Source organism: Pteronotus mesoamericanus, unplaced genomic scaffold (genome assembly GCF_021234165.1).
Source record: "Pteronotus mesoamericanus isolate MK-2021 breed Mesoamerican mustached bat unplaced genomic scaffold, CSHL_Meso_final scaffold_167, whole genome shotgun sequence".
Taxonomy (NCBI): Eukaryota; Metazoa; Chordata; class Mammalia; order Chiroptera; family Mormoopidae; genus Pteronotus; species Pteronotus mesoamericanus.
Genome location: NW_026555308.1, coordinates 29602924 through 29747102, shown reverse-complemented (window position 1 = coordinate 29747102; position 144179 = coordinate 29602924). Strand labels below are relative to the sequence as shown.

The following is a 144179-nucleotide window of genomic DNA, read 5'->3' as shown; positions in this document are numbered from 1 at the left end:
TTAAGCCAATCTAATAAGACAGATGCCATGATTACCCTCATTTTACAAATCAGAAAGCTGCTGCTGAAAGAGGTTGAAGACCTTATCCAAAGCCATGCATATTACATGGTAAAACTTAAGAAGTAGAATTGAGGGCAACTTAACCAAGAGCCCTACATTCTTCACCACATTCTACTGCACATCAAGATTTCTACCTTCCCAAGATGTCTACCTTCCCAACCCTCCCCTTCAGAATCTCTAGCAAAGATGATTCTAGCACTGATCTTACTTGGCAAAAATATTTAAAAGTATCTTTTACTGATTTTTTTTAATTTAAAAATTGTCCCCCAATAAAAAGATAGTTTATTAAAATGCTCAAAGAAACAAGGAGTAAGAAATCAATTGCAAGATCTTAACAAGGTATATAAACAGAATAAAAGCTGCTCAGAGATTTTAATTCTTATATTTTTATTCACCTAAATGACTTTTGAGAAATACTTTGAGGCAGACAAGTTAGTTGATGCCTGAAAAGATTCAAGCAGTTTTAAAGAAATGTTAGATCTTTGATAAATCAGCACTTGTAGGTGAATTTGCCTGGGGATGCGGTTGCAGGGGTCAGGGGAGAGGAAGGCTCTCTGTAACCCTCGCCACTACACCCTCACACCAAAATTGTCTCCTGGGCAATCTTGCTGGTACCCGGAGTTACACCGTTCACTATTACTCATCTACAATTAAAATCCACCTCCTGAGGGAAACAGTCCTTTAGTCTTCTCAGTCTTTTTATGTGAGTGTATCCAGTTGTACATGAGAACAATTTTTTTTTTTTTTTTTTTTTACTGAAGAGAAAGGTAAAGAACACATAAGGACCTACATTCCTGAGTGAGGACAGGGACCAGAAATGGGGAGAAGAGAGAGAATGAATCAGCAGGTGTTCCTCTACTTGGCACAGCTAAAGTACTTTAAAGGAGTCAGTTAACAAAAATAAAAATATTTACATCTCTTCGGAAGTTTTTTTTGTAAGCTATGTTAAAAGAGAAGCTAAAGCACATTAAAAATTTAAGAGTCTGAGGAAAAACCAATTGGAATCAGGCAGCATGCAATATAGCAGATAGAAAGTTGCTGTACAGAGCGAAAGACCTTCGCAGGCAGAAGAACTACAACAGGGAAGTCATGGGAGGCAAAAGGGCGGCTGGTCATTACAAGATTGCCTTCCTCTCGGGACTGGCAGGGGTCTTTCAGGTAGATTACCTGACTAGTGCTGATCAGGTGATTCCTATGTGACTGGCTGACAATTCCATTTCTGGGAGAGCTGAAGCTGACTTGGGGTTTAGGTAAGTGACTCCATTTTGAGCCTGTTGTTTTTAAGAGCTCTCAGAGGAAAGGACTGGGCCCGTGCGTCCAGCCCGTTCACCCAGAATCTCAAACAAGCACAGCGCCTGGCATGTAGTAGAAGCTCAATAAATATTTTCTGGGTGGGTGAATGGATGGGCTTGAACCATACCTCTGGCTCTTACCCCCTCCTGCTTTCCCATCCTTTAAACAAAGTTCTACCTCCTCCCTCCACCAACTGTCTCCCTGGGAAGTGAATTTCTCCAGCAAATATCATTTCCAGTGAATTTTATAAAGAATAATATACAAGATATTTAAATCTCCTCAAAAATGTAGTTGAAAAGTTGTATATATTTTATGAAATGGCTCATATGGTTCTATCTTATCTCTGCATACGGATTATAAACCTCAGAAAGGCAGAGGCTTCACAACTTTGCTTTCTCGATACATTTTAACACAAATATAAATATTGGTAGGGATTTTATAAGAAAACTTTACCTTTACACACAAGCAAATTAAAGGAAAATGGAAAAAATCAAAATACCAGACACATTTATCTTACTGCTCAAGTGTCTTAAAAACAGGGTTTAAAAGTTCTGGAAATGAGTATACTTATCATTAATAACACGCTGACCTCAGCTGAAGAGCATGATTTAAAAAAAAAAGTCTTTTTTTTCTGGACAAGAAATGCACCATCATGTACATATATACTATGACTTCACCTGGAAAAAATAAGAGGAACAGTCCCTTACCTGCAAGCTCCACAGCATAGCATAGCATCATAAACCCTCTCCTTTCCGGTGCAGACGGGCTGCGTTTGCTGGCAGTGAGCCTGACGAAACAGCACTTCCCTTTTGGGTTATGTTGAAATTTTTATTAATATTCTTACAAACTGCAGAATTTTAAGAATTTTTTGATATTGCATTATATACTCTGCAGATCTATTTCCTTCCCAAGAATCAGTTCCCCTAAGTACTGATAAACTGTTCATTTCCCATGGACAATTCCTCAAAATATTTCAGTATCTATGAAATGTGTGAACACAGAGATTATGATGCATCAGTGTCTATATAATAAAACTACTCCTCACCACCCACCAACTTCTCTGTTTGGTTATGGTAGGGTTGAATGTTCATCAGGGTTCCTCCCACCCTTCACAATCAAGTGAATCAATGAGGGGGGAAAAAGAAATTCTAGCACAGAGCCTGTCGGCAGGTTATTGAGAGAAAATTAATGCAGCTTTTAAGATATTACTGCAGGTCAGACTTTGCGCTCATGGGTGTTGGCCTTGTCCAGTCTCTTAAAGAATCCGGGCTTCCTGCGCATGCGTGCGTGTGGCATCATCACGGCAGCCCACAGCACCTTAAGAAAGCTCACACTGTCCTAGCTGGTTCCCTGGGGCTGTAAATTAGGGAGAAAGGAATGTTCCCCTGCAAACGTAGTACAAACGTATAAGATAAGCATTTATTCTGGACTTCTACACCATGGATGTGAGGCAATGCCGGCACAGCGTTGTATTTACCCTTCATACATACATACTTACATACATAGAAGCAATTTGAGAATAATTTTGCTCCCTCTCTCCAGGAAACCTGGCCTTCAGGGCTGCTCCTTGTCAATCCCTACCCAGCACAGCCTTCTAGCGAAACCATGACTGAGGTTTGCTTCATGCTGTGTTCCAAAAAGCCAACCCTTGTTCATTAGGGGCCAGGCACTACTTAAGCACTCCAGATGTGGTTAATCTTTGCAACAGTTCTCTGAGGCTGCTCTTTTTATCAGTCCATTTTACAGAGGAGGCCACGGAGGGAAAGAGAGGTGTCGCCCAAGCTATTCAGCCGAGAGGCGGCAGAGTCAGAACTCAAACGCAGGCAGCCTGAGGCCAGAGCCTGGCCTAGCTCTGAATATGAACACACCCTCTGACTTTGTAAATGCCTCTGAACGGAGTGGAAGTGCATTCCCAGGCAACCAAATCCCGCCACCTCACCACCCACTCATACTGTTATTTTTCTTTTTGTTGGAAGCAAATTTAAGGATGACATCAACTTGGATTTTTCACTTCAACTCAGACCAAAAAAAGTCACATCCTTTTACTCTGTTTAAAACCTTCTTAGATTTTTGTGTAACCCAATACCTTAACAAAAAACTGTTTTAAAAAAATCCTAGCTTAGTGTTACTGTTGCACTCCTCCCCTCTTGGATGCTTTGGTTCTACTTAAGAGCTTACTGTTTTCCCCATAAGCCAGTCTGGGGAGGAGGCTATACGTCTTTTGGCTTTTGAACACTGCTTGCCTCCAAACCTCATTATGGCAGCTCACTCTCTGAAGCTGGGCTGTAGCTCTAGACAAATGATTATATGAAGCTTTAAATAAACATACAACATTTCGGTTATGCTGTTTCTTGAAATGATTTATCGTCTTTTCTTCTTTTAGTCCTGCTCTCTGAACATAAAAGACATGAGATTTGCTGTATATACAAACCAAATCCTCTGTTTGCTCTGATTAAGCATTCATGGGCCTTTAATACAGCACAGGCTTGAGATTTGGGATTATTCCCTTTGGGACTGGTGGAGTTAAAAACATTAGCCAACAGAGATAAGTGAGGGCACTAGAGTTTAATTGCCATTAAAATAGATATGGGGGCAACAAAAATAGAAGGGAGCAAAACAGTCTGCATTCTCCTTTTCTGCCACGGTGGGACCAAGCTCTCTGATCTTGTGACTTCAGCCTCTCAGAGTCTCCAAAGCTAATGGCCTGAAAGATAGAAGGAAAAGGTGCAAATTGTGCTAGGAGACAAGTCCACTCCTGAGTTCCTAAGAATCTTCGTACCTAGGAAGACATTACTGTGAGTGGAAGGGACCTCAGTGTGGAAAGGCTCTTGTGCTCCCTGGATTGGACAGCATTGGCAATCAGTGTAATGCATTTAAATTACTCCAAAAACCTAAGAAGATGTTTTAAAAATGTAGATAGAAACCACCTTCTTCTGTGGCCCCAGCTAGTGATTGTATAGACAGGAAATATTCATAGGTAATTCCAATTGGCAGCTTTTTATTTTTCACTGTCTTGTAATTGGCTGATCTGTCTGCATTCTCCTTTGTTCTCTTCGTGGATATTGTAAATAGATCTTGTCATGCTCACCCAGAAGCCGATGCTTGCAGTCAGCCATGGCTTTGGGGTTGGGCAACTTGTCCAGTTAACTCATGTGGAACAGATATGATGGAGTGGTGGTTGTTGGTTTTTTGTTTGTTGTTTTGTTGTGGGTTTTTTTTTTAATATCACTATGAGTCATACACAGTTTCACTTCAAGTTAGAAATCTTTAACTTTTCTGGTCCTTAAGTTTATAATCAGACCAGAAGTGTTGCCTTTTGGGGCACAGGCACTAAAGCTGGAAAAACCAGCAGGGGGAAAACAAGGCAAAGTGAAGTCTTGCCGTTTTGACCATTTTGAGAATCAAGAAAAGCACCTTGGAAAACAGAAGTCATCAGAATGGAGGAAAACTGAAATGGTGGAATCCTTGAATTTAAAATATGTTGACTGATTTCATTTGTTTAAAATACTTTAAAGGGCAAAACTAATCCATCCTGACAGCAGATCAGAGATTGCCTGAGGCCAGGGACACAGCGGAAGGGACAGTGCACCCAGAAGGGAAACTTTGGAAGGAGCAGGGGAACTTTTGGGGGTGTTGGAAGTGTTCTCCATCTTAATTGTAGTAGTTACACAAATTAAATTTATAAAACCATACACTTAACATGAGTGGATTTTGTTGTATGTAAGTTATACCTCAAAGTTGATTTAAAATATGGATACTGGCCTACGTTACTGAGAAGCCATGAGAAACCTTTCTAAATCATCTTTTATTTTAATATAGAAGAAAATAGTTGAGCTAACACTCCAGGAGTCATTAATGGTAGAATGGATTTTTTTCCAAACAAAAATAATATATATCCATCAGCTTTAAGTGCTGAAGATGACAGCCTGGGTTGTTACTGCCAACTGCTGAGCAGTTTCGGGCTCGCTCTGGCCAGCTGGGCGGCCTGTGCTCCCCCAAACTGCACATAGTTTCCCTTGCTGTGCCTGGTGGTGTGGGTGAGGCGCTTCCTTCTCAGTGATGGATCACAAGGCACCCAAATGAATTGCGAGATGCGCTTTAACCTCCCTGGGAACACAGAAGGAAGTATCCATCACCTCCACGGCCAGTGTGTCTTTCTCTTTCGTTCTGCAACTGGAAGCTCTGGAGCACCTCTGGAATAGCCTCTATGTTTTCATTCACTGATGCCAGTTAAATGTGAGAGCAGGAAGGTGGTGTGGTCAATCCTAGCACCTAAAATGAAGTGTAGTCCAGGCCGGGTGACCAGGCCTATGGAGCTGGAAAGGAGCTATTGCTGCCTGATCCCGAGCTGCGGCCCTGCCCAGACCCAGGACCCAAGGCCACACTGGCTGGACTGGCCAGGGCCCCAGGGGGGTATTGCCCCGCCCCCCCTCTTCCTGCACCCTGATAGTCTCCACACTGCGGGGGAGAACCACCCAGGGAAGATGTGGAGAGTTTGCATTTTGCGATTCAACAGTTGATAGGAGCATTCCCCCCAGAGGAGAAGTAGCCAGAGCCAAACTGTTCCTCCCTCTCTCTCTGCGGTCCCTCAGGCCCTGCACTGTTTACTCTAAACTCCAGGCTTGGGAAGAGAATTTACTGCCTTATCGCGAATGAAAGGCGCTGTCTGCTGGGGGATGTGTGTCTCGCTGGCTGGTTTTCCAAGGGAGACTTTAGGCTTCTTGTAGGTGGCTGGTTATTTAATTCTCTCTCCTCTTCTGTCCCAGGTTCCCCTTTGATGATTTTCTGTCATGTTTAATAGGATGATGAAGATTTATATTTTTTACTTCTATTCCAATATTAATGTCAGGAAACGATTTCTATAGGAAAGTATTCTCTTAAAAATCAAAAATTAGATTTAATCCATGTAAAGATTGATATATGTCAGTACTTCTCTTTATAAAAATGTGTAGACTATTAAGGCAATACAAAAGAATATTTAAAATATATGTAAGGTGTAAAGAAAACAATATGATGAATACTTAGTGTAAGTAAAGAACGTTACTGTTTCTTGTATGAGACCTTGAACTCCTCTGTGATCCAGGGTCCCTCCCTGACCCCATCTCCTCCCTCCTGAACTTTCAGTTAGCATTCCCTTACTATTGCTGTTTCAGTACATGATTAGACCATGTGTTTCCACCCATAAAAATGTATTTTTTAGATTTCTGTATTTTTTTAACTTAGTATATACAGAATCCTATTATTCATATCCTTTATGACTTGTTTTGAAATAACATTATGTTCCTAACAGTCATTCATTTTGCTGCATTGTAGCACAAGGTAATTTATTCATGTTCCCTTCTGTGTTTATCCTGTCTATTGTTGGAGGATATTTGGGTTATTTCTAATTTCTTCTATCACAGAGAGTGCCGCTGTGAACGTTTTTATACATTTCTCCTGGCAGTCACTCCAGAATTCTCCAGGCCTAGGGCAGACAGCTGGGAGTGAAGTTACTGTGTTACAAGGTGCCCATAAGGTCATACAAAGTATGTGAATCGTTACTTATTGATAATGCCAAGTTGTTTTCCATGCTGGACATACTGACTTACTCTCTCATTAGCAACATATATAAAAATTGTGCATACCTTCACATATTTGATACTGTCAATTTTTTTTTTTTTTTTTTTTTTGCCAATATAGTGATAACAAAATGGATCCTTACTGTGAGTTTGTTTTGGGTTGGCCAAAAAGTTCATTTTTTTTTTCTGTAAAATGGCTCTAGTAGTGCTTAGTTGTCTTTAAATTCATTTGAAACAATTTTGTTAGATTGTATTATGACAGCTGTTATATTAGCGTGCATTAAAATAATCATCAAAATTGGTGAATTTTTGTGCTGCCATTTTAATACTGAAGATGGAAAAAAATATGCTACTTTTTTAGCATATTATGCTTTATTATTTTCAAGAGAGGAAAAAATGCAACTGAAACACACAAAAAAAATTTGCAGAGTATGGAGAAGATGCTGTGACTGATCAAATGCGTCAAAAGCGATTTGTAGTTTCTTAATACTATTGACGTTTTGGCCAAACAATTCTTTGCTGTGGGCCTGTCTTATGCATTGGAAGATGTTTAGCAGCACCCCTGGCCTCTACTCACTAGAAGCCAATAGTGGGAGATAGGTTACATACCCAAAACATCCAAATCAATAAAGTTATTGGTGAAAATGAAAAACGTGTCTTTTACTTTACAGAAAAAACTAAACAGACTTTTTGGCCAGACCAATACTGCTTTTCTCCAATTACTGATGAGGTTGCACATCTTTTCCTCGGCCATCTGGATTTCCTCTTCTGCAAAGGGCCTGTTTTCCATCGCTCATTTCTCCTTGTTAGTTATATATGTTGCAAATATCTTCTCTTAAACACATTGGCATGTACTTTCACTGTCTTAATGGTAAATTTTGATGAACTGAGGTTCTTAGTTTAGATGTAGTTTAATCGATCAATTTTTGTCTATATAGTTTGTCAAATATTTTGTGTGTTGTTTAAGAAACTCTCCCCTGATCCTAGGATATGAAGATAGTCTTCTAGTGTCTTCTTAGAGTTTTATAATTTTACCTTGTACATTTATGTCTTTAATCTACCTGGAATTGATTGTCATATGTAGCATAATGCATAGACTCAATTTTATATTTTATCGTATGGATAGCCAATTGTCTTGGCATGAAGTATTGAACAGTTTTGAAATGCAGTGGCTACTGTCATTAACTGTGTGTGTGTATGTGTTTTCTCGGCTATCTGTTCTGGTCCTTTGATCAATTTATCTATCCCTAAATCAATATTATCCTGTATCAATCATTGTATCTTTATTGTAAATGGTGTTAGCTATTAAGTTCCTCGTTGACTCCTTGATTTTCTATATAAATATTAGAATTAGCTTATCAGTTTTATAGGAAAAAAGCTTTGAGGATTTATATTGGAATCATATTGAATCTAAATATCAAGCAGGGGAACGCTAACATCTCAATGATGTTGAACTTTACAATTTATGAACATGGTATACAGTTGGATAAACTTTCTCTAATGTATTTTTAAAAACTATAATTTTCTTTATAGAAGTTATATACATCTTTTCTTAAATTTATTACTAGAATCTTTATACCTTTGGTATATTAATGGCATCTTTTTAAAATTTATAGATTTAACTATTTAGTGCTGGAGTATAAAAATACAGTTATTTTTGTACATTGACTTTTTTTATCTAGCAACTTGTAAGTATCAATTTCTTTTTCTGCACAATAGTTTTATCTGTGCCTATGGATAATTCTGTTACTTTCTAATTTTTTTATACCTTATATATTTTCCTTGTATTATCTCTACTGAACAAAGATTCAATAGAATTAATAATAGCAGGCAACTTTGTCTTATTTCTTAAAATCACATGGTTTCTCTATTATTGTGATGAACTTCTATAATTGATTTTCTACTGTTAAATTAACCTTGCAATCTAGAAAAAGCCTTCAACTTGATCATGTTATATGTCTTATATTGTCGGACTTAGTCTGCTAATATTTTTCTTTGGATTTTTCCATCTAAAGTTCCAAGTCTTTAGTTTTTAGAAGCCAAATATTTTCACCACTCTTTACCCAGTCTCAAGAGTATTGGATCTTAGAAGACTTATTGAAACTTAGTCCACTTTGGGGCCTTGAAACATGTACTTCCAAATAAAAATCTTTCATGGGCATCCTGGGAGTACCACATAAGGTTGGTGTTTCACTTCCCTCGTATATTTCAAATCTTTTGAATTTTAAGCCTTCAATTCATTATTTGAACAACTTTTTAAGCAGAGAAACTAAATTTCCTGGACTTCACAAAGGTGATATATGGACAAAGTATTCTCACCAGGTTCCTAAATGCCCTTGGCCATAAAGAAGCTTCCAGATTTTGTATCCACATATATGATAATCTGTTTATTTTTGTGCTTCCAAGTAACTATTCTTATTAGATTGCCACACTTCCCTGGCTTTTCCTCATAACTGAACCGGAAGCCTTTCAGGACAGACTGCAGTCTCTGGTCCTCATGTGTCCTGCCTAATGTGTGCGTGCTCTGTGCTCTGCCCACAGAACAGTTGCCATGCTCCTGGATAAAGATGCAGTGTGGGGCAGTGTCTCAGGCCTTCATGCTTCTCAACTATCACTTAATGCAAAAATATTGGTCTAGCTTTGCAGTCGGGCTTCCCACAAGGGACAAAATGCTGGGTTAAAGCTACGTACTCTGGAAAACAAAGTAAGTAGCAGATCCCGCATGTGAATTCCTGAGATAACGAGTTCAGGGGATGTGTTCAATCTGAACTTTTCCCTATTGTCTGCTTTCCTGCACCTTCTAGTTCACTTTTAAGAGGAATCAGACATTCACTTTGTTAGTGATCCCTTTTGGTCTGGGATCCCTTTTATGGCAATAGGACTGAGACCCTCCATTTTATTAGAAGTGTCAGCGGACATGGTTGTTTGGAAATGAGAATGATTGAATGGGGCCATTATGTGGAAGAATTTTTGAAAAGTGAGGGCATAGCTAAAACAAACACTATTTTTAAACTGGGATCTACTGACCTTGGGAACCAAAAGTCATCATTTACCAAGTAATGCTTCACAACTTACCATTGTTCATGTCAACACTGGTGGCAAAACATACTACTCACTAGGGACCCCTAATCGCTTGGCTGATAATGGGACCCTGGGACCCAGTGCTCCCAGTCTGACTGTTCTTGGTTACCTACCTCAGGGGAAAGAGGTGGGGGGTGGGTGAGAACTCCTGGCCGGAGGGTGTCTCTTCAGGGCTGTAGGAGAAGCCCTAGAAGTGAAAGCACGGAGCTGGGGCAGGGTAGGCTATAGGTTGATACTGTGATTTAAAATATTTTAATAAATGAAGACCTCTTAAGATTAGAGCCACATGTAGATACCCTACATTATGTTGAGTTAAATAAGCTGTAAGTGATTATTACAATATTTTGAGTTTGCTTTAAAATAGCCCAGCAGAGAGAAATGTGTAGAGGTAAGGAATCCATGACAGCAGAATGGTAGAATGTGGGTCATTACTGAGACTGGGGGATGGAGAGATGGGAGTTGATATGCTTCTCTCTACTTTTATGAAGGTTTAGAAATGTTTATACTGAATTTTTCTTTAATTCAGTGATGAAAATGGAAAGAAAGAGATCAATCTTACGTTAACACAGGCGAACTTTGATGCTGTGGTGCATTATTCAGGTGGTCTTCAGGAGCGAAAGCAGATTCTCTGGTTGCTGAGGGTGCCCCCTGCAAAAAGCCCCCAGCCCCCCTCCCCCTTACGTGGGCTGTCTTTGTTGGGGAGAGACACTGCACCCGAGGGAGCACAGTCTTGCTAAGGGCCTCTCCAGTGACTCCCTGATGTGGGATAAGAAGGCCCCGACTCCTCACTCCAACATCCCAGTTTCAGCTTCCAATGAGATTGCATTGCAGCTCTTTTTCTCCCTCTGGCCAATTCTGCATCTGTCCCACCCCCTCCACAGTGATGATCCCAAGAGCACTTCCTAATAAACCTGCTCTGTGCTTATCTCTGATTCAGTCTGCTTCCTGGGAGAACTCAGCTCTGACACGACTATAAACACAGAATCAGAGAATGCTGATGAAAGGGACCGTAGTGCTTTCTCAGTGCAAACCCCTCAGTTTACAGGTAATGAAATTGTATACAGAGGAGGTTATATCACTTGTTCAGCACCAATCACTTCACCAGGTGATTCCAGAACTGAAATGGTGGAACCCACAATTCCTTACCCCCACAGGTTAAATTAGTATACTGTTCAAAAGATTTTACTGATTCATGTGGGCCCATTTTGAAAATAAGTTGCTTAGTTGATACTGTTTGGTCTTGCAGTGTGATGGCCAGGAGACACTAATAGATCACATAGTTTTCACTGCTTGTAACAGAACAGTCCACTAGAGATCACTAGCAACAAGCATTTATTCGCTCGCACACCTGGAAGGTGAGTGCAACAGAGCTGTCGGCAGAAGCCCAGCATCTTTGCATCTTTCTGCCATAACATGCTCAGTATGCTGGATTTTTACCCGCAAATCCCAAGATGGTTCTCATGGCTCCAGGCATCACATTCACCAATACAACATCAAGGCAGAAAAAGTGTTTATTAATTATTATTATAGTAATAGTAATTAAGGAGAAAAACCTTTCCCAGAAGCCCTCAGTAAAATTCTCAGATCCCCCCATGTCTTATTCTATTATCCAAAATGGCTAGCAGAGTTCTTTCTATTCTGATAAATGTCTGCGGTTATATTTTTAGACAGCACAAATAACTAAGTAAGCAATACCCAACTGAATGGAAGTCCATGGCCTACACAAATAGTTACCAGTGACTTCCCTGCAATTTAAGGGAAATTATCTTCCCGAAGGTTTGGTTTTAAGCCCTCTGCTTTTTCACGTTGTCATGACTTAATGTAACATGGACAGTGAAATAGAAATGATCCCAATATTTTAAGATGCAAAGAGTGTTAGAATTTAGATCCATTTAGTGAAATATTTATTATTACATTCAACAGCTCTTTAGGAAGCACTTACTCTAAACCACACCCTGTGCTTGCACTTGAAAGAATCTCCTGATGGAGCCTCCATGCTCATGGTGGATGTGGTGGATGTGTATTGACATTTCATCCTCACCACAGTCCCATGTGGTAGGTACTGCAAATATCTGTCATTTATAGGCGCAGAATCTCAGGCACAGAGATGGATTCACTGCATTGCCCACTGCCATGCAGCGGGTAAGCGTCAGCCAGGATCAGAACCCATGCTGCTTCCTCAGCCACAATGATTTTTGATAACCAAAGATCTTGAAGATCAGTGGAAAATTGTACCTATTCTGAGAGTTAAGGAGGAAAGCATGTGTTAAGAGGAAATGACCCGTGTCAGAGGTCAGGGAGGCTTCCTGGGGTAGGGAGGCTAGGGTGGCACCTGAAGGCAGAGTAGGCATTACCCAGGTGTAAAAGGGCTAGAGTATTTTCATTCATTTTTTATTTTTAAACATTTTTAAATTATAGTAAACATACAATATGACTTTAGTTTCAGGAGTACAACATGGTGATTAGACATTTCTATAACTTACAAAGTGATCAACCCGACTAAGTCCAGTACCCACCTGGTACTACACATAGTTATTATAATGTTATTGACTATATTCCCTATGCTGTACTTTACTTCTCTGTGACTGATTTGATAACTGGCAGTTTGTACATGTTAATTTCATCCCCTTTTTCACCCAGTTAGTTCACCAACCCGCTTCCTATCTGGCAATCATCAAAATGTTCTCTGCGTTTGTGAGTTTATGTTTTGTTAGTTCATTTATTTTGTTTTTTAGATTTCGCATATCCGTGAAATTGTATGGCATCTGTCTTTCTCTGACTTACTTTATTTAGCATAATGCCCTCCAGGTTCACTCATGTTGTCACAAATTGCAAGATTTCACTTTTTTTATGGCTGAGTAATATTCCATTGTATATATGCAGCACGTCTTCTTTATCCACTCATCTATTGATGGACACTTAAGTTGCTTCAGTATCTTGGCAATTGTAAATAATGCTGCAATGAACACAGGGTTGCATGTGTCCTTTCAAATTAGTGCTTTGAATTCCTTCAGATAAATACCCTAAAGTCGGATTGCTGGATCATATGGTAGTTCTATTTTAATTTTTTGAAGAACTTCCATACTGTTTTCCATAGTGGCTGCACCAATTTCAATTCCCACCAACAGCACATGAGGATTCCCTGCACGAGAGGAGTATTTTAAATGAAGAAAATGCCCTTTGATGGGAAGGAGAAAAGGGAGATTCAAGAGACGACCCCTCCACCAAATAAAAAAAGTAAAACAGAAAGAGTGCCTTTATGTTTCTGATTCTAGTTTGCAAAGCATTGTCCTATTTGCTCTTGTGTTTAATGCTTACAACCAAGGGAGGTTTAAAGACTTAAATAATTTAACCCAGGCCACAGAAAGGGAGAAGTAAGCCTGGGACCAAAACCCAAGTCTTCTGGCCCCAGTTTCTATTTCACCAAACCGTAGTGGCTCAAGAGCCTGGAGCAGGAACAAAGTCACATGGGGAGGGCCTGTGTGGCATGGCAGAAAGGACAGGGCACGCGGGCAATGGTGCAAGTAGATCATCGGTGACTGGTAACACTGGTGCCTGAAGAAATATATTTTATCTGGATGTGAAAGCGAAGTATAATCAAAATGAGGGCCAAGGCATAGTTGTTATGAGAACTGATAGAACTCAGACATAGCTTGTAATGCTGATGTTAGGAAAGGGCCACATAGCTTCTGGAACGTATGAAGAACTAGAAAAATAGGAAGTAAAATCAAAGAAATTTGGGTTCTTCTGAAGATAGCTATCAATGGTTATTTTCAAAAACACTCTATGACTGACAATAACCAGCTTAGTTTTTATCATCTTGCAGAAAGCAGGCCTTGCAGACAGTTCTCTCTTTCCTAGCGAGAAAGAGAAATACCCTGGGACCAAATACCTCAGACAACAAAACTGTAAATTATTTGCTTGTCTCTAGAATCATAATGTGCTTCTCTTTCCTATTCCAGATTTACATGTTCATCTTTCACTGAATCCACTCTTAAAGTTATTTTGAAATCTTCCAAGCACATGTCATAATTGTGCTCAGGGAAAACTGGTCAAGGATTAAAATGAGACGAAAAGACACCCTCACCCTGGCCAGGTATCTCAGTTAGTTAGAGCGTCATCACGATGCGCCAGGTTGCAGATTACATCCCAGGTCAGGGCACATACAAGAATCAACCAACTTTATTCATTCATTCATTTATTTATTTATTAATGCATAAATAAAGTGGAACAACAAATTGATATGTCTCTCCCCCTTCCTCCACTCTCTCTCTCTCTGTTCTCTCCTTCCTCCTTGCTCACTCTCTTTAAAATCAGTAAGTACATTTTTTTTTAAAAAAAGACACCATCCAATAAAATATAGCGGCAGATAATGTATACAGGGTGATAGTCCATAGAAGGATAACTAAAAGTAGTCAAACACCTTTTCCAACATCCAACAGTGTAACTGCATTTAGCTGTCCAGCATGCATCCCCAGCAGCGGCCCACTTAATGCCTATAGTAAAAAAATGCCTGCTGAGGTTATGAGAGGAGACTGGGCATAAACATTAGACCGCCAGCTCCCCTGCTATGTTATAAACTCCTTCAAGGCAGGGACTCTGTTACAATCACCTTTAGGCAAACCGTAGCACTCAGCATGGCACCTACCAGGCGTTAGCACATAAAAGAGGGTCGATAAATGTTTGCCACTTCTAATTGTCCTTTCCTCTTCCATTCTCTGTCTCCTACTTATCTTTCTTTTCATTGTCATTACTCACTGTAAAAAATGACTCCCTCCTATTTTTTCTTGCCTTCAACACAAGCCCAACTGCCTGACAGCTGACCCACAGGCACCATTTCACCTTGCCTGTGGCAAGCTGAACGAAGTCAGACGGAAATCGTTCTTCACTCTCAGAGATGTTAATCCCTGACACAGGTTGATGAGAAAGACTGTAAAATCATTTCCACAGGAGGCCTTTGAAAACATAGAATGCCTAAAATGATTCAGGGGTAAAGATCTACCTAAGAAATCTAGTTTAATATTCTTTTTAGCTGTGGCTGGTGTGGCTCAGTAGACTGAGTGCTGGCCTGTGAACCCAAGGGTCCCTGGTTGGATTCCCAGTCGGAGCACATGCCTGGGTTGAGGGCCAGGCGCCCAGTAGCGGGTGTGTGAGAGGCAACTGCACATTGATGCTTCTCTCCCTTTCTCCCTCCCTTCCTCCTCTCTAAAAATAAATAAAATCTTTAAAACAAAAAATATTCTTTTTAACATATACATATGTACACACACATTTTCTTTATTATAAAAGTTATCCATGTTCAGTGCATAAAATGTTTACAATCTAGGGACATATAAAGGAGAAAATAATAATCACCACCCATAATCATACCATCTAAAAAGAGTAAGAGTTTGTGTTTTGGTGAATTTTTAAATATTTTTTTAAATGTATCCACTCATATATAATCATTCAGTTCATACAACAAATTCTCATTAGGTTCCAACCAACATTCTATCAAAAGATAGTAAACAATCATCATTAAAAAAAGTGTTCAGTGTGGTTGGTGTCAAGTGTATGGAAAAAATGCTGCAGTTGGAATAAGGTGGTTGCTGCTGGGACAGAGTAGAGGGAACTGCAATTAAAAAAAAACAGGGTAGGGAAATAATTTTATTTTGTCAGTGAGCTCCTTTATTTTATTCTTTAAAAATTTTATTGAGGTATAACCAACATTTAATGTTATATTAATTTCAAGTGTACAATATAATATCTAATTTGCATATATTGTGAAATGATCATAATAAGTCTAGTTCCCATCATCGCCATGCATAATTGCAAAATTTTCTTATGATGAGAGCATTTAAGAATCACTCTCTTAGTGACTTTCAAATGTGCAATACAGTATTATTAACTAGGCACCATGTTGTACATTATATCCCCCTGACTTATTTATTTTATTACTGGAAGTTTGTACCTTTTGACCCCTTTCACTTATTTTGCCCACCCCAAAACCCCTGCTTCCTGCAAACACCAATCTGCTCTCTGTGTGAGTTGGGATTTTTTTTTTTATTCCACATGTAAGTGAGATCATATGGTATTTGTCTTTCTCTGACTTATTTTACTTAGCACAATGCCCTCAAGGGACAATCCATGTTGTTGCAAATGGCAAGATTTCATTTTTTTTTCCGGCTGAATAATATTACATTGTATATATATGCCACATTTTCTTTATCCATTCATCCTTCCAAGGACACTTAGGTTGTTTATGCAAACTAAGTTGTAAATAATGCTGCAGAGAACATGGGATGCATATATCTTTTTGAGTTAATGTTTTCATTTTCTCAGGATAAATACTTGGAAGTAGGATTGCTGGGTCATGTGGTAGTTCTACTTTTAATTTTTTTGTGAAACCTCCATAATGTTTTCTATAGTGATTGTGTCAATTTACATTGTTACCAGCAGTATGCAAGGGTTCCCTTTTCTCTGCATCACCAACACTTCCTGTCTTTTTGAAAATAGACATGTTATTGGTGTTAAGTGATAGCTCATTGTGGTTTTGATTTGCATTTCCATGATGGTTAGTGATGTTGAGCATCTTTTCATACCTGTTGGCCATTGTATATCTTTGGAAAAAATGTTTATTCAAATCCTGAACCCATTTTTTCATCAGATTACTTAGGATTTTTTTTTTTTTTGCTATTGAGTTGTGTGATTTCTTTATATATTTTGGATATTAGCCCCGTTCAGTAGGTTTCCTTTTCATTTCATTGATGGTTATCTTTGCTGTGCATAAGTTTTTAGTTTGATGTAGTACCACGTGTTTATTTTTGTGTTTGTTGCCTTTGCTTTTGGACCTAAATTTTTTTTTTTTTAAATCCATCTCTAAGACTGGTGTCAAAGAACTTACCCCTATATTTTCTTCTAGTTTTATACTTTCAGATCCTTACACGCAGTTCTTTAAACCATTGTGAGTTAATTTTTGTGTATGGTGTAAGAAAGTGGTCCAGTTTGATTCTTTTGCATGTGGCTGTTTAGTTTTCCCAAACACCATTTCTTGAAGAGACTGCCTTCCCCTTATTATGTATTCTTGAATCCTTTGTTGTAAATTAATTGACCATATATGCATGGGTTTATTTCTGTGTTCTCTATTCTGTTCGATTGATCTATGTGCCTGTTTTTATGCCAATACCCTACTGTTTTGACTGCTAGGGCTTTTGATACCGTGATATAGTTTGAAATCAGGGAGTACTACGCCTCCCCCTTTGTTTTTCTTTCTCAAGATTGCCTTGGCTATTTGGGATTTGTAGATAATACAAATTTTAGGATTGGTTTTTCTGTGTATATGGGAAAAGTCTGTGATATTTTGATGGGATGGCATTAAATCTGTAGATTGCTTTGGGTAGTATGGACATTTTAACAACATCGATTCTTCCAATCCACGAGCATGGAATATCTTTCCATTTACTTGTTTTGTCTTCCATTTCTTTCATTAATGTCTTATAGTTTTCAATGTACAGGTCTTTTACCTTCTTGGTTAAATTTATTCCTAAGCATTTTATTCTTTTCAATGCAATCATAAATGGAATTGTTTTCTTAATTTCTATTTCTGATAGTTCATTATTAATGTATAGAAACGCTACAACTTTCTGTATATTGATTTTGTATCCAGCAACTTTTCTGAATTTATTAGTTCTAAAAGTGGTTTCTGGTTTTGTTTTTTTTTATGGAGTCTTTAGGGTTTTCTATCTATAATATCATATCACCTACAATAGTGACAATTTTACTCATTTCTTTCTGATTTGGATGCTGCTTGTTTCTTTTCCTTGCCTAATAGCTCTGGCTAGGACTTTCAATACTATGTTGAATAAAAGTGGTAAGAGTGGACATCCTTGTCTGGTTCCTGATCTTAGAGAAAATTCTCTCAGCTTTTTACCATTAAGTATGATGTTAGCCGTGGGATTGTCATTTATGTTTCTTCTATACCCACTTTCTTGAGAGGTTTTATCAGGAAAAAATGTTGAATTTTGTCAAATGCTTTTTCTGCACCTGAGATGATTGTATGATTTTTATCCTCCATTTTTGCTAATGTGGTGTATCTCATTGATTGATTTGCAAATGTTAAACTATCCTTGCATCCTTGGAGTAAATCACACTTGATTGTGGTATATCATCATTTTAATGCGTTGTTGAATTTGTTCTGCTATTATTTTGTTGAGGATTTTTACATCTATGTTCATTAGGGATATTGGCCTATGATTTTTTTTTTTTCTTTTCTTGTGGCATCCTTGTCTACTTTTGCTATCTGTTCCATGTTTCCATGTCTCTGGTTCTGTTTTGCTCATTAGCTTATTTTGTTCATTTGATTCCTCTTATGTTATTTGGTATTTGTCCTTCACTGACTGGCTTATTTCACTTAGCATAATGCTCTCCAGTTCCATCCATGCTGTTGCAAAGGGTAGGAGCTCCTTCTTTCTTTCTGCTGCATAGTATTCCATTGTGTAAATCATAAAATGAGTGTGGAAGTGTTCTCTTATTTTTTGGAAGAATATTGGATTGGAGAACAAATGTCTGGTCCTGGACATTTGTTGGTTGGGAAGTTTTTGATTACCAGTTCAATCTTACTAGTAATTGATCAGTTCAGATTTTCTTTTTTCTTCATGATTTAGCCTTGGTAAGATATACGTTTCTAAGAACTTATCCATTTCTTCTATGTTGTCAAATTTGTTAGTGTTTACTTGTTCATAGTAGTCTCTTAAGATCCTTTGTATTTTTGTGGTATCAGTTGTAACACCTCATCTGCCATTTCTGATTTTGAGACCTCTTTCTTTTCTTGGTGAGTATAGCTAAAGGTTTGTTAATTTTACTTTCTCAAAAAATAGCTCTTAATTCCACTGATATTTACAATTGTCTTTCTAGTCTCTATTTCACTTATTTTTGTTCTGATTTTCCTTTCCTTCCTTTCCTAACATTGGGCTTCATTAGTTCTTTTCTAGTTCCTTGAGGTGTAAATTTAGATCATTCATTTGAGATTTTCCTTGTTTCTTTATGTAGGTATTATAGCTATAAACTTACTTCTTAGAATGACTTTTGCTGCATTCCATTCATTTTTATTTTTTGTATTTCAATTTTGATTTGTGTCAAGGTATTTTTTAATTTTTTTGATTTTTAAAAAAATTTTATTGTTTTTTTTCCATTACCATTTAGTCCCTGATATCCCCCTGCCCCCTGCAATCCCGACACTGGTGTCCATGTCCATGAGTCCTTTTTCCTTTTAGCTCAATCCCTCCACCCCCTACCCTCCACTCCCTTAGCTGCCATCTACTTCCCATCTATGAGTCTGTCTCTTTTGCTTGTTAGTTCAGTTTGCTCATTAGATTCCACATGTGAATGAAATCTTAGGATACTTGTCTTTCTCTGATTGGCTCATTGTTCTCCAAGTGCATTGATACTAGTGCAAAGGGTAATATTTTCTTTTTTATGGCTGAGTAGTATTCCATTGTGTAAATGTCCCATAGTTGTTTTACCCACTCATCTACTGATGGACACTTGGGCTGCTTCCATATCTTGGTGATTATAAATAACGCTGCAATGAACAAAGGGGTGCTCATGTCCTTTTGAATTAGTGTATTGGGTTCCTTTGGATATATTCCCACAAGTGGAATTGCTGGGTCAAAAGGCAGATCTATTTTTTAATGTTTTGAGGTATCTCCATACCACTTTCTGCAGAGGCTGCACCAGCTTGCATTCCCACCAACAGTGCAGAAGCGTTCCTGTCTCTCCACATCCTCACCATCACTTGTCGTTTGTTGATTTGTTGATGATAGTCATTCTCATGCGTGTGAGATTATATCTTATCGTGGTTTTAATTTGCATTTCTTTGATTAGTGACAGTGAGCATCTTTTCATATGTCTATTGACCATCTGTATGTCCCCTTTGGAGAAGTATCTATTCAGGTTCTTTGCCCTTTTTAAAATTGGGTTGTTTTTGTGGCATTGAGTTTTTGAAGTTCTTTATAAATTTTGAATATTAACACCTTAACAGATGTACTGGTGAATATGTTCTCTCATTCTGGGGGTTGCCTTTTTATTTTGATGATGTTTTCTTTTGCTATGCAAAAACTCTTTAGTTTTATGTGGTCCCATTTGTTTATTTTTTCTTTTGTCTCCCTTGACTGGGGATATATATCTGATAATATATTGCTATGAGCAATGTCTGAGATTTTGCTGCCTATGTTTTCTTCTATTTTTTTATGGTTTTGGATCTAATATTTAAGTTTTAAATCTATTTTGAATTTTTGTGTGTGGTATAAGAAGGTGGACTAATTTCATTTTTCTGCACATATCTGCCCAATTTTCTCAACACCATTTATTGAATAAACTATCTTTAGTCCATTGTTTGTGCTTGCTTCCTCTGTCAAATATTGACTGTAAGATGTGGGTTTATTTCTGGGCTCTTTATTCTGTTGCATTGATCTATCTGTCTTGTTTTTATGCCAGTACCATGCTGTTTTTACTACTATGGACCTATAGTATTGTTTCATATTAATTAACATGAATTCTCCAACTTTGTTCTTCTTTTTCAGGATTGCTGTTCCTATGCAGGGCCTTCTGTGGTTCCATATAAATTTTTGAAATAGTTGTTATAGTTCTATAAAATATATTATTGGAATCTTGATAGAAATTGGAATCTTTGACCCACAATTAAGAAGTAGCATATTGTTTGATCTCCACATGTTTTCCACTTTGCTTCTTGTAACTGAATTCTAGTATCATACCATTATAGTCAGAAAAGATGCTTGTTATGATTTTAATCTACTTAAGTTTATTAGACTTGTTTTGTGCCCTAACATAATCTATCCTGGAAAATGTTTCATTTATGCTTGAGTAGAATGTATATAATGTTGATTTGGGATGGAATGTTCTGTATAAATCTGTTAAGTCAATCTTTTATGATGTGTTAAGACCCATGTTTTCTTACTGATTACTTTCAGGGGTGTCTAACCTTTTGGCACCTCTGGGCCATGCTGGAAGAAGAGTTGTCTTGGGCCACATGTTAAAAACACAAACACTAAAGAAAATTGATGAGCAAAAAAAAAAGTTTTAAGCAAATGTATGATGTTGTGTTGGGCTGCATTCATAGCCCTCCTGGGCTGCGTGTGGCCAGTGGGCCGCAGGTTGGACACCCCTGAGAGGAGAGCTGTCAATCGATGTAAGTGGGGTATTTAAGTCCCTTGCTATTATTTTACTGCTGTCTATTTCTGTCTTTAGGCCTGTCAATACTGGGTTTAAATATTTAGGTGCTTGTGTGTTGGATGCATAATATTTGCAAATGTTATATCCTCTTTTTGGATTGACCTCTTCATCATTATCATCTTCTTTGTCTCTTATTACAGCCTTTCTTTTAAAGTCTGCTTTTTCTGATCTGCATATAGCTACCCCAGCTTTCTTTTGGTTCTTATTTGCATGGAATATCTTTTTCTATCCCTTCACTTCCATTTTCTGTGTTTTCTTAACATCCAGAGTGAGCATCTGTAGGCAGCATATGGATAGATCAGGAGCGGTCAGGAAAGGCCTTACTTAAAAAATGGTATTTGAACAAAGATGTACTTAGGATCATTTTAAACAGACTACTATGCAATATGCTTTGATATTAACATTATTCTTTTAAACATGTGTATTGAAGGGGTGCACAACATTCTTACAAATGAGTACAATTTTATTTAACCCTATGGTTGGACATTTCTATCAATTCCATTTATTTTTTTCTGTGGTAGACATTTTTAGATATAACATTTGTGGCAAATATTGCAAATAATAAGGTAAAGGTAAGATTTAGTTCAGAAAAGATGAGGCAGCACCAAAGCAAGAATATTAACTTTTTCTTAAATATGTGGCAGTCATTTTCTTAGTCCTCATTTACTTTTAATCTGTTTATATATGTTCTTAAAATAACATTTGTTAAACTTTTGGTTAAAATCTATATATTCATTTTTGAAATTTTAAAACACAGGAAAGCAAAAAAAAAATTTTAAATGCCCACAATTACATCTGTCAGAGTTAATCATATTATATCAAAATATACACTTAATGTTTGCATCATAGTAAACATACTATTTAATATGCTAAAATTTTCATGTTTTAAAATCTTCACTTAATTAGAAGGGAACATTTCCCAAGTAAGTATTTAATTTATAAGTATATTTTGAATATGCTATTTTTTACAATTAACAATTGTTAATATTTTATATTTGCTCTCAGTCATTTTAAAAAATTTTATTGTTATTCTCTTCCAGTTGTCCCAAGTTTTTCCCCTTCACCCTTCTTTGCTCAGCCCACCCTCCCTCTCCCACAGTCCGTCCCCACACTGTTGTCCATGCCCATGGGTCATTCATACATATTCTTTGACTAGTCCCTTCCCCTTCTTTCCACCATTTCCCTCCCCTCCTCCCCTCTGGTTGCTGTCCGTCTGTTCCATGTTTCCATGTCTCTGGTTCTGTTTTGCTCATTAGCTTATTTTGTTCATTTGATTCCTCTTATGTTATTTGGTATTTGTCTTTCACTGACTGGCTTATTTCACTTAGCATAATGCTCTCCAGTTCCATCCATGCTGTTGCAAAGGGTAGGAGCTCCTTCTTTCTTTCTGCTGCATAGTATTCCATTGTGTAAATGTACCACAGTTTTTTGATCCACTCATGAATATGTTATTTTTAAAGTATTATTTCACAACCTCATTTTGTAATAGGTATATTGGAATATACCTATTGGAATAGGTATTATGGAATATGGAATATACCTATTGGAATAGGTATTATGGAATGACCAAAAATGCTATTCATTTTTGGTCATTCCATAAACTGAATTGTCTAATTTATCACTACTATAAAATTCACATACATCCTTGCACACAACTCTTATTATTTCCTTTTATAATAAAGACATAAATCTGTCATATGTGTTGCAAATATTTTCCCTAATTTCTTGCTTTCATTTTAGGTTTATTTATGCTGTTTTTTCGGTTAAATTAAATCTATCAATCATTTGCTTAAGGGATTCCTCCTTCACCTCTATGTTTCAAAAGACCTTTAGCACCATGAGTTGTTTTCTTTTTTTTTACACTCTTCCCTGGTGGAAATTATTTTGCCCTAAGGTATGACATTTAGTGAACCAACTTTATTTATTTTGGAATAGTTATGGCTTGGTTAACCTTTTATAGGCTTTCCCCCCTTTATTCTGTTATTCTGTCAGTCAGGAATGATTGGAAGACTTCTTCAAACCATATGTAAAAGCGTAAGTGGCGCTTCTATTGACATTCCCCGTGCTGACATACTTGGCATAGGGAACTGAAGGATTTAAAAAGGAAAAGAATTGTTTCAAGGAGAAGAAATAAGTACCTATAATTTAAAAACTGTTATGATACATGGTGGGGAAAGATCTAAATCCATAATTCCAGAAAAACTCTTTAATTATAACCCTGAATTTCAAAACACCCTCTCACAATTCCTTAGGAGTTGTGCAAACTAGATTCACAAACTCTGGTGCCGTTGATGTCCCCATTGGGGCTTCTACAATGTATCAGTGAGGGCTGTCTCTTTGCTCTCAGAATATAAAACACACAATAGTAACAAGAGCTGTCTTTAAGTGGGCACTTACCACATGTAAGGCATTGTAACAATTTCTTCACACATGGCATTTTATTTACTCCTCACAGTGCCTAGAAGGGAGGAGCCATTAGGATTCCCCCTCTACAGATGGGGAAACGGAGGCTTAGCAGAGTAGAAGAAAACTTCTGTGGTCATACAGGTAGCTGATTGTGTGAAGAGGACCCCTCAACTTTTTTTTTCAGCAAAATTTAGTCAATGCAATAGTAACAATAAGAATAAGCAGGAAAGGTCTTATTGGATCCATCATATGGGGTCCTTGACTTCTCTAAGACATGCTTGGAAAACTTGAGCTAGTTTAGGTCACACCTCACCAGTAACGACATTTGATAATGATTTGTATTTTATAAAGCACATTCACCCAACAGTTGATGCTGACAGCATGACCCTGTGAAGGAGGCATGGTCCAGGTCAGCTGACCCTGGTCCGTGGTCCAGCTACCCTTTGGACAGCTGATAAAGCAGATGTGCTGAGACCTAAAGTGACGGAGCTGGGATTTAAAACCAAGACTTCTCACTCGGCATTCAGGGCTTTCCCTGAGCTTCACAGTGCAAGTCTGGGGCTTTCTCTATGGGAATTTATTTGATTCAAATCTCAAAGTATTATGACATTGTTGTTATTACTGCTGTTATATGACTGTCTCTGACCTTTTCAGCAACTAATGTGCTGTATTTTAAATTCTCATTACTCTAATGATCTGGGCCATCTGATACTTTATGACACATATTGAAATATTATAAGTGTTTTTCCATCTAGTCCATCTTTCAGTGAAATGGGTTATGTAGTTTGGACTTTTCAGTTTAATGTGTCTCTTGATAAGACATAAAATAAAAATTATATGATAATAAATGTATCATTACAGATATGATTCTTTAACACTCCATTACAACTACATTTTTTTTTTTAGTGCATATATTTATCCCAAACTGGCTTTTTTTTTATGTAGAAAAATAGAATAATTTCATCAAATGCATTAAAAACAACTTCTAAGCATTTCCCAGAAAAGAACAGTAATTTTAAAGGGAATAATTAATATAAGCGTTCTTAAGTTTTTAATCTTTCATGTTTTACTCAAATGCTACCTCTTCTATGACCTTCTAGTTTGAAATATTCCTCTCCTCTGAGCAGCATTGTAACAGTCTTTAACATTCTATTACAGCACTAATCCTCCACTAGACCTTGTAAGTAGCTTCTTGTACACAGGTCTGTTCAGACTGCAGCCCCCTTTAGGGTGGGATTCATATTTTAGTCTTCTTTCTCTCACCCTATTTACTCAGTTGCCTGGTACAAAATGTTAAATTGAATAAGAGGTAATCAAAGTTTAAATAGTGAATAAACCTTAACTAAAGGGCTTTTGGTGGATATACAGTTAATATATGGAGTATTCAAAATCAGAATGTAAGCCTACCTGAAAGCTAGTGCTAAAATAGAACGGATAGTTTAAGTATTTTTAAATGCAACCAAGAACAGAATATTGAATATGATAGAAATGGGATATGTGCAATAACTTATATGACATTTCTATAATCAAATTAATATATATTTTCACTATCTAAGGTTTTTCTGATACCAAGGTAAATAGCTTAGTGTATAATATTCAGTGCAATGGCAACAAAATGCCTATGTATTCATATTCAGTAACTTTAAAATTGACCAGCAATATAGGCATAACACTGATTAAAGGAACAAGATGATAATATGCTTTTCCCTTCAGATAATTTTAATAAAATGTTCAAAGTCAAAACATGTGTGATATCAAAATTATGCCTTCAGAACTCAGAATAAAGTCCCTTCTGGAAAGCTGTATCATATAGCATTTCAACCCTGTAAATACTTTAAAAATCACATCATCTAAACCACACATTTAATTACTTATTAATAAAAAACACTGAAAGGAAACATTTAGTTATTAATAAAGGTTATGTAGTGAAGTTTGGTTCTTTCTTATCCCAGGGGCAATGACTAATAACAGTTTCTTGGTTATTCGTGTGGACTTTTTCTATTCACAGACACCCAGTTAAGCTATTTAATAACACAAGGCAAACAAGCCACAGAATTATGATGGCTCTCAGTGAATCTTTGAAATAATTTTCTGTAAATATATGAAGATCTATAACATGTGTTTAACATGAAATATTTTAAACAATGGTTACAGGACAAATGCATGATGAACACTCTTAAAGATACCACCTACATTTCACAAGTATTAACATTTTTCAAAATCTTTGCCTTTTAAGAAAAAATAAAGTTGAAGACCAATTGGTATTCCTCTTAATGGCATTGACCACCCCCTTCCGTTTCCCTTTCTGACCATTCTCCGAAGTGTTTACATTGTTCACATTCCTGTTTTTTTGAAACTTTTATTACATATGTATGTTCTGTTCATAAGCAACTTACAGTACCATTTTATGTGTAACTGAATGTCACATAATGAAATTGTAGCTGGTTTATTGACCTGTCTCTACTACATAAGATATAAGCATGAATATGTTTTATTTTTCATCATTCACTTTTTGCTTTGTGATATCTCTCCTCTATTTAATTACATGCTGGAAAGATGTCAGAGCTTTTCAGTCAGATTATTAAAAATTCTTTTTAAAATTCTAATTTCATTTACTATATTTTGTTACTTTATTAAGATCTCTCTATATAGTAAGATCCACAAATATTAATAATAGTACTACAAATATTAAGAATTGTTGCAATGGAATATACAATACAGTGTGTAAATTATATAAATACATTTCTACATATGTATCCACCCATGTGACCACCACTCAGATCAAGACAAAAAAATTCTGATCACTCCCAGAAAGTTCCCTGGTGCATCTTTGGAAGTAGTGTCCGTTGCCGTCCCCAGAAACAAAAAGTAAACACTCTTCTGACTTTTGTTATCACAGCCTAGTTTTGCTTATTCTTGCATTTCATATAAGTGGACTCCATACCATATAATGTCTGGCTTCTTTTCATTCATATCTTGTTTTTAAAATTCATCCATGTTGCTACATATGTCAGCAGTTTTGTCTTTTTCTTTATAGTAGTATTTTGTGAAATTTTGTTGTGTGAAGATTCAGTTTGTCCATTCTTTTGAGAGGTTTGTGTTATTTCTAATCTTTGGCTATTATGAAAAAAGCTAACGTGAGGAACTAGGACAAGTGTTTTTCTGGCCATCTGTGTTTAGACTCCTTGAAAAGATGCCTACAGGTGAAACCCTTGAGTCATGGGATACACACACACACACACACACACACACACACACGTGTGCGCATGCGCGCGTGCATATGCTTAACTTTGTCATAAACTGTCAAACACATTTGAAAGTGTGGGATGCCTCTCTAGTCCAATGCCTCTCAAATTTTAATATATGTACAAAACATCAGGTGATATTTTTAAAATGCAAACTCAGATTTAGCAAGTCCAGGTGAGATCTGAAATTCTGCTTTAAATTTTTAAAAAATTGTAACATAACATAAAACTTAGCACCAACTTACCATCTTAACCACCCTTAATGCACAGCCAAGTGGCATGAAGTGTATGCACATTGCTATGCAACTATCGCCACTGTCCTTCAGAACTGTCTAATCATGAGTCTCAGCTTGCAGACAGCAGGTAGGGTGACTGTTCGGCCTCGGCAACCACCTAAGCTATTTCCTCATAATAAATCTACTGTTGTTCTGTTTCTCTGAAGAACCCTGTTCTATTTCTCTGGTGACCGTGGAGGATACAATATGGTAAATCTAGTTCTTTTTTTTAGGGAGCGTCATATTGTTTTCTGTTGTGACTATACATATTATAGTCCCACAACAGAGCCCAAGTGTAGTAGTATCTCACTGTGGTTATAATTTAAATTTTTCCTAATGACTACTGATGTTGACCATCTTTTCACGCACTTATTGGATAACCATATATCTTCCTTAGATGTTTTTTCAAATGTTTTACCTTTCTAAAATCTGACTGGTTTGTTTTCTTAATATTGAATGGCAAAAGAGTTTTTATATTCTGGATACAAATTCTGTATCAGATATATTTGCAAATATTTCCTCCCAAGTTGTAGCTTGCTCTATTTCATTCTCTAATTTGTATCTTTGAAGTGTTTTTAATTTTGATAGAGTTCTGCTTATTGTTTTATGAACTCTGTTTTTCATGTTATGTGTAAGAAGCCTTTTTCTAACCACAAATCACAAGGTTTTCTCCTATGTTTACTTCTAGATGTTTTATAGTTTTTATTTTACATTCAGCTCTATGAACAATTTTAACTTATGTATATAGTGTGAAGTACAGATTGAAGTTTATTTTTCTTATAGGCATCTAGTTTTTCTGGATCCGTTTGTCAAAAAGACAATTGATCCTTTGTTCACTGAGTTGCCTTTGTGTTTTAATTGAAAAACAGCTGTTCATATATATGTAGTCTATTTGTTCTTTTTGAAAGTTGTTGTGGCTATTCTAGGTCCTTTGCATATCAATATAAATGTTAGAACCAGTTTTTCAACTTCAAGAACAAAAAATCAACTTGATGGGATTTTGATAGGGATTACATTGAAGCTCTACATTAATCTGGGCAGAAGTGATGCCTTAAAAGTATTGATTCTGCTGACTTATGAACATGGGGTCTCTTTACTTAGGTTTTATCAGCAATATTTTAGATCTTTAAATGCATCGATATTTCATATTTTTATCACATTTATTCCTAATGTTACATAATTTTTTGCTATTGGGATTTTTGCTAGTATATAGAAATACCATGGTTGACTTTTGCATATTTACATATCGATATTTACCTTGTATTCTACAATCTTGCCAGATGCACTTATTTGTTCTAGTAGCATTTTTGTAAATTCCGTCGGATTTTTTAGATAATCAATTATGTCACCTGTGAACAAAGACAGTTTTATTCCTACCTTTACAATCTGCATGCCATTAATTTCTTTATCTGGCTTATTTTTCCCAATGTGTTGAGGTATAACTGACAATATTGTATAAATCTAAAGTGTACAACATAATGATTTGATAGGGACATACATTGTGAAATGATCACACTCGAGTTAACACATACTTTACTTCACATACTGTGTGTGTGTGTGTGTGTGTGTGTGTGTGTGTGTGTGTGTGTGGTGTGAATGCTTAAGATCTACACTTTCGAGTGTACAATACTGTTGGGAAATGCGCTGTCTGGTTTCAGGAACTATATGTAGCCCATCGACAGGTGAGAGGGCCCCAAGGCTGGAGCTAATCAAGGAGGCTTTGGGAAAATGGGCAACTGAGGAGACAAGACCTGTCCCCCTGGCAGGGGCACAACCTGTGCCTCCCTCACATCATCCTGCTTGGCCCCAGAGGATGGCTGGTTAGTCAATGATGGGTAAGATCCCTTAATGGAAGGGACATCCTAAGACAGGCACAGCCGCATTGGGCATCAGGGGAAAATGAGGGGTGAAAGACCCTCACCCCTCGGCTTTCAAATGGCCACAATCCTCATTCTATCTGAAAGAAGTCCCCTTATTTCCTGGCTGCCTTCCCCTCCCCACTACCTGGCTCAGGTTTGAAACAATACCGGGACAGCCCTAAACTGGATTGGGCGGTTCCCCGGGGGAAATCAGACCTACAAGTAAATTCCTTGAAGCATTTTTTTTTTAAACCTCAAAAGCTATGATAACCAGATCATGCTGGGAAGAAAATTTATATTATTCACAGATCTTGACCTTAAACCCTTTGGCACTCTTATGTTTACACTCTCATGTTTACTCATCTGGTCTCTGACCCATGTAAATCAGTGTGTTCCTGCCATTTGTTTTCCTCAACATCATCTATTCTCTGTGAACATTGATATACTGATGTAATGAGATCACCTGCACATTCCTACTACCTAGCCCCATTGATAACCATTTCGATAAAAGCCTTTGGACACAGGGGCTTGGGACCTTCTCCACTAGAGGAAAGAGCCACCCCCTCCTGGCAGACAGAGAAGTGTCTGGGATGACTCATTGTATTTTCCCCTCATCCGTGATGACCCCGGGATGGGCTCTGCGGGATCAGAATCCATGCTCCCTCCCTCAGCTGGCACCTGAACAGGGACCTGAAGAGTCCCTCCCTCACAATACAATATTAATATATTACAATACAATATTAATGTAGTCATCATGCAGTACATTTGATACCCAGAACTTATTTGTCTTATAACTGAAATTTTGCACTCATTGACCAACATCTCCCTCTATCCTCCACCCCCTGGCAATCACTATTCTATTCTTTGATTCTTTGAGTTCATTTCTTTTAAAGATCTCACATGGAAGTGATGCCACATAGTGTTTGTCCTTTCTATGGCTGAATAATATTCCATTATATACACACACCCCATTTTCTTTATCCATTCATCTGATGACAGACACTTAGGTTGTTTCCATATCCTGGCTATAGTGAAGAATGATGCAATGAACATTGGAGGACAGGTGTTTCCTTGGGATACTGATTTTATTCCCTTTGGATCAATACCCAGAAGTGGGATTGCTAAATCATATGGTAGTTCTATTTTTAAAGTCTATTGAGATGATCATATGATTTTTATCCTTCATTCTGTTAATGTGGAATATCACATTTATTGACATGCATGTGTTGAACCATCCTTGCATTCAGAGGCTAAGCAGACTTGATCTTGATATATGATCCTTTTAATGTGCCAATGTTTTGTTGAGGATTTTTGCATCTGTGTTCATCAGGGACATCTGCTGTTTCCTTGTAGTGTCTTTGTCTTTGCTATCAGGGTGATACTGGACTCATAAAATGAGTTTGGAAGAGTTACCTTCTTAATTTTTTGGAAGAGTTTAAAAAGAATTAGTGTTAATTCTTTAAATGTTTGGTAGAATTCAGTAGTAAAATCATGTGGCCTTGGACTTTGTTTTTTGAGGGGGAAGGGGTTCAGTTACTAATTCAGTCTCCCATGGTAGGAATTGGTCTATTCGGATTTTCTATTTCTTCCTGGTTCAGTGTTAGAAGGTTATATCTTTCTAGAAATTTATTCATTTTTTCGAGGTTGTCCAACTTGTTGGCATATTTGTTCATAATAGTCTTTTATGATCCTTTGTATCTGTTTGGAATCAGTTGTAATGTTTTCTTTGATTTTATTTGTGTTTTCTCTTTTTTTCTAAGCCTATTTAAGGATTGGTCAATTTTCCCTTTTCAAAAATGAGTTCTTAGCTTCACTGATCTTTTCTATTGTCCTTTCAACCTCTATAACACTTATTTCTGCTCTGTTCTTTATTTTCTTCCTTCTGCTAACTTAGGGCTAGTTCTTATTTTTCTAGTTTTTTGAGGTATAAGTTAGATTGTTTATTTTAAATGTTTTTTCTTAATGCATGTATTTATCATACAATTTTTCCCCTTAGGAGTACATTTGCTGCACCCCATAAGTTTTGGTATGTTGTATTTCCATTTTCATTTGTCTCATGTTTTTTTGTTTCCCTTTTTATTTTTTATTCCTTCTTTGACCCATTGGTTGTTTAGGAGTGTGTTATTTAATTTCTACATATTTGTGAATTTTCCAGCTTTCCTCCTGATATTGATTTCTAGTTACATACTATTGGGGTCAGAAAAGATACTTGATATGATTTCAGACTTCATAAATTTGTTAAGACTTGTTTTCTGACCTAAACCTATGATATCCTACAGAAGATTACACATATACTTGAGAAGACTGTGTATTCAGCAGCAGTTGAATGGAATGCCGATATCTGTTAGATCCATTTGTTCTAAGGTGCAGTTCAAGTGCAATGTTTCCTTATTGATTTTCTGTCTGGGTGATCTATCCATTGTTGAAAGTGGAGTATTGAAATCCCCTTCTATCATTGCATTGCTGTATATTTCCATCTTCAGGTCTGTTAATATTTGCTTAATAACTTACATACACTAATGTTGAATGCTTATACTTACTACTGTTATATCCTCTTGATCAGTGGATCTCTGTGTCATTATACAGTGACCTTCTTGTTGCAGTATTTGACTTACTGTTTGTTTTGTCTGATAAAGGTATGGTTAGCCCTGCTCTCTTTTGGTTTGCATTTGAATTGAATATCTTCTATTTCCTCCTTTCCAGGCTCTGTATATCCTTAAAGCTGCAGTGAGTCTCTTGAAAGCGGTATACAATTGGACCCTGTTTTTATATCCATTCAGTCACTTTATGTCTTTTGAATGGAAAATTTAATCCATTTACCTTTAAAGTAGTTATTGATAGGTAAGAACTTACTATTGTTATCTTGTTAATTGTGGTCTGGCTGTTTTATAGTTCACTTTTCCTTTGTTCCGTGTGTGTGTGTGTGTGTGTGTGTGTGTGTGTGTCTGTGAGTGATTTGATGATTTTCTGTAGGAGTATCCCTTGATTCCTTTCTCTGTATCTTTTGTGTGCCTACTGTAGGTTTTTGCTTTGTGGTTATGAGGAGTCCTACATAAAACATCGTGCAGTTACGTCTATAGTATTTGATAACAACTTTAATTACATACAAAAACTACCTTTTTACTCCTATTTTATGTTTTTGATATCACAATTTGTATCTTTTTATATTGTGTATCAATTGTTGCAGCTATAATTATTTGTTAACACTTTTGTCTTTTAACCTTCGTGCTAGAGTTAAGTAATTTACATACTACCATTACAGTATTAGAATATTTTGAATTTGATTATATATTTACCTTTACCTGTGAATTTTATACTGTAATATGTTCTTGTGTTACTAAGTAGTGTTCCCTTATTTCAGTCTGAAGAACTCCCAGAGCATTTCTTGCAAAGTAATGAAGTTATAATGAACTCCCTCTGCTTTTCTTTGCCTGTGAAAGTATCTCTCCTTCATTTCTGAAGGATAACTTTGTTAGATGAATATTCTTGGTTGACAAATTTTTCTCTTTCTGCTCTTTGAATATATTATTATCCCACTTTCTCTTGGCTGGCAAAGTTTCTGCTGAGCAATCTGCTTTTAGCTTTATGGGAAGGGAGGGATGTTCCACTGTATGAGGTGATTTCTGTTTTTCTATTTTCAAATTCTCTTTAATTTTTGAAGTTTCTGTTATAATATGTTTTGGTGAAATTCACTTTGGGTTGAATCTGTGTGGGGACCTATGAGCATCATGTACCTATCTTAAAGTTCACATTAATTTCTCTGTATGATTAAACCTGTTATTGATGCTCTCTATTGCAATATTTTCCATTTCTATAATCTTAAACTCCAGAATATCTGTGTGGATGTCCATACATCTTCCCAGATTTGAGAAGTTTATAGCCATTATTTCTTTAAATAAGCCTCCTGCTTCTCTCTCTCCTTGTTTGACTCTGGTAATGCAAATAGTGTTTGGTAATGCAAATACTTGCTGGTGTGCCATAATTTGCATAGGTTTTATTTACTTTTTTTAAATTCTTTTTTTCTCCACTGATGGGATAATTTCCAATGACCTATTTTATTTTTATTTATTTTTTTAAAATTTTAATTTATTTTTTCAAATACATTTGTCTCTGCCTACCCCCCACCGCTTCCCCTTGCCCCCTCCCTCCTTCCCTTCCTCAGCTCTTCCCCTTTGGTTTTGTCCATGAGTCCTTGCTTTCCCCTTCCCTTCCTTTTCCCCACCTCTCCTCCCTCCTTCCCTCTTGTCTCTGTTGATTTCTTTTCCTTTCAGTGTTGCTGGTCTTATTTTCCTTGCATCTTTGTATTGTTGGTTAGGTTCCACTCATAGGTGAGATCATGTAGTATTTGTTTTTCGCCCCCTGGCTTATTTCGCTTAGCATAATGCTTTCCAGTTCCATCCATGCTGTCGCGAAGTTTAGTAGTTCTTTTTTTCTTTCTGCTGTGTAGTATTCCATTGTGTATATGTACCATAACTTTTTGATCCAATCATCTACCGATGGGCATTTAGGTTGCTTCCAACACTTGGCTATTGTAAATTGTGCTGCTATGTACATTGGGGTGCATAGGTTCTTTTGTATTGGCATTTTGGTGTTCTTAGGGTATAGTCCCAGCAGGGGAATCACTGGATCAAAAGGCAGTTCCATTTTCAGCTTTTTGAGGAAATTGCACACTGCTTTCCACAGTGGCTGCACCAGTCTGCATTCCCACCAACAGTGTACTAGGGTTCCCTTTTCTCCACAGCCTCGCCAGCACCTGTTGTTTGTTGATCTGTTTATGATGGTCATTCTGACCAGTGTGAGGTGGTAACTCACGGTGGTTTTGATCTGCATTTCTCTGATGGCTAGTGATGCTGAGCATCCTTTCAAATGTCTCTGGGCCCTCTGTATCTCCTCCTTGGAAAAGTGTCTGCCAATAACATATTTTAAAATTCACATTCATTTTTTTTTTTGTATGATCAAATCTTTTATTGATGCTCTCTATTGCAATTTTTTCACTTCTATTATTATAATCTTAAACTCTAGAGTATCTGTGTGTGTTTTCCTTGCTTTTTTTGTATTTTTATTTAATCTCGTATTTTTTTTTTTACATTACCTCTTAGTCCCCTTATACTGTGTAGTTCTTCTTTTTTAAATTTTTAATGACTTTTATCTCTGTCGAACTTATTTTGTTCATGTATCTGGATTGCTGGTTTTTTTTTGTTTTTGTTTTTTTTTTTTATTGAGTTGTCTGTGTTCTCCTGTAGCTCACTGGGCTTACTTAAAACAATTATTTTGAATTCTCTGTCATTTAATAATTCTTTATTTATTTGATGTCAATTACTAGAGAATTAGGTTTCTTTGGTAGTGTCATGTTTGGGGTATTTTTTCATGGTACTTGAAGCCTTGTGTTGATATCTATGCTTTTGATGGAGCAATTGCCACTTCCAGACTTCACAGGCTGGTGTGGGTGGGGAAAAACATTTATCATGGGTGGGCACAAGGCTGCTGGCTGCATGGGCTGTGGTGGTTCCAGGGAAGCCCCCTGTGGCATAGTCTCCATGTAGGTCTGTTTGCTGAGGTCAGTATTGGCAAAGATTTGCTCAGATCTCAGTGGCCAAGACTGTGGTTGTCCAGACAACTGATGAGGCCTTTAGGAGTCTTTGGTGGTGAATGCTGTTGGGGACCTCCTGATCTTTTTCTCCCACTGGGGATGTCATGGCTCAGGAGATCCCTCTTGGCTTCAGGCCAGGCTCAGGGGTGCCATCATGGTGGAAGTGGCATTGTGTCTGATGCACAGGTGCCCATCGAGCAGCCATGGAGTCGAACTCTATACACAGGTGCTTGCAGCGCAAGAGTAGCTCAGGAGCCTGGGGTCTGGGGCACTGACTAGCTCACAACAGTGGTTGCTTTGGTGCCTGTGATGCAGGGTCATGCCCAGCAGCAATGAAGCTGGGGACTGGAAGGAAGGCACTTTTTTAGAGATGGCAGTTCTGGGGCCTGAGGCACTGCCCAGCCCTCAGTGGCACTGGCTCTGGTGTCTGAGATGTGAGTGCATGCAGAACAGCTACATAGTCAGGGCCTGAGATGTGGGTGCATGTGGAGGGGCTGTGGCTCTGGGAGCGGGGCATAGGTGGCCTTTGCGGGGACCAGTGGCAGCCCTGGTTCTAGCAAGAAGCACATCTTGTCTGGAGTCCAGGGCGGTGATGGCTGTTGGTTACCTCAGACGTGAAAGCTGCCAGTGTCTTCTGTGAAGGGGTCTGGGGGTCATACCAATGAACTTTACAGTGTAGCCCGTGGCTTTCATGGGGCCCTCAGTTGTTGCCAAGCTGTTGTTTTGCTATGCAGTGTTGGCTGTAGGTTCTGAGTTGGACTCTTGACTCCTCCCAGGCCTCTATCCATGCATAGATAGCTGTCTATTTGTTTTTTGTTGGGGACAAAGTTATCGCCTATTCCACTATCTTGTTCTTTTCTCCCTTATTTCACTGGCTACAAACCTCCCATATAATACTAAATGGAGATAGTACATACTGTGTTGTTCTTGATTTCTAGCAGGAGTGTCCAACTCAGCCCACAGGCTGCATGTGGCCCAGGATGGCTATGAATGTGGCCGAGCACAAAATTGTACATTTATTTAAAACCTGTATTTTTTGTTTTCATTAGTGTTTGTGTATTTAATGTGTGGCCCAGAGATGCCAAAATGTTGAACACCCCTGCAGGGGAAGCACTGACTCTTTTACCAGTGAGTATGTTAGCTGCAGGTTTTTGTTTGGTTGGTTGATTGGTTTTTTTCTGTAGCTGTCCTTTATCACATTGAGGAAATTCCTTTCTATTCTCAAATTGTTGGGAGTGTGTATCTAGAATGGATGTTGGATTTTGACAAATGCCTTTCCTCATTTGACCACTATTATTACTTTTACCCAAAATTGGTTATTGGCACTTTGTTCAGAATGCTTTGGACCCTATGGATTTTGAGGCCATTGCAGATGGGTTTGCCTACACAAACAATCACACCCAACCTTTGCTAGCCAACTTTTTGGAGCACAGGCTTATAAATAGATTTCTTTCTTCATTTTTCTCATATATTTCTCTCGAGTTTCAATGGGACTCTCAGCTCATCTAATGTAGTTTATGACATAAATTGTTCCTCTGGTTCAAACATGTTTTTATACTTCAAGTATCAAATTTTGTATCCAAAAACTTACTGAATCTGAGGAAAAAGTCTCTTTCAACATTAAATAATTATCATGTATTATTAGAGCTTTTATGCATGATGCTGAGATTGGGAACTTTTTTGTTTATTCTGCATCACAGCAACTGAGGTATCATAGACAAAGTAGGATAATGAGTCTAGATACAGGATGAGAGAAGGAAAATGCAGGAATGCTATTTTGTTCTTTGCTGACGCATGAACAGGTTGGGGGCCCACTGTCACCTATCACTGTTCACTAATAACCCAGAAGGGTATAATCTTCTCCCCAATATATTTTAATAGGAAGAACAACATTAATACTTTAGTATAAAATTATACATATTTATATATAAACAAAGTACTTGAACATACTTGATGTGTGTATGTGTAACAGTTATGTGCCACTTACTGATGGGGATATGTTCTGAGACATGCTTTGCTAGGTGATTTCATCATTGTGAGACTGTAACGGAGTGCGGTTACACCCACTGAGATGGTAGGGCCTACTGACACCTAGACAACATGGTACCGTAGCCTAGTGCTCCTAGGCAACAAGCCTGCACAGCACGTTACTGTATAAAACAACACAAGATAAAATCAAGCACAGGAGAAAATGATGCAATCAAGAGACAGGGTAAATGCAAGATGTATGAGGCTGCTTCCAGCACAACACGGCATACTATGTTAACCAAACTTTTCTTTATAAGTAGAAAGAGTACACTCAACAATAATGGAAAAAGTATAGTATAAGAAGTACATAAACTGATAACATAGTCATTTATTATCACTATCAAGTATTACACACTGTGTGTAACTGTGCTATTCTTTATACAGCTGGCAGCTGGCAGTGTAGTAGGTTCATTTATACCAACATCACCACAAACATGACTAATGTGTTGTATTATACTATGACGTCACTGGGTGATAGAAATTTTCAGCTCCATTACAATGTGTATGTGCATATGATGAATTTCTTAATTTATTTCATCTCCTTCATTTAGTAGAAAGGCACACTGCTGGGAATTGCTAAGTATGTACATTTAGAGTTTGGATTCGTGCCAGAACATACCAGGCTGACAGTTGCTTCTCCTGTGCATGTATACTGCTGGAATCACAGACATGCTCAGATAGACCTGCACAGTAACACTGAGGTTCAAGTGATAATAGAAGAGGCTAAAGAATAATAGCAGAATCGGTGAAATCACGGGGCAATGGTATAGACCTTAGTAAGAAGAAAAGGCAGACCAAAGGAAAATAGGGGTGTGAGCTCTTCTCACCACTCTTTTTCTTTCTTTCTCCTTTTTTCTTTCTCTTTTTTTTTTTTTTTTTGGTGGGTTTTCTAAAGAATCTTTTAAAACCAAATTTTGGGTGTCATTTGTTCCTGGTAAACATACATTCACAGGGAGGTAAGAGAAAGAAGTGTGCATTGATACAGGAAGAGATGGCAGGCCAAATTTGGGCTGGAAAACACAATTTTCATTGGTGAAAATAGACTGTGGGCTAACTTACTTTTGAAGACTATTTATAAAATTATTTCCTATTTGGTACCTTTACTTGCTTTATGCAAATTTCAGTTAGTTACCTAAAAAACTTGCATCAGAAACCAAGACAAGGCCATTAATCCCATCTGCCAACAATGAAGCGCACTCAAGAATTGTATTTACCTGGTTGTTGCCTTGGGGAAGGAAATTTCATCAGCCTGCTACACTATCTCACCCAATCTAAACAAGATGACAATGATACGAGCTGGGTATTACTGCCTCACTTTCAGGATCTGACAGACCACCTTCGGACCGCACTTTTGGAATGAACTCACACTCTGAACTGAACTCAAGGAGTGCAATAGTCTTGCTTGAAATTTAGAATTTCTCTCAAAAATCCTAAAAATGTTAGTAACCTAATCTTTTTTTTCCCCATTTTTCAGAATACAGAAAGAAGGCATAGAAATGAAACCAGTTCTTTAATGCCTAATCCTGCTCAGTCTATTCACTAATATGAGAATTTGCTAAAGAATGGAGTGATTGCAAGCTCCGTGAGGCACAGACTCTCTCACCTTTGGGTTAGCATTCACTAAAATTTACAATAATGTCAAAGTAGGATCTTGCAGTAATACTTCATTTGTTCCAGCTGAGTTTTACTCTAAAATATTGAAGAAAGTCCAGCACTCATCCAATGTATGCGTGCACTTTGGACTAGTTAACATGTTAATCAAGGAAAGGGCTGTGCTGTCCAACTACTAGATAAGTTATTTGGAAAAGAAAAAATACTTGTCTATGAATTTGTGGATGAAATGTTTCCAAGAAGAAATTATAAATGGGCCCTATTTTAGTTCTTTCCTATTACGAATGACAGGCTTAACATTCCTAGAAACCTTAAGAATATAATGACTACATCTTTAAAAGCCTCCAGGGATTATTGTACATTAACATATCGGAGTCAGTAAATTATTTATCTATAAATTAATCTCAATTTCCACCCCCCATTCAATTTGAAAGCTAAACTTCTGAGTCTCCACTTCAGCAACTTTATATCTGAAGAGTCTACATCTGTAAAAACATTTCTAGTGGACACACAAAGACAACCCCCAGAGAAGCAAATAAAATGAGATTTACGTATATAGCAGCCTTCCTACAGTTACATTCCTCACAACAGTGGATTCTAATTTGATGCCAAATAGAGGTTATATAACAAAATCAGTGAGCATGTAATTCTTTTGGTTTCAGTGAAAAATGCAGGTGCTTAAACAATTCTGTATTTCTCCATTCACACCAAGATAGATGAGTTACATCTTTGTCTGTGTCGTGGAGGCACAGGGCTCATTGGTTAGGAAGAAGTGTTGTTTGATTGCGCTCTAGAGTAGGTGGCAGAAAAGTGCAAGCTAAGTCTGGGCTCCAAGGCCTGTGTCACAGTTGCCAAAACACAAATATCAAACGATGGATTTAAATTTTCAAGTCATAACAGATTAAAAATTATTCAACCAGACTTTACTCAGCATTCCCATACAAATCACTTTATCAGTTAATAAGACCACCAGCCAACAATTAAAGACTATAGCCAACACACAGATACTAAGCCTATTTTAAGGAACTAGTAATTCATTGTGAAAATTCTAATCTGTCCATGGTTTGGACTATTTGCTAAATTAAACAACCAGTGGTTTTAAAAATCTTGTTAGTCTTTTTTGAAAGCATAACAACACTTTAATTTTATGAACTTGAAGGCATTACAAGCCTATGTTTCAAGGATCCTCCAATTTACTTTTAGAAGACAGGTTGAACATGTAGTCATTAATTTTCACTCATTTTAGGTTTTGTTAACAAAGATGCTACAAACATTTAATGCAGTCACTGAGTGATTCCTATGTCAAGGGCTGAGAAGACAGCATCTTCAAGAACAGATTGACAGGCAACTTGTGTGCAGAAAACTTTCAGCATGAAAACACTGGGCAGGCAGATGAAGCAGAGTTTGAAGCAAATTAAAAAAAAAAAACTGGTTACAATATATATAACATGAAATTTTAACCATTTTAAGTGACTAATTCAGTGGCATTAAATATATTCACGATGCTGCAGAACTATTTCCACTATCCATAATCCCAGACAATGCACAAAGTTTTGTTCATTTATTTCTTTATGAATACAGCCAATACCGAGTGTCCACATGTGGCAGGCACTACTTTAGTCCTGGCGTTCGGCAGGAAGTAAGATAGACATGATCTCTGTCTTCATGGACCTTATGTTCTGGGTAACTATGCTTCTCATTAGCCTTCAACTCTATAAAACTCGTGGGAAAGAGTACCGTTTTGATACGATATCAATGGCATGACGCAAGCCTTGCCAATAATCCACTTCCAACATCACAGGATTGTTCAGAGATGTTACAGCAGAACATTATCTACCTTTCACTATTATTTTGGGTCACTGCTTTAATAGGGTGAGCTATGTTCTTAACTGATGGATACATGTTATACTCTATGTGGGCCTTCTGCATCTGTCATTTAATTCAACACGTGATTAAATTGTGTGTACCACAGAACTGGTCATAGAAAAATACGTCAGGTTTTCTAGTATTTTCAATTTTAAATTTGGGATTTTATTTATATGAAATGTCCAGAATAAGCAAATCAACAGGGACAGAGAGTAGGTTAGTAACTGTTAAGGGATGGAGGTGAGGGGGAGGGAAATGGGGCGCGATAGCTTATGAATATGGGGTTTCTTTTGGGGATGATGGTAATGTTCCAGAGTTAGTAGTGATGGTCACATACTGTAGAATATACTAAAAACTACCAAATTGGGTATTTTAAAATGGTGAATTTATTTTATGGTATATGACTTTATTAAAAAAAATCAAGTTAGGTATTCAGTCAACCTGGACATAGGAGTAGCGGGAGGCCAAATTTTAAAAGTGCATACACTCTACCAGTGGGCCCTTCTTAGAGACTGCATGAACCAAGTCAATCCATTCTGAGGTGGCTGAGGACAAGCAGTATGTATGGGAATGGTCTGAGAACCCAGACTTGTGCTGGGCAGTATCTGGACCGAGCAGTAAGTAGGCAAGGAAGTCATCTGATCACACTAGACGACCTACTTTTGAGATGTTTGTGCAGTGCCCCAATACATTCCTTAGTCATACTCAAACTCCCACATCTGCAACAGGAACCCAGCTCTAGAAACTGCAGGGATGTACCTATGGAGAAACTCAGCACCACACATACCTAGGAGTCACGGTACACCCCTCCCACGCAGTATGTGCCAACCTTAGAAACGGAAACTAGACTTTTTTCATGTAAAGGAATCAAACATTTTGAAGCTGAAACTTATTTCACATTAAAATAGTTGATGAAAGGTCTGCTGTTATATGCAGTAATGGGGAAATTTATTCATTCACCACTCACTTGCTCAATTCATTCATCTACTGTGGTCATACTCAACTCCCAGGGATTGACAATGATTTTGAAGCAATCAATATGCAAAAGGCCACATACAAATGGAATGACTGTTGCAAAAGGACTACAAAAAGGTGTTAAAATTTCACTCTTCCAATTTGAAGACATATAAAAAGCATATGCAATGCAAGCCCTTAAAAACCAAAGATACAAAGTGACTTGATATGGGAAGTGTCCAGCACTTTCTCACTTGGTTTAGAACAAAAGTAACAGATTGCTCAAGAACTCAAACATGCATACAATTATGATTTTATTTCTTAAAATATACAGCTAAATGATAGCTTTACAGAAGGCAAAATAAACCACACATCCATTTTAAGAAAAATCCTTTTCCTATCTTTAAATCTAAGGCCCCCTCTAGTGTTTGGAAACAGTCACATGCTGCACACAATGCAGCAGAAGGCACAGTCACCGCATCTCACCGGAGACCTTCCAAAACAAAAATAATACTCGGTTCCATTCACGTGGCACGAAGATCAGTGAGAGAAAATGCCTAATCATAATTAATACTTCAAATCCCTGCTATGATTCACATATTCATTATTCTCTCGTTCAATAATTTGTTCTGTTATTTACTGCTGGGTTGATTTTAGATTAATACTTTGTTACTAAAGAAAAAAACATATAATGCATGTAGAGATTTTAATCTCCCAAACAAGATATATACCTTCTTGGAAAGCCACAAAAAATTAATTTAGTGTTACCAAATGGCCTATTCTGCTTTTATAGAAGTTATCAGAAACTAGTATATTTCCTAAAGTACATAAATTTATTATATTTGGGAATCAGAAATTTCAAACTAGATAATAAAAACTCACCGAATCTGTAATTTTTCTAACAAACCTTTCAGTACCCTGCAAAAAAATGTGGGAAGTGATGCTCTGAGGGCAAGTATTGGCCCTGAAGAAAAAGATGTAAAGGAATTCTTAAAAGTTTATACAGACATGACACCACGTAAAGCCAGTGATTTAATCTCACATACCATTTTTAAAAAGACTGATTAAAATTAGGGGGAGAAAAAAAAATGCTTACTTTCTCGGCTAAAGCCTTTAAATGTCTGCTTCCATGTTATATTACTGAGTTAACAAAAGAAAATGATGCAATCTCAAGCAGGAGGCTGACAAAAACCTTATTAAGCTATTACTTCACATTCTTAAAAGTTAAGAGCAAAATGAAAATTTGAAAACTCAATAGTTCTTGAAACAAGTTTAATCTGTATTAACTCTATTTAAATAAATGACTGATTTGCCTCTCAATATTATCATGTGGCTTTTCTGCACTGATCCTGCTTCCTGTTCTCAAACTTGTCACTTGTAACAGCTCTAAGTGAAAAACACAGGACATCTAAAATGAATGGGTTACATTTACAATTGGTCTAAATAATTAAGATATCTATATTCAAACAACTAGGACGCAACATTTTTAAAGTGCAACACATATACCCTTTTGGCTCAACATGAGAAGTTATATAACTGGAAATTACTGCAGTCATTTCTCCTAGAACAAATTTAGTGAAAAGCTGTTTTGAAAGTTAGCCATGAAATTAAAAATTATGAGAAACACTGAAGAGTCATTTAAAAGGAGTATATAAAATGCAATTACAAATTGAACAAGAATGGGAGAGGTAGCATAAAGTAAATAAAATCAAATAAATACTATACAACAGCATATAAAATTTTGCTTATAAAAATTGAAAACTGCATCTTAAAACATCCATTTTACCCTTCATATGAGGGTTTTACAGTGAAATTACAATTTGGACCTGGAGTCTCTAAAGATTTTCCAAATGTTATTAATTACTAGTATTGTTTTTTGCCAAAACCTCTCTGATCTGTCGGTCAAGTTCACTTATTATTCGGTCCTCGTGATTATACACACCCGTCCTCATCAAAGTATCCCTTTCTTCTATTAGGCGAGTCAAATAATCATCCAAACCTCCTTCCAATGCATTGCCATGTGGACCATCCATTTTTCCACTTGCAATCTCTCTGGAATCCTGGTACTGTTTTTGTTCTTGTTGCCTTAACCTGAGAAGTCAAGAACAAATACCACTCTAGCAGGCAACAAATATTGTTTTGATTTTCTTAACAACGCCATTTAAAACAAAGTGATTTAATGGTAAAATACGTTTTCAGTAATATTTTCAGGAAGAAAACAAAAACTGGTGTTACACTTGGCAGGTCAGAGTTAGCACACTTATAAAAGACAGTTTTAAAAACAATACTTGTTTTTCTGATTATAAAGTACACGAGAACTGCAGAAATTGTGGAAATGTGTAAAAAACAAAATACAGTCATCATAATCAGAAATCAGTCTGAGTAATAATTTACTGTATTGCTTTTCAATTAAAAATGCATGTGTATTTTAAATACATATTTTTGTACAAAATTATATATGCAGTGCTGTATGTTATTTTCACTTATGAGTCAAGAAGAAAAGTCCTTACTGTTATGAAGTTTATTTCACTAATTTTTCATAGAAAGTGAAATTCTATAAATGTACATTTTAAGACTTTGTAAGGATATCTTCAAGGAAGAAAGGCGAGCAGGTGGCAAACTTGGATTTGGGTATTTCTAATATAGTATTGTTAATCACACTGCCTTGAAAATGAAGACCACACTAGATGGGTAGTAAGGGCAAGTTGGACATGGAGTATGTTTTAATTTAATTTAGAATGTACAATTAAAGTGTAATTTTATACTCTGTGTAACTGACTACAAGAATGTTTCCATTTGCAACTACTCCGATGTTCTGTATTTATAAATAAGATAAAGCAGTTGCATATAAGCCCCTGTGTCTAGATGGTCTTCGGAGTAAGCAAGCCAATGAGAACCAAACCCATTTCTGAATTTGCCCGTGCAGTGGGTGAGAGGAAGAGCCAGTGAGAAGTGAGTCCTGCTCTGACAGGCAGGACGACTAGGCCCCAGAAAGGGTGCAGGTCTGTTGGTAGGACACAGTTTCACTTGTTCAGGCGACCCTCTGAAACTTCAACTGTTTCTTAAGATTCCCCACAAAAAATTGGAAAGTGAAGAATACTGTCCAAGGACACCAAATATCTCCTATCTGTTTTCAGGAAAAACAAAAACAAAAACCAACTCCTATATAGAGAGGGCGCTGTGCTTTGGGCCTGGGGTGGAGACCAAGCGGTTGATGGGATACTGGTACCAATTTTAGCAATTCACATGCATGCACGAGGGGAGAGTTTTGAGCAGTTGCTTCCCCTGTTGTAATTCGTATAGCTCCCTTGGAGGAAGAGGTAATTTAGGCAAACTAATGATATACAACAAGTTATGAACCAGAAAGTTCAACTGTTCCTTGTTCATCTGGTTATGCACAAAGGACTAACTAACCTTTCGCACACCTGATTGCTTATCTCTACCAAAGCTTAACCAAAATGCAAATCATCATGGTAACTATAGGATCTTAGCACCCTGTAGTAGATGAAGTCCGTATTGATACCAAAGGAAACTTCACTTCCCTGACAAACACACACTATGTCTGGACTCCACTCATACACTTCCTGTCACTAGGAACCTACTGCTTTGTAGGACTTCTGTTCATAAGTGCCTTCTCATACTGAACTTAGTGTGTCCCCTAATACTTTCCAATATGTAGCTATGATCCTGCTCAAGAGGATAACCTACTACTTTACTTCTTTTCAATATGGTAGCCCTTCAGATATGTAAAGACAGCTATCTATTACGTACTCTGCCCAAGAGTTCTCTTCAAGTTCATTATCCCTTACTCCTAAAGCCATTTCAGCACAACAGTGTGGTAATACAAGGGGGAGGAGATATGAAGAGACTAAATGGTAATGGGGAAAAAAATACAATAAAAAAAAAAAGGAAAGAAGAAAAAAACCTTCTTGGTCACATTCCATTGGAAGCTCTCTAGGTAGCTGATTTCTCTTAAAGCACATTGGTTAAGAACACCCTAGAGGTGCTGAGTACTGAACACTTCTACTTCACTGGCTCTTTGGCAGCCACGTCACACTGTTATTAGTGGCCACTTAAATCCTCCAAGGAAGGCTTCCTTATGTGAACTGTTTTTTAAATATCTTGGCCATCCCTTAAATTTTTCTTAAGACTTCTGGTCAAGATGGCAGCATAGACAGACATGGCTTGCCTCTTTGCACAACCACATCAAAATTACAACCAAAAATACAGAACAACCAGCATTCAGAACTGTCAGAAATTGAGTTGAATGGAAGTCTGACAACTACAGAATTAAAGAAACCACATCCATCCAGACTGGTAGGAGACGCACAGATGCAGAATGGGCTAGTCAGTCACCCATGTGTGGTGGTTAAAAATTTGGGAGGGATATCTCAGGAGTGAGGAGTCTCAGCCCCACACCAGGCCTCCCAGCCCAGGCTTCCGGTGACAGGAAGATAAGCCCCCACAACTTCTGCCCCCCAAAACCAGTGGGGATTGAATCAGTGAAAGAAACAGCTGGAGCCCCAAGTAGTTCTTCTTAAACAATCTACACATGGACTCACCTACTCAGACTCAACTCCCTCTGAGTTCCAGTACTAGGGTAGCAGTTGGAAAGGCACCAGTGGCACACTGGAAGTAACTGAAGTGGCTGGCATCAAGGCGAGCAGAGGCCACTGTGCCTTTTCTAAATGCTCATCCCAGAGAGCCACAAAGCCACAGAGCTGGAAAGCTGGACCTTATCTGAGACTCCATCAACCTGGCTAACACTGTTTGATCTACCTTCTTATTAGCCTACCCAAGCTGTTTTTCCCTATTGATGGCTGGTCTTGGCTCATGCTGCACAACTTAAATCCTCTCAAACAAGCTGGCCATAGTGAGCCCAGGCCTGGAACTAGCAGCAGCCAGCCTAGATTCACAGCTTGGCTTCACCTGGGACTCTCCAAGTCCTGCACAAGCAGCAGCCATCTCAGATTACTTTATAGCTCATGCAGGGTGGCCTTAGGCAAAACACAGGTGGGGGCCTGTACCACCCAGGAAACCCCAGGGCCAGTGCACTCAGTGGACAGCTACAGATCATATCTGAGCACCACCACCCTGCCCCTGCACAGCTGATCCCCAACGGAGGGCAGAGGTAGGTGATAAGTGGTCACAGCCAATCCTTGCAGCTGACTAGCCTGGGTATATCCCATCCATTGATCTGCCAACAGTAACCAAAGCTCAACTATAAGAAGATGGTGTACTCAGCACACATGATGAGCATACCTTGAGTACCAAGCTTGGATAATAGGGGAGGCCGTGCCACTGGACCCTATAGAACACCTACTATATTAGGCCACATTACCAAGACACAGAGTCAAAGCAGTTCTACCTAGAAATACATAGAAACATACAAAGGCAGGGTGCCAAAACAAGGAGACAAAAAAAAAGTGACCCAAATGAAAGAACAGAGCTAAATGAAATGGAAATAAACAATCTAACAGATACAGAGTTCAAAATATTGGTTGTAAGGAGCTCAAGGACCTTAGTGAGGACCTCAGCAGCATAAAAAAGATCCCGTCAGAAATGAAGGATTCACTAATTGAAATAAAGAACAATTTACAGGGAAACATCAGGAGAGTGGATGAAGCCAAGAATCAAATCAATGATTTAGAACATAAGGAAGCAAAAAACAACCAATCAGGACAAGAAGAAGAAAAAAGAACCCCCCAAAATGAGGATAGTATAAGCTCTGGGACAACTTCAAGAAGTCCAACAATTGCACCATGGGGTGCCAGAAGGAGAAGAGAAAGCAAGAAATTGGAAATCTATTTGAAAAAATAATGAATGAAAACTTCCCTAATTTGGTGAAGGGAATAAACATGCAAGTCCAGGAAGCACAGAGAGTCTCAAACAAGATGGATGCAAAGAGGCCCATTCCAAGACACATCTTAAGTAAAATGCCACAGGTTAAAGATAAAGAGAATCTTAAAAGCAAGAAGAGAAAGAAGTTAGTTACCTACAAGGGAGTTCCCATAAGACAATCAGCTGACTTCTCAAAAGACACTTTGCAGGCTAGAAGGGATTGGCAAGAAATATTCAAAGTCATGAAAATCAGGGAACTATAGTCAAGATTGCTCTACCCAGCAAAGATATCGTTTAGAATTGAAGGGCAGATAAAAGCTTCCCAGACAAGAAAAAAACTAAATGAGTTCATCATCATCAAACCATTATTAAAGGAAACATTAAAGTGACTTATTTAAGAAACAGAAGATCAAAGCTATAAACAATAAAATGGCAAAAAATATGTATCTATCAACAACTGAATCTAAAAAGCAAACTAAGCAAAGAAGAAGAACAGAGACAGAATCATGGATATAGAGAGTGTTTTGATGGCTGCCAGATGGGAGGGGGGTATGGGGAATGGGCGAAGAGGTGAGGTGCTTAAGAAGTACAAATAGGTAGTCAAGTACAGCATAGGAAATGGAGCAGCCAAAGAACTTATGCACATGACCGATGGACAGAACAATGATTGGCGGGGGGATTGCCTAAGGGAGCGGGGGGTGCTGGGTTGGGGGGCGAGGGGGGAAAATCAGGACATAACAGCATAATCAATAAAATATAATAAAATAAAAAAAGATTTTTCTTATAGTTTATACAGAAGACTCTCTTTTGACTGTAATATATTTAATTTTGTTAGATTCTATTATCTCTGAATCCTAATTTTTAAGCTATTAAATATTCAATTTTGTATGACCTACAAATTTGATAGACAAATGGTTATTTTCGTTCAATCCACCAAAACAATATTTAGCAAACAGCAGAGTCTTAATACATATTTATTAAATTGAAGTCAAAAAGAGCTATAGTCATGCATTGCCTAGTGATGTGGTAGCCACCCTAAAGTCATAGTACAACTCATAACATGTCTGTGATATTGGTGTAAGCAAACCAATGCACTGCCCATCACATAAAAGCATAGAGCATACAACTGGGTACAGTACATAATGTTTGATAATGATAATAATAAATGCCTGTTACTGGTTTATGTGTTTATTATACTATACTTTTTATCTTTATTTAGAGTGTACTCTTTCTACTTGCAAGAAAACAAATTTGCTATAAATTTGTTGTGCAGGCAACCTCATACATCTATTTACTGTGTCTCTTGACTACATCTTTTTCTCTTCTGTTTGATTTAATCTGGCATTGTTTTGTACAGGACTGTGTTGTGCAGGCTTATATCCTAGGAGCAATAGGCTATACCACATAGCAATGGTGTGTAGTAGGCTCTACCTTCTAGGTGTGTGTAAGGGCATTCTGTGATATTCACATAACAACAGAATCACCTGACAATGTACTTCTCAGAATATATCCTTGTCATTAAGCAATGCATGACTATATGAGAGCAAAATTTTGAAAGACAAGGATTATATAAAATTAATTTGTTACATCTTCTAAGTCCACAACACAGTAGATATCATATACATATTTGCTGAATACAAGAAGAATAATAGCATGAATTGCACCTTATAGCACGGCACCGTAGACCTTGACCTTTTCCAACTGATATTTACCTATTACTATTCTAAATGTACTTATTTAATCAGCTCTGAACCCACCTAATATAATGACTAAGTTTTCCCAGCTCATACATGGAAATGTCAGGCGATATTTTGTCATGTGAACTAAATTGTATCCCCTCACATTAATATGCTGAAGCTCTATTCCCCAATGTGATGGTCTTTAACTTTTGGGAGATGATTTGGTTTAGATGAGATCATGAGGGTGGGGACCTCATAACGGGGCTAGTGCCACTGTGCAAAGATACAGCATGCTCTCTGTTCCCACCATGAGAGGACAGTGGGAAAGTAGCTGCTTGCAAGTCAGAAAGAAAGTTCTCACTAGAAACCAAAAATGCTGACCAGTGGTCTTGAACTCTACACTCCAGAATTAAGAGACAATAATTATTATTGTTTAAGCCACCCATCCATGGTACCTTATGGCACCCAAGCTAAGACAGAATGCTTTACTGAAACAAAAATGCTATTATTTCTTGATAAACTAAGTTAAAAAAAGTCTCCCCTCAATCTCACCTCCAGAAAGACTAAAATTTGTTCTTATGCTGCTTCCTAAAGATGACTTTTCTAGCACAAAATATCACTGAAATTATAATTAAGATGAACATGACACTACAGAGAGGCATAGTGTAGCAGAGTAGTTAAAAATACAACTTCTGGAATCAAATCTGAACTCTGGTTCCAATGAGTTACTAGCTGTGTGACCTTGGAGACGGTACTTAAATTTCTTTACTTCTTGGTTTCCTAATCTCTAACATGGGGATAATAGCTTCTTCAAAAAGTTGCTTTGGGATTAAAAGAAAATGAGACAGACATGTGAGGCAATTAAAATAACTCCTGGCACATGGTAAGAGTTCAATAAATAAAAGCTACTATTTAGGACTTCCAGCCAAGATGGAGGCGTAGGTAGATATACTTTGCTTCCTCACACAACCAAAAGAAGGACAACAACAAATTTAAAAACAAAAAATAACCAGAACTGCCAGAAAATCAAACTGTATGGAAGTCTGACAAACAAGGAGTTAAAGAAGAAACATTCATCCACACTGGTAGGATGTGCAGAGATGGGAAGCTGGGGCAGAAAGGATGTGCAGCAAGACTGCGGCTGGCAGACAGGGTGGTCCCACATTTGCATGAGGATAAACCGGGAGGAACAGCTAGGGAGCAAGACAGACCATGCAATCCAGGGTTCCAGTGCGGGGGCGGGGGGAAGCCTCAAAGCTCTGACTGTAAAAACCTGTGTGTGTGGGGGTGTGGGGGGAGGGTTGTGGCAGTGGAAGAAACTCCCAGCCTCACAGGAGTGTTCCTTGGAGAGGTCTGCATGGTCCTAAAACGTACACAAAACCACCCACCTGGGAATCAGCACCAGAAGAGCCCAATTTGCTTGTGGGTAGTGGGGAAAGTGACTGAAAGTCGGCAGGATGCCGAGCAAGTAGCATTGTTCCCTCTCGGACCCCTCCCCAACATACAGAGCCACAACGCAATGAAGTGGCTTACCCCACCCTGGAGAATACCTAAAACTCCACACCTTACAAGAAAACAGGTGCACCGAGACAAAGAAATATGTCCCAAATGAAAGAACAGATCAAAGCTCCAAAAATAGTACTAAGTGATGGAGAGCCAACCTATCAGATGCACAGTTCAAAACACTGGTAATCAGGATGCCCACAGAAATAGTTGCAAAATAGAGGAAAAAGTGAAGGCCATGCACAGTGAAATAAAGAAAAATATATAGGGAACCAACAGTACAGGGAAGAAAACCGGGACTCAAATCAATGATTTGGAGCAGAAGGAAGAAATAAACATTCAACCAAAACAGAATGAAGAAACAAGAATTCAAAAAAATGAGGAGAGGCTTAGAAACCTCTGGCACAACTTTAAACGATTCAACATCCAAATCACAGGAGTGCCAGAAGGAGAAGAGGAAGAGCAAGAAACTGAAAACTTCTTTGAAAAAATAAGGAGAACTTCCTCAATCTGGTCAAGGAAATAGACTTCCAGGAGGTCCAGGAAGCTCAGAGTCCCAGAGAAGCTGGACCCAAAGAAGCACACACCAAGAAACATCATAATTAAATTACCCAAGATTAAAAATAAGGAGAGAATCTTAAAAGCAGCAAGAGGAGAAAGTTACCTCCAAAGGAGTTTCCATAAGCCTATCAACTGATTTCTCAAAAGAAACTTTACAGGCAACAAGGGGCTGGAAAGAAGTATTCAAACTCATGAAAGGCAAGGATCTACATCCAGCAAAGCTATCATTTAGAATGCAAGGGCAGATAAAGTGCTTTTCAGGTAAGGTCAAGTTAAAGGAGTTCATCATCACCAAGCCCTTATTAAATGAAATGTTAAAGGGACTTATCTAAGAAAAAGATCAGAACTATGAACAGGAGAAGGACAACAAACTCACAATATCAACAACTGAACCTAAAACAAGAACAAAAACAAACAAACTAAGCAAAGAACTATAACAGGAATAGAATCACAGAAATGGAGATCATATGGAGGATTATCAACGGGGAGGGGTAGGGGGAGAAGGGAGGAAAAGGTACAGGGAATAAGAAGCCTAACTGATAGGTACAAAATAGACGGGGGCGGGGGGGGAGGTTAAGAATAGTACAGGAAATGGAGAAGCCAAAGAACTTTAATGTGACCCATGGACGTGAACTAAGGGGGAGGAGGGTAATGCTGGGCGGAGAGGGAGTCCAGGGTTGAGGGGGATAAAGAAGAGAAAAATAATGGGACAACTGTAAGAGCATAACCAATAAACCATTTTAAAAAATAAAAAGCTATTATTTATATTATTACTATAACTAAATTGGAAATTTCTTATGCTCTTTATAATTAAAAATTCAGTATAATTATCTTGAAATAGTAGCAACAATCCTGTAGTTACACAAGTATAAAATGTAAGATATTAATGCCATGAATGGAAACGAAAAAGCTAGATTTACTATAGCTACATTTATGACAAAACTTTTGAGTGTAATAATGGTGTTTGGCATAATTTTTCTATTTTACAAATCAGCTGTATTTTATAGCGTATGATCTACTTTATTCTCTGAAGACCTGACATACTTTCCCTGGACCAGTGACCAATGAAAGGTTGTCCTCGTCCTGGATGGTGGCTCAGTTGGCTGGAGTGCTCTCTCATGCATCAAAACAGTTGCAGGTTCAATCCCCGGTCAGGGCACAAATGGGACACAGCTGATTGACAGCTGACAGTTGTTTCTCTCTCTCTCCCCCCTCGCCATTCTAGTCAGTGGGCATATCCTCGGGTTAGGATTTTTAAAAATAATTATAAAAGGTTGTTTTATTGGAACTTGTGTTTGTAAAAGAAATGTAATGTTCTAGTTACTCTACCTGTTCAATTCATTTCTTATATCCAACAATTCCTGTCGCTCAGTTTTTACTGTATCTTTTTCCTCAGAAGCCAAGTAACGTAGTCTCATCTGTTCCAATTCTTCTTGCTGTTTTTTAAGACGAGCCATTTGACTTTCTTGCTCCCGCTTCAAAGAAACAAACAGAACAGATTCTTAATATTAGGAATAAATACATTTCATATGACTTTGAGTTGTGATTATAATCCTATTTGACAGTACCCATCATATAGCCATGCACTGCCAACTCTATGAGTCATACATTATGCAGAAATGGCCAGGTTCTCTTTTGAAACTCTTTCCGTTACTTCTCCTCTTGTTAAAAGCCATAATCTTTCACGGCCCAATCCGTGACCAAGGTTAGCTGAACAGCATAACAGAAGTTGAAGGCAAGAAAGAGTCTGAAGACAACACAACAAATCGCCCCAAGGAACAGTGGCAAGAGCAGCATCTGAGAAATGGTTAATTACATAAAAATGTACCAAGAAAAATTTAGTAATTGTCCCTACACTGCCACTAATTCTACTCCCATCTCAGGTAACAATATACCTTTCTACTCTTTACTCCAGACTCATAAAAAAAAAATCTATGTGCATGCGAAAATGTCTTTAAAATACATGTGTAATATTCCACAGGATGAATATTCTATGATTTTTTTTCAGCCACTCTCTTAAGAGACTTTTGGTACTATAAACAATGCTGCAATAAAACACTCTTATCATCTAACATCATTCACAAATGTTTCTACATACTTTTTTAGGGACATGTGCTTTTCTTTCTTTAGGACAGAACCCAAAAATGGGAGAGCTAGACCAATAGCTATGTGTCATCTTAAAAAAAATTATTGAATAACAGAAAACTGCCAAATCACAAGTGTACATTTTGATAACACTTCACCAAATGAACCACTTGACCACCATCCAGATCAAGAAATAAAAAATTATCGGAACCCCAGATATCTCTTTCCATCCTTTCCCAGACATAACCACTCCCCTATTTTCTAACATCACAAGTAAGTTTTGACTGCTTTGAACTTTATATTAATGGTACTGGACAGTAGATATTACTTTATGGCTGGCTTATTTCACTTAATATTGTTTTCAAATTCATTATTATGTGTAGTTGATGATTAAAGTTATTATTTGGCATTCCTTTGGACAAATACATAATTTATTCATTCCATTGCTGAGGGACATTTTGGTTAGTTTCCAATTTTGTATAATAGAGCTGATATGAACAATATTGTACATGCCTTTTGGCACATATGTATATATGCATTTCTATTGGCTATATACTTATGATTCAAACTGTTGGGTCATCAGGGTATGAGAATTTCAGTGGTAGTAAATATCATCAAACAGTTTTCCAAGTAGTAGCACAAATTTGTACTTCTATGTGAGCACTCCTGTGGTCAATGTTCTTGCCAACACTTGATAATGTCAATTTTTTTCCCCATTTAAGCCATTCTTATAGATTATGTAGTAGTATCTCATTGTGACTTTATTTTGCATTTTTCCAAAGACTAATGAAGTTGAACATGTTTTAATATTTTTAATGGCATTCGGATATCTTCTTTTATAAAGTTCCTGTTCAACCATTTGGCACTTTGCTCTACTTGGCTATCCATCTTTCTTTATTGACATGTTTGTAGTTCTTTATTTATAGGGTGGGGCAAAAGTAGGTTTACAGTTTTGAGTATGGGAAACACAGTTTATTTTTTATATTATTTATTAATTACTATATTTTCTATACAAACAACTATAAACCTACTTTTCCCCACCCTGTATACTGGATAAGTACTTTGTCACTTAATTCAATTCCAGGTATTTTCCACTCTTCTCGGTCTTGCCTTTTCACTGCTGTAATGGTATTTTTTACTTAATTTTAATACAGCCCAAATTTATCTATTCTTTTTTTGGCTAGTGCTTGTATGTCCAATGTAAAAAGTTTTTGCCTGTTTCAGTCTTAAAAGCACTCTTATGTTACCCTCCTGAAGCTTCATTTAGATCAATAATTCATATGCAATTGAATTCCTCTCCTCATAGACAGCTCTAGTTGACCTAGCAATACTTACTGAAGAACACCGTCCCCCACCCCGCCACACACTGCTTACAGTGTCATCTGTCATATGTCACCTCTGTCCATTATGTGTATACGTTTGTTTCTGGATTTTCTAACCTGACTGTCTCTATCCTTGCACTAAAAGTATACTTTCTTAGTTACTGTAACTTTTGTGACAATAACTCTTAGTATCTGATAAAGTCTTCAGCTTTTGGCTGTTCTTCAAAATTTTCTTAGTTATTCTTGACTCCTGCATTTTCATATAAATCTCAATTTCTAGGGCTGGAAAAAAGTCCTGCTGGGATTTGATTATGTTGAATCTACAGATCAATTTGGCCAAAATCATCGATTCTTTAATCAGTGAACATGGTTTACCTCTCCTGTTATTTAGGTCTTCTTAAATTTTAATATTTTATCCATCTCTATATACTAAGAGCAGTATGTTCCTTTGAATGTGCTGCTAGGTATTTGGTGTTTTTAGATGCTGTTGTGAATGGCAGAGTTGTAAGGTTTTCTTCTCTACTCTTATCTAGTATAGAAAACTGGAAATGATCTTTATGTAGTAACTTTGTTTCCCACAAACTTACTAAAGCCATTAATTCTGGTAGGTCATCTCAGCCACTTGTTGGTTTTCTAAGTATTTAATAGTGTCATTGGCAAATAGTGGCAGTTTTACTTTTCCCTTTGCATCTGATCCGCCCTTTCTTTCTTCTGGCCTATTACACTGGCTAGAACCTCTAGTACAATGTTGATAAATGGTGATAGAGGGCATCTCTCTCTCATTCCTGATCTCAGGAAAAAAACCTTTCCTTAATTTAAGAAAGATCATTCTATGCAAATATTCTTTTATTAGATTAAGAAATTTCCCTTACATTCTTAGGTTGCTAAGAATTATGGATGGATATTGACTTTTTCTGCATTTTTATATGATCACTTAATTTTTGCCCCTTTATTCTTTTATGGTGGTAAATACCCAACTTTGCCTTTAGTTAATAAATAAACTTGATTGTGATGCTTACAAGTTTTATACCTTATGTTTATGAGACTGACCCATTTATTTTGTTCTTATAATATCCTTATCAGATTTTAGGTTCAAGATTATGCTGGTCTCATTTTAAAAAAGTAAGAGGTATTTGCTCTTCCTAGTTTCCAAAAACAATTGTATAAATTTTGTATTATTTCTAAAATGTTTACTAAAATTCAAATGTGAAGTCATCTGGTTCTGAAGACTTCCTTGTGTGAAGGTTTTTCACTACAGATGCAATTTATCTAATAATTATATAAATACTTATGTTTTGTTTCTTCTTGTGTCAGTTTTATAAGTTGTTTTTCAAATTCACATACAAATTTTCATACTATTCTCTTATTTCTGTAAATGCCTGTGGAATGTGTAGCCCTGCTCCCCTTTTTTATTCCTGGTTTAGGACTTACTGCTGATTCTCTTTTTGTCCTTGAATACTCATTGCCAAGGAAGAGGTTCCTTTCAAAAAACAAATTTTTGCTTTATTTTGTTGTACATTTTCTTCCTATTTCATAAGTTTTACTCACCTGAACTATTTCTTTGTTTCTAATTTCCTTACTTTCTTGTTCTTTACTGACTGGAAGTGATAGAGAATAGATTTTTTGCCTTTTTTTCTTAAATACACTTGCTTATAAATTTCCCCCATAGCACAGCTTTCATTAAGTCTCATGCTTTGCTGTTCTATTTACATTATTTTTCAGTTCAAACTATCCTCTAATTTCACTTGTCTTAATGTCTTATGTCAATTTCACTTATGAAGGACATTTTCACGGGGTACAGAATTTTCAGTTGGTAATTACTTTCTTTCAGCACTTTAAGGATATTATTCCACTGTCTTATACATTCCTTCACTTTTGTTGAAAAGCCATCTGTCAGTCTTAGTGCTGCTCCTATGAAGGCAATGTTTCCCTCTACCACCACAGCTTTTAAGATTTTCTTTGCTTTTTGACAATTTTACTATGATTCATCTAGATGTGGTTTACTTTGTATTTATCCTGCTGAGAGTTAGTACATATTCTTGAATCTATGACTTGGTATCTTTCACTAGTATAGAATTTCCAGCCAGTATTTCTTCAGATATTGCTTCCTTCCTGTATTTTCTATTTTCTCCAGGGGGTTGCTATAGGCTAAATGTCTGCATCTTCCCAAACTTCTTATGCTGAAACCTAATCCCTAATGTGATGGTGTCAGGGGATGGACTGAGGCGGGGGCGGGGGCTTTGGAAAGTGATTAAAGTCATGAAGGCAAGCCCTTATGAATGAAGCTAATACTCTTATAAAAGAGGTCTTACAAAGCTCCTCAGCCCCTTCTGCTCTGTGAAGACACAGTAAAAAGATGGCCATTTATGAACTAGAAAGCAGACCCTCACCAGACACAGAACCTGACAAGGTGTGCACCGTGATCTCAGACTTTCAGTCTCCAGAACAGTGAGAAACAGATTTCTGGTGTTTATAAGCCATGGAGTCCATGGTATTTTGTTATAGCAGCCCAAATGGACTAAGACAGGTGTCTGTAGTGACACGAAAGGTAGTCGGTCTCGTATACTCTATCCCATATGTTGTTTTTGGTCTTTGCTATTATTTTCCATCTTTTTTTCTTCTCTCTCGCTTCAGTTTGAATACTTTTTACTGACTTCAGTTCACACATCCTTGCTTCGGTAATGCTTAACCTGATCTTAAGTCTTCTGTTGAATTCTTACATTTCACTCACAATACTTTTCAGTTCCAGCATTTCTATATGACTCAAAAGATTTCACTTCATTAATTCATTTCCCTGTCATTACTTAATTTCTAGAACATAGTGTTAATAGTTATTTCAAACTCTGTATCTGGTGACTCCAAAATCCAGATTACCTGTTGATTTACTTTTATTGAGCAAAAGACAAAAAAGGCATTCCACAATAAGGATACGTAAGTGACTAATAAACATATGAAAAGATGCTCAAAGTCAATTAACATCCACCGAACTGGAAAAAATTAAAACATCTGAATAGCCATTGGACATGGTGTGAAGAGTAACGATTACATACCACTCGTGGGAACTGCACATAAGAGTTGCAGATTTGCACAAGCACTTTAGAAAGTAATTTGACAATAATTAGTGGAGAGAAGAAATGAGCAATCCCTACTAACAAAAATTCCACTTTTAGATATAAACACTAGGGAAACTCTTACACAACTCTTACATGTCGAAAAATTTTATGTCGTTTTATTTAAGGAAAACTTGGGGGCCATGGCCGGGTAGCTCATTTGGTTAGAGCATCATCCTCACATGTCAAGGATGCAGGTTTCATCCCCAGTCGGGCACATCCAAGAATCAACCAATGAATGCACAAATAAGTGGAACAACAAGCAATGTTTCTCTTTCTCTCTCTAAAATACAAAAATTAAAAAAAAAAAAAAAAAAACCTTGGAAAAACATGTCTACTCATAGAAGACTGGATAAATTGTATATTCATATGTTTAAGTTTTGTAAAATAATAAAAATGAACTATAGCATCAAAATAGCTAAATCTCAAGCAATTCTGAGTCATGTCAGGTGGTGACAGAAGAATTCAAAGAGAACGATCCCATGTCTATAAAGTTTAAAAACATACAAAAGTAAACAGTGTGGTTTACCAATGTTTTAAATATATCTTATAAAATTATAAAGGAAAGCAAAAAAATAATAAGTACCCAATTCAGGAGACTAATTACCTCTGGAGAGGATACAGTTGAGCAAAGGCACACAGGGCTTTCCAAGCATTGATAATGCTGTTTCTTAAGCGAGGAGGCATGGGATGTGGTGTATAAGAATCTTTTCCTTCTTTGGAGTGTACAATATGTGTCATTAAAAAATTATTTAAAAAAGGACAGATATAACACTGAATTGTTATATCTGTCTGAGGAGGAGATAAGCTTACTGGTGATTTTTATTTTCTATGTTATAATGCTATAAAGTTTGCATTTTCTCTTTTACACTGAGCAAGTAAATTCGCAAGCGAAAAAAATAAAAAGTTGATTATTTAATTTTAGGTTACTTTATAAAATTTTAACGTTATAAAACTTGGAAACATTTTAGTTCTAAAACATATAAGAAAAGCTTTAAATTTTAAATCAAGGGTCCAGCATTAATAATAATCACACAAGTACACACAAAAATTAGAAGTTAGTGAAAGAAATCCTCTCTGTTGCCAGGTGCTCTGGGTTAAAGACTCCTCAATCAAGAGAGTATAATCTTTATTTTGCCTTGGCTGCCTATAAATCCAGAGAGGAGATGTAAACATACATACACTAGACTAAACAGCAGCTAAAAAGTGGCCACTACGTACTCTCCCACTCACACATATCATGTATGTCTGTGGGGAAAAAAGCTTACAACTAAACTAAGGAACTCAAGTAAAGTTTTCTGAAAATAACCCAGAGCTGACAAGTCAGTAGGAGGGCCTGGATGGTTTCAAGACACAGTTTTTAACCAAGACTTGGACCTCCAACTGTTTTCTTAAACAAAGATTTACATCCTATCCCTGGTTAAATTACTTATAAATTAATCAAATTAATTACTCTGAGTGGATAAGCAGGAGGCTGGACAAGATAGTGCTGATGTCAGCCAATGAAGTCTGTGTTGCTTTAACTAAATATATCAGCTTAGTTTTAAACAGATCTACTGTGCACAAATATGGTAAGGGACCCACATCCTACTCAAAATCTTAGTTCTTAGTCCTTAAGGAGTAAAATGATAATCTTAACTTGAATATTTATAGTACAATTTAATGCAAGGATTTGTTTTGGTTTAAAATATTTCTATAGTGTATCTTCATGGAGATTGGGGGAAAAGGAAACTAAATTACTCCTTAAATGTCTCACAGCTAGAACTTCTTAAAGTCAGTGTTACACAGTATACCGAAGAAATGTTTGGGTATCATTTCTTTGTTTTCTAAATTAGGGCCCATTTTATGTGATATTTACTTATATTTTACAGCTGTCACCTACCCAGTTATAAAAAAAAAATGTTTACAACTTGGAAACAGACTTTTAAGATTGTGAATCTGAAGAAAAGGTTTTTTTCCTAAATAATTAGAAGGTTATGATTTTTTAATTCACATATTGACTGCACTAGTTCACCTTTGAGTAATGGAAATCTGTTTAAACATTCTTTTGGCAATAGGCACCAAGCATTAGATCTTATTTCCAAGCTTTACCAGCTGGGTTTTGTCATTAACATTTATTAACAATCTAAGATATGACTTTTGCTGTCTAATCCGTACTACACAAATGTTTTGTATGGCCCTCCAGAGGATTATGCTGTGACAAATTACTGGCAGAGATTATAGTCCCATGGCTATTCACCAGAGGCAATGTAAAATTAACATGGTACTAATCCAATTTAAACAAAATGTTGCACAAACAATTCTCTGAACAAAAGCAGAATTCCAACTTTATATTCAAACACAATGTTTTTAATAAAATATTTTTGTAAAAAAATCTAAGTAACTTTCACACAATATGAATTGTGACTATTTGATAAAGTTATTAATTTTAACCTTCCAAAAACAGTTAGTGGCAGAGCACAATTCACTCTGGTAATCCCAACATCTATTACAATTCTTCATACAGTGTTGTGTCTCAGATGTGGTCTACAGAACATCACTGATTCCTGCAGAACCTGAAATCTATCTACAGTGTTGTTTCTCAAACAGCAAGTTTGTGGGATAAAGAATAGAAGTAGTCGGTAATGAAGATCACTGCAGTCAAAGAATGAGACTATTTTCTTTCATGAAGTAGAAGTTCAGAGTTGAACCAGTAATTTAACATTGTTTTCTTCTTAATACTCTTACAGTAACTCAAAAAAAAGGAGGCCTCTGAACTTTTGTGATCCTATTATTAAGATAAAATAGCTAAAATTCCTTTGCCAATGGTTTTTAGGCAAGAGGGTAGAAAATGAATAGAAAGGGAGAGTAAATAGAAAATAATGGATCAAATGTAAGATAAAGAAAATAGTAAGTGTATGAGGATGTATGTTAGGAAGGAGGGGTGACTGGGTAGATCTCCTTTTGAAGGAGACTACTTCAGTATCTCACTGTAACACTAACAAAGAGCCATGAACTTGGAAGATCCTATTCAGAACATTATTTATTTACTTGAATTTTTAGAACTAACTGTGAAAACGATGTCATCTGTCAATGTACACGTATGTATATAACAATCAGTTTACTCCAAGTAAAAAGCTTTTGCATGAATATTTCTTAATAAGAAACATGACACTATGATGACATTATCTCTTTCAATAATTATTACTCATTTCTCCAAATGGAATGCCCTACTCAGCAACTAACACACTTCCATCTTTTCATTACTAATTTTGGTAATGCCGTATAATTATCACTGCTTTAATCTCTTTACCTTCACTCTGCAACTTTTTCAATGAAAGGCCCTATCTTCCATTTCTTCCACATCTACTATTTTAAAACTTTACATGATTCCAAACATCATAATGATATTTGAAACATTGCCTTTGAAACAGTTCTGCCTTAGCTTTGAGTGACAAAACACAATGACAATCCATTGTCTTGTTTTCCTAACATTTATCTTCATTTGCATTGCTCACCACCCTGTTATATGCTTGTTAAATATCAGATGAACTTGAGGTGCCCCAGGGGAGAAAACTGCTATATTAGGAGCATCTACCATGGTGCCAAGATGCAGAGTGGGCTCTCAATAAGTGCTTGCTGAATGAATGAAAAAATGAACAAGTGAAATAACTACAGATGTTTCTTTAGACTTAACACACTCTCATCTCTTTATACACAAACTTTTATGGAGCATACCTACTGACACTTGCATATCTGTACATTTAGCCCTTACACGTGTTTTTTTTTTTTTTTTCCTTTCTGTGCATTTTTCTACAGGACATCTAATAAAACTACCAACCCAATGCAAAGTACTGTTATTATTCAAATTATAATCTACCCTCTTTCCCTATTGCTGTTATTATATAACAATATTCTCCTGTTCTCTAGACTTAAAACTGTTGATACCTATCCTTTCTTTGAACAGCTAGTCACAAATACCTCCAATATTTGTTCTGTTCATCAATATCCAAAGCTACCATCTAAACTGGGTGCCCATCCACTGAAACCAAGAACTATACACCATAGCTTTATGGCTCATCTCCTTTTTACAGTTATCACTTAGTGAGCATGTACTACAATACAAACACTTTTAAATCCGCTTATTTAATTCTCAGAACAACCTGTGAGGAAAAATTTCAATGTACAAATGAGAAGAATAATTGGAGAAGTTAAATTACCCAAGGTGCAGAGGTAAAGAGGTCCATCTCAAATATTGTCCCTTCTATGACACCTTTCCTAAGTCCTATTACATAGATGTACTCTGCATGGCTCTTTTCAGAGCTACTAGAACGAGGTGGTAAATAATATATATATATATAGCACTATATATATATATATATATATATATAGCTTTCTTTCCTAGTGCTAAATTTTAAGCTACCCCCGAGGCGAAAGACTTTTGTTTTATTTATAATCTATAAATGTAGGGCAGTACCTTGAATATAGGGGACCCTCAGTACAAAATACGATTATTCATTCATTTATCTTCAGTTCTGTGAACATATATAAAATATTTGCTACTGTTAACTTCAACAGTCCTCGCCTTCTCTGTGTTTCATTTTCAGTGGTTTCAGTTATACACGGTCAAGATGCAAAAATTTTAAATGGAAAATTCCAGAAAGAAACAATTCATAAGTTTTAAACAACTACACTCCATTCTGAGGTGATGAAATATCATGCAGCCCCACTCTACCCAACCCAGGAAGTGAATCATCCCTTGGTCTAGGATATTCACGCTGTATACAGTACCCGTTTGGTAGTTAGCAGCCCTCTCAGTTATCAGGTCAGCTGTCATGGTATTGCAGTGCGTGTTCAAATCACCCTGACGCTGCGCCATAATGACTACGTCATGCACCTCACTTCATCCCAGCACATAGGCACTGTATCGCCTCACATCATCACAAGGTGAATACAATACAGTAAGATATTTCGAGAGAGAGACCACATTCAAATAGCTTTTATTACAGTATATTGTTATAATTGTTCTATTTTATAATTATTGCTGTTCATTTCTTACTGTGCCTAATTTATAAACTTTATCATACGTATGCATGTATCGGGAAAAAAACAGTATATATTGGGTTCAGTACTATCTGTGGTCTCAGGCACTCATCAGGGATCTTGGAATGTATCCACTGTGATTAACAAAGGACTACTATATTATTTTGTACTTAAAATCTCAACTCATCGACAAGCTATGTTAGCATAATTTGCTTTGTTTATTCTCATGCAGTCTAGTATATAGTCCCTTATGAGGCACTTAGTATGATGCCATAGGGTGGTTAATAGCATTTAATGGCTATGGAGACACAATAAGAAAAATACAACTCTGAAAAGACCCTATGTATCAAATTTCATTTAGAATAAAACTGACACATTAAAAGAAGAGCAAAATTTAGAATGAGCTAGCCATTATTGATCCTTACAAGTTTTAGGTCAAGTACCTTAGATTCAAAATAAAAATCTTGTTCTTAGTTTATTTGGTCTTAACTTTGACTATAATTTCTTCAAATGATTAAGATATATTTCTCACAAAGCTAGCAGCACATGTTATCTAGTAGGAGAAGGGGGAAAAGTGTAGAATTCTGTAAAACTATCACTCTTAAACTCTTATAAAATTATGCAAAAATTCCCTGTGATTCCTTCCTTAATTGAGTAAGTTACTGTGTCTTCTTAGGGATAACACTTAAAGTATGTTCTTAAATTTGAGGACATGTTAAGTTTTTTAAGTTATACTTAAATTTCTCCCCTCAAAGTTACTCCCAATAGAAAGAAACCAAGACTGAAGAAAAGAATGGTAGTTTTTTAAGTATAGTAAAATAAATTATCCAATTTCTTTTGGGAAAGAGAACAGTTGGCAATTAAAGAAAAGGACCTAAAAGTCTGAAGTTTCAGTTTTTAATTTACAAAAGGAGGATCTTATGTATAACACAAAAAATAACTCAAACTCAAAAAATTGCACTGGAGATTCAAATGCAGACATCTGAACATAACAGGTATCACCAAATATGCAAACTTGTAGAGAATCAAGGAAAAAAAAACATAGAATAATCCATCATCAGCTATAAACTACATACCTGTTTAAGTCTGGCAAGTTCTTTCAAAGCTCGTCCCCACTGCTGCTTGTAATGTAGTTTAGACTTAGTTGCAGATTCCAACTTTCTTTCAAGTTCAACCTAAGAGTGATTAAAATTGTATCAAGTGAAACACTATACCACTGAGTACAATCACTGAAAGATAATATATACAAAGAGTCTGGCTTAAGAAAAGAGTTTATATAGTGTAACATACGACATCATCTAAAACTGTTATATAATTTACTATAAATATTATGGCACATGAACATTTTCTTGTTTAAAATATAGTCGTATTTTTACTGCCTAACAGCCTATACTAAAAGGAACTGAATTAGTCTTAACCTCCAGACAGTTACTGTAAATGTATTTAAAACATGTATATTACATAAAGATCATGGAGTGAAAAATACATTTTTTTTTGACAAAAAGCAGTTCTGTTAGCATTCCAATTTAGTTGGCACTCTAAATCTTAGAACCAAATTATTCCTTTTGGAGGCCTTTTTTTATGTAGAATTTTGTCTTATAAGAAGGAAAGCTAGTAGATTCTTTTATAACTATATTTTGGCAAAAATCAAATAGAATGCTGAAAACAGTAAAATGTGTAATCAGAAAGCAGTTTACTAAGAAAGAGTACAAAGTCAGAAATATTTTAGGAATGTTAAACCCAAGTGAAAGACAAATAATGCTCCTAATAACAATCAGCTAACTTTTATTTTTCTATTTTTCCTCAAATATATAAAGGAAAACATGAAAGTGATTCAATTAAAAAAAATAAGGTTATTTATACTTTCAGCAGGCAATCTGTTGTGCATGAACTGAAGCCAACTTGGCTCTGTTTTGGAATGTACTCTTCTCAATGTTTCAACCCAAGTACTAAACAAATTCATGTAGCCAACAGACAGTTTTACTCTTTAAGTGATAATGTAATAATGTGCCTGAATTAGAGTAAAATACTGTTACTCTAAACTGGTCCAATTTTTTTATATGAAGTCAAATTTTCCCCAAAGACACCATTCCTCCTGTTTTGCAGGAAAATAAAACTGAAGACACTATCCAAAAATTTAAACTTCAGAAAACTCCTATGAAAATAAAGTGAAAGGAAGAGCAGATTGCCAAATTCCTTTCACAAAAAACCAGAACATTCTCTGCACTAATATACGAATTCACAGAGTCAAGGTCTCTTCTGCTTTACAAATTCTTAGTGCTTGGATTTACACATGCTGACATTTAACTAGATTCATACATCTTAAATTGAGTAATACCATGAGATTATCAAATATGATTTTCACTTATGCCCCAAAGACTTATACATACTAGTTGGTAATTTAACAGTAGGACATATGTCAGAGGAATAAGAAAATATTTTTTTTACCTCATAGCTATAAGACGATGTCTAGCATCCTGAGGAGCCCAAGGATGGGGGTCAGGACAGGGATGAACCTAGAGGGACTGCTTATACTCAGTGGACTGACTCCATCGGAAAAAGCTCTCTGGGTAGGTTACACTGGTTTTGCCATGAGTATCAAAATAATTCACATCTGCGTAGTTATTCACACTAATTTAAAACACATCTATAGTCAATGCATATACTTTTATTCTTAACAAATAAAAGAAATGTAGCTAGCAAATCTGAGACATAAACCTCATTTTTCTAATTTATTCCTACTACCAAAACAATGATTACTAACTTTCTTTTTATTTTGAAGCACACAGATGCTTGTACAATTCTTAAGAAATATATGGACATAACCAAGAGCCCTTGCAGTTAAGAGCCCTTATTGTGAGTAGATTTGAGGCTTGGGAAGCATTTGCACTGATACGTCATATAGATTTATCTCTTGAAATATTTCCAGTTTTAATATTTTATGTGCCTAATGCCCTTTCCTTAGCTCAGGCTCTTCTCATCTTCTCGTCTCCTTGGCCTCAAATCTATTCTGCCTACAAATTTTGCCAACCACTACTAAATCAATTCATTCTCTACTAAGTAATCTACAATAGCTACTTCTTGCTTACAGTATTGAGTCTAAACTCTTCTGCTAGGTTTCAGGGCACTCCATCCTACTTGTTCAACCTACTTTCTTGGTATTCCTCAACAGGAAACCCTCTACTCCAACCACCAGGTTGGGGTCCCCTACACACCCCTTTCTCTTTGCCCAAATTACTTCCTGAGCATGTCATTTCTTTTTCTTTTCTGCTTACTTAAACCCTTCAGATTCAGCTCAAATACTATCTCAACCCTGAGCTGTCTTAAAATTGCCATATTCTATACACCATATGATTTTTCTTTTTTGAACTGCAAAGAGTTTCTATTACATTGCCTGGTATTTGATTATACATGGTCACTTAAGGTTCTCTGAGCCATTTCCCCAGTTATATTACAAACTCTTTCACTTTCCACGTCTGCCCTAAGTGGTGAACACGAGTCGATACTCATCAAGTATTTCATCAAGTATTCTTAAACACATAAACAATCTAAGTATGTACTACTTAATTAAAATGCTTTCCATATTTTATTTTTTAAAGTCCAATTTTTAAAGCAGTCTAAGAGACATTTCCTAGCTAAAAGTAAATCAAACTATTATTCACTTCTTACGTAATAAAAGGGAATCAAGAATTACATTTGGTAAACCTGTAATGTTATTTTTAGACCATTTCAGTGAAAATGGAAAATCTTTTCCCATTATGTTGAAAATATATGTTACACTGAAGAAAATGGGTACTCACAAAAGGAAAAGTTCTCAATCAGACATAGCCAGGAAATCAGACTTAATCAGATACTTTTTCATTCATGCCTTCTTTTTCGTGCTTTATATCCTTGTTACTACTTAAGAAATAAGATTCTGCCCTCTTCTGGCTCCAAAAAAACTTACAAAGAATTTTCAGAAGAGCTAAGAGGCCTTGCTTTACTATGCACTTAAACACGAGGGATGAAATCACAGGTCTGGGACAGAGGCTGTCCAGTTATGCATTTTTTCCATCACTCTTCAAATTCATGATGCTATTTATATTTTTCATGTTTATTTCTATAGTAGATATTACCTAGTCTATATTCAGAAAAAGATGAGTAAGATAAAGCTTCTGCTCTAATTTTGAGATAGTTTCTAAATTTCCCAAACATTTAAATTCACTTATTTAATTTTTAATTAAATTAAAATGGAAATATTCTTTGACACTTAACAGAGCTTGTAAGAATTGATGAGATATACTGTCCGAGTGGTTCAAATATCTCTGGTAAGTACCACAGGATTCATATTTATAAATACAGAAATACTTTAATACTTGGTTTTTCAAAATAGGGGTGGCAAATGGCTAGCTGGTTTTAAGTTCGTTGGTAGAGAAATGAGGAAAAGATAAAAAACCTGAGAAATGAAGAGATGCTCACATATGTGAGAAGCATAATCAACAAGGCTTGGCAATTAAATAGATGTGGGGGTTAGAAGAGGAAACAAAGATAGCATGGCAATTGACAGGCTGCAGAAACATTTAAGGAGTTCAGAAACAGTAGAAAAAAACAGTTAATACCCTCTTCAACTCAAAAGATTTTCGTCACCACACTTATTCCCATCTCCAAATTTTCTGTACATTCACGCTTTTTGCCTCTTGGTGTTTCTTCTTTCAAAGACCAACTCTTCTGTGCTCAATCTCTTGTTTTCTTTTTGATGCCAAATTTTCTATACCCCTCTGCAATTTTCCTTATTAAAAAGGCAGTGACTTAACTGTCAAACGTATGGCCTTTCTCAACCATTCTTGACTTCCCATTCTGAAGAGATTATTTTTATTTTCTCATTCTTAAAACTCCTCCTTTTCTTTTGGGCACCACACTAGACTGCATTTACTATTTCTCTAGATCTTTTAGCTTCCTTCCCTGACTCTTGCATTTTCTCTGTGAAACTGAACTTTCCCCCTAAGTGTTATTTTCAGCGATCCTTCCTAAACACTCCTTGAACAATTTTATCTACTTTTAAGGCTCTTATCGTACTTTATTAAAATGACTCCCAAGTCTGAATGTCTAACCCTTTTCTCTTTTCCTACTACATGGTCTCATTTTTAACCATATTTAGTGAACTTCTCTACTTTCTGCTAACATCTCAAATGTAATAGGTCTAAAACCAGAATTCTTTACAACTTCCACCTTCCCCGAAAGTTCTTAATTAAAATTCATTTCCATTAATATTTATTAAGCCAATCTTACCAACTTGATCATAATCTCTGACATTTCTTTCCAGATGAAATACAAATTCTTTAATTTAGCATCTAAGGTCTTCCAACATTCTCTTACCAGGCTTATTTTCATTTTGAAACCACTACTATATACTGATTAAACTCTATGTTCTAGTTAAGCTATTTTCCAAATATGCAATAGACTTTTGAACCTAGTATAGTACCTTTCCTATTCTTTGGGTTCCATATCCAGTTTTACTTTTTTGTTATACTTAATGTGTAAATTGCAGAAGTGACTTTGTTTTCCCTTTCTAGTCAGAGCATTTATTAAGAGAAAGTTAGGTGATACTTGCTATCATTCCCATTTCACTATAATTATTTGAGTAAGTTTCTCATCTCCTTTTGTAACTTGTTATTTACTTGACTCTATCCTGAATATTTTTATATCATTCATGATAGTATTTAGCGTGGCGTTAGAAACAGTACACATCTTTGCTGAATAATGAAAAACCAGTTCTATCAACCAACATTCTGTCAGAAAGCCAGAAATCACTCTAGGTCTTTCAGACAGACATAATTTAATATAAGAATCTCGTTATACAGATAATGAAAGAGCAGAAATGCCAAAGAGGATATAGTGAGGTAACCTAGTGATTAGCAATAGCAGAAGTCCCTACTTCTGGGTTGGAGGGATTACAAAAGGAAGTACCAGGAAGTACTTCTTGCTGCTAGGAACCCAGAAACTGGGGTTGTCCAGTGAGCTAGAACCACAGTGAGGATTGTCCAAAGGAAGATGGGGAAGGGATGACTCATGAGAGATGGCACCATAAAAAGGTACAATTATTGCCAGGCCCGCCCCCCCCCCCCAAAAAAAAGAGAAAGGGAGAGAGGAAAGAACTACCCTAGCATCAACTCCCATCCACTGATCTTCTGTTAGTGCCCCCTAGTGGCTGAATATACAGAAACAAAAGGGCAAGGAAGCCTTCAATACAAAGCTGAAGGGAAAAACAGGCAATGGCTGGCAATGAAATTCTTTAATTTATAAAGGTTGCTTACCTGTTGTTTTCCTGTGTATGTTCTATCTTTTTAATAATGCCTAAAAATTATCAAACTAAAATGTAAGAGCACATATTGTCAAACTTAGGTTGTCTGTTGCACATTATACATTTTTTAATGTCTAGAACCTAACTAAATACTCTTTCTGTTTGTGAGGAATCCCAACATAAGTGAAGGGCAGGACTTGGCATCTAACCACAGAAAACAAAATAGCTTCTTCCTTCTTACAAGCTATGAGCAGAGTACACACAGGCCTATGGTTTAAATAAATGCTCCTGTCTGGGACACTGAATCTCAAGGGTAGTGATATGCAGAGAGAGTATTCAAATTGGCTACTGCAAAGCTGGAGCATCAACAGCGTGACACCAGAACCAGTGCCATGCCAGTGATAGCACTAAGAGCAGCGTCCTGAGTAGACTGTTTTGTGATAGAGCAGGCCTTCCTTGCTCACCCTGCCCGTATTTTGAAACTGCTTCTTTGGCCTTTCTGACAATTCTGTGAATTCCTTTATTCCTAGAGTTTGTCAGTAGCTTCACTAATTAGAGCCTTTGGTTGCAAACAACAGAACTGACTATATCATGTGCCTTGAATTCTCTGATACATTATCTGATACCAGAATACTTCTGTAAAATGTTACCGTGTATATCCAAATGTCATTACTGACTTCACAAATTGATCATTAGGATTAGTTAAGTTGCCATAAATTGACATGGGTACCTTTTCCAAAGTGAGAATGTTTATTTCAGACTGTAGACGGATTTCTGGTTTGTTGCTTTGCTGATCCTTGAACTGATGGAACTCTTTTTCCAAAATCTTATACTTATTTTCAGCATCATTAAGCTGTATTGAAAAAAAAGTATTGCATCAATTTTAAAACAACAGATATAAGTTTAATACTACAGAATTCATCAGTGTCATTTTTTTATATTCTAAACATGTTCATAGCAGAGAATTTAGACATAAATATATGAGAAAAACTAAGATCTCTAGTAATCCTAAACATGTAGTAAATCAACTGATTGACAATATACAAAAACTTTTTAAGAGTATGAAATTTCTTATAAACTCATTATAAGGAAACTATTTTTTGTTAAATTGTAGATGGCAAATGAAAAAGTTACCTTATAAAAATACTGCTACTTTATACTTAAGATGTTACATGTAAGAATATGAGTTTAATTTTAATGCAGTATTTATTCTTAAAATTGGGTACTATATGAATTTTTTAATTCAAACACTATTATTACAATTTAAGGTAATTTAAAGATTATTTGGCCCAACCCCTTCATATTTATAGGTAAGAAAAATGAGGGTCAAAGAGCCAGTGAGCTTAGTCAGTAGCAGAGGCATGACTAGAATTCAGATCTTTTCATCCCTTAAAACAGTGCTCTAGTGGAAAGCAGGGAATACTTCCTGAATTTAATAAGAGATAGCCTGCCTTAACTAAATACTCTAAAATTTCCCTTAGAAGTTTCAAAACTACCAAAAAAAGAAAAGTGAGGATATAAAGATTCTTTTCAAATCAGAGATTTAAAAAAAAAAATCAAACATAAATAAGCACTGTTGCAGATGCTTTCCAAAAACAAACCAGTATAACTAACCATCCATCATTAGATAAACCAATTATTTCTTTATTAAGACAGACAACTAAATTTGAAATACTGAAAAAAATTGTGGTAAAAATAGAACTTAAATTATCATTAATAAATTCTCATTTTATGCCAACAAATACAAACAATTCTAATTAGAATTTATCTAGCATCTTTAGGTAATGAGGTATACTATATGTGTAAATATTCCAAATAACATAAGTTTCCTTCTTTGAACATCCAAACTTTTATTTTTAAATTTGAATAAAAACCTTTCTACACTATCTTACTTCTGTTTTAAACAAAACCTAATAAAATTAATATTTAGTATTTGTTTCCTATCAGCCAGGGACATTATCATAACCAATTATTGTGGTTCCAGTCAGGTGGTAAAGCAGTAAGCTGTTGGGCATACGGGGCTCTTTTTTCCTTTGCAAAGTGGTCCATAAACTACATTGATTTTTTTGAGTTCTGGTAACTGCCCTTACATATTTGAACATAGATACTTTGTCTCCATCAGTTTTTGCTGACAGTATGTCTATCAGTCCCTTCTACTTGTCTAGTTAGAATTGTACAGATAGCACATATTCAGAGTAAGGGCCTAAAAAGTTTGTTTTTGTAGAAAGAAAATGTAAAATGTGTGCAGCTGTAGGCTTAGCAACATGGGTACCTCAGAAACTTCTGCTGCCCTTCGCATTTTTCCCCCAGGTCTTTAGATTATGGTTTAGGAGTTCCCTAGGTAAATTTTCTGAAATCCCAGTTCTTCCCACAAAGGTTCTTCCGACAAAGATGTAAGCTAATTATACCAGTCTGGGACAAGGTCGAGACCTGGGTTTTTTCAAGAACTCCCCTGGCTGTAGATGGCTGAATCTTCCCAATAATTGAGAGAAGAGGAGCATTTGGTGAATCTCATCACAACTGCCTACTTTTACAACTTTATCTTTCATATTTTAAATGAGATCTCCATAGTAACAATCAAATTCATATTTACAACTGCTAAATAACATGACCTTAACTCACCCTGAACTGCTATGAAAACTATTCTTTATGCCAGAATTTACTGAAGACTTTGGAGGCATTCATCATGTATATCTAATCTACAGTGAAATTTTTCAAGATATGCTTAATATTTAACAGTTTGATGTCTCTTTCTTTCTTTCTTTTTCTTTTTCTTTTGGTGTGCCATTCTCAGAAGTACTGCAATACCGGGTCCATGTGTGGAGTGGGTGGAGCAAGCTCCTATTCCATCCCCCAGCTCCAAAAATCCATTTAATAGAAAGTTCTCGGATAGAGGACGTATCAGATATTAACCTGCTAAGAACAGATACTACACTTGATCTTAGCCAAAAGGCTGAGAAATGATAATGATGTTTCTATTTTTTATTTTTTAGCAAATATTTATTAAGCTCAAATTATGTGATAAAGGCTGGCTGGGCTCTAGGCATACAGATATAAACTGGAACAGTTTTATGGAGCTAACTATCTGACACTGATCAAATTGTCACACTAATGACAATTAAAAGGAGAGTAATATCCCATGAAAATATAACAACAACTTGGGGAGCAGGGGTCAAGGACAATTTCCCTGGGCCAGTAGCACACAAAAAGATCCTCTGGTTTTGGTGAAGCAAACACAGTATGGCTGGATGACCGGAGGAAGACCAGAGTGGCTGGGGTATAGGGCAGAGGTAAAAGAGTGGGAGAGGAGGTGAGAGGAAGGCTAATTCCAAACTATGCAGAGGTTGTAAGGCAACGTAACTATGTTGATCTTTATCCTATGAGCAGTAAGATGACACTGAAAGGTTTTAGCGGAGGGTGTCATGATTCCCGAATGTCAAAAATATTGCTGGCTGCAACAGAAGAACAGGAATAAAGAACACTTACAGGAAGTTCTGGCATGGATGGGAGGATCATGCTGGGTTTTAAATACCTTTACACATCCAATTAGAGATGTCAAAAAGGCAGTTAGACCTCTGGGTCTAGAGTGCAACGGAAAGGTCTGGGATATAAATGTGAAAAGTCCCAGACGTACAGGGTTGTCTCTGTACCCATGGGCATTAATAAGATTTTTTAGTACAAATAAGTCTGGAACTTGGAGGAAGTCTACCATTTACTGACTAAAGGAAAACAAGCCTGCCAAGGAGCCTGAGGGTGGCCAGGGAAGGAGAGTGGTGTTAGAGAGGCTGGGACAAGAGAATGTGTAAAAAATGACAATAGTGTTGATGTCATTAAGTCTGAGTAAGATGAGAAATGAAAAGTGCCCATTGAACTAAGTAACTGAGTGCTGGTGGCTTCTTTGACAACTGGCTGCTGGAGGATGGAAAGCAACGTGGGGTGGGTTGAGAGGTGAGGGTAAGGTGAGGAAATGAAGAGGGGCACAGACAATTCTATCATGAAGTTTGGCTCTTAACTGAATTTGGTCCAGTGACAAGAAGCTATGTATCTATGTTTGCTAAACGAAGATTTATCAGAAAAAGATTTTAAGCTGAGAGTTACCTGAAATGTAGCACAATCTCATGCAAATAGTTGTAAGAGGAGGAAAATTATTCCAATATAGCCCTTAGGCTTTGACTTAGGAAAAGAAGATCCAACTTAAAGTATATTTGAACATTAGTGCAATAAATATTAATTGTCTAAATTACTGTGAGCTTTTGTAGCTTTTTAGTGAAGGAAACCTATCATTTCTAAATGCAAATAAACTCTAAGTGTAAAGAGATGACAGGTATTTCATCCAACCTGCTGCTGAAGTCGGTGTTTATCCTCTTCTAGCTGCTTGATCTTTAACCTTTCCAGTTCTACCTGGTGAACACAATCTTCCTTGGCCCTGCGGATAGAGTTCTGAAGTTCTTGCAGGTTCCGTTCACGTTCTGATTTCAGTTCCTTTCTTTCTCTTTGAAGCTTAAAACAAGTGCATCTTTAAGAGGCTGACCTACTCTGAGCTGCATTATACTGTTCAATATTCTATCATCTATATAAACAGTCAAATGTTCAGAATGCTTACAAATTTATTTTCATACACTTTTCGGGAATTAGACAATCTTTAAATATATTGAAATGATAAATTTTCAATCATTTAATTCTAACATACAAAGTATATACAAAAATCCATTTATGACTTGTATAAATTCAACTGAAAACACCCTAATCACTTAAAATTTCTACTTGAATAAACCCATTTTAAGGTAGAAGCAAATAAACCCAAGTTCCTCTTCTTCTAGAAACTTATTTTCTGCCTAATTACACAGAAGATAAGACTCTCAGTATTAGAAACAAATATACATTTTAAGTTTAAACATTTACATAAATTTAGACATCCTGGAAAATGTATGAAGATAAGGTTAGGTTGATATTCTGAGAAAACTTTAAGAAACGTATTTGAGTAGGAAAGGAGTATATAATTTTAATATGGAAGAAATTCTAATTATTTTGAAATTACTTTTACAATAATTTTAAAAAGTAGGGTAAAATTTAGTATGACCTAACAAAAATGCTAACTAGGCCTAGTACTCATATATTCTTGGATCTAATCTTTAAAGGGCAAGAAAGAGAGAGAAGTTCCTTCTTATGGAACAAAATCAGGACTCTAGGCTCCTGAACCTGGGCTACATTTTCCCCGTTTCTCTAGGTAGGTGGTGCAACTATCCATTCCTTTACGTAACAGGAAAGTTAACCAAAGGTCTCCGCTATTGCAGAAGTCAACCAAACTGGCTGAATAATAGTTAACCATTTCAGACAACAAACACTTTCTACATATTCCTTACATTCTAAAACAGAAAACATGCTTTATCCAGATGAACAGCAGTTTTTTCCATAATATTCAAAAGACAATTTCTATGAAATACATTTTATGTGAGTATAAAGAAAAAAATGAATGGTATAAACCTAATATGTGGATTCTGTGAAATAAAGATATTTGATAGATGGCCCTGACAGGTTTTGGCTGAGTTGGTTGTGCATTGTCCCATAAAGCAAAAGGTCACTGGTTCCATTCCCAGTAAAGGCACATGCCTGGGTTGTGGGTTCACTCCCCATAGGGGTGCCTACAAGAGGCAACCCATGTTTCTCACATCAATATTTCTCACCCTCTCCTCCCTCCCTTCCTTCTCCCTAAAAATAAATACACAAAATCTTTAAAAAAATAAAAAGGTATTTGATAAATACAATACCTCTGATTCTGTCATGGCAAGCTGCTGTTCTCGCTTCTCTAAATCAATTAGGGTTTTTTGAAGTTTTCCTTCCAGAATAGTATATTCAGCCACCTAAAATATAATAAAAGTTATCTTTTCACCAGACTCAGAACACATACAATTTCAAAAATACATTTACAAGACACCATCATTAACATTCTTCCTTTCCTCCTTCAATTTCTATATGTTACTACCTTTTTCTTTACGAGTGATTCTCTCTCTCGATCCCTCTTCTTCCATTCCTCTGCAAGAGCTTGCATATGAGCCAGTTCTTTCTGCTTTAGCTACAAAAGGAAGAAAAATAAAGTCAATGTGACAATATTTAGGAAAACCTAAATATTTTAGGTAAACAAATCAGTTGTTTTCAGTTAAAAATGAAGTGATCACTGCCCTGGCCGGTGTGGCTCAGTTGGCTGGGGCATCATTCTGTAAACCAAATGGTTGCAGGTTCAGCTCCCGTTGGGGAGTGTGTAAGAGGCAACAATCGACGTTTCTCTCTCACATCAATGTGTTGCTCACTCTCCCTCTTACTACCTTCTCCTCTCTCTAAAATCAATAAGCATGCCCCCAGGTGAAGATTTAAAAAAAAAAAAATTAAGCGATCATTGATGTTTCTTTCAGGTGTTCTTTTTTACTTTTAAAGGATGCCTGAGGCAAGTGATAATAATACACATGTAAATGTAATTCAAGAGAGTACATGGAAAATTCTGTTTTCTAACGCTCTTGTTTAAAGATTTACAATTCCAAGTTCCAGGAGGGTACACTAAATGAGGACCTGAAATTTAAAGAAATCTCCATGTTCTTAACCTTTGAACTCTAACCTTCAGTCCTAATTCTCCCTAAGACAAAATTTAGGGGAAATCTTCTGAATGGCTCTGTCACTCTGTCACATTTAGGATATTTCTTTACTCTCAATTTTTCTTTAGGAGTAAGGTATTCTTGATATTCACAGGGACTAGAGAGGGGACAAGGGAGCATACCATACTTTTCCTTCACAATAGTAGGCTTTACTAGGTAGAGAAAAATAAGAGTTTTAAAGTAACATTTAAAAAGTAACCTGATTTTCAAAAATGTCTTCTTGCATCTCTTTCCACATTTCTAGCTCAAGTGCTGCTTTGTATTCTAAGGTTTCACGAGGCTCTGTCTGGATTTCTGAAGGACAAGGTGCAGGGGGAAGAGAAGGTGGCTTCTGTTGTACAGCAGCTAAACCCTACCATAGGAATAACAAAAGCATTTTGAAACAAATACTCAGACACATAACACATTAGATCCATTTTAAAGAGTGATTTGATAACATTCAATGATATTTACCTGAGATGAATCAGAGACAAAAATCTCACGTGTTTTTACTAGTCCATAATCTTCTAGAGTCATTGTGTAAGAAAGATTTATTATCCTGTTATTTGACCTACAAATGAAATCAGAAATATATTAAAATTCATGGATACCTTTTTATATTTTTCCTCTTTGTTCCCAATGCTATAGCATTGAGTAGACAACATTTCCTCCATCTGACACTTGCTGCAACTGTAGCAGTTTCTGTAAGCTTCAAAACCTTCCAAATACATAATTTTATTTGATCATAAACATCATATTAAGTACATACCTCTGTTTACTATAAAAAGACCTACAACTGTAGATGACTTAAAAAAAACCAAAAAGTATAACATACAGCAGAAATTTTAAATGTCACTGCCCACAAGTTATTACTGCTAAAATTTAATTTCTTTCTTTCCTCTCTGTTTTATTTATATGTAATATGTACATGTACATTAAGATCACAGATAGTTTTGTCCTTTCCGATTTACATCTAGCATTTTCTCACATCATAAATATTAATTTAAAAAGGAAATTTCAATGTCTGTAAAATATACTACGGAATTTATGTACAATAAATTCTTTAAAATAAAATAAGCTTAATTCCTCTGTTCTTGAATATATATAGGTTTTTTTCTGAGTTATTATTTTTACTTTTCCTGGGATGAATATACTTGTACATAAATCTTCTGCTGGATATGAGCACTGCCTCAGGATAATTTCTAGAAGTAGAATAACTGTTATTTTTATCAATATGAGTATCTCTCTGTAGCATAGAACTGCATGTAGCATTTATCATTAATTAAATAAAAACAGGACAAAATGTTAGAGGAAAATAGATAATCTGAGAAAAAAACAAACAAAACCATAAACCTGGTTTAGTCTAAGTCAAATCTATTCCAAATATATTCCATAAACCCTTGGTTAGACAAAACTTAAATGAATGTATCCCACATAATTAGAACTCTAATCAACATTTACATTTTCTTTTAATCATAGGTTTTAGAAGAAATTTTAAAAGTATAATGAAGCACTACCACATCTGAAGTTTTCACTTAGGTAAATCTAACACTTCTCAGTGTACAGAGCAGGGCAATAAAATTTAATATTCATAACAAACAGCATTAAAATAACTTCAAATAATAAGAATTTGACTATTTTCATTGTATGCTATGTATGATGATAAAAAGTGCTAATTTTTAAGAGAGATTTTCAAGAACAGGTGTTAAAACACAAGGAATTTTCAGTTACCCAGAGTATCCTGATTCTCTAAAACACCTGTTCACAGATCTTCCAAGTGAGTAAGTTTTACTAAACCTTCTTCACTTTCTCTGGAAGTGGCCACTGATGGGACAGATTAAGGGAGGAAACTTCAATGAAACTTTTTAGATCTCAGTTTTTTACTGAGCCTGATTTCCTTCTACTTTCTTAATGTGCTTTAAAAATAAGACATGTCATATATAATGCCAAACAGTTTAAATTTCTACTGTTAAATTTTAAAGATCACTCAACAAATAAATTATTTTGTCTGAAATATGTGAACTCCAGTTTTTCACTGTGAATTTCAGGACCAAAAAAACAATTGTTTTGTTAGGTGCAAACATTTATAACATTCTCATACTTTGGTAATGGGGTAAAAGTTTAAATACTTTTTAAGAAGAAAAATAGTCATTCCCAATGCAAAATAATGTAAGAATATAAGGTAAATTTGACCATGAATTGCTAAATAAATCCTAAACTTTAAATTGTCAGGTTAAACAGAGGGGAGGGAGATATTCAACAGTCTGAATAAATATTACAGTATTATATAGGCATGAATTCTTCACTTTGTGAGGGTATAATGGGTATTAGAAACCTCAAGAGCAAACTAGGATATAGTTCCCACAGGTCAAAAAAGAGATCAGAAAAAAGATGTTATGAAAAGATAAGGTTGTAGCTAGTTAATCAGAACAAAAAGAAAAATTAAGACCAATTTTGCAAAATGCATTACCCTTGTGCTGCTATAATAGGCACGCTTTCACTGTAGGTTTGACGCCAACACTGTTCACCATTAGAACCTAAAAAGCGAGTTTTTTCTGAAGACAAGATGTTAGAAAGCTGAATTCTGGCGATTCCCAGAAGTAAATCTTTACTCATTTTATCTTTGTGCCATAATTCAATCAGCAATGGAATCCTGAGGAAGAGAGAAACATATTCATATTTATCAACTCTGAATGAAGTCTTTTTTTTGGACTAAAATCTTTGGATTCTCTTAATATAGTCAAAGATATATTTGTTATCTGGAATGTAAAAGCGCAATTCCAGAGGTAACAAACAGAAAATTCCATTACATCTTTGATACCTCTTTTCCTTGCAATAAAGAAACCCTTCAAGGACTATTATTCCCACCAATAGTTAAGTTTTAGTTACCCTTCATTCTTCCTTTTACAATATTATACGAATTTGTATTTTGATACGCTGATAAAGTAAAATGACATTTCACAGATCTCATTTTTTTCCCACAAATCTATTTATGATAGCTGAATTAACACATTGCGTACTGCTCATGGGGTTTCTCGTGTTTTGTGCGCCATCTGGTAAGGACCGCTCATGAGTTTTCTCGTTTTTCACAAGCCATCTGTTATGGACTTTAGATGTCAACACACTGTCTTGTCTACATCGAATGAAGCGACCTCATTGGTGGAAACCGTGCAGGTCAATCTACAAAAACTATATAATTGCACGAACCCATAAAGCATTGCAGTTACATTGTATTTTGGTCATTCTACCCTAGCATATGTCTTAGAGATTTCTATGCGGTACGCAATGTATTAATTAACACCTCCATTTTATATAGATTAAAAAATGGAAAAAGAAAATAATACACTACAGTCATTCAGTGAATCAGTAATAAAAACTAAACAGTTCATACTTATATCCACATATATTAGGAAAAGGCAAGACTACCTATCAAAGCTCCTTCATTACTCCTAGACTGTTTTAACAAAGTTCTAATATTTAAACTTAGGCAAATAAGATATGAAGATCTGAAAAGAGCCTTCATAACCAAATAAAACTTTGTACCAAAAGGACAAATGTCACAGACATTATTAGTATATTTGTTTCTAGATTCTCAAATGCATAAACTGCTATGGATTTAAACCTACAGGAATTCCTCTTGTTTATAAGGTACAAACTTTTCAAGAGTTGGCTTGAGAAGATATTAATAATATCATATACACAGTGCAGTGTATAAATTACCTTAAGAAGGTATCTTGCAGCTGATGAGGCATAGTTGCAAAATCAAATGCACAGTAAGACTGAGGAAGAAAAACTTCCATGTTTTTCCGAACTTCTACAGGAGGATTAGTCATAATGGGAGCTGCACTACCAAAGAATGGATACGAGTACCTAGAGTTTCAGAAAAACAAAATCTTAGATTTTACAGATAAAATTTATAGTCTGTTAAAAAGTACAATATGAATATTATGAGCAAGAAGATAAGTGATAAAAATACATCACTGTTTTACTCTTATCACCAACTTTAAAATTATACAAATATTTTGTGTTAATATGAAAATTATAAAAAGTATACAGAAAATGCATTATTTGCATAATACTACTTCCCAAGTTACTTTACAGATACTCTTTCAACTATCCTCTGTGGAAGAAAGAGGATTCTGGTGCGTTGAAGCCAATGACACCAAATAAGGAAGAGAGTCATTTTGATACAACGCAAATAAGACAAAGATTTAGGAATGAAAATAACACCACTGAATAAAGACTAAGTTCCCATTTGTTTAAGAGTTCCTTGAGGGCTCCAGTTCTGTCTTTTTCATCTTTGAAATCTCAAGAACAAACAAGCAGTTTCTGACACATTAGTAAACACTCAAGAAAAGCTTGCTGAATTTAATTTCTAAACCTATTTTCCTTTATACAATAATGTCTTGATCTTTTATGAGCGAAAGAGACTTTAGTCAACTCAGAAAGGGTGCATTTATGGTACCCTGTCTTCAACAGAGAATCAAGGATGGAAGCAACTCAAGATATACTACAGGTGAATCAAAGAGCGACATAACAGTTTTTCTTCATCATAAAAACCACACCAGATAAAATGGAAAAATGCCTGACTACTGCTGAACTCTTTTTGTCTTTAAAGCCAAATACAAAAATATTATAATGCTCACTTAAATTTCATGTTATATATTATTATTCATTATGAAAACTAGAATTTAAATCCACTAATAAAAGTTTCTTTCTTCATAAGAAGAATCCTGTGCATACATTCATTTTCAATATAATTACACATCCATTGAAAGCAGGGCATCTCAGAGTTCATGCCCTAGAAATTCAAACCCTACTGCCCCACTACAGGTGTTTGCAATTAAAAAAACAAACATACAAAAAAAAAAAACCACCACAAGCTTTTTCAAATACCAATGTTACCTCACGAATCCCATTACATAGTTGCAAACTACAATTTCATACTAATGCAGAGCATGATAACATACAATCTATCAAACACATTAAATGGTCAGCAATTTTAACTTAAAATGAATCTAAGACAGAAACAGTAGTCCTTTTTTTAAAATTTCATAGCCTTGCCCCTTGTCTTTGCTAAGTGAACTACTAGCCTCCCTCACATACTGACTTATTTCTGAATCTGTTCTTCACTAGGTTGACCTCTTTGTTTGTAATACACACATAGTGTAGTGTATATACCCCTAATACCAGGCACACTTCTGGCATAGTGCAGGCACTCCATGATTAAACAAATGGCCTCTCTGGCAAAAAGGAAACACAAAAACTAGTATTTGTGCTTTCCACGTGGGCTTGTATAAGTCTTCCCCTTCACGGCATCTAATTTTAGATCATCCCTGCCACCACCCTCTTCAGGTGCTCTGAGATCAGATTCCCTAGTACAGCAGAAGACTGATCTCTGGAAGGAATAGAAGCAGAAAAGAACCCCCCCCCCCCCCCCCAAAAAAAAAAAAAACTAAGGTAAAGAATAAGTAATAATTCTATTTCTAAAAATTTTAAGAGATGTTACACAAACTTGGAGGAAAATTGTAGCTGTGACAGAAAACTTTTCTAGCCTTCAATATTCAAATAAAAATATTTTAGCACTGACTCTCAGCATCTACCATGAGGCAAAATGCAGAACTTAAGCTGCGATGGAAAGTCTTCCATTCTATGAATTCGCAATCACACTCTGCTGGGTCCCTTTGATTCTGTCCATTATTCACATCAAAGCTCGGAGGATTTTGGAAACAACTTCATAAGAAATCAAAGAACTGAAAAATGAGATCCAAGTATGAGTTGATTTACGCATCTGAACAGTTACATACGCTTTACATAACGGCAGGGAGCAATGTGCAACCACTGACATTCCCAGGAATGGCAATCCAAGGGGACAGTGAAATTCCCTCACTTCAATCACATCAAGACCGACCATTTTATTACAAATGCTGCTGCTTGTTCCAAAGAAATTTATGAGAAGAAACTAAATACTCCAAACTAAAACACATTATTGTATTATATTTAAATTCTATCTCAGCCACAAGTCTATGAAAATATATTACTGAAAATAAACTATTGTATAAAGCCATTTAACTGAATGAAATATATATTTCAATTTTTTATATTGAAAAGTGTGGACACATTCCACTTACAGTTCATTAAGTATGGTTTTTAGAGTCATGGATATCAAATGTAGGTTTCGGGAATATAACCTCCCATTGTGCTACAGTTTTTAGAGAAAAATCTGATACCTTCCATTATTCTGACCTGTGGCACCATTTCCAGAAACACATAGTAAATTCAGGAGTCACGTTCTAAATAGGACGGCTAATAAATTATTATCCTTATTTACAAGTATTATACTAGAATAGTTAAGACTGTTACTTCTCGCATCACCAACGCCAGCCTGGCTTAAGTATGAAGTCATTAGGCCATGGCCTTCCCCCTTTTCGTACACTAATTCAGTGAATGTTATAACTTCTTTGGTGACATTCTTCTCTCTGCAAGTTCCCCAAAGGAGTAAAGGCATTTCTCCTTAGAAAATAATACTGTGAAACAAAATCACATCACACCTTAATATACAGTTGATCGGAAAGCCAGCTTCCAAGTCATGGATACTCCGTAAGTCTATTGAGAAGCAGAAATGATGTGATGTTGCTGGAACAGCAATCTTCTGTCCTGAGGCTGTTTCTGGAACATTGGATGTGGTCACCGGCTGGGCCAGTGAGGCAGGTACAGAAGACCCGATGGCTAAAAGAAATATAAAAATGTTTCTTTAAAAACTTCATTTGCTAAGTATTTCTTAAGTTATCCAAATAATTTTAAGATTTTCTCCTTTACCTTCAAGTAAGTAATTTGACCATTTGGTTTTATAAACATATGAACTGAGGCATAAATATCTTAAAAGTGACCCATCCCAAATTGTGCAAGCTTTCATTCCCATTATAGAACTGTGTAAAAAAAGAGCTTACTTTCAGCATGCACTGCAAAAAATGAAAGCACACACTATCAATGCAGTTATGCGTGACAGCTGCCTGATTCCAAAAGGCAGCAGAACAGAACTTGGCATTTAAAGGGTTATATTTGAGACTCAGTACAAGTATAATTACAATACTTTTTTAAAAAGTAGTTTTGGTTAATTTCAGTAGCTATGACATAGTCTAACCAAAAGCTAAAACGTGGAAAACAGAGCTATCTGATCCAACCCTGTTACAGACCTGAGACGTTCAGTGAGTGGCCCAGTCATACAGCAGCTCAGTGACACAGCTGTAATCTCACCCATATTCCCAAATCCTCACCCACCACCGCTCCAGTTACTTACACTAAAATGTAACGGTAGATTCTTAGGTGACGGATGGAAAATTTTAGAAAGCCAGATAAATATGCGTTCACGACACTCTCTTTAGGATCAAAAGTGATTATTATGAGCTTACTATACGAAATATTAACACCTCTAAAATTTCAATATGTTCAAAATATTCAAGAATTTACTAGTTAAAACTCCATCTGAAAGAACCAGAATTTATTTATTAAAAAATAGTGTATTTATTCTTCTTACATGTTTAAACTTCTGTCACCTTCAAAGTACTCTCCACTTGATACAATACACCTATCGAGATGCTTTTTCCACTGTTCAAAATAGTGTTTGAACTCATTGATTTTGATGCCATTTAGTGCTTCTGCCATTTTTTGGTGTCACCTCTTCCAAATCAGCAAAATGTTTCCCTTTGAGGACTTTTTTCATCCAGAGAAACAACAAAAAAAAGTCGCTCGAGGTAAGATCAGGTGAATTCGGAGGGTGGGACATGAGCATCATGCCATTTCTGATCAAAAACTGCTGAACTCTCAGTATGGTATGGGCAGGTACACTCATAAAATCACGTGTAATGAAATGGACAAACACATTGAAAGAGTAAAAAATATTCACTGAAGCTAAACATGGCCAGCTGGTACACTGATACAGATGGGTTCCTAGAACACTCACCTAGTGGGGGAAGCCTGTCCTACAAGGGTACTGCCTGCCAGAAGATAATTCCAGGTTTTTAGGGGTTCCCGCCTCATGTACTTTTTTTTTTAAATTTAATCTTTATTGTATTTTTTTCTCCTATATGCTTTAATTTTTTTTTTGAGCAGGCTACTATTTCTAGTATAAGAGTGAAATAAAAATGTTCTTACCATTTTGCAAGTTCTATAATGAAGTTAAATAGATTATAATTACTTTAAATTGATTTTTATTACATTGAAACACATTATCGGTTCTTTATAAAACTCAGTTTTTACTTAGAGCTCACGAAAAGTATCATAGTCATTTATTAGATGGCTGAAAATCTATACCTAAAAGATCTGAAAATAAAAAGAAATAGCTTACCCTTTGGATTTGGCTTTGTGTCCTTGTCATACTGTAAGCTTTCCACTTCACTTTCCGTTGCATCATCTTTCGTTGGAGGTGACTGGTCATGAGGTGTAACAGGGGACACACTTGGTGATTTTGGCTCAGTGAGTTTCTCCTTTATGGGGGTTAAAACTCTCTTCTTTGAATGCTGTGGCTCATGTTCATTCTGGGTTTTTAATTCAATTAAAGACTAAAAACATTTAAATAAAATAAAATTTGCAAAGAACTTTCCTTCATAATTAAGCAAAACACTTGACTTTTTTTTTTTTTTTGTTTTTGTTTTTTAAATAAGAGCTTCCTTTCCCAGCCTGGATATTCCTAGTCTATTTTTCTTCATAATTTGCAAATTTTCTTATAGCATCTAGGACCAGAAAAAGGAAGATGAACAAGAAGGAAATATATCTAGAGCTAAGTACCAAAATGCATCCTAATGGGTAAGAGGGAATATTGGATAAAAGAAGTCAGGCATAGGTATCCCTGGGAATGGTTATTCCTACCAAGGCTTATATTCCTTACAAAAAAAAAAAAAATTCCAAACACCAGACTGTCTAGTATGATCTTCTTCCTCTCCTTTGGTCTACTACTGTCTAAAAACATATTTCTTAAACTCTCACTTCAGTTTTTCTACCTTTAATTCATAAACTATATAAAGTTCAATTCTTTAAAAAAACTGTATACTGAAGCTGATTTGGGGATATAGTATATACAATAAAAAACTATGTACAAATAAATGCCCATCTCGGGTCCCTAAAGTGAGTATGGAGACTATAAAGCACTAATGAGCCAAAAACCTTATCTTACAAGTGAGTCAACCCCAAAAAATACCATTAATGCAGATCCCCAGAAACTAGGTGTAAAAATGTTCTCTCTTACTGGAGCTTCTTTTCTGCCACAGTCATTGACTAGGAGCGGAGGGCAAGGGAATGGTTTCCACTACACTGTACCCAAAAGGTTTGGATAGTCACTTATAAACTGCAGCCGTGGAAGCCACGGTGCTTTTCAGAAATATCTTTTCAGAGAGGAGGTATCATGTTACATAAGCTACTGATTATGAGTAATAAATAATAAGTATTTCCTTATGCTAGGTAACTCTTCCGAAGTTCAACTTCTGGGAGGAATCATGAGCGTCTGAAACCAGAGAAGCTGCAGTAGGGGAGAGAGGGCCACTACTTGCCTGGGCGTCTATGCCTTCTCTCTGCAGAGCCACAGACACCCCCACCGTGGGGGCGAGCTCCACAGGAATAGGTGCAAGCTTTTGTTTGGCTCGGTTCGGAGGGTCAAGGGTAAAAGCACCCTCAACTGTGACTGGGTGCTGGTTGATTTCTGTGCTACCCTTTTTCAGTAATCCTATTAAGGGTATTTCTGTACTTCCAAGTGACTGGTCTCCACAGCAGAGATGGATCTAATATGAAAGGGAAAATCAAGACAGGGTTTTATATTTTCTTTTTTCTCCTAAACACAAACTTTAAAATTTATAAAAATTAACAGAAACTTGCCTTCCATAGAAAGAAAATATAATACAGGTTATCTTACTGACCTGCAGTGACTAAGTAATAGATTCTCATGTGATTGTTAAAACTGTTGATTAGGCACAAAGTTTACCAGGAACTCAATAATAAAGCTACTATTACTTTTTCATTTTTTTTCTTTCAGTACTGTATAGACATATGGTGCACCCTTTTTTTCCCCATCTCTTTGGTGAGCTATGGTTACTCTAATATTTTATTTTTTTAATATATGCAAATTATATCATGTACATGAATTTAAATATAAAACATATCTCAACAATTTTTTTCTATTTCCACCGTTCAACACTAACTTAAACACAGCTCTAAAAAATGAGTAGACCCACCTATATTTGAAAATTAAGGAACCTCAAATAATCGTGTTTCATTTACCCATAAAATACCTTGAATGTTTTTTCTCATTTCTTGCTTTTCAGACTTTATTTATAAAACAAGTGCTTAACAGTAAAAGGTAAAGGAGAGCACCCCTGGCATAGAATGTACTGTTAATCACCGATAGCTAATCAAAACTTTGACATTACCACCTTTTGCAACAACAACAAAAAGGAAATTCTAAGTACATGCATGTTATATAACTATTCTTTTCTCTTACTATATTGAAGCCTTGGCAAACTTAGCATTCATATAAATAATAAGCAGTGACAGCATGTAAGTATTTTTAGTTCTAACATCACCAATTACTTGTAACTTAGTCTTAATGTTATTAGTGTGATAATTATAATGGGCTGGAGAAAAGGAATATTTATGACGTAAATGTCCTTGAGAATCAAATAAGCCAGTACTTTTGGTAAGAACTGATGTATCAGATAGAGAATAAAATTAAATGTGTTTTCTCTTTGCATCTTATCATTTCATATAGACTTCAGCTTTCTAAATATCTTGGATTTAGCAGAACCACCTCTAAAATTTAGTTCTATTAAAATTTCTTAATGCCTCTTCTCACCTCCCACCCAAAACACAAGCCTGATCACCTCACTATAAATAAATGGCTATCAAATCCTACAGATGACTATCCCATTTTAGGCTAATATAAAGCAACTGTAATAAAAATAGAACAGGAATTTTCTTCTGGTTAGTCACTTACCTAACCAGAAGAAAACCAGGTACGGTTCATTTTTAGAGTCCATTTTGAAATTAGTTTACAAAAAGTACTCATTCACGGGCAGGTATTAGAAAGTTATTATCTCTCTGCTTTAAAGAAAATATTTATTTATTAGAGACAGGGGAAGGGAGGGAGAGAAATATCAATGGGTTGGTTGCTTCTCGCATATGCCCTGACCTGGGGACTGAACCCGCATCCCAGGCATGTGCTCCGACTGGGAATCAAACTCGCGACCCTTCACTTTGTGGGACTTTGCCCAACCAACTGAGCCTGATCAGTCAGGGCTCTCTTTGCTTTTAATAGCAGTGAGGAATATAAATTCTTAACCCTAAAGTGGGATCTGTGTGCTTACAGCTACTATCTCCACCAACAGTAATGAAATCTTCCCTGTGCTCACAGCTTTAAGCACCAGGTATAAGTTTTTTCATTACAAAGGACTGTTAACTGACATATCTCTTTTCATAATTAACTATGAAGGAGGTTTATCTCTTAAAATTCTCAAGTAATTTATGCTACGACTTTAAAATTCAGGATAATTCCTAAAAAATTAGAAGATGAGGCAGAAAAATGACCTCCACTACTAAAATAAGGTGGTTTAGGTACCTCTATAATGCTTAAAAAAATCATCTCTAATAAGAAAACAATTGTTTTTGCAGTACTTACCTGTAATTTAGACTGAAGAGCCAGGTAAACACGAAGGATTTCTACACTGCTTCGTATTCGAACAGATGCTCTTTCTGGCTCAAAGTTTGGGTTGATCAAATCATTGAAGGGTTCATTTGTAACATCATTTCCCAGTAAAGAATAATAGAAGAAAAACTCAGGCTGTCGTTCTGGAAGTTTCATGGTGCATGGAATTAACTACATTTAAAAATAATTACAAAAAAAAGTGTTACTTTGTAAACCACTAAACATGCTCAGTATGTCTGAGGAATTCCAAAAGTATTTACAAAAATGTTAATGATTTTTTAATTTCAAATTTTAAAAACCTCTCAATGTCTAAATCTCTGCCAAATTATATCCAAATTACTAGCTTGATTAACTTTAGAAGTTTATCTTAGAAGAGTACAGAGACAAAAATAATTTTATAGATTTATATTGCTTTAAAGTTTACATTTCATTCACCTGATCCATGGATACATGAACGTTCACTGAGAAGAAAATGGCCAATGGTGTTTTAAATTGAGCTTCCTTTATTTCCACATACCCTACTTAATCTTTTCCTTACTGTGCCATCTTTTTCATAAATGAGAGAAGGTTGTTAAAAACTCTTAATCCAGGCTATTTAATATAACACCTTAGTCCAGACTTTTGATAAAAAAGTGTTTTAGCCACTCTGTCAAAATTTGGAGACCTATAAATTAACAATTGCTGAAATATATGTTCTGTACTAGGAGTGTTCTTAAAGTTGGTGGTTTTATGGCCACATATGACAAAGACATAGGATTCTTGCCCCATAAAGTATAAAATATCTTCTAACAGATCCTTAATGTTCACTAGAACATTGTTTAAAATAAAAATGTACTATAAACAACTGGTGAGGTCATCATCAGAAGATGACTTAAATACACAAGGTCTGTCCAGAAATATTCCAACTACTGTTAATATATTGAGAACAGTTTTGCTACATCGATATAACCTGGCAGCCAAGGAGAGTGGACAGGAATATGCATGCATGAACAATGATGACTTCACTGTACTAGTCACTGGGGGTGGTAGATGCTGCTGAGTATGTGTACTGTGTGGTTGTTGCATTCAAAATGACTGAGTAGGGCAACGAATTTGCATCAAATTTTGCATTAAGCTTGACCATTCCTCTGCAGAAATTATTCAGATGATTCAGAAGGCTGCAGCTATGGGCAACTGGTGATTGGCAGCTTCATCACGACAACATGCCTGCTCATGTATCATGTCTCACAGTTTTTTGACAAAACACCCAATCCCCCAGGTGACGCAGCCCCCTTACAGCCAGCTTTAGCGCCCTGTGGCTTCTGGCATTTCCCAAAACTGAAATCACCTTTGAAAGGGAAGTGATTTCAAGCCATAGATAAGATTCAGGAAAACACAACAGGGCAGCTGATGGCAGTTGGGAGAACTGTGTGTAGTCCCAAGGTGCCTACTGTGAGAGGGACTGAGATGTCATTGTCCTATGTGCAATGTTTCTTGTATCTTCTTCATTAAATGTCTCTTTTTCATATTACATGGCAGGATATTTTCTGGATAGACCTCATATTATAGTGATCATACAGTGTGTGTGCTAAAAGATGATACAATGACATGAAAGTTTTCTGAGATATAATGTTAGGTAAAAATGTTATAAGACAGTATGTATAGTTTATATAAAAGTGCTATAACCACTTAGATTAAAACAGATTAAAATTAATCATGTACTGAACACATAGTAAATATCAATAGTTAATTTTTTAATGTAAAGTATAAAGTAAAACAAGTCAAGATGGCAGAATAGATAAACCTATTGCTCACCTCCTCCTATGATCACATAAAATTATAGAATAACCATCATTGAGAACCACACACAGACTAACTGAACAGAATTCCTATAACTAAGGATATAAAGAAACCACATGGAGACAGAGATGTGGAGCTGGCAAGTCCCACACCCATAGTGGGGCAATTTAGAATCAGTAGGAATATCTCTGCAGCAAAGCCCTCACTGAGGAGCAAGGCGTCCCGGCCTTACACTGGGCTCCCAAGCCTAGGACACCAGTGCTGGGAAGAGAAGTCCCCATAACATCTGGCTGTGAAAACCAGAGGGAACTGTGTCTGAGAAAGACAATGGGTTGCTTAAAACCTAGGCACTGCATCTTAAAAGTCTGAGCACAGATTCACTTAGAAACTCACTTGCTTTGAACTCTAGCACAGGGGCAACAGCTCAAAAATACTAAGAGGCATATGGGGAAGAACTAAAATGACTGGCTTCAGGGTGAGGGCTACAGGGCAGGAGTAGGGCAGCTCTCTCTGAGGACCTAAGTGCTGGTGGACACCACTGTTTCTTTGTTGAGCTTTCGCCCACCCCTCAGCCAGCAGACCCAACTCTAATCTTTGCATCAACCTGGCTAACAGAGTTCACCCCTCCCTGGTGACTGATTTTCTGACACCCTGCCCCACCCTACTCCCAGGCTTGACCCAAACCACTTTCTACAGCTTTTCCATACCAGTGGCTTGCCTTGGCTCACACTGGACTTTCCTAAAACCTGTCAAAGGTCCACAAACCCCAAACAAGCGGCAGCTATCCTCCACAAGCCCTGTACTTCTTGCTAAGCAGCCTGAAGTCCAGCACTAGTGTCAGCCAGCCTCACTTCGCAGCACAACCTCTCCCAGGAAACCTGAAGCCCAAGAGAGGTGGCAACCAACTGCAGATCATGCTGTAGTTCCTACTAAGTGGCCCTGGGCCAGGTACAGGCAGAAGTTGACCTTAGCTTGCACCAGAGCCTCTCCCAAGAAGACTCAGAGCCAACTCACCCAGTAGCTGGCTTCAGAGTAAACAGATCACCCAATCAGCTCCACAAACACCACACCCAAAGGGCAGACTTGATAGGCACCAGAGTCCCACTAAAGCAAATCCTGCTAAATGGATTCAACCCATGCACAGCAGCTCATCTGCTACAGTCACAGCCAGTCATCATAAAGGTCAGTTGCACCCACTGATGCGCCTACTGCAATCAAGGCTCAACTAAAACAGGAGGGTACATGCCACCTACACAAGAGATACCCCTGGAGCATTCAGTTCAGGTGACCAAGGAGACTGTGCCACTGGGCCCCCACCGGACACCTACTATATAAGACGACCCTGCCATAACTAGGAAATGTAGCAGATCTACCTAGTACATAGAAACAAACATAGGAAGCCAGATAAAATGAGGAGACAAAGAAACACACCCCAAATAAATAGAAGAAAACTCTGGGAAAAGAACTAAACAAAGACATGCATATCAATAAAATAGAGAGTTCAAAACACTGGTTCTAAAGATGTTAAATGATCTCAGTGAGAACTTCAACAAAGAGATACGAAACATAAAAATGGATATAGAAAACAAAACAGAATCAGTCAGATATGAAGAACACAATAAGTAAAATGCAGAATATATTAGAGGGAATCGACACTAAATTAGGTGAAACAGAGGATCAAATCAGTGATCTGGAAGATAAGGTAGTAGAAAACACCCAATCAGAACAGCAAAAAGAAAAAAGAATTTTAAAAAATTAGGATAGCTTAAGGGACCTCAGGGACTACATCAAGCATGCCAACATTCATATCAAAGGGGTACAAGAAGGAAGAGAGAACAAGGAATTAAAAAACCTATTTGAATAAAAAAATGATTGTAAACTTCCCTAACCTGGCAAAGGAAATAGACATACAAGTCCAGGATGCACAGAGTGTGCCAAACAAGATGAACCCAAAGAATCCCACCCCAAAGCATCATAATTAAAATGCCAATGGTTAAAGGCCAAGAAAGAATCTTCCAGATAGCAAGAAAAAAGCAGTTATTACATACAATGGACAGTCAGCTGAGCTCACAACAGAAACTTTGCAGGACAGAAGAGACTGGCACAAAATATTCAAAGTGATGAAAAACAAGGCCCTACAACCAAGATTTGCTGGGTAGAGTAGTCTATGAATCAAAGTAGAGTAGAGTAGAGTTTCCAAAATAAGAAAAAGCTAAAGGAGCTCATTACTACTAAACTAGTATTGTAAGAAATGTTAAAGGGACTTCTTTAGGAAAAATATAAAAACATGAATAAGAGAGTATTGGAAAGAAAAATATTCTCACTGATATAGGCAAACAATACAAACAGTGGATCAACCAACTATAAACCTAGTAGTACAAAGGTTAAAATAGATTGCTATAAGCATAGTTTGGTATATATGAGGCACATGGTAACCACAAACCAAAAATCCATGAGAGAGACAAAAAAAAAAAAAAGGAAACCAAACACATTACTATAGGAAGTTATTAACATACAAGAGACTAAGAAAGGAACAGAGGAGAACTACAAAAACAATCAGAAAACAACTAATAACATGGCAATAATTACATACCTACCAATAATTACATTAAATGTAAAAAGGACTAAAGGGTTCAATCAAAAGACACAGGGTGGCCAAATGGATAAAACCACAAAACCTGTATATATGCTGTCTACCCACTTCAGACTGAAAGAAACACACTCACAGGAAAGGGATGGAAAAAGATATTTCATGCAAATGGAAAACAAAAAAGCTGGGGTACAAATACTTAAATCAGGAAAAATAACTTTAAAACAAGAGCTGTAACAAGAAACAAAGAAGGGCATTTCATAGTAATAAATGGATCATTCCAACAAGAGGATGTAACTCTGGTAAACATCTATGCACTCAACATAGGAGCACCTAAATATATAAGGCAAATATTGCCAAACATAAAGGGAGAGATCAGCAGTAATACAGTCCTATTAAGGGACTTTAAAACCCCACTGATATCAATGAATAGATCAACTATACAGAAAATTGACAAGGGCCTTAAATGACCTTAAACCACCTTAAACCACATGAACTGAAATGATATTTTTAGGTAATTTCACCCTAAAGTAAAATATAAAGACTTTTCAAGTGTGCCTGGAACATTTTCCAGCATGGACTACATGTTAGGCTACAACACAAGTCTCCATAAATTTAAGAAGATCGAAATCATTGTCAAGCATCATCTTTGATGACATTGGCATGAAACTAGAAAGCAATTACAAGAAAGTAAGCGAAAAACACGTGTGTAGGCTAAATAATATGTGAGTAAACACTGAATGGGTTAACGAAATCAAGGAAGAAATCAAAAGATATCTCGAGGCAAATAAAGATGAAAACAGAATGACCCCAAGTTTATGGGGCACAGCTGAAGCAGTTGTAACAGGGAAACGTACAGCAATACAAGCCTACCTCAAGAAACAAGAAAAATCTCAAACAACCTAACCTTACACTTAAAAAAAAAAAAACAAACTAGTAAAAGAACACCACCATGATCCAAAATGAGTACAAGAAAGGAAATAATAAAGATCAGAGTGGAAGTAAATGAAATAGAGTCTAAAACAACCAACAGAAATGATCAATGAAACCAAGAGTGGGTTATTTGAAAAGATAAATAAAATTGATAAACCTTCAGCTAGACTCAATCAAGAAAAAAAGAGAGCGGGCCCAAGTAAATAAAATCAGAAATGGCCCTTGCTGGATGGCCCAGTTGGTTGGAGTGTTGTCCCATACACCAAAAGATTGTGGGTTCACACCCTGGTCGGGGTGCATACAGGAGGCAACCAATCAATGTTTCTCATGTCAATGTTTTCCTCTCTCCCCTCCTTTTCCTCAAAAATCAATAAACATGTCCTCGGGTGAGGATTTAAGAAAGAAAATCAGAAATGAAAGAGAAGAAATAATGACAGTATAGCAACACAAAGGATTGTAAGGAAATACTACAATACGCCAAAATATTGGACAACCTGGAAGAAATGGATAAAGTCACAGAAACATACAATCTTACAAGACTGAATCAGGTAGAAACAGAACGTCTGAACAGATGGGTAACTGCTAATAAAATTGAATCAGTTATTAAAACTCCCAACAAAGAAGAGCTCTGGACCAGATGGCTTGACAGGTGAATATTATCAAACATGTAAGGAAGAATTAATACCTACACTCCTCAAACTATTTCAAAAAAACTGAAGAGGAGGGAAGACTCCCAAACTCAATTTATGAGGACAGCATTACCCTGATACCAAAATTGGACAAAGACACTACAAAAAAAAAGAAAATTATAGGCCTGATGAACATAAATGCAGAAATCCTCAAAAAAATATTAGTAAACCATAGAAAGAACATACACCATGATCAGGAGGAATTTATACCCAGGATGCAAGGTTGGTTCAGTATCAGCAAATCAATTAATGTGATACATCACATAAACAAAATGAAGAAAGTCCACTTTTATCCTTTTAATTCAACATTAGAATTGGAAGTCCTAGCCAAAGCAGTAAGATAAGAGAGAGAGACAGAGAGGGAGAGAGAGGAAGAGAGGGAAAGAGGAAGAGAATGAAGTAAAAGGCATCCAAATTGAAAGGAAAGAAAACTGTCATTATTTGTAGATGACATGAAACTACACATATAGAGAGAGCCCTAAGATTCCAGCATAAAACTATGAGAATAATTGAATTGAGCAAAGTGGCAGTATACAAAATTAGTGTTCAGAAATCAGTTGCATTTTTATGCACCAACAATAAGCTATCAAAGAGAAATAAAAAATACTATCCCATTTACAATTGCATCAAAAAGAATGAAATACCTAGGAATAAATCTAACCAAGGAGGTAGAAGACCTATACTCAGAAAACTATAAGACATCGAAGATATTGAAGATACAACTAGGATACACTTCTTCATGGATAGGAAGAATTAACATTGTTAAAATGTCCATACTACCCAAACCAATCTACAGATTCAACACAATCCCTATCAAAATGCCAATAGCATTTTACACAGAATTAGAACAAATAATCCTAAAACCAGCATGGAACCACAAAAGACCCCAATAGTCAAAGCAATATTGAGAAAGTAGAACAAAGTTGGAGGTATCATGCTACCTGATACCAAACTATATTAGAAGGCTATACTGTAAATCAAAACAAGATGGTACTGACATAAGAAAAAAAAAAGACATATAGATCAATGGAAAAGAACAGAGAGCCAAGGAATAAACTCGGGCCTCCCTGTATGGTCAATTAGCCTGTGACAAAGGAGGTAAGACTATACAATGGTATAAACACAGTCTCTTCAATAAACGGTGTTGGAAAAACTGACATATACACACAAGAAAATGAAACGAAGACCACTTTCTTACATCATACACAAGAATAAACTCAAAGTGAATTAAAGACTTAAATGTAATACCCCAAACCATAAAACACCTAGAAGAAAACATAGGCAGTAAACTCTTTGCCATCACTCTTAGTGACCTTTTTTTGGATATGTCTCTTCAGGCAAGACAAAACAAAATAAAATACTAACAAATGGGACTACGTCAAACTAAATAGTTTATACACAGCAAAGGAAACCATCAATGAAATGAAAAGACAATCCACTGAATAGTTTATCAATGATGTATCTGATAAGGGTTTAATATTCCAAATGTATAAGAAACTCATATAACTTAATACCAAAAAAAGAAACAATCCAATTAAAAAGTGGGCAGAGGACCTGATTAAACAGTTCTCCAAAGAGGACATATGAAAAGTTGCTCAACATCATTAATCATCACAGAAATGCAAATTAAAACCATAATAAGGTGTCACCCCACATCTGTCAGAATAGCCATCATCAATAAATCAACAAACAACGAGTGTTAGTGAGGATATGGAGAAAAGGGAACCCTGGTGTACTGTTGATGGGACTGTAAACTAGTACAGCCACTATGGAAAACAGTATAGAAGTTCCTCAAAAAATTAAAAAATAAATACCATATGATCTAGCAATTCCACTTGTAGGTATTTATCCAAAGAAATGCAAAACACTAATTCAAAAAGATATATATACCCAATGTTCACTGCAGCATTATTTACAGAAGCTAAATATGGAAGCAACCCAAGCAGCCATCAATACATGAATGGACAAAGATGTGCTACATACATACAATGAAATGTTACTCAGCCATAAAAAAAAAATATTTGAAATCTTGCCATTTATAACAACATAGTTGGACCTAGAGGGTAATTTGCTAAGAGAAATAAGTAAGACAAAGACAGACAAATACCATATGATTTCATATTATATTTAATTCTAAGTTCTTCCCAATAAGAGAAGAGATTCTTTTAAAAATCCTTTTTCACATGTGGAATCTAAAAAACAAGCAAGCAAAATAGAAACAAAGTCATAGATACAGAGAACAAACTGGTGGTTGACAGATAGGAGGGCTGTCTGGGGGATGGGTGAAAAGGTGAAGGGATTAAGAAGTACAAATTGGCAGATAGAAATATAGTCACAGGGGTAGAAAGTACAGCACAGGGGATACAGACAACATAAGTATGTATGGTGACAGATGGGTACTAGACTTATTTTGTAGTTATATAAATGTTTAATCACTACATTGTACACCTGAAACTAATCTAATATTGCATGTCAACTGTAATTTATAAAATAAAAATTAAATATAAACATAAATTAATATTTTAAAAAATTTTAGACACAGAAAAGTACAGAAACTGTAAGGTCAGGGCTCAATGCATTTTCACATCTGTGGTCCTAGCACTCACTTCAAAAAAATTAAGCATTGTCCATAAATAAACAGCACACAGTAAATACTCAACATGGTTCTTATTTTATATAAAGTATATTATTATTATATAAATTAAGGTATTACTTTAATCCTATCATTTAAAATGGATTGGTTTAATTGAACAGATTTTAACTGTAGATTTTAATCATGTAGATTTTTATATCTTGAGAGGTAGCACCTATACATCTAGTGTTAAGAAGACAAATTCTGTAGTAAACCCCCAAACCCAGCAATGGCTTGCTATGAAATGTTAGACACATTACTTAATCACTCTGTGCCTCCATTTCTTTTAGGGTGGTTGGAAGGACTACAGGGGTACTATATATTTAAATGTATAATGCTGCCTTGCACACAGTTAGCTGTTAAATGAATGGGAAAATGAGGAGAAAATATGATTATTTCACTGTAACAATGATTATTTCAGAGGAATTCAATTAGAAGAGGCTTTCATTTTCTTTTACTTTCTTCCATAATCAGAAAGCAACAAAAAATTTAAGAAATAAAGGTGGCCCTTACATATTTCATACTATATTTAATTCTAAGTTCTTCCCACTAAGGGAAGAGATGCTTTTAAAAATTCTTTTTCATCCCTAGATTGAGATGTATTTTTACACTTTACCTTTAAATATTTAAGAAAAGAAGGAAGCAAGATTATTCATTGCTTCCTCCATTACTCTACTACAACTTTGTAGTATCATGTTTTAAGTCACTGATTTGCATCTGAAAGTATATTTTTCTTTACTAATAGATGACTTTTCACATAGTCTTTGTCTAGTGTGAGAAGAAAAAACTAAAGGGCTAATTTTTAAAATCCTTGGCTTGTCTGTAAAGAATGTAAAAAGTAAATACTAAGCAGTACCCAGGGATGAATAAATTATTGGAGCTAATTTTTATGTCTTTAAAAATTATTGTAAAATACACATAAAAGAGTGATTTGTCCCAATAAATCACCTTGTATTATCAAAAACTGTACTAGTTATACTGTAGATTCAATAGATCAGTTACCTCCAACAAGCCTTACCACACACAAATATAGCTTCACAGATACAAACTATATATTAGACATTTTAGTTACTATATTATCTCATTCCTCATATACATATGCAAACCGGTAGTATCTCCACTGTATAACTGAGAAAATTCAAGCCTCAGACAGGTGAGGTAAGTTGCCTAAGCTAAAGAAACTAGCAGGGAGTGAGAATGAGATTCCAACTCATACCCATCTTACTGCAAACCCCGTAAGAGGCAAGAGAACATAACACGGGAATAAAAAAATGTGAAAGGTAACCATCTGGCCAGAAACACGTAGGTCATTTACTTGGTGTAAAACCTTCCTAAGACTTGGTTTCCTCATCTTAAAAATGAAAATAATTCCGTAAAGGTGTAGTAGGATGAAATGCAGCATATGCAAATATGCAAAGTAGCTGGCACAACATCTACTTCACAGAACATAACACAGAGTAAATGATTAATAGTTAACACTTATGCCTCCCTAGGGAGTTGAAAAATATTAAAGATAAAGTGGCAATTTAAAATGCTTTTCAGTCTACGGCCATACCACCCTGAACGCGCCCGATCTCGTCATAAAATGCTTTCCAGATATCCCGTAACAGTAAAAATACAGTAGACTTGTTGTCTAACGCGTGTTCTGATGTGATTAGTGAAGGGCGGTGGACATGGCTTTCCCTCAAGAGTGTTCTATGACACTGGGACAATCCACACAGAGAGAAGAAAAAATAAGAAAATTATTTTGGGGGAAAGACAAAAGCACATAAAGTGTCAATGAGAAAATGACAGCACCAAATCAAGAGAAAGAGTAAAGTTCAAAGAACAGTACTTATAATAAAAGTGCTTTTTGTAGTGGGCATAAACTGTGTGACAAAGTTAAATATATTTCCCGAGAAAAATCTTTATCTGATAAACCTTACCAGTGAGACAAATATGTGATCACTAACTCATTTCACTTGTGAATATGGACTATGTGGGAATTTTATACCTCTAAGAAAGTAAACAATCTCATAAAAATTTAAGTCATAGCCATAATCTCTATTTTTGAAAATATTAATTTATTTCAGCTGCTATAGAGCAACATAATTAAAAAAGAAAAAAACTGGACTTGATCCTGAGAAGGGCACTGGGTAGAATGACAGCTAATTTTGCGTTGAGCTGTTCGGGGAAGAGACTGCCTGCCATGGGCCCAGGCCTTCCTGCACAGCTCTGCTACTGTGCCGAGCCTGCGAGGCCCTGACCGTCTCACCCAGGCCATTTCCTAGGGTTGTTTATGCAGCTGGGAACTTTGAGCTAAGGTGACATGTCTTCCAGACAAAGACCGGGACTGCTTACAGTAAAAGTGGGTGGTCCCCAAGGTCTGTGTTCCTAGCTGTGATGCAAACTCACTGTGACCTCCTGTGGCACCTCTGTGGGACTGTGGGAAATACACTGATATTCACATCGCTTACTGTGCTGCAGGCAAAAAACAGTAACAGGCTTATTGTCTAGCTTGTAAATACCAGACCTAACAGCTATTAAGCTAGGACTGAGACAAGTGCCCCCAACGCTGCACATTTCTGCAAAACAAAAATTATTCAATACTTTGAAAAAATCCTTTCATACCAGTCCTTACGCTGCCACACACTACAGTGGGAAACAATGTTTATTGATAGCCTTTCTTCTAAATCCTGAGAGACTGAATTTATTCTTTTACTACCAAGATCACCACAATTTGTTCTTTTCCTAAAGCAAAAATGCTTTTTGATATGAGAGAAAAGAGTTTTTTATTTTTTAAAAGTAAAAAAAAAAAAAAAAAGTCAATTTGCAAATCTTTTTAAAACCTAAAAGGCAGATTTAAAAAACACAGTTCAATTTTCAAGTTCTTTATGAATCACTAATCTGAGGGAAAGTCTCACCTGCTCCAACTGGGTGGCAAATGCTATGGTCACTGACAGAACGAAGAAGTCAGTACAGCGCTCTGCTGGTCCGATCTGATGGTAGCCCCCTTCCTCGTCCAGCACTGCCACAATGTCCTTCGGGTCCAGTCCAGAGAGGCCGGCAGGTACTTTATGGAGAAAAATAATTAAACTACATTGTAGTTTGCCATTAAAAGATTTTGAAAGCTGGTTTAACTTTTTTATTTGCTTGGCAGTTTTCATGGATCCATCTAATATCTCAGTAAGGTTTCCACTGATTTTCACATGTAACCACCATTTTCTATCGGCCCATGAAGTCATATTTTGAAATAAGGTAACATTTTTAAAACTTCAATTTAATAAACCACAGAGCAAAGGCATTGCAGGTTTTCTAAAGGAAGTAGATATAAATTAAGAACTGAAAAATAAGCAGAATTTGGCTAAAAGAGAAAGGTGACTGTAGAGAGAATGAGGGAGTGAAAAAGTGTTCTAGGCAGAAGGAACAATTTGTACAAAGACTCAGAAACGAAAGGAAGCATGTGGTTGCAGACCGATGTGATGGATCAGAGATGGAAGACTGACATAGGAAGAGATAAGCCTGGAGTGATAAACAGAGGGCATATCAAAGTCTTCTTCAATGCCGTGTCACAACAACTGGATAGTTTTCTAAGAATAACAGAATACCATGAAACAATTTTGAGAAGAGAACTAATATAATCAAATAGACTTCGATATGAAGAGAACGGAAAGGGACAGCGTTTTTCAAATTGATTAAGGAATAAAACACACAACTGAAATAATAGACAACATTCAGTGTTAGGAAGAATGCAATAAAGTGAGTACTCTCCTGGTTGGTAGACACAGACCAGTGTATAACTTTTTTGGGCTAATATCTTAGGGCTTATCAAAATTTTATACATGCATATTCTGTAAACAAGCAATCATTCCTGACTCCTTCAGGGGCTAATCCTGAAGCAGTAAGCTCATGAAAGCAATGACTAAAAATTGCATGATGGTTAAGAGCACAGACACTAGAGTCACAGAGACCAAGGTTCCAATCCCAGTTCTGCCATTCACTAGTTATATACAACTATGATCTCCTTTACTCTTTTTTTTTTCTGCAAAGCTTTTGGTGTTGTTGAGATGATAAAATTAAACAACAAAAGTACTCAGCACAGTATCTGACAAGCACTTGAATAAAGGTAGCCATTAAATTCTAAGGCCAGCAGCGGTTAGAAATCAAAACAATTGTGACAGGAAAGGGAGTTACAAGTATGGAAGGGCAGAACAGAAGGATACATCTTGCAGTATAGGACTGGAGGGATTGACGGTGTCTATGTGAATGTATTCCGTTCAATAAATGTAGAGTTACAAAGGTATATATCCTCATGTGCATATATATACAAATATGCAAAAGTAGTTTTACAGTTATTTGTATTTACAGTTATTTGTTATTTGTTGTAAGCCTCTATCCAGCCTAAGAGAAAAAAAGAGAAGACACAAATTACTAATATCAGAAATGAAAGAGGGAACATCACTATAGATTCCTTGGACATTAAAAGGGTAACCAAAAAATACTATGAATAACTCTATGCCCACAAATTTGATAATCTAGATGAAATGGACCAATTCCTTTGGAAGATAAAATCTTCTAAAATTCACAAAAGAAGAAACAGAGAATCTGAATAGGCTGTGTCATTTAATGAAATTGAATCAGTAATTTTACAAACCAGAAAGCATCAGACCTGGATGGTTTCACTGGTGAACTGTACCAAACACTCAAGGAAGAAATTATAGTTGACCCTTGGAACAACACAGGTTTGAACTAGGTAGGGCCACCTACATGTGGATTTAAGCCAATGCTGTTCAAGGATCAACCGTATTGTGGATCCACAGTTGGGAATCTGAGTATACGGAGGACCAACTTAAGTTAAACATGGATTTTCAACAGCTGGGGTTTCAGCGCCTCTATGCATCACGCCCCCCGCCTGCTGTTTAAAGGTCAACTATACACCGACTGTCTACAATCTTTTTCAGAAAATATAAGCAGAGGGAATGAATACACCCTAACTTGTTCTGTGAGGCCAGCATTACTCTAATAACAAAGTTTGACAATGTCATTACAAAAAAAATAGAAAAGAAAGAGATTAACACTGTCATAAAAATACATGCAAAAATCCTTAACAAAATATTATCCAATCTAATACAGTAATGTTTAAAAAAGAAATATATACCACCACATGAGATTTCAAAAATCTATTAATATAATCCACCACATCAACAGGCTGAAGAAGAGAAAACGACATCCTCATACCCATAGATGCAGAAAAAGTATGAGACAAAAGTCAACATTCATTTATTTGTGATAAAAACACTCCCAGCAAACTAGAAATAGTGATTTCTTCTATTGACAAAGAACATCTACAAAAATTCTACAGCTAACATCACACTTAATGGTGAGAAGCTTCCCATCAAGATCAGGAAAAAGGAAAGAAGTCCCCTTGTACTACTGCTTTTCTTTTTCTTTTTCTTTTTCTCTTTATTGTGTTCTTTTCCATTACCACTTAGCTCCCTTACATCCCTCCACCCCCCACCAATTACCACACTGTTGTCCATGTCAATGAATCCTCCTTCCTTTTTACTCAATCCCTCCATTCACTGCTTTTCAATATCATACTAAAAGTACTCACTAATGCACTAACACATGCAAAGGAAATAAAAGACAAGCAGATTGGAAAGGCAGACATAAAACTGGCTTTGCTGCAGATGATATGACTATGTAGAACATCCATGTTCTACATAGTGTTATGGAAAGACTCAACCAAAAACTCCTGGAATCCAAAATAGGGGATTATAATAAGGCTGCAGGATACAAGATTAATATATAAAAGCCAAATGCTTTCCTATATACCAGCAATGAACAAGTGGAATTTGAATTTAAGAAAAAAATACTAGTTACATCGGCACCCAAAACAAATACTTAGCAATAAATCTATATAACTATACATATCAACAATATCTATATAAGGAAAACCACAAAACTCTGATGAACAAAATAAAAAAAGAACTAAATAAATAGAGAGATATTCCAGGCTCATAAATAGGACAACTCAATATTGTCAAGACATCAGTTCTTCCCAGCTTGATCTATAGAGTCAATGCAAGTTCAATAAAAATCCCAGCAAGTTATTTGCAGACATTGATAAACTGATCCTAAGTCTACATGAGAAGCAAAAGACCCAGAAGAGCAAATTTAATACTGAAGGAGAACAACAAAAGTTGGAGAACTGAGACATTGATACATACTCAAATTCAAGGTATGCTATAAAGCTACAGTAATCAAAACTGTGGTAGTCAAGTGGTCTTTGACAAAGAGAAAAGTCAAAGGTAGTGTTTTCAACAAATGGTGCTGGAATAAATAAACATCCACACATTAAAAAAAAAAAAAGAATCTAGACCTGGACCTCACTGCCTTCACAAAAATTAACTTAAAATGGATCACAGACCTAATTGTAAAACAAAAACCTGCAAGACTTAGAAGAAAATGTAGGAGAAACCTAGATGACTTTGAACATGGAGATGACTTTTTAGATACAATATCAAAGGCATGAACCATCAAAGAACTGATAGGCTGGATTTCATCAAAATTTTAAAAATTTCTGCTCTACTAAAGACAACGTCAAGAGAATGAGAAGACAAGTCATACACTGGGAAAAAAATATTTACAAAAGATATATGACAAAGGACTGTTACCAAAAACACATTTTTGAAAACTCTTAAAATACAACAATAAAACAAGCGATTAAAAAATAGGCAAAATACCTGAACAGACACTCCACCAGAAAAGATATACAGAGAACAAGTAATCATATGAAAAGATGTTAACACCACATATCACTACAGAATTGCAATTAAAACAAGATACTACTACTCATCTATTACAATGGCCAATATCTAAAACACTGACAATACCAAATGCTGGCATGGATATATAGCAACAGAAATTCTCTCATTCATTGCTGGTGGGAATGCAAAATGGTATATCCATTTTGGAAAATAGTTTGGCAATTTCTCATAAAACTAAACATACTTTAACCATCCAATAATTACACTCCTTGGTATTGATCCAAATGAAATGAAAACTTATGTCCGCAAAAACCTGCACAGGGATATTTATAACAGCTTTATTCCTAATTACCAAAACTTGGAAGCAACCAGGATGTTCTTCAGTGAGTGGATAAATAAACTGTGATACATCTAGACAATATAGTATTATTCAGCACTAAAAAGAAGTGAGCTATCAAAGCATGAAAAGATATGGGAGAACCTTAAATGGCTATTACTGTGTAAAAGAAGACAATCTGAAAAGGCTACATATAGTATAATTAACAATACAACATTGTGGAAAAGGAAAATCTACGGAAACAAAGTATCAGTGGTTGCCAAGGGTTTGAGGGAAGGAGGGATGAACAAACAAGAGCACAGAGGATTTTTAAGGCAGTGGAATGATAATGTAGGATACTATAGTCGTGGATATGTCACTGCACATTTGTCAAAAACCTATGGAATGTAGAACACAAAGAATGAACCCAAACATAAACTATGAACTTTGGGTGATAATGATGTGTCAGTGTGGGTTCATCAATCCTAACGAAAGTACCTCTCTGGTAAGGCATGTTGATCATGCAGGAGGTGTGTTTGTGTGAGGGCAGGATTGTGTGGGAACACTCTATACTTTCCAATTTGTCTGTGAACCTAAAACTGCTCTAAAAGATAAAATTTATTAATGAAAAAGGAAAAAAAAATGAAGATTTCATTAAATTACAGTTAATAGAGGAGAACATAACCATTTGTTGACATTCCTGTACTCATCCTAGAGGGAAAATTTTCCAGGTAGTAATTTTTAAAAACACTACAAAATTCTATGTTGTTCTATTATATATCAAATAAAGAAAAGAAAAGTCTCTCCTAATTTCTCAGCTTTGTAAATAAGAGCTAAGAGCAACGAGTGCTGCATGTATAACAATTTCACAGCATTTGTCTGCTACACTAGAGTAAAATCAGTGTACATGCCTACATACATCTTCCTGTAATACCGCCCCCTCGACCCATGCTAAGGTTCTTATCCACAGACAGTACTTCTTGAAGAATGTCCTTCGAGATGATGCACAAACCTTTTCCATCTCGAGGAGGAGCTCCTTTTGCTTTAAAACTGTCCACTGGTGCCTTTGAATCTGTTTCCAAAGCAATGCTTATTTGTATCTCAGACTTGAACTTGGTGTATTTATTACTCAGCAACTGGTACCATTTTGGTGCCTAAAGAATAGTAACAAAACACCTTCATAGTTAATAGGGAATAAAGAGTACTGGGAAATGTTCTATAAGGTTCTAAATATATTTCCTGTAATTTCTCAGTACTTTCTCCTCTTTTAAAATATTTTTTTCCCACATTTTCTTCAAAAGAAATTAATCCTGCTTAGGAAGCTGACTGAATTTCCTCTTGAAATAGAAGTTTAGAGTATCTTTTTGAGGCTATTCCTATGCTTCAACAGATAATAAAGAAAACACAATATATTTCCTTCTATCTTTATTCTTATGTCCCCAATCTCCCTTTATCCCTTAAACAACAACAATAAAAGACTACTAATTGTCCATTTCCTTACCCCCAATTTTTCACTTTTTCTGTTATAGCTTTTCTGCCTGGTGCATTTCTTTGTTCCATTTACATCAAATGAAGAAAAGAAAAACTTAATAACAACAGTTAAAAAATACTAAAGTAACGGTCTAATGATTGAGTTCTGGCTTCTGAACTATGCGTTTGACTGATATTAAACTACAGTTTTTTCACAAAATGAAGTATCCTAAATTACCTGGATATTCCCCCCGGAGTAACATCAGAAATTCTAGTACCAAAACCAGCCTTAAAAATCTCACGGCCCAGGACCACAAGTCCCATTACTGCAGGAAGCACTCGTCAGCAGGGGTGCCATTTCAATACCTAGAAACAGCATTCTTACTCTGCCCACTGGTCTATAAAGGCACAGTCTAGAGCTTACACTGATCAAAACCAAAAACAGCTGTTTTGGTTTGATAAGTTCTGTGTGATAAGTAAAATAGGATTAACTAGGACATAGATTAAAAAATTTCACAGCCAGGTTTTTTTTTAGGTAAAAATTCATAATTTGTTGTGGTACTTTTATGTTGTACTTCTTGAGACAAAGTTTGTTTGTTCTTATACATCTTATGACAAATATTTTCTAACTTTTAAGTACAAGCCTGAAAAAAGTATTTTATCTACTTGCAAACTTTGTATTTTTGTTATATAAGTCAAAAACAAATCTAGATTTTTCTATGTTTATAGAAACTTAAATTATTTTCAACTTCAAATATTTTACCAGCCAATGTCATATTTTTGCTGGCAAACAAAAAAGAATAAGCACAACAACAACTAGGTTTCCTAAACTAATGCAATTTTAAACATTTCTTAACTTCAATCACAAATATGACAAACTGTCCTAAAGCACGAGACAGGGAGAAAAGAAATGCCAAGTGCACTTAGAGGCATGATCTCCTCTCAGACATCCTCCTCCTAAGAGGATTTACCATCTTTGTAGCCAAAGCAACTGCAGAAGTGTCTTCCAAACACTCTGAAGCTGCGGCAGAGAAGCTGGGTAAGAGAAACATCAGAGGCACAAGCATGACCCCGGGTTCTTCTTAAGGACCTAGGAGTAGATTGGTGATGAGTACCCAAGAACTGGGGATAAGCAATTCCTCTTCCAAAGTTTTTTTTTAATTTTTTAGTTTCTTTTGAATGATTCCAAATTTGGCCCAGGCTGACTGGCTTATTTGCAAATATCATTGCTATCAGCAGCAAAAATGTTAGTAATATAAATTTTTCTTTCCAGAATCCTAATTTATGATTCAAATCAAGTATAGAGAAGTTTAAAAAAGATTATTTTTACTCTACATTCTTTTAAAAACGGTGACAAAGACATTAAGAAAAACTAAAAGTAAACATGTCTAAAGTCAATAATGTACAAAGAGGTTAAAATATACTCAAAAAGACGCAAGAAGAACACATTTTCAGTAACAAAAAGCCCTACCACAGAAATCAGGACCCAGAGTTCTCCCCACCCATCCCCCCCTCAGTTAGGGCGGGGGTGGGGGGCCTGCTATTTACATAGAGTTAACTGGGTTTCCATAAGTTCACTTACTCTATTATGTATGGAAGGCAAGGAGCAAGAAGCAGGGAAACCAATTAGAAGGCTAGTATGACAGCCAAGGTAAGAAATCATGGTGGCTTAGGTTCAACAGGAAAAATGCAGAATGGTAGATGGACCAGGAGGGAAAAAACTAACTGGAAAGGATGGCTTATAGAGGCAGAAAAAGGGAGCTATCACGAAAACTTCTGTATTTCTAGTCTGCAAAACTGGAAGGAGAGTGGTAGCCATTCACTGAAGCAAGGGACAGCTGGAAGAGTACCACCTTTGAAAGCAAAGCTCAGGAGTTGCAGATATTAAGCTCAAGGTAACTGAACACAGCTTTGAGCTCAGAGAAAAGTTTCTTTGAGAAAGATGTTCTAGGTCAATGAAATGACTAGAAGGTCAGGATTTTCTAAATCAAATTCACAAACTAAAACATAAGAACTGCCATATTGGCTCAAGCCCATGATCTGTCAGGTCTAGTATTCCACACACTTTCCATCAATCTAATTGATAGATATTAAAAAATAAACAACTGTCTAACATAGTCAGTAACAAACATCAAAAGGATAGTACCTGCTTTGTTTCTTGAGCAGTTCTTAAGTCTAAAAGAATGTAACCTATAGTTTCCTTGGTTGAAGTTGAAGGATCCAAGGCAAAACACTGGAGTTTGATAGGAGTACGCTGTAGCCTGTAACAACAATTTATGTGAAAAGTAAAATAGCTTTTGCTTAGTATTGAACTGATTTTCTATTACCCTTGAAAAAACTGCCTATTACTATCAAGGTTCCATATTTTCTAAAAAACTCCAACTGGCAAGAGCTATCAGTTTAATTTTTTTTCAGGTACTTTTATTTTTTTTATTTTTTAAATGTATTTTTATTGTTCAAATACACTTGTCTCCATTTTCCCACTACCACTTTCCCCTTCCCCACCCTCAATCCTTTCCCACCTTGGCTTTGTCCATGGGTCCTTTATACATGTTCCTTGGCTTGACCCTTCCCCTTCTTTTCCCCATTACCCCCCTCCCTCTTTCCCTCTCGTTACTGTTGGTTTGTTTTTTCTTTCAATATTGCTGGTTATATTTTTCTTGATTGTTTGTTTTGTTGGTTAGGTTCCACTTACAGGTGAGATCATATGGTATTTGTCTTTCACCCCCTGGCTTATTTCACTTAGAATAGTGCTCTCCAGTTCTATCCGTGCTGTTACGAAGAGTGGTAGCTCGCTCTTTCTTTCTCTCTCTCTCTCTCTCTCCTTCCTTCTTTCTTTCCTTCCCTTCTTTCCTTATTTCTTTCTCTCCCTCCCTCTCTCTTTCTTTCTTTCTGCTGTATAGTATTCCATTGTGTACATGTACCAAAGTTTTTTGATCCACTCATTTATTGATGGTATTTGGGTTGCTTCTGGCACCTGGCTATTGGTAAATTGTGTTGCTATGAACATTGGGGTGCATATGTTCTTTTGAATTAGTGTTTTGGGATTCTTAGCATATAATCCCAGCAGTGGAATTGCTGGGTCAAAAGGCAGTTCCATTTTTAGCTTTTTGAGGAAATTCCAAACTGTTTTCCAAAGTGGCTGCACCAGTCTGCATTCCCACCAACAGTGTGCTAGGGTTCCCTTTTCTCCACAACCGTACCAGCACATGTTGTTTGTTGATTTGTTTGTGATGGCCATTGTGACTGGTGTGAAGTGGTATCTCATTGTGGTTTTAATTTGCATCTCTCTGATGGCTAGTGATTCTGAGCACCCTTTGATAGGTCTCTGGGCCCTGTGTATATTCTCCTCAGAGAAGTGTCTGTTCAGGTCCTTTGTCCATTTTTTAATTGGATTGTCTTCCTGGACTGGAGTCATGTGAGTTCTCTATATATTTTGGAGATCAAACCCTTGTCTGATGTATCATTGGCCAATATATTTTCCCATATGGTTGGCTTCCTTTTCATTTTGCTGATGTTTTCTTTAGCCATGCAGAAGCTTCTTATTTTGATGAAGTCCCATTTGTTTATTCTTTCCTTTATGTCCCTTGTTCTAGGGGACATATTGGTGAAAATACTGCTGCATGGAATATCTGCGAGTTTCCTGCCTATGTTCTCCTCTAGGACTTTTATGGTGTCGCAACTTATATTTAAGTCTTTTATCCATCTTGAGTTTATTTTTGTGTATGGTGTAAGTTGGTGGTTGAATTTCAATTTTTGGCATGTAGCTGCCCAGCTCTCCCAACACCATTCATTGAAGAGGCTATTTTTATTCCATTTTATGCTTCTCCCCCCTTTGTTGAATATTTATTGACCATAGAGACATGGGTTTATTTCTGGGCTCTCTATTCTGTTCCATTGATCTATGTGTCCGTTCTTATGCCAGTACCAGACTGTTTTAATTACAGTGGTCTTGTAATTCAGTTTGATATCAGGTATTGTGATCCCTCCTATTTTGTCCTCTCTCAAAATTGCTGTGGCTATTCAGGGTCATTTATGGTTCCATATAAATTTTTGAAATGTTTGTTCTATATCTGTGAAACATGTCATTGGTATTTCAATAGGGATTGCATTGAATCTATAAATTGCTTTGGGAAATATGGACATTCTGATGATGTTAATTCTTCCAGTCCATGAACACGATACATGTTTCCATTTATTTGTGTCTTCCTTAATTTCTTCAGTGCTATGTAGTTTTCTGAGTACAGGTCTTTTATCTGCTTGGTTAACTTTATTCCTAAGTACTTTATTTTTCTTGCTGCTATAGCAAATGGGATTTTTCCCTGACTTCTGATGCTGGTATTTCATTGTTGGTGTACAAAAATGCCTTCGATTTCTGAATATTGGCTTTGTATCCTGCTATTTTGCCAAATTCACTTACTAGGTCAAGTAGTTTTTTGGTGGCGTCTATAGGGTTTTCTAGGTACACTATCATGTCACCTGCAAACAATGACAGTTTTACTTCCTCCTTTCCAATTTGGATGCCTTTTATTTCTTTTTCCTGTCTGATCGCTGTGGCTAGGACTTCCAATACTATGTTGAATAGAAGTAGTAAAAGCAATACATTAAAAAGACCATCCAACATGATCAAATGGAATTCGTCCCAGGGATGCAAGGATGGTTCATTATTCACAAATCAATAAACGTAATACATCACATTAAATGAAAAAACAAAAATCACATGATCATATCAACAGATGCAGAAAAAGCATTTGATAAGGTACAGCATCCATTTATGATAAAAACACTTAGCAAAGTGGGAATAAAGGGAGCATACCTAAGCATAATAAAGGCCATATATGAAGAACTATTCATTTTAGCTATTTATCCTATATACAAAATATGTCAAAAATCTTAGTCTCTCTCTTCTAGGAGGCTGTCATGGAGGTCAATGTTTTTCAAGCTTCTGTAATTTACAGAGCTTTTTTAAAGTAAAAAATTACTGTTATTCCTTAAGTTTGTTTTTAAATTGTTTATCTTATGCTGTCACACACATAAAACTACAAATATACGTTATGTGCTTACAGCTCTTTTTGTAGCTAAAAACCAAAATAAACTAAGAAATTAAATACCATAAAATGATAAACTATTAAAATGAACAATTTAATGTAATACACGACAATGTTCTATAAGCACGAATGTGACTGATATACCATGAGACCCTTTGCATCTGGAACCCCATACTGGCTCTTGCAGTAAGCTGGTTCAATTTTGTCATTTCTTTTACCTAGTGAAATGACTGTGAAACTTGCACATGGCACAAAATTATCATTTACATATTCAACTTATCTGTGTTACTTTCTTAGCCTATACATTCAGAGTGGTGCCATTGTGCACTAACATGATTGTGAAGACGACTACCAGTATAGGCACGAACATCTCACATCAGATCTCTATCTAGGCAGATATTCCAGAAGTCACTGGAAGGAAATACAAAATTTTGATACTCTCTATAAAAATTTAATATCCTTACAGATAAATCCATGGACTGATATAGCAAAAGGAAATAAATTTTTCCTTGCTCTCATTTTTAACTTTGCATTTTGATTTGATTTAGTACTAAGAAAGGGCAAGTACTGAGGTGATTATGTGTTTCCCAGAAGGAAATATCTTCTCAATCGTTTAAAAAATAAAAGTATCAGTGTTCTTGCCTGCTTCTGGTCATCAGAGTTCATGAAATAAATAAGAAGCTATAAGTTATAGTCTGCTTTATATACTAAAAAAGTGTTTAAATGTCTACAATCAAGTATAAAAGTTAATTTAAAAGATCCTTTATATAATCATTCCATGTACATATCTATATATCCTTGGCATGCCAGATAGAATATACAATAAATGAACAGAAATTACAATGAATTCCAAAAGCATATTTAATATTGGGTTGTCATCATTAGCCATCAATAGGTAGCACTTTTGGATACCTATTCTCTCACACATTAGCCAAAAAACAAACAAACCAACTAAAAAGGTAGGTGTAGAGGCTAAAAGCTTAGACTCTGGAGCTGGGCTGCCTGGGCTCTACCACTATCCAGCTGACTAACTTAGGACAAGTTACTTCAACTCTTTGGCCTCAGTTTTCTAACCTGTAATATGGAGGAAATAATACCTACTTCATAGGGTTGATCTGATTTTTAAATGAATTATTGCTATAATGCACTTTCAAAATTTCCTGGCTCATTAGTATTTGAGTGGCTTTTTATTACTATAATCTAATGAGATATATGAATTCTTCATTTATAACAGCCTAAAAAAGAATAGAGCAAATTGACAATTAACAGTCACCTGTGTTGGTGGAGCGCTTTCCTGTCAATTTCCCAGGCTAACTCGGTAGCAAATTCTGGCTGGTCAGTATGGTCCACGGGATCAGTAGCCAACTGTTCTCCATCAAACTTCGCTTCTACTACAAGCATATGCTTTGGACGTTTGGGGAAATGGCGACCTGGGGTGAGGGGGAGACTATATAGGTTAATCAGAAGTATTCAAAAATCAAATATCATTTAGCATATATTTTTAAAATTGATATATGTTAAGAGTGGTTGATTTATTTAAGCCATAAGCTACCTCACTAACACATGTTCACATGCATACACACTCAAATTCAGTGTTCACAAAAAACATGAATCAGCCCTGACTGGGTGGCTTGGTGGGAGCATCATCCTATACATTGAAAGGTTGTGGGTTCAATCCCTGGTCAGGGCTTGTGTGGGAGGCAACCGACTGATGTTTCTCTCACATTTTTGTGTCTGCCTGCCTGCCTGCCTGTCTCCCTCCCGTCCTTCACCCCCACTTCCTCTCTCTCTAAAATCAATAAACATATCCTTGGGTGAGGATGTTTTAAAAATAAATCAAATTGGAAGCTATAATTTATAAATTAGTGCTTCTCAAACATTAATGGGCTTATCAATCACCTGAAACCCTGTAAAAATGTAGATCCTGGTTCAGTAGGTGTAGGGTGGGCCTGAGAGTCTGCATTTCTAACAAGATTACAGGTCATGTCAATGCTATTGTCCTCGGTTCACACCTTGAGCAGCAATGATCTCAATAACATTTAGCAATAAAGAGTTGAAAATCTGGTTAAACCAATTTTAGATACTACCATACCAGTACGTAATACAGAACGAGGTCATCTGGAGAGTTAGGAAATAATCAAATCAGCAAAAATAAATTTACCTGCATATTAATTTTCCTGCTGATAGTTAAAATTTTGCAAATTAGCCAAAAAATATGTATTCATTCGTTCTCTTCTCAGGACAATGCTGCATATTTGCAAGAAATGTTAAAGTATTCTATCTACCCATCCCTTCGCTGTTTATTGAAGGCATATTTAGAAATAGGTATTATGTTATTTGACAGGATGCAAACAAAGTAAAACACAGTACTTGCCCTCAAGGAATGAAGTCTAGTGGAAAGAAACAAAATACGGAAAACAGGAAGCTAAAGAACTAAGACAGAAGCCATAAAAATGTTACAGTCAACCTACTTACAGGTCTGATGAGGCCAATCTTGGTAAAGAGAGTTTTAATCACTTAGGTAAATTCATCCCTGCTGCTACTCACCCTGGTACAAGCCTAATTAGGAATTCAGCTGATGAGAAAGACTTTGATTACAAATCTGTGAGTTTCACCTGAGGCTCTCATTGAAACTCCCTACTAGGAATCTTGCTACACATGGTTTGGCTCTCCCAATTAGCACTCACAGAGGTTTCTCTCTGGACCTCATTTTCAGTTACTCTCAAAGATCACTAGGTTCCCCAAAAGAATTTCACATATGTCAAAAAAAATACCTGTATTTTAAGACTATCATAACCATAACCTCCAATACACCCGAGAACAGAGGTTATGATATAGTGCAATAAATAGGTTCCTGTCTCATCCCAAAGACAAGGAATATCTTGAGAACAGAAATACAGTCTTTATTCATCCTTTAAATTCAGTACATGGCCCACATTCTACTCGTGATGGAAACCCAATCATTATCTTTGGAATAAAGGGCACTTCTAGAGGTATATTCAAGAAATTGCAAGCAGCTCAATACTGTACAGTTGAAGGAACACATGATAGATGGCAGGAAGGAAGATGAGGCTAAAAGTTATGCAAGTGGTCTACCATAAAAGATATGCCATTCTAAGAAATACAGACATTCTCCTTTAGGATACCAAAGGATTTTAAGAAAATTGTATTTGCATTTTAGAAAGAGTATCCCCAGATAGTAACATGGACAGTACAGTTTCTAGAAAGGAAGAAAACACTTATGAAACAGACTACCAAAATGATTATGACAACAGATTAGGTGAATAAATGAGGGTCCCAAAGCAGGGCATTCACAGTGGAAGCTCATTTATTTAAGTTTATATGAAGCACCTGCTAGTATTTTTAAAATAAAATCAACACTTGGTGATAACTTGGAAGTTGGGGATGGAGACGAAGAGGATGACTCCCAGGTTCTTCGCTTGAGGTGACGATGGGGTTATTATGCATAGAAACACAAACACAAGAGTAGGAACCATTTGGAGGGAGGGACAAATGACAGTTTTAGACATGTTTGTGACAATATCTAGCTGACATCCATGATTCCAGGTTCTTTTCCCTTCATACTACTACTAAACTACACTTGCAAAAAACTTTATCCACTTAGGAACATATGCCACCCCCTTAGTATTTAGCACATTAAACTATTTGTCTTTCAAGACCCTTCAAGGCCTGATCACTCTATGTATACAAGCTTATTTATTACCATGATATTCCTAAATACTCACCTTCCTCTACCCTGCTCATCTTGCCGACCTCTTTGCTACTCATGCCCAAACTGTCCTGCGTTGGTTGTCCAATCCCCTGGAATGATGTTCTGTCCCTCATCTAAAGCCTCCTTACTATTCAAAGCACTTCAGCCATCATCCCCACCAACCCCCAAAACCTATGTCTATAACCCCTATCACATATTTTTAATATAGTATATCCCAACATACTGTGTCCTGCACATTAATTTGATATTCCCAAGGAGACAAAAGCCTACATCCTTGAAGGGAAAGAGAGTGCCTCTTATTTCCATTTCCTCATAGCATGGGATAAGTCCAAAAGCTTTTGTTAACAAAATGGTAATGGGATTTTAGTTCTACATCTTTTAAACAATTAGTAACCTCACAGTTGAAACCGTCCCAACTCTTTATGGCATCTTGTCCTTCTACTGCCCCAAAACTCAAAAATTAGGTTTACAATGTTTATTTCCCTCTCACCCTACAAAAAGTGCCGGGCCTCCACAAAATACCTCCCATGGGGGGTTGGCAGAAGGCCAGCCATGCCTCTGGCCCATTCAACATGACTTCTTGCATGTTCTTTATAACCTGTCCTCAATTTACCTATCAACTCCTGTGCCCTCCACTTTTCCTGTAGTCTGCTCTCCAACCACACTGAATTTAAGCAACCACAGAACACACCTTTCTTTTCTATACCTTAAGTGCTCTTTGCCTGCTTTCCTTTAACCACAATGCCCCTTCCTTCCTTTTTTTCACCTGACAAATTCCTAACCATCCTTTAGGACGCAAATGCATGTCACCTCCTCCAGGGAACCTTCCCCAGCTTCCCTAAAGGCAGTCATTCCCTCTTCTTCACCCTGATGAATTATTTGTTGACACAATCTCCAGCCTACATCCTTAGCTTTTAGAACCAGGATTGTTTTATTCTTACGTTCCCAACACTGCACCTGGCCCTCAATGAGTCTCCAGCAAACAAATGTCAATAAACCAAACTCCAGGACACGCATACAAGTGCGAGAGCCTTTTGACAACCTCTAAGTCCTCCTTCAAGATTTGTAAAGGCCATGGCCTCCACGATACTCTGAAACGGCAAGAAAGATGAATTCGAGTTAAAGGAAAGTTCTTGCAAATGCTGTTACCGGGAGGTCGCTGAACAGAATGTGCTTTCCAGGCACACTTTCAGCTCATACATAAAAGTCATCGACATGCTGCTGCTTCTGGAAATCGTTTTTTTCCTTGTCTCTGGGGCTACGGCTAGTCACGCTAAATATCACCTATCCTTAATAGCGCTCATACTCCCTCGAGAGATTTTTAAATCAATTACCTAACAGATTTCACCACGTACAACTTCAAGTATGTCTTTGGGGACCACAAAAGCAAAGATGACAAGGTTCTTAGGGCTCACAAAGCCTCGCTCCTACATCACTCTGTTAAAATCCAGAAAGCAGCAGTTGCATAAATAAGTCCTGGGCACTTACCTTCTAGGATCGACACCACGATGAGCAGTGGGTCGGACTTGGAGACCATGGTCCCGATCTGCGGCCCGCAGGCGGGGTCTGCTGGAAGGAAGGGGGACCCAGGTGAGTTTCGGGTAACCTGCGACCCCGGGCCGGGCTGCAGGCACGGCTCCCACCGCCCGGTCCCAGGTCGTGACACTCGGCTCAGCGGCCGGGTCCCGCGGCAGCCTGCAGCACTCCTGGCTCCCTGACCCCAGGCCGCCAACCCAGCTCCTAATCCTGCCCCGATTCAACTCCAAAAGCCGCTCCACCACCCAGCCGGGCCAGTCTGCAACTAGAGGCGAGCCCGCCGCCTGGGGACCTTTTGCCGCCCGCGTAGCCGCTTTTCAAATGCCCGGGCAGCCACCGCGGCTGCTGCCGCCCTCCGCTTCCGCCTAGCAACCAGGCCCGCAGGCCCAGTGCCCCCGGGAGGCCGGAGGACAAAGGGTGATAGAGACCAGGGCAGTCGAGGATAGAACGGCCCTCAGCTCACTTTGCCTCCTGCCCTTTTATGCTTGGTTCCAGAGCCCTAGGGAGAAAACTAGACCATTACCTCACAGCGCCCCCTGCTAGCCGAACGAGGGAAGGCGGGCGATTTGGTGGGAACTAGCTGCGCAGGCGCACTACTGCAGTAAAGGCTTCCAGAAGTTCCCGAAAGAGGAGTGTGAGCGTAGTGTATTCTCTGTTACGCTCTGGACAAAACCTGGAAAATATATCAGTAGAGATTTTTTTTTTTTTTAAATCTAGCTCGTTTCAGGCCCCCAGTGTCAAAACTGCTAAAAAAATCAAATCACAGAATAATAAAGACTTAAATCTGAGTTCTAAAATTGTCCTGGCGCAAGCACCTCAAATTTGTACGCTTTGAAAACAAGTAGCGTTAATACGGTAATTACTGTAACTGGTGGTGGTGACGTAACCTCTCCGAGAATTTCCTGTACAGGAAGAATTACCCTAAAACGAAAACATTGTCACGTGGGCAGAAAAATTAAAGGTATACGATCGTCTACTCTGTGACCGCAAAGTAACAAATTAGCAAAATCAAGACCAAAAAGTAAACAAGGCATCTAAATGCTGTCAACCGACATTTTTTTCTCTAATGGAAAGACTACACATCGGATCAGGGTTTGGGACTTACCTCTGCCGGTTGCATGCTGGGTGACCTTAGGCAAGTCATTTTACCTCTCTGATCCTCAGTTTCAGCCATATAATGATAATATACATGAATCCCTGATTCAAGACTTAAATGTAGTAAATGCTGTTTAGTTATTATATTTTTATATGAACAGTCTTTGACGTTAAGTAGTGGTAGTGAAAGAACTAGGAACTGCCATCAATACACCTTATTGTTTTCCTTTAATCTAGATTCAAAACCATCACTGAAGACCATAGAGTAACTTTAGTCAGAAAAAAAATCTGACAAATCATTAAAATTAACTAAGAAACTTTTTCACATAGCAAAATTTCACATAGTTTGCTTTCCTGGGTCCCCCAACTCCCCCTGGGGAAAAAAACGCACACACTGTGACAGTACTAAAATCATATCATCCCAGCTGCTAAAAATTCAACCTAGTCGGCAGGGATATTGTTGGGTTGTTTGTTTGTTTTTAACAGACTGTACAAAATTAATGACATGAAATTTTCCATCTATCTCATCTAGAAATGGAATTATAAATCCATCAGCATCTATAGCCTCCTTATCTGTTATTTAATAATATAATTTCCTTTCGTATGTGATATTAAACAGTAGTAAATTCAATTCTAACATAGATCATTATATTTTAGCTTAATTCATAAGAGAAAATTTTGTTATAAGCTTATGAAGCATCAATTTCTGTTTCAAAATACATAAGTAAATGCCAATAAACTATAAAATGTTGTGCATTAGACAATGTGAGATTCATTACATTATAAACATGCAAATTCAAACTGACTAGTTTGAATAAATGCTTGATTCTGAATTCATTAGCTTGTCAGCCTAAAAGCTCAGCATATTAGGTAGCCCTCAATTTACACACACATACAAAAAACACAAAGCATTCTGACTCATTTTAAAGTTTTCTTTTTCTGTAGCTATTTTACATTTTGGAAAAACACTTTACTTGTAGCATGTCTCTATATTTTCAATCTTTCCAACAGCTTCCATGGCCTGCCATAGGAGGGACCAGGAGCAGCGTTCCCTTTCCTCAGCCCCTCCTCTCTCCGTGTCCTCTCCCTGCCACACACATACTCTCACACACACTTATTCAAATTTAAGGCAAGGACCCAGGGTTATTAAAATGAACACATCTGTTGAATAACTATTTTTAAGAGCATGGTGCCAGACCCTCACCTTCAAAAAGTGTTTAGAAAATAGCCTCCTTCTGGAAGAGGGAGCAGGAGTGGAGGAAGTAACTAGTATTCGCTCAGTGCCAAGTTGTTCTGCCTTCCCATCCAGGCTCTGATCTCATTAAATTTGGCCATTAACTTGTGTGCCTTTAATTCCTCGAAGAAGGGCCGCAGATGTCGATGGCAGGAGAGGTAGTGTAGCCTAGCAGCAGAGTGACACATAACTGCATTCCAAGGCCCCCAATTTATTAGCTCTGCGACTTGGCTGACTTATTTTTCTCTGATCCTCTGTCTTCCCATTGGTAAAATAGGATTAATAGTCCTCTGTCACATGTGTTTTGCAAGGATTAAATAGCATTGCTTCTGTGAGGGGCCTAAGCTGTCACAAAATCCCTGAAAGTGGTAGCTATTTTTTATTGTTAATGTGGAGCAAAAATAACCAGATTCTTATACTCCCTAACCTTGGCTTATACATATATATGTTCTAGGGACAGTACCCTCCCAAACAGCCCTCTCCCTGGCTTTTGTGAAAAATCACAGCAGAGCATCCCCAAATCAAATGCTTTTTCAGGTCAGGCAGGTGCTGGGAACTGACTGGTGAGCTGGGCTGGGCCGGACCCGTGCAGAAGCAAAGCACTGTGGCTGTCTAACAGGACAGCCCTTCTCTGCCCCAGCTGGTTATTACCATGCAGCAAAAGCCAGTTTTTCCCCAATTTCCACAAGAAACTAGAATGACAGATTTTTATGTGAACCCATCCAATTTTTAAATGCTAGTAACTAAGTTTAGTTCAATAAACAAAAATACTGCATAACCCAAACTGAAAGGTCTGCCTGCCACAGGTTAGGTACCTCTGACCTAAATTCATTACAGTGGTTATAACAGGTGTCCCTGAAGGGTAAAGAACTGTGAGTAGTAAGGAAAGAAGTAGAGATTGCCTAAGGCTGGGAAGGAGAGGGATGAAGGGGAGTGATGGGCACCCACATTTCACTCCCTGGAAGAACCTTCGGGAGGGGACAGAAACAGGGACTCGCCTCATGTGGTCCCTAGGGAAATACGACCTTAGGCCCCAATTTATCATCATTGGCACAGGTTCTTACGTCCCTAATTTGACACAAAATTCATGAACTCACTAAATTTCAAGGGACCATGGAGGCTTGGATGATGGATAGCTTATCAACGACCAGCTTGGACAAAAACTAGCAAGGCCTCCTCAAATACATGTTCTGTGCCAAAATCTCAGCACCTTTGAACAATACCTTCTGTACAGAAGAGGGAGCCCCAAAGAGGACTGAGATTGAATTGCTTGCTGCCTGGCAGAAGGAGCTTGGAGGTGAATTTAAGTCTAAAGAAAAGCTGCATTTCTTGCACTCCCTCCTTTGCGGCCTAAGCTTTCTGGGGTTGCCTTACGCTGGGGTGAGCTCTGAGCCACCCCGTCATGAGCTGTGTCCCAGTGGCTCTCTCTGAGGCCAGGTACAGAGTAGAGGATGTGAGAATGCCCTCAATTCCACAGAAAGCAGGCAGAACTGAAGATAATTCTGAAACTGTGGAAAAGGACTGCATTGCAGGACATCAGAAAAGCCTGCTTTGCTGCTTTGGAAAGACTCTGCTGTGTTGGTAGAGTGCCTGCATACCAGAGGCAGAAACTTTTGAGAAGGCGCCATCTTAGGGGTAGAGGAAGATGGTAGATGCTAAAATGAGAGACCCCCCACTATAACACTGTGACATTGAGAAACACTATGTGACATTGTGGGACTTTGATTCACCTTTGTAATGTCTTCTGAGTGTTGATTTTTTTTTCCTTTAAAAAGCTTCCTTGCCAAATACTGAAGCCAATAGTGGAGAAAGAGCTGGTGGCAGCCCACTCAGCTGTCTGGTGGAGAAGTTCTCCGGGCTTCCGGGTAAGTGGTTTGACCCGTAGGAGTCTGACCCCACTCGATGGAAACATGGAATTTTCTGTAGGACAAGATCTCTAGCACAATGGTTTTATTTAATGTTGATACTCCAAGTACATTCAAAGGGTATAAAATTCTTCCTTCTCTGTGTTATAATGAACAACAAAAAGTAAATCAGGCAATTGAAAAACAAAAAACTTTCCCTTGAATTCAAAGAAAGTTTCTCAATATATCCGGATCCAGAGAAGATAGAAGCTCCTCTCAACCTCTTGCTCACTTTCTTCCTAAGCAATAGAACAAACAGCTCCCCGTGCCAGCGGCCAGCGAGCTTAGTTGCACATTTTGGTGAGTGATATCACAAAGCCAAGCCTTTCTGCCTTGACAGTTACATAACTCACAAAACTGTCCTTTCCAAATTACTGCATGCGTTTGTGATGTCAATGTAATACTTTTTATTTGCATAAATGTGTACACTTCCAAGTAAGTTCTAGCAAGTGTAACAGGCAACAGGATGTTGAATGGGGACTTTGTTGCCTTGGAGTCATCACCCATGACCCGAAGGATAAAAGAGAGGTGTCATGTCTTCCTCATTATGAAGAGCACCCAAGACCTCTAAGACCCAGGCACGTCTCCCAAGCTTCATAAGAGATGACCACACTGGCTTTGCTACTTACAACCATCAATCCAGCACCCATCTAACACTATATTCTAAGATGATAAGCTGAGGAGTGGTAAGCCTCAGGTCCTTCTTGTTCTAAAGCGTGGCAGGCTCCCCTTCCTCACCCCAAGCTACGTAAAAGGGAGGGTATTCCTAGGAACCTCCAAGATGACAGGCCATCAGATGAGGAGATTGCAGCAGCAAGATCATGTTGCGGGGTATAGAATCCAAGGTGGAAACTGATCTGGTTTCAGAAGCAGTTGATTAGGAGGGGTAAAAAGTAATCGATTTAGGCAGGTCTCCCAGAACAGAATATATTGCACTGGGAAGCCCACCACCTCCACGCCACTCCCACCCTCATTACCTGTAGAAATAACTCACACATGTGTCCCAGGAGAGACTGAGCATTTAGCTGGGAACCACTCAGAGTGTGTCAGAGTCTGATGGATCTAGAACAGAGAAAGAGTAACAGGCAAGGGAGGATCACACCTACCTCTGCTAAGGTAGGGATATTTGCAGTCTTTCTCCACCTCTACCCCAATTCTTTGGAGTGAAGGGGTCCCAAAAGAAAGAGAGGAGAGGAAATAAAAAAGTTGGTCTCACTTGTTTCCTAATCTTAAATCTCTTAGGTGGAAACTTGGCTGGAACTGGGAGGATGGGAAGAGAAGTTACAAACAGAAATGAGTTAGAATTTTAAATTGGATTAAATTGGCCTGAGCTGATATTTTAATAGCTGAAAATGATCAGAAAGCTATAAAATCTGACTAAGTTGTCATAAAGGGATAGGAGAAGAGTCTCAATGGAACACAGTTGAAGCAGTGGTTGGAGAAAAATGGAACCATTTCATATTTGTACTGACTCAAGTTCAGACTGTTGAACAAACCAATTATTTAATAATAATAAAAAACAGTGATGTCCTACAGACTTCTGATCTTTCCAGCAACACTATGGAGAGCAAAGAAGGGATAGTATCACTTTTATTTTATCTATTTTTAAAAAATATGTTTTATTGATTATACTATTACAGTTTTCCATTTTTTCTCCCCTTTACTCCTCTCTGCCACGCACCCACCTCCCACCAGTATTACCCCCCGCTCTTAGTTCATGTCCATGGGTCATACATGTATGTTCTTTGGCTTCTCCATTTCCTATACTATTCTTAAATTCCCCCAGGCTATTTTGTACCTACCATTTATGCTTCTTATTCCCTGTACCTTTTCTCCCCTTCTCCCCCTCCCCCACCCCGCTGACAACCCTCCATGTGATCTCCATTTCTGTGATTCTGTTCTAGTTGTTTGGTTTGTTTTTGTTTTTTTAGGTTCAGTTATTGATAGTTTTGAGTTTGTTGTCATTTTACTGTTCATATTTTTGATCATCTTTTTCTTAGATAAGTCCCTTTAACATTTCATATAATAAGGGCTTGGTGATGATGAACTCCTTTAACTTGACCTTATCTGGGAAGCACTTTATCTGCCGTTCCATCCTAAATGAGAGCTTTGCTGGATAGAGTAATCTTGGATGTTGGTCCTTGTCTTTCATGATTTTGAATACTTCTTTCTAGCCCCTTCTTGCCTGCAAAATTACTTGTGAGAAATCAGCAGAGAGTCTTATGTGCAGTCCTTTGGAGGTAACTGTATCTTTTTCTCTTGCTTCTTTTAAGAGTCTCTCCTTATCATTGATCTTGGGTAATATAATTATGATGTGCCTTGGTGTGTGCTTCCTTGGGCCCAACTTCTTTGGGACTCTCTGAGCTTCCTGGATCTCCTGGAAGTCTATTTCCTTAGGCAGATTGGGGAAGTTCTCCTTCATTATTTTTTCAAAAAAGTTTTCTATTTCTTGCTCTTCCTCTTCTCCTTCAGACACCTCTGTGATTCAGATGTTGGAATGTTTAAAGTTGTGCCAGAGCTTCCTACGCCTCTCCTCATTTTTTTGAATTCTTGTTTCTTTATTCTGTTCTGGTTGAATGTTTATTTCTTCCTTCTGCTCCGAACCATTGATTTGAGTCCCAGTTTCCTTCCCTTCACTGTTGGGTCCCTGTATATTTTTCTTTATTTCACTTTTCATAGTCATCATTTTTTCCTCTATTTTGCGACCATACTCAACCATTTCTGTGAGCATCCTGATTATCGGTGTTTTGAACTCTGCATCTGATAAGTTGGCTATCTCTTCATTGGCTTAGTTCTCTTTTTGGAGCTTTGATCTATTCTTTTATTTGGGCCATATTTTTTTTTTTTTTTTTGTCTCTGTGCACCTGTTTTGTTGTAAGGGGCGGAGCCTTAGGAATTCATCAGGGCAGGGAAACCCACTTTGCTGCATAGTGGCACTGTATGTGGGGAAGGGGTCTGAGAGGGAGTGATGCTGATTGCTTGGCTCTCCCTGGCTTTCAGTCACTTCCTCTGCTACCCACAAGCAATATGGGCCCTTCTGGTGCTGATTCCTGGGTGGGTGGTGTTGTGTATGTTCTAGGATCCCATGGGTCCCTCTAATGGACTCTCCTGTGAGACTGAGAGTTTCTCCTGCTACTGTGACCCCCACAGATTTTTACAGCCAGAGGTTTTGAGGCTTTATTCCACCCACACTGGAACCCTGGGTTATGTGGTTTGTTTCACTCCCCAGTTGTTCCTTTGTGTTTATCCACACACAAATGTGTGACCACCCAGTCCGCCAGCCTCTGCCTTGCCTGCCTGGTTCTCCAGTCGCTGCCTTGCCATGTGTCCTCTCTGCCCCTCCTACAAATCTGGATGAATGTTACTTCTTTAACTCCTTGGTTGTCAGACTTTTATACAGTTTGACTCTGGCAGTTTTGGTTGTTCTTGTTTTTAAATTTGTTGTTGTCCTTCTTTTGGTTGTGTGAAGAGGTAAAGTGTATCTACCTATGTCTCCCTCTTAGCTGGAAGTCAAGATACCATCACTGTTAAACAGAGGAGAAAAGCTGAAGTTGGAGCTCAGGTCTTCTGAGGGCTTGCGTTACGCTACCCCATTAATTCTCAAGCTGAGGTGTAGAAGTGACCACTGGTTAGTCAGTGACCAGAAATTAAAGCACTGTTTTTATATAAAACAAATACGAAGCTGTTTGGATACAATAGTGTGATTTTTAAAGATAAAACATAACCACTCAAAGAAGTTAGTTTTGGACTACATCTTCGGACTTCTCCCCACCCAAACCCAATTCATGTCATCCTCCGGCTAAGGGGTCACTTAGCGGGTCTGTAAAGCTCCTCACTTATATTCTTGAGCCAGATCCACCTTAAAAGCTGTTTGCAATAGTGAAAGGGGGAAATACAATGTCTAAAGGGAAGTATGTCTTACTCTCACATGATGCTCCTTGGGGTTGGAAAAGTTTCTATGTTGAAATTGTCATTTCAATAGAGGGATGAAGTTCTTAGGAAGAAGGTTGACTTTCATATTCTAGTTACTCCCAATTTAAATGGTTGGACATTTAGCTGAGAGGTACTCATAGGATTGTTGTGTGATAACAGAATATTAGTATATGCTATAAATTGTTACATATATTAATTACTTTTTATCATAAAAATTATGACTGTCCCAGATAAGAGTTTTATATAGGTAAAAAACAGTGATTTTTAAAAAAATTTTTTTTGGCTTATTCTAACATTAACCAGAAATATATAATTTTCCATCAATCAGTGAATGTAAATTCCCCTAAGTTAGAAAATATGTCTATTTTGTTCATTACTATATCCCTAGTTCCCAGAAGAGTGATTTGAGTAAACTCGTAGTAGAAGCTTAATAAGTTCTTGTTAAATAAATAAAGTTAAATTTACAGCAATGTTTGAATTATATCTGCACCAGTCATAGGCAGTAATAAAGATATAATTGTTACATGTGTAGAGAACTAAGGTGGAGGCATAATTTGGTGCAGAGATATAGCTTCAAGATTGTCTTGTTAAAACTACGCTAACCATTCTCTGATTATGTTAAGAAACACTTTGTAATCTATTTGACTTCAGAAACTTTTTAACAATAGGGAAATAAATGGCTTATTGGCTAGAAAAGAAAAGGAAGCTTTGTGACGATGCTTTGGCGAGAGGCTCAAAGATTAAGATGACTATAAACAAATAATTTTGCAGGGATATCAGGGATAAGAGTGAGTTAATCTTGAAAACTATGATTATCCTACAAGAGGTAAAGGGAGAAAGAGGAAAAATTGAAGAAAAAGGAAATAAAGGGAGAGAGATACAATGTTACGCTTCTATGATTCATTGGTGTTCTCACTGACAGTGCCACAAGTTGCCTGAAAAGCCAAGCAGATTACATTAGAGAGGGAGAAGTGTACTTAAAATAAAGAAATATCTAAAAATCTAGCCATCTGCCGAATCTAAACCAGTGGTCATAGATACAATGAGAAGTATTTTCTAAATAAGAATTTTTAAGTATGCATTTGTCAGTCAGTTCTAATAATTCTTTTTTCTTTTTCTTTTTCTTTTTTTTACTTAGCAAATAGGATTTCTTATTTGTCACTATTAAAAGTCTGAATTTTAAACAGATTCTTGGACTGAGAGTTCAGATCCATCAGCTTGTTCCAGTTTTAGTACTGGTCTCATTCCCAGTAGCTTTTCCAGAACTGGTATCTTCAGCATGAAACTCTATGAATTTTCCCAATTCAAACTTGGACTTATTCAGTTGACTTTTATTTTTGTTGTTGTTGTTGTTTAAATTATATTTTATTGATTATGCTATTACAGTTGTCCTGATTTTTCCCCCTTTGTGCCCCCTTCACCCAGCACCCCCTAGTTTCTCAGGTAATGCCCCTACCATTGTTCATGTCCGTGGGTCATGCATATAAGTTCTTTGGCTGCTCCATTTCCTGTACTGCACTTTACATCCCCATGGCTATTCTGTAACTACCTATTTGCACTTCTTAATCCCCTTACCTCTTCACTCATTCTCCCCTTCCCCATTCCCATCTGACAACCATCTTGTAACTTCTTTTCTTTTGCTGCCTTTAAGAGTCTCTATCTTTGATCTTTGGCCTGTTAATTAGGATGTGTCTTGGAGTGGGCCTCTTTGCATCCATCTTGTTGGGACTCTGTGCTTCCTGGACTTTCATGTCTACTTCCTTCACCAAATTAGGGAGGTTTTCTTTCACAATTTTTTCAGACAGATTTCCAATTTCTTGTTCTTTCTTTTTCCCTTCTAGCACCCCTGTGATGTGAACATTGGACCTCTTGAAGTTGTCCCAGAGGCTGTTCATACTATCTTCATTTTTTAAAATTCTTTTTTCTTGTTATTCTTCATGGTCGTTTTTTGCTTCCTTATGTTCCAAATCATTGAGTTGATTCTCAGCTTCATCTACTCTACTGTTGTTTCCCTGTAAATTGTTCTGTTTTTCAATTAGTGTATCCTTCATTTTTGACTGAGTCTTTTTTATGCTGCTGAGGTCCTCATTAAGTTCCTTGAGCATCCTTATAAACAGTGTTTTGAACTCTGCATCTGATAGATTGTTTATCTCCATTTTTTTTTTAGCTTTTTCTGGAGTTTTGATCTGTTCTTGCATTTGGGCCATGTTTCTTTGTGTCCTTGTTTTGGCAGCCTCCCTGCGTTTGTTTCTATGTATTAGGTAGAGCTGCTTTGACTCTGTGTCTTGGTAGTGTGGCCTAATTTATTAGATGTTCTGTAGAGTCCAGTGGCATAGTCTCCCCTACTACCCAACATGGGTACCTGAGGTGCACCCTTTGTGTGGGCTGAGTAGTGTACCCTCCTTTTGTAGATGAGCTTTGGTTGCTGTTGGTAGGTCAATGGGAGGCATTTACCCAGGCCATTTAGCTGCAAGGACTGGCTGTGACCACTGACCACCAACCTCTACCCTCTATGGAAAATCAGCTGTGCAAGGGCAGGATGGTGGCACTCCAGCATGGTCTGTAGCTGTCCACTGGGTGCACGGGCTCTGGGGTTTCCTGGGTGGTGCTGGACAAGGTCAGCCCCCACCTGTGTTTTGCCTGAATTTTTATCCACTAGACATGGACATGGGACCAGCCCGTTCTGCATCTGTGCCCCTCCTACCAATCCGAATGGATGTGGTTTTTTTTAATTCTGTGGTTGTCAGACTTCCATTCAGCTTGATTTCTGACATTCTCGAGTGATGGTTGTGCTACATTTTAGTTGTAACTTTGATGTAATTGTATGAAGAGCAAGTCATATCTGCCTATGCTGCCATCTTGACCAGAAGCCAGTATCTTGACTTTTCTAAAAAAAAAAAAAAATCAAGTAAAAAAAAAATCATCGAGTGAATAAATTGATTAGTATGTCTTTTCTATGTCTTTTCCAATGTGATCTGAAATCAATTTATTTATCACTTCTTTCAAGTCATTTGTTTGCATCTCTTGGGTCATGATTTCCATGTTCTTCTTCTGGACTTGGCTGACCTGTTGATGCTGAGCACAAGAGGTCTTCCTCATCTGATGTTTGCATTTTTTAGAAAAACCAACATGGTATAGATGAAGCAAAAATCCACCAGTAATCTTGACACCAACATGAGCTTCAATCATGGCCTGTCAATTTTTGACCATGGAGCCACATTTTGTCACGGGTAAGATCCATGCCATGGAAATTAGGCAGGCAGTTTTGAGCCTGAATGTCCTCAGTAATTAGCTTGAATTTTCTAAATACAACTTTACCATTCTGCAGATCAGTTAAGCTCACATCAAAAAACACAACCCTTGAGACTTTTGGATATGATTGTGTTTCCTGGAGTTCTTGTGACTAGCATTTTTCTAATATTTCTTATATGGAACATAACTGGTGCTTTCACATCACACTAATCTTTCTTAGAAAATGGATCAACCATCAGGTGGTATTTATTAACAAACTGGTTCTTGTTACCTCTGTCAGGGAATATAAACACAGCAAAATGATGTCTTTTCAGCAGGGTAAAGTTAAAAAGACCTTTTATTACTTCTTACTATTTTCTTATTGGGAATTTTAACACTGTTTTGATACAGTGCATCCCAAATTCTTGTTCAAATTAACAAGTCATTATGTTAATAGCACAAGTTCAAAGAAGTTCAATCTATTAATTAAGTTAATTAATGGGATAAGGACCTTGATTGTTCAACTTTCTGTCCCCAGGGTCTAAAATAGTACTTGGCACAACAGGAATTCAAGAAATATTTGTCGATTAAAAGGAGAGAACTATAATGGATTTTAGCCAGTAGATGGACTCTAAACCTAAGAGTTATCATACATTTAACTAACATTCTCTATTATAAAGTAAACATCAAAATATTAAACATTTTCTTGGAATATTCATTTCATTAAGATAAAATGCCTATATTGGTTATATTTGGCTAGTAGCTTTATACCTTTGTCAAACTTTATACTTCAGTTTTTTAAAATGTAGAAATCAGAAGTTTTCAAGGACTTTTTCCTATTTCTTACCTGAACCAAAATAGAACCATAAGATTCCCAGGAGTTGCTTCAAATTTCAAATACCCAAATTCACCTTGCTGTTTATCTTGGAAAATTTACCTCTGAACTTAATGAGAGAAATTGAATATATTTATCATATATCTACGTTAAGTCAAGTTCACTGTGATTTTTCTTTTTTTTAATTAAAGTAAGCTTCGACGTTTAGGAAAACTGAGCAGATATTCCAGGACTTGAGTTTGCTTCCATTTAAAAAGTATTAAATGGTATAACAAATGCATTGGACCCAATTATCATCCCATCTAAATAGGTAACTTACCACTTCTAAGAGTAGAGCTTAGGGAGTGCTCCTTTTACACACTTGGTCAGGTTTCTTTTCTTCTTGTCCCTTTCCCTAAAATGTTTCTGACTAGATCAATTAGCTTTCTCCCTTCCAAACCTGGTTCTCATGAGTATGGGTGCCTAATGTTATCATTTTGATATGAAAAAGGTGGAAACTCATAGCAGTTCCTTGTATTCATTAACTTTAAGTCCATTTAAATCAAACAACATACTTTAATCTGGTTCCCAGTAACCAGACAGTTATTTCACAGCCCTTTTTCTCCTTTCAGTTCCCTCAAACCAACCATGGCTAATATTCAAAGATATGTTATTTATTTTGGTCAGAATTTCACTCATTGAGATATTTTGTTTATATCCCCCCCATAAGAAAAACATTCTTACTGGTTTAAAATGTTTTAAGTTTTTGGAAACAGAACCTACAAATTGTCTCATATTGTTCGTTTGGATCTTATCAGATACTGCCTTCCATTCTAAAATATCAAACATAAACCTCCACACACAGAAAAAAGAATGAGTTAATTTAATACAGTTTCCCTTAATTTAAGAGCTTTCTATTTTGGTGCAGCTATTTCTTTTACATACTTTCTTGTGTCAGCAAAATAGAAATCAATTTAAATTTAGATGATCAATATTTAGCTAGCCTGAATACCTTATTTCCTCTGTGGCCCCATGCTATTATAATGTGTAGGGATGTATGAATATAGCAATTAAATATAAGTAAATAATGGAGGATGGATGGCAAAGTACCTATGGATCTGTAGTCGGCAAAATAAATACTGCTGAGTTTAATGGAGATAAAGTAGAAACCCCCAAATAAGCATCTTTGAAGGGCGGAAGATTTTCTGGCAAAATGTAACAGAGGTTTTCCAAAATTATTGTGGTACCTAAATAATCTTCAAAAACATACACTTTCAATGTAGTTGAATTTCTCCTAGAAAATAATCATGTGGATTACCCTGTATCTATTTTTATTGCCAACCCCTCTCCCTATATACCGTCAAATGTATTTATATCCTAGCCATGCAAGCTGTAAAACAAAATATGAAATGATTTCATCAAAGGAAGAAAAAGCTGACTTCTGTTTTAAAAAGTTGACTTGCTTTTATTTTTATAATTTTAATTTTATTTTAGGATATTTCAATACTTTTAAAGGAATGAATAAATTATCTGAAAAGGCACCACTTTTAAAAAACATATGAATTATTTTTGTGATGCTATAGTTTTTGAAATTCTTCAGTGTAATTCTTTAGCTGAAGATATGATACATAAATTATTCCCAAAGGCATGTATTTTGGTCACTACTTATGATCATAGATATTTTAAGATTAGACCCTAAGGACATTACAGGTAAGACAATTTAAGCATAAATTCTATTACTGAGACCTTTGCTTTAAGGTCATTGTGATTGTTAAAAGCCTTCAGCTCTTGTAGTTATGCTGTGTTTAATGGAAACTTTTAGAATGATTTAAATTGATTAACTTAAATCAATAAAGAGAATAAAGCCACTTCTCTTTCCCTATTCATTCCAACCTATGAAGTGAAACTCCATTCACGCTAAGATTGTGAACCTATAGTTTGAGAAGCATGGTGAGTCAGTATTAGTATGCTTTCAGCTGTAAGATATGGAAAACTTTACCCAACTGGTTTACCAAATAAGGAAAAGCATGCACTTGGCACTTTAGAAGCAGGACGGGTTTCAGGGTTGGTGCAGTCCCTGCAGATCCCTCACTTATGACCTTCACTTTGAGTTGTTTCCTTCTCAGGTCCCCTTCCCTCGCTGGCGCGAGGCTGTCGCAGTCTCAGGCTTCATAACAGTACAAAGTGACTTCCAGAGAAAAAGGGCATCTGTTTTGGGGACTTTCTCCTGATGGCAAGGACCTATCTTTCCAAATAGCTGATGTCTCATTGGCTTACACTGGTTCTCATGCTCATTTCTGAACAACCCTATGGCCAGGGAATGCCACGGCTGAATTTCCTGGGTCCCTTTCCCAAACCACTGTTGCAAGGGGTTAGGACAAACTTTAAACCAACTTTAGGCCTACCTCCAAGGCTAGAGATAAAATTATCTTTCCCTGAAGCACGTGGGTTGTATAGATGCAAAAGAAAATTAGCCCTGACCAGTGTGGCTCAGTTGGTTGGGCCTCAAACCTCAAAGCAAAAGGCCACAAGTCGATTCCCTGTCAGGGCGCATGGGTCGTGGGTTCAGTCCCAGTCGGAATGCATATGAGGGGCAAATGATTGATGTCTCTCTCACATATCAATGTTTCTCTCCCACATCAATGTTTCTCTCCCTCTTTTTTCTCCCTCCCTTGCCCTTTCTCTAAAAATTAAAAAAAAAGTTAAGGTACAGTTAGGGGAGAAGGGAGGGGCTCTATCAATGTTTAGCAGCATATAGTAAAACTGTTTTTTCTAAGTTGATAGTTCCCTGTGATATTGATCTCAATATTAAATAAAAGGCAACAGAATATTATAGAGCAGTAATTACAAATGTGTTTGTGGGTAGGGGACACATTCAAAGCATCCAGAAGTAGTTTTATCTGAGTAAAATTCCTCTCCCACCTCTGATTTGCACTGGTATGAGGTCATTGTCTTGTCCCTTTGAAAATTAGTTCTCTTAGGAGCCATTTTGGATCTGATGGATGATGGGGTTTAAAAGATTGAGAACCATCATCATAAGAAGAGCTTTATAATTGAGGGCTTAAATAAATGGTTGCAAAGGAAAAAATAAAGTACTGGTATCTGGTTATTGAAATTTCAACCTGGTGTCAGCCTCTTGTCACTTGCTATTTTGGTTTCACAATCCTGTGAGAAAAACTGTTGTTGATTTTTAATCTCTCTAAGGGGGAAAAAACAGATTTCACTAACCTAATATGAAGGAAAACAGCCAAACTTGTTTTATTTTGTTGGCCCTGTATCTCACCTAAGACTGTGTCTCTTGATAGAGAATGGTTCTGGAATAATGTAGCATTACTATCGCCTTCTCAGCAGAGGGCAAAAGAAATTTCTCAGAGAGCCCTGGGCAACAGTGGTCAGTATTTTAGATGGTAAAGACTATCTTGGAAACATTGAAGAGAATTTTTTTTTAACATGAGCTCTATTTTAAATTTAATATATTTTCCCATTTTAAACAAAATAAAAGTTAAACATAGGAAACTAAGAACATGTAAAAAAATGTAAAGAATGGAATTCAAAATTTTCATAATCTCTCTAGCTAAAGAACCATTGATAACATTATGACATATATTCCAATTATATGGACCAATTGCAATATGTATATATAATGCTTTTAAAAAGTAGTACTTTACCAGAAATGCTGTTTTGTAAATTGCTTTCTTTGTTTAATATACTATGAGCATTTCCCACATGTATTAATAATTCTTCTAAAACCATCATAGAGTTATACAATAGATTATTTAACCAATTTTGATTGGGGAGATATTTTACTCTTGCAGATAAAACATTTTGCAAAGCTAGAATGTCCAACACAAATATATGTCTAGCCTTCTATTTGAGCTACCTGAGTCCTAAAGTTAGCATTAAATCAGAAATTCAACAAGGAAACAAGGAATAAAACCCCAAATTATAAAAGAAAATTGTGACAAAGACAGACAAAAGCCTGGGAAATAACTATGAGTCAGATATGTGCTGGAATTTCCCGGAAGTTTTCAGATCCAAGTCAGAAATGTTGTTTTGTCTACATGTATCTTTACTAAACTTCTGTTTAGCTGTTCCTGTATTAAGGCTTTACAAATGTCAAGGTTGGAACTGAAGTAAAACGGAAAGGAGCCAAAGAGTGAACCCCTGTCCTGTGGGTAGTAGATACTTGAGATGTCAGTTTTCAGTAGAAAAGAAGGGCCCTACTTCGTCTTTTTTTTTTTTAAGATTTAATTTATTTGCTTTTAGAAAGAGGGGAAGAGAGGGAGACAGGGAGGGAGAGAAACATCAATGTCTGAGAGATACATTGATTGGTTGCCTCTCACATGTCCTCAACTGGGGGCCCTTCTCACAACCAACGTGTGTGCCCTGACTTGGAATCAAACCTGCAACCCTTTTGTTCACAGGCTGATGCTCAATTTCCTGAACCACACCAGTCAGGACCCTACTTTGTCTTCTTATAGTGGAGAAGGCATGCCACTTCTGGGGAGTGGTTAGGCCCCTGGAAGCAAATGCTGATCACAATAGTACTGAGGGTGGTAGCTCAGGGGAGAGTTAGAAGAGTCATTGCTCTGAGGAGTGCAATTCAAAGAGTAAGACCAATATTTCTGATTATCTTTCATTTTAGAGCAGCATTTCCAAGACTTCAGATCCCTTGTAGACCACTTTCATGATCTTTCCATATCTGCCTACCACTCATGCTATCATTAATATTTTTCTCGCAATTGACTTTTTCTTAAATATTTTATGCTAAATAAAAAATCACAATTTTAATTGAAAAAGAGAATCACTTAGCACAGATGGAAATGGTGGGTGACCTCATGAATTCAATGAAAACAAACATGCAACAAAAATAGTATTTAGTTAGGGCTAGATGCTGTTGCGTGCCTAAGGCTCTGGAGCTTGAGGTCTTATTGCTGTTTGTTTAGCAAACAAGTTAGAGAGTGGGTAGGGAAGAATTAACAAGTGTTAAAAACATTACCAGCAAATCCAGACTGACCAAGGACTTCCTCAGAGAAACAGCAAAGGAATGAAATCACTTTCACTATGTGACTCAATGTTATTTATACCACCTAGCTTCCTGTCCAGTGGTGTACACCCCTCACTAGCAAACACTGTGCTGGATGAAGCTGCTGTCTGTAAGCGGGTAGGGAAAAGAGCCCAGTGTTGCCCTTAAGCCAACCTTAGGAGCTTTTAGGAGTTGAGGAATTACCATAAACCTTTATACTCTATAAATGAACAACAGAGTGAAGAAGGAATACTCTCATATCTTGTAAACTCTCCTGTTCTGGGGCATATTGTGCCCACCTTACCCCCATTCCCAAATTCATATGTTGAAGTTTTAACTCCCAGTACCTCAGAATGTGTCTATTTTTGGAGATAAGAATTTTAAAGAGGTAAGTTAAAATGAAGTCACTAGGGTGGATCCAAATCCAATATGTCTAGTGTCCTTATAAGTGGAGAAAATTGTGTGGTGACGGCCAGAGGGAGGAGGGGGCCAGAGCCTGGATGGAGGTAGGCAAAGGTAGGGAAAAGGGGCCATCTGTATAGTCTCAACAATAGAAATTAAAAAAAGAAAAGAAAATTAAGGGACACACAGACATGCAGGGAAAACCATGTGAAGACATATAGAGATGACAGCCATCTACAAGCTGGGAAAGGTGCCTTAAAAGAAACCAACAGTACAGACACCTTGATCTTAGACTTCAAGCTACCCAGTCTGTGGCACTTTGTTATGGCAGCCCTAGCAAACTAATATATCTTCCAAGTGGAAAAAAATTTAAAAAGAGACATATTTTTTAACTGCTTTGACTTGTTTCCTGGAATATTACAAAGGCACTAATGTCTAGAGCACATGTGGAAACCACGTGGATTTGTTTTCTTAGTGGTAATGGATGTTTCAAGGCTATTAATGGAAATTGTGTATAAGGAGACATCCAGTAACACCTATATAAGGCAGTGAGGTGATTAAAAATAGTCCCGTGTATTGTTGATGTCATGAGGTCCGTACCTCAAGGGAGGAAACAGTCTTGAGTTAAATGGAGGCATGAGTCAGACTGACAATGTTCTTAGCATGGTGGCCCTTGTCACAAGATGCAACTGGAACTTATTGCAAAATGAGCCCCCTTACCCTAAAAATAATAAAAATAAGGGATAAATTAGGTATTAATCAAATTGTATTCATCAGCTGATAGCCATCTGTCCTGGTATACAAATTAAAAAATCTGACCCTGTCCACCAGTTCAATCTGAGACCTTATCTGGCTGCTTTGAGAAGTATTGTGTTGGCCAAAAAGTCCATTACATTTTTTCCATACAATGGCTCTAGTAGTGCTTAGTTGTCTTTAACTTCATTCAAAACAATTTTGTTAGATTGTACTGTGACAGCTGTCACATCAGCACACATTTTTAAAAAATCATAATTGATGAAATTTTGTACAGCCATTTTAATATAGAAGATGAAAGAAAATACACATTTTCAGCATATGATGCTTCATTATTTCAAGAAAGGTAAAAATGCAACTGAAATGCAAAAAAAGGATTTGTGCAAAAAATGGAGAAGGTGCTATGACTGATCAAATGTGTCTAAAGTGGTTTGTGAAGTTTCTTGGTACTCTTGACATTTTGGCCAAATAAGTCTTTGCTGTGGGGCTGTCTTACGCTTTGGAAGATGTTTAGCAGCACCCCTGGCCTCTACCCACTAGACGCCAATAGCAGGAGATGGCCAACATACTCACAACATCCAAATCAATAAAGTTATTGATGAAAATGAATATTATATAGTAGTAGTTATAAGAGTCACAGTTTTTTTACTTTAGAATTTTTGTATTCAAATCTGGTCAACCTATTTTATGCATAATGGACTCATACTTGTGTAAATGAGTGCTGTTATTTATTTTAAATAGTCTATATATAGAATAAAATTTATTAAAATGTATTTAATATCATGTATTTAACAGAGCCAACATCTTTACCCATTATTAAATGTCCATAAAGGATAATGGCATTAATATAAATCATTATGACAACTTCAGATTATGACTGATTTATGTAAGCATCTAAATGAAACACTTTGGTAAAACAATTGCATGCAGTAAATGCCCTTTAATCACCTATTATCTACAAGCTACTGTAGGTGTGCAGGTGAGCATTTTAGGAACACAGCTGCACCTGCATCCTCTGACTATAAAGACTGTAGTTAAAAATGGAGGATAACAAAACTTGAAGTCCTAGTTTAGATTTAGAGATCTGGTGACAGCCTTTTATGGAGGAACAAATAGCTGATGATCGATTTCCCATTTTGATTGTTATTTTTGCAGGAAAAATACAGGTTTCTAATAATGTATTCTTACCTAAGAATCAGCCTTATAAAATGCTGTGTTTCTAGTTTTGATTATTTATTATTTCTGGGTTTAAAATTGCCTTTCTATCATGGTAGGGAATTCACACACATGGCACATGCAGAATATGTATATACATATATATACATATATATATATATAATGTTTCCCCCTACAGTGCAGATTCACTGCACCCTGTGAAAAATATTAAACATATCTTTATTAATTATTTTGAAATAAACCCTGTCTTGCAAAATTCTTTCGCAGAGCTTGTAAGGCACTGTTTTAATATGAATCAGTTGTGTCTCACAATTGTAGATACTTTTAGCTCATTTTCCCAAAGCTTCGCAAAACAATCTATAAACAAATATTCATTGTATATGCTGTAAGGGAATAAAAGAAAATTATGAGATAAAGTCCCTGCCCAAAAGGAGTTTGCAATCTAATAATCTAATTAGGAAATAAGATACCCTCATAAAACCAATAGTGAACATATGAACAAAACAGGATTTTACACACACACACAAATCACATTTTATTCTGATTTTATACAAATGTTTGGTATCCCCTACCCTTTCTCTAAAAGACAATTAGAGTTAGAGGAAGAAGAGATTGGCACTTTTTAGTTTTCACCCTGCTTACTTGTGGCTTGACCTGGGTGAATGATCCCATGCTTTTGAAGAGCAGAGTATTGTGTCATGGATGTACACATTGATTCAAGAGCTCATTCTTGCCATTGGAAGAATGTTATAGAAGTCACAGCCTGAAATGAGAGCCAGATTGAATAAGATGCATCCTCTTTCCTTGAAATATATTCTTTTCACAGTAAATAAAGGCTAAGAAATTCTGTTATGGATATATTTCTTGATGAGCTAGAATTTAAGCTGAAGTCTCTGTTATTGTTTCCATAGAGAAAATCTGCACATATTGTATTACATCCTTTTGGGTTAAAAAAAAATAACAACAACAAAAAATCTTTGCAATGGCAGCAAACCCACATATGAGATATACTTTTGTTCTCTTATTTTTTACTCTTCTCTGCAAACCTGGGTAGGTAGCACCTACTCATTTTCTAGGCTCAGAAAGAATAAGAAAAGCTATCATCTGCTAGTACATCACCTTTTTAGAGCCCCTGGAATAATGCAAAACCTGGAAACTTAGTTGAATAGATGTCTGAAATTTCCTGTGTGCCTCAGGAAACAATAGAAAAGCATTAATTTAGGATGGCTTGCTGTCCCCAATGTGATGGGGAATACCTAATTAAAGTATAACTGGGACACAGGTGGCTACATGATTTTCACAAAGGGAGCATGCTGTGTGCTAATTTACTTCTTGAGTTCCAGTTCTTTTCTGTAAATGATACAGAGAGTAGACATTATATACTACCACTTTAGAGTACACAAGAGAATTCACAAGGACTATGAACTGAAAGCAGTGTGTAGGCACATGTAAATTAGTTTTGTGTTCTTTAGTTTGCCTTGATTTTCACTGCTAGTGAATAATCAAATTTGTTGGATGACTATTAGAAATTATTTTTGCAACTGTCATTTGAACTCTTTTAAGAGTAGAAAATAATCCATTTGTATCATTTTGTCCTAGTAACATACATTTTTTTTCTTAGCAAAATTCTATTAATTTGCCTGTACTTTAGGAATATGATTTAAAATTTGAGACTTCTGAACAGAAATGTAAAAAACAGCAGCTCCTTTGGAAATTTAGTAAACTCATGTTGCTCTGTCTTATATACAGTGAGATCTTTGGCCAGTAAGAAAAACATTATTTAATAGAAATATGGGCAAAGGGCAAAATCTATACAAATGACCAATAGGTAAAGGAAAATATGTTTTAATTTAGGTTTAAAGAAATGTAAGTAGATACAACACTGAGATATAATTTTTTACCAAAAGTACTTTTTTACAAACCTTTCAAGTGCCCATGGTTGCTGAGTTGGTGAGAAAATGCCAACTCTTGCAATGCTGGAAGGAGTTAGATGGTACAAATCTTTTGGAGGGTAATTTGGCAAAATATAATAACCTTAAAAAACAACATAGGCTTTAACTTGATAATTATACTGCTAGTAATTTATTGCAAGGAGATAATAAATCCTTAGGAATATTTTATATAACCTTTGCACATCAAACCAAGAAATTAGAATAACCTAATTATTAATCAATAAAAGATTTATAAAATAAATTATGATGTAACAATACAATGGAATTCTATGCATCTATCAAAAGTGATGGTGATTAATTAGGTCTGCATTTAACATGGAAAGATGCACAGAACATGAAGCAGGTTTAAAAAAATTTCTTTTTAAAAACAGTACAATACACAGTGTTGGGCAAAAGTAGGTTTACAGTTATGAATACACAAAACAGAGTTTATTCTTGTATTATTATATATTTAAATTGTATTGTTTATTATGAATCTACTTTTGCCCACCCCTCTATATAATAGTATGTTAATTTTATAAACCTTTGTGTTGAGAGACACCTGGAAGTATATTATTCAAAATAGTAACAGTAATTGTCTTTATGTGCTGAAATCTGGGGTGGTTTTAACCATTTTCATATATTTTTCTGCATTCTTAAAATTATCACACTGAATGTGATTTACTTTTATAGTTTGAACAAGAAGTAGTTGATCTTTCCTTATTTTTAAAATAAAACCTGCTTTTATTAATGACAACGATACTTAAGAAAAGCTGAAAATACTTCAGTTCCTTTGCTCTCTGTAGAGGGACATACATATTATAATTATGTAGTATTTTTAGTTAATCAGTGTGAGTCTTTTGTGTCTGAAGCTTTATCTGACTAAGAGTAAACAGTAAAACAGGTGTGCTAGGTGGGGTAGACCATCTGTTTCGCTTTGTAGAGATTTTTTTAAGAGTATGGAAAAGGATTTAAAATCTATCCTCACTAACTGTAAAAGCTAGAAGAAAATTAATACCTTCCCTAAAATCCAGCATTGCCTTCTGTTATATTTTCAGTAAACATATATTTAGAAACTACCAACATATTCTTCAAAAAGTTTTGGAAATACAAGCTTTGACTCAGTCCAGAGTCTCAAAGTTCACTTGTCAAAAGGATGTTAATTAATAGCTGAGGTTCAGGTGGAAACAGCCATAAATACTAAGTTATTTTCAGAAATACCCATTTATGATTAAAGCTTTGCTTTGTACTGAAGTTCCAGAGGCCTCTTGAGTAGAGAGAATTTCTATCTGTCCTCCTTGCTTTATTATTCCACTGTCTGAAGAGACAATCATCTTTTGGTTCCTAACAGGGAAGTTGATAAGATTTCATGAAGGTATTATTTGCTTTTTAAAGGGGCCAAAAAATAGCTATCTTATTAAAAAGTTATTAAAGTGGTATAGCCACTATGGAAGACATTATGGAACTTTTGTACAAAACTAAACATACTCTTAACATGTGATCCAGCAATCACATTTCTTGGCATTTATTTAAATAAATGAAAACCTTAAACTTAATGGTATTTACCCAAATGAGCTATTTACCCAAATAAGCTAAAAAACAAAAACAAACAAAAACGACTGTCACATGAATGTTCACACAGCAACTTTACTCATAATTCCCAAATCTCAGAAGCAACCAAGATGTCTTTCAATAGGTGAATGGGTAAATTAACCTGGTATATCCATACAATGATAAAAAGAAATGAAATTTCAAGATATGAAGAACATTGGATGTATATTGAAAACATAAGAAGGAAACTTAAATGTATATTGCTAAGTGAAAGAAGGCAGTCTGAAGAAGCTACATACTGTACGATTCCAACTATGTGATATCTGGAAAAAGCAAAATTATCAAGACAGTTAAAAGATCAGTTGTTGCCAGGTGTTTGTGGGGAGGGAAGTATTGGGGATGAATAGGTGGCACATGGGATTTTTATGGCAGTGAGGTTACTCTGTGTGATATTGTAAAGGTAGATATATGTCATTATACATTTGTCAAAAGCCATAGAATGCACAGCACAAAGAGGTGAACCCAAATGTAGATTACAGGATTTATTGTAGTTAATACTAATAATGTGTCAGTATTGGCTCTTTAAATGTATTACACTAATGCCAGCTATTAATAATAGGGAAAACTGGGGGCACGGTCAGAGAAATGGGGTATTTGTGAATTCTCTGTACTTTCCACTGAATTTTTCTGCAAACCTAAAGTTTCTGTAAAACAATCTATTAATTAAAAACAAACAAATGAAAAGGTCATTAATGGTTGTGATGTGAACATCTGGCTCTACCATAGAACTCTGAAAGGTATCTGTGGCTTTGTTCCTACAGGCACTGCCAGACCTGGGCTGTGGTTTTGTGTCCTTCAGTGTATAGCCCACCATGTGAATGATAGAATCATGTGTACATTGAGTGGACACATACATTGTATGCATACATGGTATTATATTAATTTTTATCACATGATACATTAGAATATCCTGGTCTCAAACAATATTTTCAAAAATTGTAGCACTGGATTCCCTTAAGTATCTTAGTCACCACTTGCTGTGTTTCTCTCAGAGATTTCCAAGGATGAGAAAGTTGATTTGGAAGATCTGAAATATGACACCACTTTGTCTTGATAACTATACAGTTTGAACAGGCAGACCATATACTGTTTGTAATTACGCATTTTATGTTTTAAAATCACTTGGTTTAAAACTCCAGTAGCCATGAAAATGTACCACACTCGATCTCCTACTGTGGAGTGCATAGTTGATTGGCAGCCCCGCCCTCTGGATCCACTTCAGTGTTTGAGCTGAGGCTGCAGTTCCGTGGGCTGCTCCCCATCAGTAACTAAGTGCAGAGGGGCTGCTAATGCAGACTTATTGCTGCCAATCGTGGGACTAATCTTCAAGGCAACTTTCACTCAAGGACTTCCCCTCTTAGGCCCCTGCAGTCTGAGACTTCTTTCAACTCTCTCTCCTTCCCCCTGAACTTTCACAGGTATTTGACCTGCACTGTGGTCTGATGGCTTTCCTGCCTACTGATACTTCCTTCCCTTTACCTTCACAGCCATTCTTAATAAATATCTTGCATGTCTAATCCTATCTTGGCATCTGCTCCTTAGAGGACCTGAGGTAGCACCAAGACCAATCTCTAACACATGGTCATTTTTATCATTTGACTTATAATCACATCAATGAAACTCTATAAAGCTTACACTTCTACTTTTATGAATTAAGCTCTAATATCCACATGAACCACAAAATTCTTTTTGTTAATTCTGAGAACATATTCTGAGTAATTTTTTATTTTGAGGGATACCAATTTAATTGCATATTATTGTCATGCAGTTCCCAAACAGACCCTGTATCTGTAGAACTCATGTGAGTCTATTTTTCTTTCCCATTGATAAAAGAACAAGAGTTAAAAGAGACATTTCAATGATGCAGGTTACTTAGTAAGCATCACTGTTTCCTTATTTATGTTCCATTAAGACATCTTATCTTTTCCATATAAAAGTAAAATTCTCTTTACTATAAAAATAACACACTTTCAAGCTTAAAAGAACTTTTTATTTTGTAACAACTGTAGACTCACAGCAAGCTGTAGAAATAGTGGAGAGGTACCATGCATCCTTCATCCAGTTTCCCCCAGTCACAAAGATTAACATCAGTGTTTGCACACACACAAAAACATTTCAAGCTCTAGTCAATGCTCAACCTATTTTTAAGCAAAGTGGATTTTTTCAATAATTTTAACAACTCTAATCACCCAGTGGGATTTATCTAATATGGTGGCTCTGTAATGTGTGTCAGTACCACCCCAAGAGCATATTAAAACAGAGATTATAGGGCTTCTCCTTAGAATTTTGGATTCACTAGTTTTGGATCAGAGTCTTAGAGGTTGCAATTCTCATAAGTTCCTGGTGATGCCAGTGATGCTGGTCCAGAGACTTCTCTTTGAGATCCAAACAATGAAAACCCCAAAGACTACAGGTAGTTTTGCATGCTTAGAATATAAGGTGAAGCAATCCAGAACTATGAGAGTGCAAACAACTCATGAACCTAGTCTGTAAATGCATGGCAAAAGATTTGGAAACAACAAAGCCCAGTCAATGTAGAAAGATTATATCTTCAATAAAATTAAATTACTAGAAGGTGATTGTGACACAGAAAATTAAAGCCTAATTAGTTGAATTACAATCTGAAGAAGAAAGCTGTTGGGGATGGGGAGTGGGGAGAGAGGTCTGTATAGATTCTGGAAAAGGAAATCCTTCAAAGTGAAATTTGTATTTATTCAGCATTATCCAGAAGAGAGAGCACCTGGATTAATTGATATGAATATTCAACTTGGAATGTGACCTAAAGTGGTCATGGCTGTATCAGACTTGATGACACTAATAATTAAGAACACTTAATTATCTCCTAATAATTACACTTGACTTGCATATGGGAAAGAGATGGCACCTTCATTTTCTGGCAAATTTCTGATCTGCTTTGCAAAGTTATTTTAATATAAATAAACAAATCAAATTATGGACGATCTATCCATCTCATATGAATTATGTTAACACCTCAAGCTGTATCAACTCCAAGGACCCAGGCAATATAGAATTTCTGGATCTGTAAGTACTGGTAACTGTAAGGGCTTACTGGGTTGGTCAAATCAGATTCAATATGCACTTTTGTATCTCTTCTCTATAGGACAGTAAAACCACTGCTTACACATCCTAAAAAATCATCCATTTAAAACACGTGCAGGTTTTTTTTTTTTTTACTATTAGCAAAACTCCAGAGAAGTGATCACTATGTTTCCAAGGTAAGTGCAATGTAATTACTGTCAAGAATTATGAAGGTTCTGAGATTTTTACCCTACGGGCTAGCCCACAAGTTAGTCTGCCACAGTATCATGGATGCTGGTAGAGAGCGTGTTCACTGTACAAACACCCTTGAGATTTTTCAGAACAGAAGTATCATAGTTAGTGCTTGACTCACAATACTGGAAGAAGTGTGAAAGGCCTGTGGAGAATTGTCTCCCAAAAAGTACATATTGCAGATATTATCAGTCCTATAAACATTAACCTATAAAAATGAACTAATGGTTTGCTTTTAGAAATTTTGTCCTTCCATGATTCTATTTATATAGAACTAGTTCTATTTTAATTAGAACTAGATAAAAGTTATTACCCAACCTAGCTGACTTTGAGATAAAGGCAGATTGGTTATAATATGTAATATAAAGTGGCATATTTTTTTTTCAGTTCATGCTCTTTCACATACTGACTCTTTTCCCCCTTGATATTTCTAAAAATGTCCATCATTTCTAGTTTTCACAATGAGTATTTGAGTATTGGTTTTTATTCTTCTTTTCTTTAGAATTGTTAGAAAATATTCTGATTCTGACTTCATCCTGCAGAGCAACTGACTAACTAGTTTAGAGTCAATCCTGAATCTTGGACATTTTGAAAGGTTGGTAAAATGTCATGTTGTTTCATTATTACAATGGTGGTTGCGGTTTTTGTCTCCCTTCTGCTTTCTGCGCTTTTGTTTATGTCCTGCTGCAAAGCACTTTTGATCCTCCCTGGATAACTTGTAGGAGACAGAATGTTTCCTATCAGAGATCTGAGACTGCAGGAGAAAGAAAATCTCTATTGTCTGTTTATGCTAATTGGAACACAGTGTCTTATTTTCTTTTTTCTCAATGAGATGTAGAAAATGATAATTTTATCTCATTTGTTTTTTAAAAACATTTAACATTTTATACAGAATAATAAAGTGGCTATCTTTAAGATACTGCAGGTAACCTTGAAGAAATTTCCTGTCACATATACTTAAATTCTAAGGGAAAATTATGACAATCATTTCTAATTTTTCAACAATAATTGTCTATGGCAGATTCATTTGATGTGGATATTAGATTTGTCGGCAATGGAACATTTTTAACTTGGAGTCTGCTATGCTTTTATTATAAGCAGGCTGCTCGCTGTAAGAATGAAAACAGTTTTAGCCTCTTCTAAAGCTCATTATTTTGAGGGGCAGGCTTTGGCTTGATAACTAGAACCATTTCTGGCTCATGGCCAGCTTTGTCTGCTTCCACAGAAATATTCAGTGATCGATTGGAATCACAGATCTAACGCAGAAGACGCATTAGGGAGATGCAGTAGTTCCATTGGTTCTCAACATTTTATGTGCTATAAATCCACAGGTTCTGGGGTCCCATCACAACAGGAAAAACAAAACCCCCAGATAGAAAATTTCATCTGAGGGGGTTTGTGCTTTCTGCCACTATAATATCTAGGAATATGCTCAGAAGACTCAGGCATGCCATCTATGGTGCATCTATGTTTTCTTAGTTGAGAACCATGGCTTGACTGGCTGAGGTCCCACAGCTGGCTAGTGACAGAGTCAGGATTAGAGCCCACATCTCTTCCCTCTCAGATGTGTTTTTCAGTATCTTGCCTCCTGGGGCACTGGGCAGATGTTTAATTGTCCCTGCAATGATCTAACCCTGCCTCTTTTTATACCTATACTCTGGGCAGGACTTCATTTGATGAGTGAATTAGCCTCAGGCATAAATTAGGCAGTTTTCATTAATGCTTAAAGGTCATTAGGGTACCATTAGCAAATTAGAGTTTTAGTTTAACTAAAAGGCAGCCTAGTTGCCTGAAATAATGTATGTACCTCTAAGAACACGAAAGTAGAATTGAGGACATTTGATTGAGTAATTTAACAAATAATCCAAAACTTTTGTTCTCTTAAAAATTATTTCAGAATCTACATTTTTCACTTGGTAAAAATTTTATCATATTTTCTTCACATAATCATTTTGGTGACTATTAGTGAATCACTGATTGGTTGTATATTCATTAATCTGTGCTGCATACTTTTACTGAGTGGCAGGAACTTGAGAATAAAGAGAAATCTGATCCTCCCCAAACTCAAGTCACTCAAAATCTAGGAAAGAATAAAAAATATCTAAACAGTAAGTCACTTAGCTTGAATAGAGGAGTACAGAGTGTCAGAATTATTGTAAGACCTTTACTTTGCAAAATATTTTGAAAATATCTGCTTTTGCTATGAATACAGAATCATATTATATTACAGTAATCAAGACTATTAATAGAAAATGATAGCATATAAATATAAAATCATATATTTCAATAACTGCTTATTATTCAAAACAAAATGTTTCTATAGTTTTCTAATAAGTACATGTACATCATATTTAATCTTCAAGATAATTCTGAGAAGTTAGTAGGGAATATAATACTATTATCTTGTTATAGGTGAGACACTGAGACTTAGAAATTTGGCACCTAATGTATGGTAACCAGTTAATACACTGTGAAGTCATTGAAATTTATCCTTCTTCTGATCTCTGCCCTTGTTTAATGGCCTATGTGTTGGAGCTCAAACAATGCAGCTTCTAGTCCCAGGCAGTGTTTTTGAACCTTTCATGGGAAGCCAGAAAGAAATCTAAATTCACTTTTGTCTCTGTCTCTTAAGCTTGGGGTAAAACTTGAACAGAATGTAGCCCATTGTGTGTTCCAGGCACCATCCTCAAGGATCAGTTGATCTAATACACGTGGGTTTATTTCCAGGCTCTCTATTTTGTTCCATTGGTCTACATGTCTGTCTTTCTGCTGGTATCGTATTGTTTTCAATAGAGGAATAGATAAAGAAAATGTGGTCTATATATTCAATGAACTATTACCAAGCCTCAAAAAAGGAGGAAACCTGTCATTTGAGACAATGTGGACAAACCTGAAGGACGGTATGCTAAGTGACATAAGGCATTCACAAAAGGAAAAATGCTGCCTGATTCTCCTTATCTGAGATATCTAAAATAGTCAAAGTGATAGAAGCAGAAACTACAACAATGGTCGCTAGAGGTTCGAAGTTTGTGGAAATGAGTTGATACTTAGTTATGCTAGATGCATAAGTTCTAGAGATCTGCTGTGCAACATAGCACCTTTAGTTAACAATACAGTATTATGCACTTCAAAATTTGTTAAGAGAGTAGATCTCATGTTAAGTGTACACACACACACACACACACACACACACACACACACACACACTGTAACCCAGATGAGAATGTTGAATAAAAAAGTCTTAGCCCCTGACAGGCTAAATTATCAAAGACCAAAAGTGGTGTTTTTTTCTTAAGTTTTTTTTTTAAAACCTACATCTGGAAAATGTATCTAGCATTCCTAACAATCAAGTAGAACTTTCTTTCATTGGATGCAAATACCATGCTCAAGTTGTAATGCTTCTCCTTTCTCAAGGTGGAATGATTGAAAGAAAGGGAGGCTGCCCTTGCTATTCCCGAGTTTGGTGTTACTCTATTTCTCTTGGTCATTTCCTAACTAGCGTATTACTATGAATACTGTCGATAGGTTTC

The 144179-nt window shown here is 36.6% G+C and overlaps 1 protein-coding gene and 1 non-coding gene across 3 annotated transcripts; both read right to left on the bottom strand.

Annotated features, from left to right (window-relative positions):
• Positions 1–41358: 41358 nt before the first annotated feature.
• On the bottom strand, positions 41359–114630 carry CEP120 (centrosomal protein 120). Of its 2 annotated transcripts, XM_054589898.1 has the most exons (21): positions 114541–114630; positions 114201–114278; positions 110253–110409; positions 106078–106192; positions 103474–103615; positions 98300–98448; positions 86747–86944; positions 84630–84857; positions 83432–83645; positions 81636–81813; positions 78805–78954; positions 77555–77737; positions 75559–75655; positions 75305–75457; positions 74442–74531; positions 74227–74319; positions 72797–72958; positions 69189–69311; positions 63255–63353; positions 51969–52114; positions 41359–43146 (listed from the first exon to the last, which is right to left on the bottom strand). In XM_054589898.1, the coding sequence occupies exons 2-21, from the start codon at positions 114247–114249 to the stop codon at positions 42912–42914; spliced, it is 2961 nt and encodes a 986-aa protein (XP_054445873.1). In that variant the 5' UTR covers positions 114250–114278; positions 114541–114630; the 3' UTR covers positions 41359–42911. The 2 variants fall into 2 exon arrangements, with proteins under 2 accessions (XP_054445873.1, XP_054445874.1); XM_054589899.1 differs by lacking the exon at positions 72797–72958.
• Positions 71233–71423, bottom strand: LOC129083961 (U2 spliceosomal RNA). The gene has a single exon (XR_008530532.1). It is a non-coding gene; the product is annotated as a U2 spliceosomal RNA (small nuclear RNA).
• Positions 114631–144179: the final 29549 nt, after the last annotated feature.

Bases quoted from the DNA above. Each gene is read 5' to 3' on its own strand.
- CEP120 (XM_054589898.1), bottom strand. From the start codon at position 114,249: ATGGTCTCCAAGTCCGACCCACTGCTCATCGTGGTGTCGATCCTAGAA. The intron at 84,858-86,746 runs GTAAGTACTGCA...CTTTCATATTAG, and splicing joins CTCTTCAGTCTAAATTACAG to ATCCATCTCTGCTGTGGAGA. The intron at 69,312-72,796 runs GTTGGATGAAAT...TTTTCAATACAG, and splicing joins AACACCGACTTCAGCAGCAG to CTTAATGATGCTGAAAATAA.